At 41.2% G+C, this 144,179-nt stretch overlaps 1 protein-coding gene and 1 non-coding gene across 18 annotated transcripts; one reads left to right on the forward strand and one right to left on the reverse strand.

The window, feature by feature from the left end:
* Positions 1-22,432: 22,432 nt before the first annotated feature.
* On the reverse strand, positions 22,433-116,834 carry IL1R1 (interleukin 1 receptor type 1). Of its 17 annotated transcripts, none has more exons than XM_057558018.1 (14): positions 116,536-116,834; positions 56,610-56,760; positions 53,830-53,894; positions 52,814-52,927; positions 50,745-50,811; positions 43,387-43,621; positions 43,099-43,288; positions 42,156-42,324; positions 40,162-40,227; positions 35,979-36,096; positions 35,093-35,244; positions 26,071-26,214; positions 25,177-25,344; positions 22,433-24,641 (listed from the first exon to the last, which is right to left on the reverse strand). In XM_057558018.1, exons 4-14 carry the CDS (start codon positions 52,841-52,843, stop codon positions 24,223-24,225), a joined length of 1,758 nt encoding a protein of 585 aa, XP_057414001.1. In that variant the 5' UTR covers positions 52,844-52,927; positions 53,830-53,894; positions 56,610-56,760; positions 116,536-116,834; the 3' UTR covers positions 22,433-24,222. The 17 variants fall into 17 exon arrangements, with proteins under 17 accessions (XP_057414001.1, XP_057414000.1, XP_057414003.1 ...); XM_057558017.1 differs by lacking the exon at positions 53,830-53,894 and adding an exon at positions 54,131-54,234; XM_057558020.1 differs by lacking the exon at positions 53,830-53,894 and having other exon boundaries at positions 56,610-56,756.
* On the forward strand, positions 112,711-112,793 carry LOC114235906 (small nucleolar RNA SNORD86). The gene has a single exon (XR_003621976.1). It is a non-coding gene; the product is annotated as a small nucleolar RNA SNORD86 (small nucleolar RNA).
* Positions 116,835-144,179: the final 27,345 nt, after the last annotated feature.

Consider the following 144,179-nt stretch of genomic DNA (forward strand, 5'->3'; position numbering starts at 1 on the left):
TAGTCTCTATGTAATCATTTATTTTTCTTTATTCTTTTTCTGTGGTTGATTTCTAGTTTCATACTGTTGTGGTCAGAAAAGATGCTTGAAATAATTTCCATTCTCTTAAATTTGCTGAGGCTTTTTTGTGCACTCATATGTGGTCAGTCCTAGAGAATGTTCCATGTGCACTTGAAAAGAATATGTATTCTGGGTTTTTTTAAATGTAATGTCCTAAAAATATCAATTAAGTCTTATTGTTGTATCATTTAGGCTCTCTGTTGCCTTACTTATTTTATGTCTAGAAGATCTGTCCATTGATGTGAGTGGGGTGTTAATATCTCCTACAATTTTTGTATTCCTGTCAATTTCTCCGTTTATTTCTGTTAGTATTTGTTTTATGTATTTAGATGCTCTTATATTGGGTGCATATATGTTGATGGGTATAATATCCTCTTCTTGTATTGATCCTTTTATCATCATACAGTGTCCTTCTTGTCTTTCTTTATAGCCTTTGTATGAAAGTCTGTTTTCTGATATGAGTATTGTGACCCCTGCTTTCTTGTCATTTCCGTTTGCATGAAATATCCTTTTCCATCCCTTCAGTTTCCATCTATGTGTGTCCTTTGCCCTAAAATGGGTCTCCTGCAGCATATGTTAGGTTCTTGTTTTTTTTTTAATCCAATCTGCCACTCTGTCTTTTGATTGGAGAATTTAGTCCATTAACATTTAAGGTAATTATTGATAGATATGTACTTGTTGCCATTTTAAACCTTGTTTTCCCATTGATTTTGAGTTTCTTCTACCTTTCTTTTTCCTTTTGCTTTTCCTTTTGTGGTTTGGTGATTTTCTTTTGTACTATGCTTGTGTTCTCTTTTTGGGTTTTGTAAATCTATTGTATGGTTTTGATTTGTGGTTACCGTGTTTTTCAAGTTCGTTAACCCCTTCTTATGTCTACTTGTTTTGACTGATAGTCCTATAGGCTCAAACACATTCTGGAAAAAAAATAATCTACATTTTCTTACTCTCTTCCCCCACATTCTTTTATTTTGATGTCCTCTTTTACATCTTCACGTTTATCCTTTTGCTGTTATTGCGGTTATCATCACTTTCACAGAACTTAAAAAAATTTTTTTAATCTGTTTACTGGCTTATTTAAGTGATTTACTTTCCAATTGTGATTTTTCTCTTTCCTATAGATTCTCGCGTCTTTTCTATTTAAAGAAGACCTTTCAATATTTCTCTTAGGGTATGTTTAGTATTGCTGTATTCTTTTAGTTTTTGCTTGTCTGAGAAATTCTTTATCTCTGCTATTCTAAATGATCTTGCTGGTACAGTATCCTAGGGTGCAGATTTTTCCCTTTCAGGACTTTGAATATATCTTGCCACTCCTGTTGTACAACGTTTCTGTAGAGAAATCAGCAGATAGCCTTATGTGGGTTCCCTTGTAATGAACTCTGTTTTTCTCTTGCTGCCTTTAGAATCCTCTCTTTATTCTTAACTTTTGCAATTTTAATTATAATGTCTTGGTGTAGGTCTGTTTGGGTTCATCTTGTTTGGGTCCATCTGTTCTTCCTATACCTGAATATCTGTTTCCTTCTTTATGTTTGGGAAGTTTTCAGCCATAATTTCTTCAAATACATTTTGATCCCCTTTTTTCTTTCTTCTTCTGGGATCCCTATTATGCATAGATTGGCATGCTTTATATTATCCCATAGGCCTCTTATATTGCTTTCATTTTTTTTTTCATTTGGCTTTCTCTCTGATGTTCTGATTTGGTGATTTCCATTATTCTATCTTCTAGATCACTTATTTGTTCTTCTGCATTATTCGATCTGCTATTTATTGCCTTTAGCAGCACACCTTTTGTCTCAGCAAAAGAGTTTTCTAATTTCTCTTGGTTACTCTTTATAGTTTCTGTGTCCTTTTTTTTTTTTTTTACAGTAATTTGTATTTCTGTCAATAGCTCTTCCTAATTCCTTCAGTATTTTCATTATCTCCTTTTTGAACTCAATATCTGTTATACTGAAGAAGTCTGTTTTGTTGTTATTTCAGGAGAATTCTCCTGATATTTTTATTGGGAGTGGTTCCTCTGCTTCATTTTACTTATTTCTCTTACTCTGAGTTTAGAACAAACAATTATCTACTCTGGTCTTGGAGGGCTATTTTTATGTGAGAGCATCCCTGTTATAGCCTGTGTGGGTTTAATATTTTGTCACAAGGGTTGTTTTTAGTATGGACACCTGCTGCATCTTCCCTGTGTGCTAGCCATTACCTCCATTACATCAGGTGGTGTGACTGGTGTTGTAGTGACCAGAGCTCTCACTGGATATTGAGTGGGACCTCCTCTTGGCTCTGCAGTTATCACTGCCCTGTCAGTTTCAGGGTGTGCTCCCTAGATATTGGAGTAGGAGCCCCCAGATCTGTTTCTAAGCTGCAGTGTGAGGTAGGCAGGATTGGAGCACTCCTACTGGGTGAGGAGCCACTGAATATTCCTCCACAGGAGCTGTCCACAGGGGAGTGTGCTCTGTGGTGTCACCTGTAGCCTGTATGTGGGCTCACAAAGTACCTTGATGTTGGCACTGCCCTCAGCCCTGCCTCCACTGTGGGAATGCAGGAAATCAGCCCTGGTGTCCCTCAGGTGCTGTGTTCAGAAGCCACCAGCATAGATCTGTAGGCACCAATCAACTGAAGTCAGGTATCAGGACCGTAGTAGTCGCACATCTGGACCCACCTAGGGAGCTATGGAAGCAGCCCAGACTACAGCCTTGCCACCATGAACATGCACCCAAAAAACCCACAAATGCTAAGGCTGGACCCATCCCAGCCCCAGGAGCACACTTTGTCCACTCAGATGTCCCACAGGAGCTGAGTTTACAAAGCCTGTGGCAGTGGCATAAATCCTCAGATCATACAGCTGAGAAATAGGACTCAGATTTCAGCCCTGCTCCCTAAGTCATGCAGCCCCTGGGGCTCAACTCTGATTTCAGGCCCACCTCTGTGCTTGGGCAAACCACTGGCACTTGTGCACTCCCAGAGCTCATAGAGGTGGCACCAAGAAACAGGCTGCTAAAGCAAACCCCACTGCTCCCTTCATGCTCCCCTTAACAATGGGGCTTCACTTCTATGGCAGGCCCAGGCTTCTTCCACACACACACCCAGTCAGGGTACATACCTCACTCCAGCCCCTTCAGGCTATCTCTGAGCAGCCAACCCTAGTCGTCTCCCCACGTCTGTTCTCTGAAACCCAGGTTTTAGCACCTAGCCCTAGCACATACCAAAAGGTACGCATCTAGGCCTGGAGACTGCAGTGAGCTAGCAAGTGTCCTCTGAGCCAGTCTGTCTCTGTTCTGCCTGCTGCACACTGACTGCTGCACTCTCTTCCTAGTTCTGAAACCATTTCCTGTCCCGGCTGATCTCCTTGCCAGTGAAAGGGCTTCCCAAGATACGGAAACCTTTCCTCTTTTGCAGCTCCCTCCCAGGGACTCAGATCCTATCCCACTTCCTCCTTTTTTTGTTGTTGCTGTTTCTTTCATCCTTCCCAGTTATGGGGAGATCTTTCCTACACTTCTGGGTGCCTGAGATCTTCTTTCAGTGTTCAGTAGGTATTCTGTAAGAAGTGTTCCACATGTAGATGTATTTTTGCCGTATTTGTGGGAGGGGGTGAGCTCCATGTCCTTCTGTTCTCCATCTTGATTGGAGCCTCTAGTTTGCTTCTTTGTATGCTAGCATTTGTGTGTGCTGTTTGTGTTTTGTTTCTCTTGAATTTCTGTCTTTAAAGATAGGTGAAACATTCCCCATCTCTAAAGGAAGTACTCTGATGTGCATTTTGGATAAGTGATCTGACTATAACCATGAACCCATGAGTGAGAAGATGATATTTTATTGTTATAATGTGTGGTCACAGTTAGGATCTCCACAAGAGGTTTAGGCAGGGTTATCTTGGGACCCTGTGCACCATTTACTGCTACCCTTGCTGTGTTCATTACATTGTTATGGTCTCCTGTGTCTTTGGTATATGGAAAACCCCAATACCAAACTTGAAGGTTTATTTAGTATTTTCTGTTTGTCTTTTTGGTTTTTCATTTTGTTTTGTTTGGTACTGTTTCTCCATTTACAGCCAAATCAATTTTGTGATGTTTAAAACTTTTACTGATGTCAAATGGAGGAAAGGAATAGAAAAGGAAAAAATACCTGGCTGTGGGACATTCCCAGGGAGAAGAGAAAGGTTCCACTTGGTTCCTAAAATCTCCAAAAGCCCCAACCCAGAATTCAACCCAGTTGGTTGATGCCTAGGCAAAAAGGCATCCTTTTAGTGGTTAGAAATTATCAATTGCTATTTATGGTTTTATGGTTGCTATTCTGTAATGAAGTGGGAAAGAATGATGAAATTCCTTATGTACAAGCATTTCTGCTATCATATTACATCAGGGAAAATAAGAAAGGGAAGGTAATGAGAGTGAGGAGATATTGCTTCAAACCTTAACTCCTCCAGATGAGCTAGCTGTCCCTGCCACTCCAGATGTTATTCCAATATATCCACCCCTTCCACTACCTTCCATGTCTGTCCAGCCCCAATTCCTGACCCTGACAATCAGGACTATCCCTCCTTATAGGGATCAGTTAGAAAATCCTGTGTTAGTTCCTGGGGCACAGGGATTTGGTCTGGTATTACCATCTAAGATCCGACAGGGCACCCAGTTTTGGCCAGGAGACACTCCTGGGGCAGAATAACGTCCCTTATGCCATCATCTCATAGGGGCCTAAATGCAAATGACCAGCTGGCTGGGTTTCTCAGACTCGTTTAGTTGGAAAGATCGCAACCCGCCTTATAGGGAGGATCCTCTACACCTGAAGCCAACTTGACAGCTGAACCAAATTGAGACGCCAATGAAGGAAGAATGCCTTTGTTGGAGTACTACTTATTAGTGCAGGGCTTTGAAAAAGGGGAACCAAAGCAAAAGCAGTTGAAAAATTTCAAGAAACTCAGCCAAAAAAAGAAGACCCCTCTGAATTTTTGGAAAAGCTTTATCAAGACTACAGACATTATACTAACTCAGATCCCGAAGCCCCTGGAAATATTAGAATGGTAAATTTGACCTTCTTTGGAGTGGGAGGGGGTAAAGTGCCTCAGATATCAGGAGAAAAGTTGCAAAAATTAGATGGTGCATTTGGAGTGAACCCTTCTCAATTGGTAGATGTTGCTTTTCAAATGTTCAATAGGGAATAACAACAGGAGAAAGAAGATGCAAAATAAAATGCCACTTTTTTGGCAGCAGCACTGGATTCCTAGAGGGTGAGTAACCCGAAGAGAGGTAAGCCACTGTTGGGGAAGGAACAATGCTCTTCCTGTTTCTTACTGCAAGAACGCTGGAAATCAGATTACCCTAGGCTAAATCATAAGATGAAAAACAATAAAAGATTAGAGCCTCTCATATGGTAGGAAGAGAGGAACACTCTGATGAATTCAGAGGTCCAGGGACTCCCTTGGACTTGAGGCACCTAATTCCCCATAGGAGTCCAGGGTAAAAGGGACCGTAGGGAATGAGGTGATTCACTTTCTGATAGACCTCACCCTGAAGTTTTTCACCAGAGCAGCTTGACATCAAAGTCCCACCCGAACACGCTTTAAGCCTACAGATGGTGCTCATGAAAACCCCAGGAAAAGAGAGAGAACACTTTCCTCCGAGGTCTGTGAAAAGGTAAGAACAGATGTGTGTGCTAACAACACCCAAGGGAAGGCCAAAAACACATGGCCACTACGAAACCCATTAAATAGGGACACTGGGACACCTAATCAAAAACAATATGCTCTGAGGCAAGGGGATCACTTCTCCCACAGATTGACTTGTCGAAATACCAGCCGGTGTAGTCAGAAAAGGACAAAGAGAGGGCCAAAGAGTGGGGTGTCCCTTGGATCCCAGCTCACCTGGCTGAAAATGTAGTGTACAGTTGTTTTGATTCCTGAGGCACTCTTGGACACTGTGCTGTCCCCATTTTGGGAGAGATGCCACCTTAATAGGTTCAAAAATAGATAATGGGGCCTAACCTACAAAAGACCATCCAGCCAGTCACTCAGAATTGTATGATTGGTGCTAAAAAGAACCCAAAGACTGCTCTTAAGCTTCCCCAGAGGAACCTGCGCCACTCGAATGCCTTGAGCTGCAGGAAATTTCAGATACCTGCTAGTGTTTGTGACCATTTTTTCAGGATAGGTGGAAGTATATCCCACCTGGACAGAAAAAGTCTGAAGAGTGCTGTTACCGAATCAGACCTGACTGCTTGCCATTTGAAAATCAATACGTGAGAGAGAGAGAGAGATTGATAGAAAGGAAAGTTGCATTTCATCAGAATGCCAGCAATCTGGGGAGATGGTGAACTCAGTGTCCCCCAAATACCACCTCTGAAAATTCTGCTCAGCCATGAAAGTTTTTAAAAGGAAAAAGGGAAGCCATCTCAGTTAATCATTGAGATGGGGGGTCAGAGTTGTCGCCACCTCCCACGGTGTGCAGGCTTGTCGACTTCTTGTGATTTTTCTTACATACTATCTTGTTCACACAATTACTAAAAGCGAAGCTAGGGAAGAGATCTGGTCATCTGTTACTTACTTATTCTTCATTTCTACTTTGATCTCTACAGAAAGAACCAACAGATTAGGTAAGATATTGTGTGATCAAAAGATTTGACAGGTGTGCTAGGGCTGGAGATGAGTAGAGCACGGGGGCGCCTGGTTTAAGGATAGTGACAAGGGAAACGGGTGCCTCCTGCAGAGAGCTCTTTCCTGCAAAGAACTCTTTCCTGCCAAAAGCTGCTCACAAATCCCCCTCGTCAGAACATAATTCCATTTCTATGGGATTATGGGCGAAAGTCCATCTTCTGTAACTTCTTCCTGCCGACCTAGGGCGCGGTATTCTTAGCATGGAAGATGTCGATGTGGGTCTGTAGCATCTCTTTGCTCACAGTTGTAGTTGCCCATTTACATATACTGGAAGAACAAGCTACAATTATTTTTTTAAATTAATTAATTAATTAATTTTTGGCTGTGTTAGGTCTTCGTTTCTGTGCGAGGGCTTTCTCTAGTTGCGGCAAGCGGGGGCCACTCTTCATCGCGGTGCGCGGGCCTCTCACTATCGTGGCCTCTCTTGTTGTGGAGCACAGGCTCCAGACGTGCAGGCTCAGTAGTTGTGGCTCACGGGCCCAGTTGCTCCGCGGCATGTGGGATCTTCCCAGAACAGGGCTCGAACCCGTGTCCCCTGCATTGGCAGGCAGATTCTCAACCACTGCGCCACCAGGGAAGCCCAAACTGCGATTATTTTGATGCCCACAAAGGTATAGATTATTATGAGCAATAGTGTTAATCCCACTTTCTTAAGGCCATTCCTGGAATTGTGCTAGCCCTAGACTCAGTACTGCTCAAGATGGAGCAGCTTGTGTCATGGCTGCAGTCTGGTCATCATGCAGTTGGCTTTTCCCTCTGTTGGCAGTTATAGTATCTGTAAAACAACTCAAGAATGTGCATCAGACACTGAGTCTGTGACTCAATTTTCCTAATCATTAGCTGCTTCAGCCTGCTGTTTTGTGACTCAGTGACGCCTGGGAGACTTCGGCTTTTCTATAAGCAAGAGGCAGGAGACAAGGTGGGGTCTCCATACTGGATGGGGGGCCCGCAGGGTTCTGCTCAGTTCTAATCCCCCATTTTCTCTGATACTCCTCAATGCTGAGGAGGGACAGGTGCAGACCGAAAAAAAGGAGTAATGTTTTGGATAGAGAGGTTAATCGTAAACTTGACTGAGGAACCCACAGGGTCCTGTTCAGTTTCACCAGCAGACACTCTTTTCAGAATGGCTGGTGGTGTCTGAGGGTGACACAACTCAGGGAATTCAAGTTCTTGGCAATACAGAATTGTATATGAAATGACATCCACAATGGCCACCCAGTTTTACCTTGGATGTCTGAACCACAGCTACTCCATTTTGACTTTCAAATACATTTCTCTCCTTAATGGACAAAGTAGGTGTCACCATCAATGATTTTAGTGCTTTTCTAGATATGAGGAGATGCAAGAATTTGGGCTCCTGAAAGCTTCTCCTGAAAATATCTCACTATCTGAAGGCCTGTTCTGCCAGTTTTTCTCAGAACACGGAGTGCCTCATTGCTGATCTTCACCCTGAACTCCTTTCAGTGTGTGTTGAAGGTCAGCAACTGCAGTGGCTTGTGACTTAATCCTTGCAGAGGAGGATGGCAAGTGCCAAGTTTTGGTCGGCATTGCCCCCTCATGGTGATAAATTCGACCATGGTTTGGAAGGCATTTCATGACCATTTCATCCCATGGTGCTAGGAATGTTCATTCCTAGGTCAGGCGAGGATTTTGTTAATAGGCCACTCAATGTGCTATTACTGGACTAGGCCTTATTAACAGTAGCCAAAAGTCTCTGGACCACCTGTCTTACTAGTCTGTTATGGCCCAGGAAGAAGTTCCCTCTTGTTGCTTCTTCTCATATCTAGAGCTACACTATTGCAATCACTGATCTTACATAGAACTATATATGTGATCAGCTGTTTCAAGTCACATAGTCATCATTATTTTTATCAGAGTCTGTCATACATTTGGTAATACAAGAGGCAACAATTTTGTAAAACAGGAAATATAGAAAACAATATAGCTAGCAGTATTAGTAAGGTCATAAGTAAGAATCTAAGTTAAGAACTTCCATTAGGTGCAGCCCAACATATCCCCAGGTCATCTCACTTAGTCTATTCTGTACCAAACCTTATCTTTAAGGGAAATTATATATTGGCCTTGTCCATAGGGCACCCAGCCCAATTTCCTAATGTTTCTAGGCTGGTTATCCTTAGTGTGGTTTAATTGTTCCCAACATAAGGGAGCCTTTAAACTTCAATGATCATAGCCTGATGTTAACCACATAAATCCATCCCATAAATGTGGGAGGTTATATTCTTTGGCTGAAATTTTACTTGTTGCTATGATTGAGCTTGAGTAACTTTAGAAGAAATTTTACATTTATGACCAGGATCAGAGCAGGTATTATTTATTGGCCAGGGGAGGGGATCCAACCTCCCCTGTCCAATAATATCAGTAGTGGCCTGAACAGAACTATAATTTCTTTCTCCTAGAATAAATTTCCTAAGGGCCAACCAATAAGGGCCATGGAGTGGAAAAATCCACCAAGGTAACCAAGAAGTACTGGGTATAGTTAATTGACTATAAACCTAACAATTGGGTCAAATTTAGCTCTGCATAAGATTGTGAAATACAGTTGGTTCATAAGCAGATGTGGGAGAAATGATCAAAGTAATTGATACATAGGCCTGGTCCAGTATCTTGGGTCAGGTCTCCACTTCAGATGTCATCTGCTTCTTATCCTGGTCTGATAGTTTCTCCTCTGAGCATTGTTTTAAGGTGATTTTGAGGTCAACAATCCTCTATAGGCCAGTCCAGTGCAGAGGCCCTTTCTAAGTGGAAATATTAATCAAAGACTCAATTCCTTTCAGTTTTGCTGTACATGAGCTAGTTAAGAGTATTTGATAAAAGTCCTTCCATCTAGGTTGGAGATAGTCCTTTAAATTATGCATAATCATCTGGTTGCAGGTCATGGGGCGTCTGATCTCCATCCAAAGACAGATTACTGAGATAAGCTTCAGAAACAAACTTAGAGTGTCCTTTTACTAATTCCATTAAACTTTGCAACAATAAACCTAACAGCAAGGAACTATCTGGGATGTGAGTCTTAGTAAATGCAGACCGCAATTAACAAAACTAGACTTTAATATCCATTGAAACATAATCTTCTCTCTAAAATTATCCTCATTTCTACCAAATATAGCCAAATTAAAATATTTGTTTGCAAAATGAGTCTGATTAATTGATCATATAGGCTCTTTTTAAACTGATTGTGCTGAAAATTTCCATAAGGAGTCTTCAGATTGAAGCTTCGAAAAGGCCTTTAGGAAAACCACACCAAGGGCTAGTCACAGGTTTTATCTTACAAATTTGGGTGAATTCCTTCCTTTTTGAGGTCCCCCAAATACCTTGAGATTTCTGAACATGTTAGGAGGTGGCCTTCCTAATTTATCTGATAAAGCTGCTGGAACTAAGAATTTCCAATTTCTGGAGGGATCAGGTAGAGAGAAAAATGCTTCAGTTTTGCTTACAAAGGCATAATTTACCAAATTCCCATAAGTCATAATTACCTTAAGGGGAAAGTTTTCTTTTTACCTGGAAAAACACAGATTAAAAGCCAGTAATATTTTACACAAAACCAAAAATATAACCACATTCATCACTTTACTCCTATGTAATCTTTTTTTTTTTTGGTTTGTTTGTTTTTTGGATTTTTTTTTGTTTTTTTCTGATAATAAAATTTTAATCATTACCCTTTCCTCAGACTGTTTTATCTCTTTTTTTTTCCACACACACTGTATTTTATTTTACAAGAGATAAATAAACTGACACCAAGCATTGTAAATGGATGACCACAACAAAAGCAACAATGATTGCAATTACCAAACATGAAACACACTCATACTATGTCATAATATTGACATTCAGTCCAGTAATCCTCCACTGTAACAGCTCCTTTACTTTGCAGTGAAAATTGATTTGTATATTTTTTGCCTCTGGGTCCTTGTGGGATTTTTTTTTTTTATTCAAACAGAAAGTCACAAAAATTATAATCATCCTCATCAGTTCACTCAGTCCCATGTAATTAATTTTTTTTCATCTTGATCTTTTGTTAGTACTTTTATGAATTCATCAGTTTTCCATTAGAGTTCTGAAAATGCTTATTCATTCAGTTCAGCAGTATAGTCAGTTACCAGAAACCTGTACTTGTCAGAGTCTTTTCCATGAATTCCTTGAAGATAAAACCATTTTATAGGAACATTTTTGCAAAAGCATCAGAATACACCCAGAACTGTCTGTAAATGACAAAAGACTTTAAAATGACCACGGTTAAAGATTTGATGAAAGTTCATAATAATGCAATTGACAAGGAAATTTAGTTATTTCTGAGATACACATTTTAAAGAAATAACTAGAATTATTACTTACAACATTATACCAGAACATATAAGATTTTTAGAAATTTCATGCAATGTCTGAAACATTTATATTAATACGTTTCCATACAAATAACCCAAAGAAAGTTTAGTATTAGTTGTTTTTTTGTTTGTTATTTTATACTGCAGGTTCTTATTAGTCATCAATTTTATGCACATCAGTGTATACATGTCAATCCCAATTGCCCACTTTAGCACACTACCATCCCCACCCCACCACTGATTCCTCCCCTTGGTGTCCATACCTTTGTTCTCTACATCTGTGTCTCAACTTCTGCCCTGCAAACTGGTTCATCTGTACCATTATTCTAAGTTCCACATACATGCGTTAATATACGATATTTGTTTTTCTCTTTCTGACTTACTTCACTCTGTATGGCAGTCTCTAGATCCATCCAAGTCTCAACAAATGACTCAATTTCGTTCCTTTTTTATGGCTGAGTAATTTTCCATTGTATATATGTACCACAACTTCTTTATCCATTCGTCTGTCAGTGGGCATTTAGGTTGCTTCCATGACCTGTCTATTGCATATAGTGCTGCAATGAACATTGGGGTGCACGTGTCTTTTTGAATTACGGTTTTCTCTGGGTATATGCCCAGTAGTGGGATTGCTGGGTCATATGGTAGTTCTATTTTTAGTTTCTTAAGGAACCTCCATACTGTTCTCCATAGTGGCTGTATCAATTTACATTCCCACCAACAGTGCAAGAGGGTTGCCTTTTCTCCACACCCTCTCCAGTATTTGTTGTTTGTAGATTATCTGATGATGCCCATTCTAACTGATGTGAGGTGATACCTCATAGTAGTTTTGATTTGCATTTCTCTAATAATTAGTGATGTTGAGCAGCTTTTCATGTGCTTCTTGGCCATGTGTATGTCTTCTTTGGAGAACTGTCTATTTAGGTCTTCTACCCAATTATGGATTGGGTTGCTTGTTTCTTTAATATTGAGCTGCATGAGCTGTTTATATATTTTGGAGATTAATCCTTTGTCCATTGATTCGTTTGCAAATATTTTCTCCCATTCTGAGGGTTGTCTTTTCGTCTTGTTTATGGTTTCCTTTGCTGTGCAAAAGCTTTGAAGTTTCATTAGGTCCCATTTGTTTATTTCTGTTTTTATTTCCATTACTTTAGGAGGTGGATCAAAAAGGATCTTGCTGTGATTTATGTCAAAGAGTGTTCTTCCTATGTTTTCCTCTAAGAGTTTCATAGTGTCCAGTCTTACATTTAGGTCTCGAATCCATTTTGAGTTTACTTTTGCGTATGGTGTTAGGGAGTGTTCTAATTTCATTCTTTGGCATGTAGCTGTCCAGTTTTCCCAGCACCACTTATTGAAGAGACTGTCTTTTCTCCATTGTATATCTTTGCCCCCTTTGTCATAGATTACTTGACCATAGGTGCGTGGGTTAATCTCTGGGCTTTCTATGTTGTTCCATTGATCTATGTTTCTGTTTTTGTGCCAGTACCATATTGTCTTGATTACTGTAGCTTTGTAGTATAGTGTGAAGTCACGGAGTCTGATTCCTCCAGCTCTGTTTTTTTCCCTCAAGATTGCTTTGGCTATTTGGGGTCTTTGGTGTCTCCATACAAATTTTAAGATGATTTGTTCTAGTTCTGTAAAAAAAAAAAAAAATGCCATTGGTAACTTGATAGGGATTGCATTGAATCTGTAGATTGCTTTGGATAGTATAGTCGTTTTCACAATATTGATTCTTCCAATCCCAGAACATGGTATATCTCTCCATCTGTTGCTATCATCTTTAATTTCTTTCATCAGTGTCTTATAGTTTTCTGCATACAGGTTTTTGTCTCCCTAGGTAGGTTTATTCCTAGGTATTTTATTCTTTTTGTTGCATTGGTAAATGGGAGTGTTTCCATAATTTCAATTTCAGATTTTTCATCATTAGTGTATAGGAATGCAAGAGATTTCTGTGCATTAATTTTGTATCCTGCAACTTTACCAAATTCATTGATTAGCTCTAGTAGTTTTCTGGTGGCATTTTTAGGACTCTCTATGTATAGTATCATGTCATCTGCAAACAGTGACAGTTTTACTTCTTCTTTTCCAATTTGTATTCCTTTTATTTCTTTATCTTCTCTGATTGCCGTGGCTAGGACTTCCAAAACTATGTTGAATAATAGTGGTGAGAGTGGACATCCTTGTCTTGTTCCTGATCTTAGAGGAAATGCTTTCAGTGTTTCACCATTGAGAATGAGGTTTGCTGTGGGTTTGTCATTATATGGCCTTTACTATGTTGAGGTAGGTTCCCTCTATGCCCACTTTCTGGAGAGTTTTTTTTTTTTTTTTTATCATAAATGGGTGTTGAATTTTGTCAAAAGCTTTTTCTGCATCTTTTGAGATGATCATATGGTTTTTATTCTTCAATTTGTTAATATGGTGTATCACATTGATTGATTTGCGTAAATATTGAAGAATCCTTGCATCCCTGGGATAAATCCCACTTGTTCATGGTGCATGATCCTTTTAATGTGTTGTTGGATTCTGTTTGCTAGTATTTTGTTGAGGATTTCTGCATCTATATTCATCAGTGATATTGGTCTGTAATTTTCTTTTTTTTGTAGTTTCTTTGTCTGGTTTTGGGATCAGGGTAGTGGTGGCCTCATAGAATGAGTTTGGAAGTGTTCCTTCCTCTGCAATTCTTTGGAATAGTTTCAGAAGGATAGGCATAACCTTTTCTCTAAATATTTGGTAGAATTCACCTGTGAAGCCATCTGGTCCTGAACTTTTGTCTGTTGGGAGTTTTTAAATCACAGATTCAATTTCAGTACTTGTAATTGGTCTGTTCATATTATCTATTTCATCCTGTTTCAGTCTTGGGAGACTGTACATTTCTAAGAATGTGTCCATTTCTTCTAGGTTGTCCATTTTATTGGCATATAGTTAGTTGCTTGTTGTAGTCTCTTATGATCCTTTGTATTTTTGTGTTGTCAGTTGTAATTTCTCCTTTTTCATTTCTAATTTTGTTCGTTTGAATCCTCTCCCTTTTCTTGTTGATGAGTCTGGCTAATGATTTATCCATTTTGTTTCTCTTTCAAAGAACCAGCTTTTAGTTTCATTGATTTTTGCTTTTTTCTTTGTTTCTATTTCATTTATTTCTGCTCTGATCTTTATGATTTCCTCCTACTAACTTTGGGTTTTGTTTGTTCTTCTTTCTATAGTCACTTTATGTGTAAGGTTAGGTTGTTTGAGACTTTTCTTGTTTCCTGAGGTAAGATTGTATTGCTATAAACTTCCCTCTTAGAACTGCTTTTGTTGCCTCCCAAAGATTTTGGATCAACACGTTTTTGTTTTTATTTGTTTCTAGCTTTTTCTGAATTTTCTCTTTGATTTCTTCAGTGATCCACTGGTTCTTCAGTAGAGTATTATTTAGCCTCCACATGTTTGTGTTTTTTGCAGCTTTTTTCTTGTAGTTGATTTCTAACCTCATAGTGTTGTGGTCAGAAAAGATGCTTGATATGATTCCAGTTTTCTTAAATTTACCAAGGCTTGCTTTGTGGCCCAACATGTGATCTATCTTGGAGAAGTTCCATGTGCACTTGAAAAGAATGTTTATTCTGCTGCTTTCAGATGGAATGCTCAATAATTATCAGTTAAGTCCATCTGGTCTACTGTGTCATTTAAGGCCTGAGTTTCCTTATTGATATTCAGTCTGGATGTTCCGTCCATTGATGTAAGTGGGGTGTTAAAGTCCCCCACTATTATTGCCTTACTGTCAATTTCTCCTTTTATGTCTGGTAACATTTGCCTTATATATTAAGGTGCTCCTATGTTGGGTGCATATATATTTACAATCGTTAGATCTTCTTCTTGGATTGATCCCTTGATCATTATGTAGTGTCCTTCTTTGTCTCTTGTAACAGTTTTTATTTTAAAGTCTATTTTGTCTGATATAAGTATTGCTACTCCAGCTTTCTTTTGATTCCCATTTGCTTGGAATATCATTTTCTATCCCCTCGCCTTCAGTCTGTATACGTCTCTAGATCTTAAGTGGGTCTCTTGTAGGTAGTATAAGTACAGGTCTTGTTTTTCTATCCAGTCAGCCAGTCTGCCTTTGGGTTGGAGCATTTAATCTGTTTACATTTAAGGTGATTATCAATATGTTTTTTTTTTTTTAGGGATCATTGAAAGGAATGTTAATTTATCAAATTAGATTTTTCTTTTAATCAGTCATCAACTTTATACCCATCAGTGTATACATATCAATCCCAATTGCCCAATTCAGCACACCACCATCCCCATCCCACCGCAGTTTTCCCCCCTTGGTGTCCATACGTTTGTTCTCTACATCTGTGTCTGAACTTCTGCCCTGCAAACTGGTTCATCTGTACCATTTTTCTAGGTTCCACATACATGCGTTAATATACGATATTTGTTTTTCTCTTTCTGACTTACTTCACTCTGTATGGCAGTCTCTAGATCCATCCAAGTCTCAACAAATGACTCAATTTCGTTCCTTTTTATGGCTGAGTAATATTCCATTGTATATATGTGCCACAACTTCTTTATCCATTCGTCTGTCGATGGGCATTTAGGTTGCTTCCATGACCTGTCTATTGTAAATAGTGCTGCAATGAACATTGGGGTGCACGTGTCTTTTTGAATTACAGTTTTCTCTGCGTATATGCCTAGTAGTGGGATTGTTGGATCATAAGGTAATTCTATTTTTAGTCTTTTAAGGAACCTCTATAGTGTTCTCCATAGTGGCTGTATCAATTTACATTCCCACCAACAGTGCAAGGGTGTTCCCTTTCCTCCACACCCTCTCCAGCATTTGTTGTTTGTAGATTTTCTGATGATGCCTATTCTAACTGGTGTGAGGTGATACCTCATTGTAGTTTTGATTTGCATTTCTCTAATTAGTGATGTTGAGCAGCTTTTCATGTGCTTCTTGGCCATGTGTATGTCTTCTTTGGAGAACTGTCTATTTAGGTCTTCTTCCCATTTTTGGACTGGGTTGTTTGTTTCTTTAGTATTGAGCTGCATGAGCTGTTTATATATTTTGGAGATTAATCCTTTGTCCATTGATTCGTTTGCAAATATTTTCTCCCATTCTGAGGGTTGTCTTTTCGTCTTGTTTATGGTTTCCTTTGCTGTGCAAAAGCTTTGAAGTTTCATTAGGTCCCATTTGTTTATTTCTGTTTTTATTTCTATTACTCTAGGAGGTGGATCAAAAAAGATCTTGCTGTGATTTATGTCAAAGAGTGTTCTTCCTATGTTTTCCTCTAAGAGTTTGATAGTGTCCAGTCTTACATTTAGGTCTCGAATCCATTTTGAGTTTATTTTTGCGTATGGTGTTAGGGAGTGTTCTAATTTCATTCTTTGGCATGTAGCTGTTCAGTTTTCCCAGCACCACTTATTGAAGAGACTGTCTTTTCTCCATTGTATATCTTTGCCCCCTTTGTCATAGATTACTTGACCATAGGTGTGTGGGTTAATCTCTGGGCTTTCTATGTTGTTCCATTGATCTATGTTTCTGTTTTTGTGCCAGTACCATATTGTCTTGATTACTGTAGCTTTGTAGTATAGTGTGAAGTCAGGGAGTCTGATTCCTCCAGCTCTGTTTTTTTCCCTCAAGACTGCTTTGGCTATTCGGGGTTTTGTGTCTCCATACAAATTTTAAGATGATTTGTTCTAGTTCTGTAAAAAAAAAAAAAAAAAATGCCATTGGTAACTTGATAGGGATTGCATTGAATCTGTAGATTGCTTTGGATAGTATACTCATTTTCACAATATTGATTCTTCCAATCCCAGAACATGGTATATCTCTCCATCTGTTGGTATCATCTTTAATTTCTTTCATCAGTGTCTTATAGTTTTCTGCATACAGGTTTTTTGTCTCCCTAGGTAGGTTTATTCCTAGGTATTTTATTCTTTTTGTTGCATTGGTAAATGGGAGTGTTTCCATAATTTCAATTTCAGATTTTTCATCATTAGTGTATAGGAATGCAAGAGATTTCTGTGCATTAATTTTGTATCCTGCAACTTTACCAAATTCATTGATTAGCTCCAGTAGTTTTCTGGTGGCATTTTTAGGACTCTCTATGTAGAGTATCATGTCATCTGCAAACAGTGACAGTTTTAGTTCTTCTTTTCCAATTTGTATTCCTTTTATTTCTTTTTCTTCTCTGATTGCCGTGGCTAGGACTTCCAAAACTATGTTGAATAATAGTGGTGAGAGTGGACATCCTTGTCTTGTTCCTGATCTTAGAGGAAATGCTTTCAGTGTTTCACCATTGAGAATGAGGTTTGCTGTGGGTTTGTCATATATGGCCTTTATTACATTGAGGTAGATTCCCTCTATTCCCACTTTCTGGAGAGTTTTTGTCATAAATGGGTGTTGAATTTTGTCAAAAGCTTTTTCTGCATCTATTGAGATGATCATATGGTTTTTCTTCAATTTGTTAATATGGTGTATCACATTGATTGATTTGCGTAAATATTGAAGAATCCTTGCATCCCTGGGATAAATGCCACTTGATTGTGGTGTATGATCCTTTTAATGTGTTGTTGGATTCTGTTTGCTAGTATTTTGTTGAGGATTTCTGCATCTATATTCATCAGTGATATTGGTCTGTAATTTTCTTTTTTTGTAGTTTCTTTGTCTGGTTTTGGGATCAGGGTAGTGGTGGCCTCATAGAATGAGCTTGGAAATGTTCCTTCCTCTGCAATTTTTTGGAAGAGTTTGAGAAGGATGGGTGTTAACTTTTCTCTAAATGTTTGGTACAATTCACCTGTGAAGCCATCTGCTCCTGGACCTTTTGTTTGTTGGAAGATTTTTAATCACAGTTTCAATTTCATTACTTGTGATTGGTCTGTTCATATTTTGTTTCTTCCTGGTTCACTCTTGGAAGGTTATATCTTTCTAAGAATTTGTCCATTTCTTCCAGGTTGTCCATTTTATTGGCATAAAGTTGCTTGTAGTAGTCTCTTAGGATGCTTTGTATTTCTGCGGTGTCTGTTGTAACTTCTCCTTTTTCATTTCTAATTTTATTGATTTGAGTCCTCTCCCTCTTTTTCTTGATGAGTCTGGCTAATGGCTTATCAATTTTGTTTATCTTCTCAAAGAACCAGCTTTTAGTTTTATTGACCTTTGCTATTGTTTCCTTTGTTTCTATTTCATTTATTTTCGCTCTGATCTTTATGATTTCTTTCCTTCTGCTAACTTTCGGTTTTGTTTGCTCTTCTTTCTCTAGTTCCTTTAGGTGTAAGGTTAGATTGTTTACTTGAGATTTTTCTTGTTTCTTGAGGTAAGCTTGTATAGCTATAAACTTCCGTCTTAGAACTGCTTTTGCTGCATCCCATAGGTTTTGGGTCGTCGTGTTTTCATTGTCATTTGTCTCTAGGTATTTTTTGATTTCCTCTTTGATTTCTTCAGTGATCTCTTGGTTATTTAGTAACGTGTTGTTTAGCCTCCTTGTGTTTGTGTTTTTTACGTTTTTTTCCCTGTAATTCATTTCTAATTTCATAGCGTTGTGGTCAGAAAAGATGCTTGATATGATTTCAATTTTCTTAAATTTACTGAGGCTTGATTTGTGACCCAAGATGTGATCTATCCTGGAGAATGTTCCGTGTGCGCTTGAGAAGAATGTGTAATCTGCTGTTTTTGGATGGAATGTCCTATAAATATCAATTAAATCTATCTGGTCTATTGTGTCATTTAAAGTTTCTGTTTCCTTATTTACTTTCATTTTGGATGATCTGTCCATTGGTGTAAATGAGGTGTTAAAGTCCCCCACTATTATTGTGTTACTGTCCATTTCCTCTTTTATAGCTGTTAGCAATTGCCTTATGTATTGAGGTGCTCCTATGTTGGGTGCATATATATTTATAATTGTTATATCTTCTTCTTGGATTGATCCCTTGATCATTATGTAGTGTCCCTCCTTGTCTCCTGTAACATTCTTTATTTTAAAGTCTATTTTTTCTGATATGAGTATAGCTACTCCAGCTTTCTTTTGATTTCCATTTGCATGGAATATCTTTTTCCATCCCCTCACTTTCAGTCTGTATGTGTCCCTAGGTCTGAAGTGGGTCTCTTGTAGACAGCATATATATGGGTCTTGTTTTTGTATCCATTCAGCAAGCCTGTGTCTTTTGGTTGGAGCATTTAATCCATTCACGTTTTAGGTAATTATTGATATGTATGTTCCTATGACCATTTTCTTAATTGTTTTGGGTTTGTTTTTGTAGGACCTTTTCTACTCTTGTGTTTCCCACTTAGAGATGTTCCTTTAGCATTTGTTGTAGAGCTGGTTTGGTGGTGCTGAATTGTCTTAGCTTTTGCTTGTCTGTAAAGCTTTTGATTTCTCCATCAAATCTAAATGAGATCCTTGCCAGGTAGAGTAATCTTGGTTGTAGGTTCTTTCCTTTCATCACTTTAAGTATATCATGCCACTCCCTTCTGGCTTGTAGAGTTTCTGCTGAGAAATCAGCTGTTAACTTTATGGCAGTTCCCTTGTATGTTATTTTTCGTTTTTCCCTTGCTGGTTTCAATAATTTTTCTTTGTCTTTAATTTTTTCAATTTGATTACTATGTGTCTCAGCGTGTTTCTCCTTGGGTTTATCCTGTGTAGGACTTGCTGCGCTTCCTGGACTTGGGTGGCTATTTCCTTTCCCATGTTAGGGAAGTTTTCGACTATAATCTCTTCAAATATTTTCTCTGGTCCTTTCTCTCTCTCTTCTCCTTCTGGGACCCCTATAATGCGAATGTTGTTGTGTTTAATGTTGTCCCAGAGGCCTCTTAGGCTGTCTTCATTTCTTTTCATTCTTTTTTCTTTATTCTGTTCTGCAGCAGTGTATTCCACCATTCTGTCTTCCAGGTCACTTATCCGTTCTTCTGCCTCAGTTATTTTGCTATTGATTCCTTCTAGTGTAGTTTTCATTTCAGTTATTGTATTGTTCATTGTATTGTTCATTTGTTTGTTCTTTAATTCTTCTAGGTCTTTGTTAAACATTTCTTGCATCTTCTCGATCTTTGCCTCCATTCTTTTTCCGAGGTCCTGGATCATCTTCACTATCATTATTCTGAATTCTTTTTCAGGAAGGTTGCCTATCTCCACTTCATTTAGTTTTTTTTCTCGGGTTTTATCTAGTTCCTTCATCTGGTATATAGCCCTCTGCCTTTTCATCTTGCCTATCTTTCTGTGAATGTGGTTTTCTTCCACAGGCTGCAGGATTGTAGTTTTTCTTGCTTCTGCTGTCTGCCCTCTGGTGGCTGAGACTATCTAAGCGGCTTGATGGGAGGCTCCTCAATTTGTATTTTTTATTGCCATTTTGTTAATTGTTTTGGATTTGTTTTTGTAATCTTATTTTTCCTTTCCTCTTTTGTCCTCTTCTCTTGTGATTTGTTGATAATCTTTAGTGTTGTGTTTGGATTCTTTTTTCTTTTTTGTGTGTATATCTATTATAGATTTTGGGTTTGTGGTTACCATGAGTTTTCGGTATAGCAGTCTCTATATATACATGATTGTTTTAAGTTGCTCACCTCTTAATTTTTAATGCATTTTATTTTCTTTAATTTTTATTGGAGTATAGTTGATTTACAGTGTTGTGTTAGTTTCTGCTGTACAGCAAAGTGAATCAGTTATACATATACATATATCCACTCTTTTTTAGATTCTTTTCCCATATAGGTCATTACAGAGTACTGAGTAGAATTCCTTGTGCTATACCGTAGGTCCTCATTAGTTATCTATTTTATACATAGTAGTGTGTATCAAATGTATTTTAAATATCCAGCATTTGTACTCTCTTGCTGTCACAATTACTGTTTTTCATATCATAATTGTGTATGGATGATTCCCTACCTTTACTGTATGTTTGCCTTTACCAGGCAACTTTCCCATTTCGTTAATTGTCTTGTTTCTAGTTGTGGCCTTTTCTGCTTACAAAAGTTCCTTAAGCAGTTTGTTGTAAAGCTGCTTTGGTGATGCTAAATTCTTTTAGCTTTTGCTTGTTTGTAAATCTTTTGATTTCTCTGTCAAATCTGAATGAGAACCTTGCTGGGTAGAGTATTTTTGTTGTAGGTTTTTCCCTTCCATCACTTTCAGTATATCATGCTGTTCCTTTCTGGCATAGAATTTCTGCTGAAATATTAGCTGAAACCCTATGGGGATTCCTTTATATGTTTGTTGCTTTTTCTTTGTTGCTGTTAATATTTTCCCTTTATCTTCAATTTTTGTTAAATTGATTACTATGTGTCTTGGAGTGTTCCTCCTTTGGTTAATCCTGTACGGGACTCTGTGCTTCCTGGGCTTGGATGACTGTTTCCTTTCCCAGGTTAGGAAGGTTTTTAGCTATTATCTCTTCAAATATTTTCTCAGGCCCTTTCTCTCTCTCTTCTTCTGGGACCCCTATAATGCAAATGTTGGTGCATTTGACCTCGTTCCAGAAGTCTCTTAGACTGTCCTCATTTCTTTTCATTCCTTTTTCTGTTCTGTGGCAGTGATTTCCACCCGTCTTCCAGCTCACTTACTGTTTTTCTGCCTCATTTATTCTGCTATAGATTTCTTCTAGTGCATTTCAGTTTTTGTATTCTTCAGCTCTGGTTGTCTCTATACATTCTAACTCTTTGTTAAAAACTTCTTGTAGCTTCTCACTCTGTGCGTCTGTTCTTTTCCCGTGTTCTTGGATCATCTTTATGATCAGTGCTCTGAACTATTTCTTGGGTACATTGCATATGTCCACTTCACTTAGTTGTTCTTCTGGGGTTTTATCTTATTCCTTCATCTGGAACATATTTCTCTGCCTTCTCATTTCATCTAAATTTGTTTGCATTTTTATGTATGTGGGAGGTTAGTTATGTTTCTCAAACTTGGAGAAGTGGACCTCTGTAGGGATTGTCCTGTGTGTCCCTTCAGTACACTCCCTTTCTTCACCCAAGGGCCAGGGACCAGCTGGTCCCAGGGTAGGTTCTGACCTGTGCTTGGGGACTCATATCCACAGGCTGCAGGACTGTAGTTTTCTTGCATCTGGTGTCTGCCCCCTGGTGGGTGAGGCTCGTCTAGAGGCTTGTTCATGCCTCTGGGTGGGAGGGGCCAGTGTCTGCCCACTGATGGGCAGAGCTGGGTCTTGGCCTTCTTGTGAAAATGTAAAAGTCTATACAGTGGTTGCCCTTATCAGTTTTTGGACTGGTAAAGGGTTCATAAGAAGACTCACATTTTAATCCATTTTAGGAGCAAGCAAACAGATGGAGTACAGCTGAGGCTACAAAGGGGAATCAGCCCTCATTGGTTAGCTAATGGTCTCTGACCTCCCCAGGCAGAAGGTGTCCTCACTCTCTATGGGACCTGGGAGTGTGCAGGTAAACTCAGGAGAGGGCCGGCAAAGAAACAGATTTGAAGGAGAATGGTCAATACCAGGATTTGACAATTTTATTGGAAAATAAGTACAGTCCATTGATCAATGATATGTGCTGTACATGAATCTGGCATCTTACTGTATAAAAATATTTGGTATCTGCTGCAGAATTATACAAACAAGTTTAAAAATAACCCTTCATCATTAACCAGTGCAAATGTAATTTATCAAAAATATCATTGAAAAAAATGGCTCAATACCCTTTCTTTTATTGCAAATAAAATAGAGGCAGAAGGGGGAAAATAAAAATTCTGCTAAGCCAGTTTTAATGACTGGAAATGAAACACTTCATTGCATTTGCAAACTTAAACAGTTAGGCTGACCAGAACAAACAAAAAAATTACCATCAGATAATACAGTAAAATCTAATTAATGGGGAAGGCCTGAAAGGAAGAGGTTAGAGAAAACCTTAAAAGAGATTTTCAAAAATTAAATAAGATAATCTGCAGACATTTTTAAACAATAAAGCACTACACAAATCTATGTTATATGTGCAAATTACTTCTGAAGGCACCTCCGACAAAGAGACACACCCACACCTCTCCTGCAGAGAGCAGGGCTCCTAGCTGGAGACAGAAAAAACTTCCCATAAAGTGACAGCCAACAATAAGTACAATCAGACTGAGAAAAAGAGAGCCAAGTGCCTTAGGGCAGTTTATTGGGGAAATCTCTTGGAGGAAGTGACTTGGAGTAAATTTTGAGTTTCAGTAAAATTCTGGTCAGCTGGAGAAAATGTGAGGAGAATTTCCAGTCAGAGGAGACAGGAAGGAGAGGCAGAGATGGAGGGGCACTGGGGGCAGGTATGAAGGTGCACAACTTGGGATTCGCAGAGCAGGACCAAGAGGGGTCCAGCTGTGTTGGGGTGGTGAGATGCTAGTGGGAGAATGTGGGCTTCAGCTCCTGAACCAGGAAGAGCCGGTGGAAGTATTCTAGTCAGGGCAGGATGAGACCAGAGCAGCATCGTGGGAAGGCTGGTTCATCTGGGGCCGTGTGTGTATGACAGAGTATAAGGAGGAGGTGACTTGGAAGTTGTCCTTCCAAAGAAGGGATGAGTCAAGTAAAATGCAGAAGAATAAGGTGGAACCGAATGGTCATTCCAGGGGGAAGGCATTAAGAGGTGGATCAATTCTTTGCAACTCTTTCTCTTGAAATTCTCTCTCTCCTGCAGAAAGCTAAGGTTATTGCAAACCCTTCTAATACTGGAGAATTCCTTTGTTCATTGAAATGACAGTTTTAAAGGTCTGTGAAGTGAAATTCCATCTTTGGAAAGTGACTGCCAGCTGTCAAGGGGTATGGGAAATGCAAGGCAAATGGAAAGTTCTCCAAGAATGCGTCTAATTTCCCTGGGAAGTACGGGTCTCACTGTGCCTGCAGCAATGTCCAAGAGAACCGCTCGAGGACCAGTGACCCTGCTGTCCCCAGACTGGGCCACAGCCCTGCCCTCAGACTGTGGGTGACTTCCTAAAGCTGTCTATAGAAGGTATTTCCTGCATGTTCATTCCTCTTGTTTGCTGCCTCAGTGCCTTTTCTCAGCAGTTCAAACATTCAGACAGGGCATCTGCTGCCTTGTTAAAGGACTTCCCAAGCCCTCTGCTCTGAGTTGCCCTGGCCACAGGGCAACTGTCACTACATCCTGCTCCCTTAACAATCCAATTCTAGGTGACCTCAGGGATAAGGGACTACACAGGTGTGTGGTATGACTGTACAAGTCAGTGAGGCCCAGCCCCGCCTGCAATGCCTGAAGACAGGAGTCACCAAGGAACTCTTGGCCAAGCTTCTCTGCTACCCGAGGGGCACGTGGACCTCCAGTGGCCGTTTCTCCTTAGAGTCCAGCTGAGTGGCCGGGGACAGCAGCTTGTGGTTGGCTGAAGGCGGCTGCCGCTGGACTGGCATGTGGTACCTGACCTTCTTCCAGAACCTCGAGTTCGTAGACTGTGACCCTTCTCTAATGTCCCCTGACCAGCGTATGGCCCCTTGTTTCTGCTTAATGAATTTAATGGATTCTGGCATTTTCTCATAGTCTGGGATTTTCTCTAGCTCCAGCAGGACAACTTTAATTCCTTCCTGAATGAGAGCGTTGTACATGGCTATCTGCTCTTCAGATGAATTCCCCAGCCAGCAGAATCCTGATATTTCTCGGGCCAAAATGATGATCAGTCTTCTGCTTTTCTTTATGGTTTCATTAGCAACCTCAACAATGCCTGAAAAACACGAAGCACAGCAAGTAAACTTTCAACTTACAATCATTCCCTCCAGAACCAAAACCCCTCAAGGTTCTTCCCACCCCATGGCCTATGTCTCCTAATGCTCTTTTTTCTTGCCTTACCTAAGATTGAAGGAGTTTCTCATTTTATAGAATAGATCAAAAACTGACCCACAAAAGGTGAGTATTTCATGCAGGGGTCAGAGTACTTTAAGTAGAAATTTATAAACTTTCTTGTTAAACCACTGGATCTGTATCACTCCTATTTTACCATCAGTTGTAAAGTAACTACTGGATCTAACTAGTTAAGTTTTCCAAAACGAAAAAAAACTTAGTTAATTGTTGCCCCAACAGAATATAAGAAAAGTAAACACTTTGCATTTAATATGAAAATCGTCATCATGCACCACTTAAGAGGCTCTTAAAATTGTCAAATATGTACACCCAGGTCACAGTCTTCCAGAAAGAGGGAACCCAAGTTTAGTAATTAAATTAGTTTTACAAGACTATTACTTTTTCCATTGCATACATACTTTCCCCAACGTAGTCGTCTCGGCCACTGATGAACAGCTTATATCCACACTGTTTTTCCAAGACCTCAGGTAAGACGTTAAACACAAAAATATCTGAGTTAGAGGTGGACCCTTCCGCAGGGGTCTTTGGGTATAGTATGTATGCATCATACGTCTTTCCATCTGAAGCTAAAGAGAAAATGCAATATATTTGGAACCAAAAGAAAAAAAACGAGATTTGGTAAAGTCAATATCGCAAACATGCATTTCATAGTGAATTATTAATTTTGTGTACAATGGTATGAAGCAACAACACCAAAAGTATAATGCCTTTTTAAAGTGTTCATCTCTTACAAGTTTACATTTATTCTGTTTTACTACAAAGTTCTTATATTATTCGATGGTCCCCTCATATGCAAACATTCTTTACCCCTCAGTATGGAACTATCCTTATCTCACTGTTCTCATCTTCCCCAAATGTCTAAGCCCTGAATTCTATCCATTCTTCCTTTTATATATTAGTGTAGTGTTAGTTTTTTGTCAGGTTTAAACAAAAGAGAGAGTGCTTCCCTGATGCATGAAAATTACATCATTTCTTCCATTTGATGGCAGATCATGGGGTGATCTGTGTTCTACCCAGCACAGAGCAAGTCCTCAGCCACAGCTTCTGAATAACTGGATTTATAAGCAGATGCTCTAAATGCCTGTGTATCCCACCATTATGAACACCAGAGCAGTAACTTAGAAAATAATACTATTCAGTCTATTTGGTTAAGAAACTATAATTGTGTATAATTATGTTATTTTGTATATGCCACATTTCATTTTAAAATTTAAATAAGACCCCTCCTAGTTAGCTTTTACATCTCTTAACTATCCCAACAAGAAAATACTGCATAGAATACAAAATTGTACCTTTTTTTGGGAGAAAATCATAGAAAGAATCTCTGTACCAAAGCACAATGTCAACCTTGAAGACTTTATAGATGAAAACAGAGCATGTAATTACCAATGTTAACATGACAAATACACCAATTGTGGGCGTCTGGAAATCAGGGGCTACAGCAGAAAAGAGGGGAAAAAATATTAGAACCCAAAGAATTTAAAAATTGAGCATAGCAAATTAAATATTATCATCCCAGAGAAACCATATTTGGGATTGGCCTGTAATCCCAAATCCCAGACAGTATTAACCCATTCATTATCATCTTTTATTAATGAATACTAATGTACAAAGTCATTGAGAATGGATACTGTATAAAACTAAGGTGCATTGTATTAAATTTTCACCTAAGTCGTATGTAATAACATAGAAAAAATACCAAAGACCATAGGATACAGCATTCCAAAGGACTATGAGTAAAGTCAGAGTCACTCAAAAGCCTACAAAAGTTCTACAAAAGTAGAAGAGTCAGGTGGAGAAAGCTGAAGACAGGGGGAAAGGAGAAAAGGGTTTAGGGATGCCAGACAGTGTTTCACACTTCCACATCCTCCCAGCTTCACATGCTAGTTATTCATGTGATGACTGCAGAGGAGTCATGTGGAGAGGTAAGGGGGAGGAGAGTAGAGAAAGAAGGAGACTTCTAAATGTCAGGGGCCAAGGAGGCATCCAGAAAGCTCTGTTATTTTGCTTTTCCAATTTCAGTCATTGATCCATCTGCAGTTGAACTGGCTATCAAGTGGAACTCAAGATATCCGATTGGCCCAATTGATAGTTCACATTTACAGTCTTAATTACTGTCGCTTTGAACAAGATCATGATATCTGAAGTGTAAATCGTCCCGATTTGTCGTTTTTATTCAAGACCACCTTGACTAGTCTTGGCCCTTTACATTTCCAATATGACCTTTAGGATAAACGTGCCCACAACAACATGCCCACACAAATGCACACCCACACCTGCACAACTATTGCTGAGATTTTGATTGGAATTGTTTTGAATCTATAGATTAATCTGAAGGGAGCTAACATATTTATAATACTGAGTATTTCAGTCTTTCAATCCATGGATATTGTATATCCCTCCATCTATTAGGTCTTTAATTTATCTCAATAATGTATTTTTAGTTTGTATCACAGATTTTGAACAGCTGCTGCTGGATTTATTCCTACATACTGAATATTTGATAGTTTTTGATGCTACTGTAAATGTTATTTTTTAAACTTAATTTCTATTTGTTGTTGGTATTTGCAGTAATACATAGAAATACTATATATAAACATATACACTAGTGATCGTGCTAAATTCATTTACTAATTCTAATAGTTTGTCCATAGGTTCTTTTAGATTTTCTTCCATGTACACATTCATAAATACTGTATTTTAATTCAACTACAAATTATCTTAAAATATTTCACAAACACTTTAAGATTTTTTTATTGAAGTATAGCTGATTTATAATGTCATGTTAGTTTCAGGTGTTCAGCAAAGTGATTTAGTTATATATACAAATATGTATATAATTCAGTTAGATATGTTTATATATTGTGCATATATATTTTTTTTCAGATTTTTTCCCCTTATAGGTTATTACAAAATATTGAGTATAGTTCCCTGTGCTATACAGTATGTTCTTGTTGGTTATCTATTTTATATATATATTAGTATGTATATGTTAATCCCAAACTCCTAATTTATCCCCCCCCCCTCCCCTTCCCCTTTGGTAACCATAAGTTTGTTTGCTATGTTTGTGAGTCTATTTCTGTTTTGTAAACAAGTTTATTTGTGTCTTTTTTTTTTTTTTTAGATTCCACATATAAGCGATATCATATATTTGTCTTTCTCTGTTTGGTCTACTTCACTTAGTATGATAAGCTCTAGGTCTATCCATGTTGCTACAAATGGAATTATTCTATTTATGGCAGAGTAACATTTTATCGCAAATATATACCACATCTTCTTTATCCATTCATCTGTTGATAGACATTTAGGTTGCTTCCATTGTTAAATAGTGCTGTTAGGAACATTGGGGTGCATGTATCTTTTTGAATTATAGTTTTCTCTGGATATATGCCCAGAAGTGGGATTGCAGGATCATACGGTAACTCTATTTTTAGTTTTCTAAGGAATTGCCATACTGTTCTCTATAGTGGCTGTACCAATTTACATTCTCACCAACAGCATATGAGGGTTTCCTTTTCTCCATTCCCTCTCCAGCATTTATTATTTGTAGATGTTTTGATGATGGCCATTTTGACAAGAATGAGGTGACACCTCATTGTAGTTTTGATTTGCATTTCTCTAATAATTAGTGATGTTGAGCATTTTTTCATGTGCCTGTTGGCTATCTGTATGTCTTCTTTGGAAAAATGTCTATTTAGGCTTCTGCACATTATTTGCTTGGGTTTTTTATTATTATTATTATTGAGTTGTATGACTATTTGTGTATTTTGGAGATTAATCCCTTGTCGGATGCATCATTTGCAAATAATTCCTCCAATTCTATAGGTCGTCTTCTCACTTTGTTTATGGTTTCATTTGCTGTGCAAAAGCTTTTAAAGTTTACTTAGGTCCCATTTGGTTTTGTTTTTATTGGCATTACCTAGAAGATGGACTGGAAAAAATATTGCTGAGATTTATGTCAAAGAATGTTCTGCCTATACTTTCCTCTAGGAGTTTTATAGTATCTGGTCTTACGTTTAGGTTTTTAATCCATTTTGAGTTTATTTTTGTATAGGGTGCTAAAGAATGTTCTTTTTTTAAAAAATTATTTATTTATGGCTGTGTTGGGTCTTCGTTTTTGTGCGAGGGCTTTTTCTAGTTGTGGCAAGTGGGGGCCACTCTTCATCGCGGTGCACGGGCCTCTCATTATCGTGGCTTCTCTTGTTGCAGAGCACAGGCTCCAGATGCGCAGGCTCAGTAATTGTGGCTCACGGGCCTAGTTGCTCCACGGCATGTGGGATCTTCCCAGACCAGGGCTTGAACCCGTGTCCCCTGCATTGGCAGGCAGATTCTCAACCACTGCACCACCAGGGAAGCCCTAAAGAATGTTCTAATTTCATTCTTTTACATGTAGCTGTCCAGTTTTCCCAGCACCACTTATTGAAGAGATTGTCTTTTCTCCACTGTATATTATTGCTTCCTTTGTTTAATTGACCACAGGTGTGTGGGTTTATTTCTGGGCTTTCTATCCTGTTCCATTGATCTATATTTCTGTTTTTGTGACAGTACCATACTGTTTTGATGATTGTAGCTTTTCAGTGTAGTCTGAAGCCAGAGAGCCTGATTCCTCCAGCTGTTTTTCTTTCTCAAGATTGCTCTGGCTATTCAGGCTCTTTTGTGTTTCCATAGAGATTTAAAATTTTTTTGTTCTAGTTCTGTGAAAAATGCCATTGGTAGTTTGATAGGGATTGCACTGAATCTGTAGATTACCTGGGGTAGTATGGTCAGTTTGAAAATATTGATTCTTCCAATCTAAGAACATGGTATATCTTTCCATCTGTTTGTGTCATTTTCAAATTCTTTCATCAGTGTCTGATAGTTTTCGGGGTACAGGTCTTTTGCCTCCTTAAGTACGTTTATTCCTAGGTATTTTATTCTTTTTGATGTGATGATAAATGGCATTGTTTCCTTAATTTCTGTTTCTGCTCTATTGTTAGTGTATAGAAATGCAACAAATTTCTATGTATTAATTTTCTAACCTGCAACTTTACCAAATTCACTGATGAGCTCTAGTAGTTTTCTGGTAGCATTTTTAGCATTTTCTATGTATAGTATCATGTCATCTGCAAACAGTGACAGTTTTACTTCTTTTCCAATTTGGTTTCCTTTTATTTCTTTTTCTTCTCTGGTTGCTCTGGCTAGGAATCCTAAAATTATGTTGAATAAAAGTGGCAAGAGCTGGCATCCTTGTACTGTTCCTGAGGAAATCTTAGAGGAAATGCTTTCAGCTTTTCAGTGTTGATTATAATGTTAGCTGTGGGTTTGTCATATGACTTTTATTATGTTATGTTCCCTCTATGCCCACTTTCTGGAGAGTTTTTATCATAAATGGGTGTTGAATTTTGTCAATAGCTTCTTCTGCATCTATTGAGATGATCATATGGTTTTTATTCTTCAATTTGTTAATCTGGTGTATCACACTCATTGATTTGTAGATACTGAAAAACCCTTGCATCCCTGGGATAAATCCCATTTGATCATGGTGTATGATCCTTTTAATGTATTGTTGGATTTGGTTTGCTAGTATTTGTTGAGGATGTTTGCATTTATATTCATCACTGATATTGGCCTGTAATTTTCTTTTTTTGTGGCATCTTTGTCTGGTTTTGGTATCAGGGTGATGGGGGCCTAATAGAATGAAAGTGTTCCTTCCTCTGCAATTCTTTGGAATAGTTTCAGAAGGATAGGCATTAACTCTTCTCTAAATATTTGGTAGGATTTGCCTGTGAAGCCATCTGGTCCTGAACTTTTGTTTGTTGGGAGTTTTAAAATCACAGATTCAATTTCAGTACTTGTAATTGGTCTGTTCATATTTTCTATTTCATCCTGTTTCAGTCTTGGGAGACTGTACCTTTCTACGAATTTGTCCATTTCTTTTAGGTTGTCCATTTTATTGGCATATAGTTAGTTGTTGTATGATCCTCTTATGACACTATTTCTGCAGTGTCAGTTGTAACTTCTTTTTTGTTTCTAATTTTATTACTTTGGGCCATCTCCCTTTTTTCTTGATGAGTCTGGCTAAAGGTTTATCAATTTTCTTTATTTCTGCTCTGATCTTTATGATTTCTTTCCTTCTACTAACTTTGGGTTTTGTTTGTTCTTCTTCCTCTAGTTACTTTAGGTATTAGATTAGGTTATTTGAGATTTTTCTTGTTTCCTAAGATTGTATCACTATAAACTTCCCTCTTAGAACTGACTTTGCTGCATCCCAGAGGTTTTGGATGGACATGTTTTTTTCATTTGTCTCTAGGGTTTTTTTTTTCTTATTTCCTCTTCGATTTCTTCAGGTGATCCGTTGGTTCTTTAGTAGCATATTATATAGCCTCCACATGTTTGTGTTTTTTTGCAGTTTTTTTCTTGTAGTTGATTTCTAATCTCACAGTGTTGTGGTTGGAAACAATGCTTGATATGATTTCCATTTTCTTAAATTTACCAAGGCTTGCTTTGTGGCCCAACATGTGATCTATCCCAGAGAATGTTCCATGTGCACCTGAAAAGAATGTGTATTCCCTGCTTTCAGATGGAATGCCCTTATAATTATCAATTAAGTCCATCTGGTCTACTGTGCCATTTAAGGCCTGAGTTTCCTGATTGATGCTCAGTCTGGATGATCTGTCCATTGATCTAAGTGGGGTGTTAAAGTCCCCCACTATTATTGCCTTACTGTCAATTTCTCCTTTTATATCTGATAACATTCTCCTTATATATTGAGGTGTTCCTTATATGCTAGGTGCATATATATTTACAATTGTTAAATCTTCTTCTTGGATTGATCCCTTGATCATTATGTAGTGTCCTTCTTTGTCTCTTGTAACAGTCTTTATTTTAAAGTCTATTTTGTCTGATATGAGAATTGCTACACCAGCTTTCTTTTGATTTCCATTTGCAGGGAATATCTTTTTCCATCCCCTCAGTTTCAGTCTGTATATATCTCTAGATCTGAAGTGGGTCTCTGGTAGACGATATACATATATATGGGTCTTGTTTTTGTATCCATTCAGCCAGTCTGTATGTTCTTATTGCCATTTTGTTAATTGTTCTGGATTTGTTTTGGTAGGACTTGTTTTTCTTTTCCTCTTTTGTTCTCTTCTCTTGTGATTTGATGACTACCTATAGTGTTAGTTTCCTTTTTTGTGTGTATATTTATTGTAGATTTTTGGTTTGTTGTTAACATGAGGTCTTGGTATAGCAGGCTATATATATACATTATTGTATTAAGTTGCTGATCTCTTAATTTCAAATGCATTTGCAATATCCTGCATTTGTACTCTCCTCTCCTCATGATTACTGGTTTTCATATCTTTGTGTGTCTATGATTTCCTGCCTTTACTGTATGTTTTCCTTTACTGGTGAGCTTTCCTGTTACATAATTTTCTTGTTTCTAGTTGTGGCCTTTCCTTTTCTGCTTATAGAAGTTCCTTTAGCATGTTTTGTAAAGCTGGCTTGGTGGTACTGAATTCTTTTAGCTTTTGCTTATACGTAAAGCTTTTGATTTCTCCATCAAATCTGAAGAATAACCTTGCTCTGTACATTATTCTTGGTTGTAGGTTTTTCCATTACATCATTGTAAATATACAGTGCCACTCCCTTCTGGCCTACAGAGTTTCTGCTGAAAAACCAACTGATAAGCTTATGTGGTTTCCCTTGTATGTTATTTTCTGCTTTTCCCTTGTTGCTTTTAATATTTTCTCTTTATCATTAATTTTTGTCAGTTTGATTACTACGTGTCTCGGCATGTTCCTCCTTGGTTTAATCCTGTATGGGACTCTCTGTGCTTCCTGGAATTGGGTGACTGTTTCCTTTCCCATGTTAGGGAAAATTTCAGCTATTATCTCTTCAATTATTTTCTCAGGTCCTTTCTCTCTCTCTTCTCCTTCTGGGACCCCTATAATGCAAATATTGGTGCATTTGACATTGTCCCCAAGGTCTTGTAAACTGTCCTCATATTTTTCATTCTTTTTTCTGTTCTGTAGCAGTGGCTTCCACCACTGTGTCTTTCTAATCTAATTTTGCAGCCCCATGGTAGGTCGATGGGTCTGAACTTTTAAAAGCAACCTATATGATTCTGAAAATAAGTGGTCTCAAGACCAAACTATTAATGGAGCACATAAGGAATACTAATGGTGAAATTTTGAGGAAAATAATTTTAGTGCAATGAAAAAGAAAAGGAGACAGCAAAGGAAATAAGGGTACAATGAAGTAAGAGAAAGTACAAGAAGAAAAGAGTAGAATTTTAAGGAGAGTTGGCAAATGCTGCAGAGTATCAGTGAAATGAGGAGGGAGAGGAAGCTGAGTAACACTTGAAAGAGTCTGTAAGAGGCTTGAAATATCCAGTAGGCCATGAGGAATCACTGAAGCCTTTTAAGAATAAGAAACACAAGATGGCAGAGTAGAAGGACCTTGAGTTCACCTCCTCTCACGAGCACACCAAAATCACAACTAACTGCTGAACCACCATCGATAAAAGACTGGAACCTACCAAAAATGACATTCTACATCCAAGGAGTTAAAGAAGAAATCATGATGAGATGGTATGAGGGGCACACTCGCAATATAATCAAATCCCATACCACCCAGGTGGGCAACCCACAAACTGGAAAATAATTATACTGCAGAAGTTCTCCCACAGGCATGAGAGCTCTGAGCCCTACATCAGGCTCCCTCACCTAGGAGTCTGGCATCAGGAGGAAGAACCCTCAGATCATTTGGCTTTGAAGGCCCATGGGGCTTCACTGCAGGAGCTCCACAGGACTGGGGGAAAGAGATTCCACTCTTGGAGGGCACACAAGGTCTTGTGCACACCAAAACCCAAGGCAAAAGCAGTGACTACATAGGAGTCATTACCTGCTGGTTTGGAGGGTCTGCTGGGCAGGCAGCAACTGTGGCTCTCTCTGGGATCATAAAAGCCGGTGGCAGACATATCTGGGAGTGTTCATCTACGTGAACTCTTGATAGAGGCAGATATCCTGCTTGGGTCTTTGGCACCAAGACCTGGCCTCTTGCAACAGCCTGTAGGCTCCAGTGCTGAGATGCATCAGGCCAAAAGACCACCCAGGGCAGGAACACAGCCCCACCCATCATCAGACAGGCTGCCTAAAGACTTCCTGAGCCCACAGCCAGCTCTAGATGTTCCCCTTGACACGGCCCTGCTCCCCAGAGGGCCAAGCCCCAGTGGCACCCACCAGTGGTCAGGCACGGGCCCCTCCTGCCAGGAAGCCTGCATGAGCCCCTAAACCAGCCTCACCCACCAGAAGCAAGAAAACTATCATCCCACAGCCTGTGGAACTGAGTACACAAACAGGTCAGAAGCTACCCTGGGACCAGCTGGTCCCAGGCCATTGGGTAGCAAGAGGGGAGTGTACTGACATCGGACATCCCCTACAGAGGGCCACTTCTCCAAGACCAAGAAACGTAACTAATCTTCCATATACATAAAAATCCAAATAGAAAGTTAACAAAATGAGACAGCAAAGGAATACATTCCAGACGAAGGAACAAGATAAAACCCCAGAAAAACAACTAAATGAAGTGGAGATAGATAGGCAATCTACCCAAGAAAGAGTTCAACATAATGATCGTAAAGATGATCCAAGAACTTGGGAAAAGAATGGATGCACAGAGGAAAAAGCTATAAGAAGTTTTTAACACAAAGTTAGAAAATATAGAGGCAACCAGAGTTGAAGAATACCATAACTTAAATGAAAACTACACTAGAAGGGATCAATGGCAGAATAAATGAGGCAGAAAAATGAATCAGTGAGCAGGAAAACAAATACTGCCAATATTGTGTTTGATTACAGAATTCATGAAAACCAGTAACTTCTAACATCCTGTCTGGAAAGTGGATATTTAGGCTTCCCCTGTGCATTCATCATGTAGTTGTTTACCTAAAAATATTCATTAGGTACCGAGGATGACAAGACTTAAGTTGCTATTAGCTCTGGAAATAGAATGATTAGTAATTATCTGCAACATCACAGAATTCATATTCAAGTAAAGAAAACTAAGATAGATATGGACATGCATAGCAGAGGCCCTAACACCTCATCTGTTTGGGCGGAGAGATGGGTTAAGAGTAGGCAGCAGGACAGAAAAACCTCCTAGTAGAAGATAGATATAGTTCAGCTGAGAAGTAAAAAAGGAATGGCAGTCCCCAGGTTAAGAGGAATCTAAGAGCATTCTGGGCAGAGGAAATAGCATTGTAAACCTCAAGGTCATGAAATCTTACTACAGGAAAACAAAATTGCACTTCAAATAAACAGCTGTGTTGTTTACCTGGATGCATTAATTGGATATATGCTGTACTCCTTCCTTCTGTATTCTTGGCTAAACAGATAAATGGATGTAGAAAAAATTTACTTTCCACTGCTGTAATATTAAGCCGTGCGATGACTGTACTCCTTCTCTTGTTTAAAGGATTCTGCACGCTGTTCAAAAGAGTAATAAAATTGTATAAATGGCATCAATTATAAAGATACGATAAGCATCCCTGGTTTATCGTTACAGCAGAAATAATCACCAGCCCTAAGCACAGGTATAAGAATCAGGCTGTTAGCAAGACTGATCTGATGTTTCATAGCCCTAAGACCACTGTTAGTAAAAGACTCAGTAGCACAGAGAAATAAAATTAAAATTACCAGCTTCTGAGAAGGAAAATGGGGACATAGGCATTCTGGTCTCCATGGGGCACAAAGAATATATGAAACAAGAGTAGATTGGGACAGATGGGAAAGGGTTTGCAAGTCATGCTGAGAAGTAATAGGGCGCCATGAGAGACCTGAGCAGGGGAGTGCCTGATTTTCGGCCACAATTAATGAGTCTTTTCTAAACCACTTTAAAAATGGAATGACATGAAGGATAATTCAGGACAATTGCTTCATGGGAATGCTGCAACATTTTTAACTGAATTTAAGAGAGAGCCTTCCAAGTGGTCTGGAATTTGTACCATAATGACATGTATTGTCTCCTTCATTGGACAAGATCTTATGAATCCTGCTGAGCTTAGCAAAACTCAATATGGGCAGCAAAGGGTTAAGGACCAATCAATCAATGACCAACTTGATCACTGCCACTAGATTCAATCATAATGGTTATATAACGTATGACATGGAATTTAATACCAAAATGTCTCTATGGCATGTCTGGCTCTTAGCATACTTACTATGTAAACTCTTCCATCATCATAGGTTCATATTCCTTAATTGCTGACCCATTCCACCTCCAGTAGACAAAGTTACTCAACTGGCCGGTAACATTGCAGATCAACTGGAGCCAGGATCCTGCAAAAGAATGTATTTTTAATCATAACATTAATGGACTTTTACCTGATCTATCTAGATTAATAAATGACTGTTGAACAAAAATTTTAAATTATAGGAAAGCAAAAAGAAGAAGGAAATTGCCCTTATATCCACCACCGAGAGATAAGCACTATTAGTAACTTTACGTATCTCATTCCTTACCTTTCTGTGCACGTATGCAATTTTTAAAATGGGGTGTCATTTTCCACTATTTGTAATTATTGTACATTGAGAATTTCGGCTCACGTGATTAGCCTTCCAAAATAGGCTATTTCATGGCAGTTTACTATTCCATCATACAGACATACTATGATGAATTCCTTTCCTATTGCTAAACATAATTTGTTTCTAATTTTCCATTATTATGATTAACATTCCAGTGAATGTTCCTGTACATGAACATTGTACATATCCTGAAGTATTACTCTGAATAAAAATCTGGAAGAATTGAGTTAAAAGAGATACATATTTTTAAAAGCCAAATGCCCTGTCCCAAGGGAGACTATACCAGTCTGCACTCTGTCCAGCAGTGTATGCAAGAGTCATTTATCCCAAAAAGCCCCAGATACCAAGTGTTTTTGGTTAGTCATTGCCAACTGAGAGAAGAAAAAAATTCTATTTAAATTTTCATCTGCATTTCTTGAGCTCATGGTGAATTAACATGTTTTTCATAAGCTTAGTATTCATTTGCCTTTCTTTTAAGAATTGCTTGTTATGGGCTTCCCTGGTGGCACAGTAGTTAAGAATCCGCCTGCCAATGCAGGGGACGTGGGTTCGAGCCCCGGTCCGGGAAGATCCCACATGCTGCGGAGCAACTAAGCCTGTGCGCCACAACTACTGAAGCCTGCGTGCCTAGAGCCGGTGCTCCGCAACAAGAGAAGCCAACACAGTGAGAAGCCTGTGCACCATAAGGAAGAGTAGCCCCTGCTCTCTGCAACTAGAGAAAAGCCCACGTGAAGCAACAGAGACCCAACACAGCCAAAAATAAATAAATAGAACAAATAAAAAAGAATTGCTTGTTGTTCCTAATGGCCATTACTAAACTGCATTCTCATATTATTAACCTTATGATGCATGGAAGCTCTTTATTTATCAAGGATAGTAACTCTTTATCATACATGAAAACTACTGCAAATATCTTTCAGAGTTTGTTTTCATTTTGTTATTGTTTATGGAAATTCTTTAGTGTATATATTTTTATTATTTGGCCAAATTTACAATTGTTTTATACTATCTGTTTTCACTATTTTTTTTTTGTTGAAAAGCTCTCTCTACCATCAAATCAGGAAAATATTCCATGTAGTTTTTTCTTTCAGGTATATATGATGTTTGTATTGTTGTGTTTTTTTGACTGTTTTAGTTCTTTAATCGGTCTAGAATATAACTTGGGTATGGTATGAGAGAAAGCTTTAACTTAATGTTTTTATCCAGATAGTTGACTGATAATTCCAGAATCTCTTAGTGAATAATAAATCTCTTCCTCACTAATCTGTTATGTAATGTATGAATTATAAAATATTTTATTTGGGACTTTCTAGGTTGATCTGAATGTGTATACTGACGCCAGGGGTACCACACTCTTAATTATTGCAGTTTTAGGGTAAATATTCATATCATTTAGCTTTTCTTCCCAGTGTTATCATAATAATCTCAGCATTTTATTCTCCCAGGTGAATTTCAGTATCACTTGCCAACTTTTAAGCCCATTCATATTTTTATTGGAATTCCATTAAATCTGTAACTTACTGTTGAAAGTCCATATCTTTACAATTTCCAGTTTTTCATATAGGAAAAACACACATCCTTATTACAGTTTTTCTTAAATTTGTGTTTCTCGAGATTGTTTTTATCATTGCTCCCTTTGGAGCTTTTTTGCATCTTTTTTATCCCAGTTGCCTAACTCTCCAAGAACTTTTAATACCACAGATATACACTATATCTATTGATTTAGATTTTTTCACCTCCTAAGAACCAATTTTCTCCCCATTGCAGACAACATCCCCCCATCCCTTTAAGAATGTATGCTTTAAATCTCCCAGTTTTTTGAGATTTATAGGTCAGAGTTTGTGGGGTTTTTGTTTGGTTGGTTTTTTCTTCCTTATAAATCCAATATAATTTTTAAAGGTTTTGCTAAGCTATCTTATAGACATCGCTATGGCATTTACTGTTGCAAATAGGATCTCTTTTCCCATTGTTTTCTTGGTTTTTGCTAAATAAGTCTAATATTTTAGAATATTAATTTTATATCTGGCCAATACAATATTTGTAAGTACATAATTATATGATCTGAAAATAATACAGTTCTTTTCTCCCCTACAGTCAGCATGCCTTGGTTCTTTTATCTTTGCATTAGTGGGTACTTCTGGAACATGTTAAGTAAACGGGTTATATGGGCATCTTTGTCTTGTTCTTGACTTCAATGAGAAGGCCTAGACCTGTAGAAGGTTTAACACTATATAGTGTTTCACCATTAAAAATGTTGGTGACAACTGGTTTGAACTGATGTTATTAAGTGCAGAAAGTATCCCTCAATTCCTATTTTTCTAAGTCATTTTACTGGTAATTAATATGAAATCTTATCAAATAAATGCCTGATTATAGGATAAACATATGCCATGGTGATCAGGCCTCTGATCAATGTGATATATTAAAATTATTGTTTCCTAATGTAAACTTATTTTTAGATCTGTAGATCAAATCTAGGCTTTAGAGCTCTGAAGTATACATTCCTCGAGCATGCCTTCTCAACAGGGCAAAATGTGTTTCTTGGAGAGGACAGCAAGAAAAGCTTAGCTATTGCAATGGTTTGTGGCCTTTCAAAGTGCCATAGTGCATATCTGGGTATTAAATATCTGAGAAAGTAAAGAGGATTAGGGAACAAATGGCTTGTTAGGTGCTACAGGGGAGCAATAATGGGGGAAAAAAGGGTTGAAACACTGCTCTGGATTCTATGGGACAATATTTAAAGTTTTCACATCTTTGTTTACATCTATGAATGAATGTCTTTATATTACTTTCCACCATGAAGAACAACTTGGCCAAGTACAGAATTCAGAGGTCACAAATTTGACCTTCTAATCTCTGTACAATTGTTCTTTGTCTTCACGCAGTTACTATTACAGAATTCTATAGGCCAGCCTGATTTTTGATCCTCTGATACAAAAAAATCTGTTTTTATGTTGGGACCAGTGGTTTCCAACAGAACTTTCGGCGTTGGCAAAAAATGTTCTATGGTTGTGCTGTCTCATACGTAGTCACTAATCACATGTCGCTCTTCAGCCCTTGACTGAGGGACTAATTTTTAATTAAACTAAATAAATTTACTTAATTTAAATTTGCATGTACATAACCACACACGCCTAGTGGCTATCGTGTTGCATAGCTTAGATCTGAATGCTTATCGTGTTACATCTTTATTCTTGAAATGAACATTATCACTAACTTGGAAAAATAATTCTCTAGAATAACTGTCTTTTTGGCCTGTAGTTCTACTCTTTTCTACCTAAAAGCTTAACTCTGATCGTAAGAAATCCATCCTGCACCAAATAAATTACATTTCTTATTCCTAGGCCTATTGAACTTGGTCTCTGTTTTTCTTTTTTTTTTTTAAGATTTTTTTTGATGTGGACCACTTTTAAAGTCTATTGAAGTTGCTTCTGTTTTATGTTTTGGTTTTCTGGCTGCGAGGCATGTAGGATCTTAGTTCCCCAACCCGGGATCGAACCCGCACCCCCTGCATTAGAAGGTAAAGTCTTAACCACTGGACTGCCAGGGAAGTCCCTGAACTTGGTCTTTGGCTGATGTCTTCACGAGTAATAAGTGTCCATAGGAAAGTAAGGGTGGGCCAATCAGACATGGCTAGATGTTTGCCATAAGAGGCAAGAAATCCAAAGAAACATTTAAGACATAATCTGTGCCACTTCCCCTCTAACTTTAGATATATCCACTAAACAGCTTAGGTTGTGTGCAGTAAAGGTACAGTTTATCTTAATCTCGAGTTCAAAGAATCCTGATTTCAGCATATCCTGATTGTAGCCCACTTACCCAAGACCACTTCTATCGTCTCATTAGCTGGACTCACGATCTCAGGTCTCTTCTTCCTGGATTTCACTGAAAGAAAAACATCCATAAGGTCTCTTATAGACCAGAATCTCAAGTGATGACCACACTTAGCAAAATATACCAACAATATACTACAAGGCATCTGCCTGATATTCCCTCTACTGGCCAAAGCATATATAGCAGGAGACAGAAGGCCAGAGGTGAAGGTAGGAGGCTGACACAGAGACCACAGCAAAACCCAGAGTTGGCCCTTCTGAACCCAGAGTTCGGTGCTGCAAAAAAAAAAAACACCCATCACCAGGCCCTGGGTCTCCAGACAAGTGCCCCTCTTCATGCAAATCAGGAAAAACGAGTCGTTGTGGAAAGGGCCTTCCCTGGATGGAGCATTATTAACCAGAAGGCCACCTATTGCTAGACCTGCTTGTATTTAGTAATTTTCACAACGACCCAAGAGTGAAAGCCACAATTATTGAAGAACGCCAAACATTTTGGCATAATTTATTAAAATAAGCAGAAAAATACTAAGGAGCTCCAGAAATTAATCTGACTTTTATTTACAAGATGATTGGCTTCAAGAGTTGATCTGGGGCCAAGCCTGAGAAACTATGAATTTGAATGCCCAGTATTCATTCTGCCACAGTCAAAAGAAAAAAAAAAATGTTAGCTCCATCAGGGCAGGATACTGTGCCCTTTGTTCCCTAATGTATACCTAGAACAGTGCCTGAAACATAGTAGATGCCCAATAAATATTTATAAATCCACCTTTAGAAGAAAACAAAATACAACCTCACATCTGATTAAGTATATTATTTCTACGTAAGGGATCAGAAAGGATGGCAGAAAGTATTTAAAACCCATTTGACCTATTTTTGAAATTCTGTAGTGCCCTGTTTTCCCTAAAATTTGGTCTGCTGGTCTGGTTGCAGTATCCCAAGAAAAACAAATCAGAGCTACACAATGACCAGAGAGGGGCTGCTCAGGACCTCAGGATGCTTGTGATCCAAGGACTCCTGAAATGTACGAGTTACTGACGCTTGTAGGATGTAGGGGAGGAATTGATTCTGAGACAATAAAATTAACCTTTGAAAAAAAAATGAATTATTGTAGAATTGAGAAAACAGCTCTCTGAAAAGTGATCATAATCTGGGTTTACCTGGGATAGTCCCTGTTTATGCCTGTTGTTCCAGAGTAATTACTGATAGAGACTGCTGTGACTTTGAAAGTCCTGGTTAAACTAACTCTATTCTTATCTTACTGAAAGCTTAGAAAACCCTGGTATTTACAGAAAGGTTGAGCATTCTGCCCATCCCCGGGTAACTTGTAGGAGTGCCTTGGTTTTATTTTGTTGTAGTTTTTAATATGAAATATGGTTAATAGAAGCCTCAGGAAAACTAACAAGAATAATCATCATGCACCTACTCATTTCTCATCTGTTTGGCCCCAGGCACAGGACCACAAGCTGAGCACACTTGATCTCTCACTTTTGCAAGAAGCTTGGAAGCGTGAATTTTCTTACAGAGGAGGAAACAGCCTTAGAGAAGTTAAGTGACTGGACTAACAGAGATCTAACAAGAGTGTAACTTGTTCCAAAGTTCATTAGCATCCATCCATCACGCCAATGACTGCTAGACACTCAGACTGCCCAAGTGAGGGATCTCAGAACTGTCATTCCTCCAATGCTTCTCCAGAGAACCCTCTAGAGAAGCAGCTCTAGCCAGGCCAAAGAACGTGCCTCCTAGTTCAGCTGGAACACATAGCTCATCCTTGTCTGTTTGATCAGCACTGCCTCTGAAGTAGGAATGAGAAACACATACATAGCACGTAACAACAAAATCTAAACTAAAGCCAGGCAACCTCTGGCAAGTCATCAAGCTTCTCTTGGATTTAGTCCCTCCATAGACAATGAAGGTGATATTAGAGTTATGGTCTCTGGGCCTTCCTGGATTTAAAATCCTAGGATTGGAGCTCTGACTCACCTAGAGTAATGAGTTCTATCACCCGGCTGACACGATACTGCTTTCCCAAGTGTGTGTAGGATGCATGACACGTATAGTGCCCGTTATGCGCCGTAGTCACATTCGTGATGATGAGTTTATTTGCTATTCCAACAAAGTTTATATTGTCAAGAAGTAGAGGTTTGCAATCCTAGACAGAGGGAGAGGAAGAAGTATTGAAAACCAATTATTCATATTTATATTCGTACGTATAGGAATAGAAAGGTTCCTTGCATACAAGTTTTAATATTGCATTTTTTTGCAAAGTCATAATTACATTCCCAGGACTTACATTTTTATGCCTATGAGGCTTGCACTTTGAAGACAAGTGAAGACAAACTTACTTTGCAAGAGAAACACATTTGAGGAAAGAATGCTAACACTATAGTTGCTTAGTAATGCTATACTTCCATTCTTCACTGATATTATTTATTTTGTATTTTTTAACCTCTACAAGATGATTCTCCATGTAAGCTCCAACAAGCCGGGTAGATCAAAGATACCAGAATATGATGTATTCCATGGAGTGCTGGCCAATCGCCTTTCAGACAGTTAGAGAAACCACTAGGTTATCCAAGGACCACTTAATGTTTGTAATAAAACACAAAATAATATACTTTGTAACAAATAGTTATTTCTTAAAAACCCTAAATTTATATTCATCCTTATCTTTAAACATCTTTTATGCCTACTATACTTTTCTCAACTCTACCTTATTAAACAAAAATGACATATTTTTAGTTAAGCTGCAAATTAAATGTGTACAGTCTTAAAACCTTTTAAAAACATCCTATTAAATTTCACCACTCAAAAGCAAAATAATATGCCAAATGAAAAAGTGCTTTGCAGATTCATCCTATTGTCTGTGATAGAAAACTATTTTATTTGCTAGGTGAGTAGAATGCCATATGTAATATAAAATTACCTTATACCACTGTATTTGGGGTAACTCATTGTTTTCATCTTTGAAAAAATCCAAATAAGGACATACAAGTTGTCCATCTCCTGGAATCAGTAGTCTCTGTGTAAATACGGCTTGTGAATTGTAACACAAGTTAGGCTCATGCTGTACAAACTCTGCAGCTATTTTAGTTTTGAGGCAGTAAGTTGAATTGCTAAAATAAATCAAAATAGTTTATTAAAATATTTTTCTGTCCTTAACTATTGCAGGTACATACAACACATGTTTGTAACATATTAATTCCTTTCTTACCTCACTGCACAGTAGTAATATCCTGAATCCTCTACTTCAGCAGGAACAAACCAAAGTTTATCTTTGTGTTGATGAATCCTGGAGTCTCTTTCCGTAGATACAGGTGTCTTGCCGTCATTTTTATACCAAATTATAGGGCCTTTGTGTTCACTTAGGATAAGAGGACATGAACGAGCATCAATTTCATGTGCAGACGAAACTAAAATAACTTCCTCTTCACGTTCCTCACATTTATCTTTAAAAGGGAGAAAGGGAAAGTCATTTCTATAAGAAATTTGTCAATGTTTCTTAATGTAATATCTAAGTATAAACACACCAATTATTAAATACATTAATTTGTGTTATACGTGAGAGTGTTAGTAGCCTTATGATTAAGAGAATCATCTTGGAAGTCTAAAAGATTTCTAGTCAAATCCGGGATGTCACTTACTACTTGTGTCCTTGAGCAAGTTATTTAACCTCTCTCCTCCCCTCTTTACTCAGCTAAAAATTGGGGATAAGGTAGCAGGAAAAGATGGCTGCTTCAGTAAAAAGATGGAATAACCGTCATTTACCCTCCCACCTGAACAACTAAAAAATGCACAAAGTATATGAAATAACAATGTTCAAGACATCGAACATCAGGGAATGAAGGACACAAAGGAGGCGAGCCTTAGGGTTTTCCCAAATTACTGTGTAGAGAGTGATTCTAGGCCATGACATTGCTGGGAGGAAATGCAGGCAAAATCCAGTGTTCTCTCTTGAGTTGAGGAGATGGAGCAGGGAATCCAGGTAAACCAAGAGAGTGGAGGGCAGAGTACCAAAGAGATTACAGCTCTACACAGAGAGTAAGCAAGCTTTGGAGGTCTATAGAATCTCCCTCAAGTTTTCAGCTGAGTATCGATTAGCAGAAGCATGAAAGAAAGCTACCCAAGGCCAGAGTGAAAATTGCCAAAAGAATTAGAGTGGATAATACCCGGAGCACACACATGCTGGGAATAGTGGCTGTTCTCAACAGCCAGAATGGACAATCTTATCAGTCATGGGGCATCAGGTAGAGAACCCAGAAGGGTTTTGTCTCAGTAGATGGAGCAAGTTAGGCCTAGAATAAACCTTGTTCTGCTCCTGACTTACAAAGCTTAAAAGCAAGACCTAAAAGGATCAACTATTTCCAAGTAACACCCTTGTAAAAGAACAAAGCTCAAGAACATTTTTAGCAATAAAAAAATATCCAATGCCCAACATGGTAAAATCTACAATATCTAGCATCCAATCAAAGATTACTAGGCATGCAAAGAGGCAGCATAATAAAACCAATATAAAGAGAAAAAAAATCAGTCATATCAAAACTGACCCATAAATGACACAGATAATAGAATAGATGGAAAAAATTAAAATAGTTATTATCACTGTGTTCCACTTGTTCAAGGGGCCAGATCAAGCATGTTGAGTAGAGAAATGAAAGAGATTATTTTTAAAAACCTAAATCAAACCCCTAGAGATGAAAACTACAATGTTGACTTTTAAAAAAAAATGGATGTGATTAATGGCAGGTTTGACACTGCAGGAAGAAAAGCTTAGTGAACTCCAAGATATAGCATTAGAAACTCTTCAAAACTAAACACAGAGAGAAAAATAACAGAACGAAATAAACAGGATTCTAGTTAGCTGCAGGACAACTTCAATACATGTAATAAGAATCCCTGAAGAACAGGAGAGATGGGTTGAACAGGAAAAATATTTGAAGAAATACAAGTTGACATTTTTCACAGTTTTATGAAAATGATGTAGTCACAGACCCCAAAATCACAATAAACCCCAAGCATAAGAAGCATGAAGAAAAGCACACCAAACAAAGACAAAAATGATGCAGCCTTCTTGCCAGAAACAATACAAGCCAGAAGAGGGCAGAATAAAGATAAGTACTAAAAGAAAAAAAATCATCTACCTAGAATTCTATATCCAGGGAAAGTACCTTTCAGAAATAGAGGCAAAATAAAGACCTTTTCATATTTATAAAAGCTATAAAAATTATCACCAATACACCTGTACTGCCAAAAAATGTAAGGAAGTCCTAATAGAAAGAAAATAGTATCAGATGAAAAATGAATCTACAGAAAGGAATAAATAGCACCAGGAATGTTTACTACATGGGTAATCATAATTTTTCTTATTATTTAAATCTCTTTAAAAACAACTGAATGTTTAAAGCAAAAATAATGTATTTTGAGATTTATAACACATAAAGAAGTAAAATGTATGGAAACAATAAGGCAAAGTTCAGGAAGGGAGAAGCGGATATATACTGTTTTAAGTTTTTTATACTATTTGTGAATTGGTATAGTATCACCTGAAGGTAAACAGTGATAAGTCACAGATGGATACCATAAGCACTAGAGTAGTTATTTTTTAAGTTATTAATATAAGCCAACCCAGAAGACAAAATAAATCATGAAAGTTCTCAATTAATCCAAAAGGCAGCAAAAAAGAGAAAACACATAACAAAGAATTAATGGTACAAGGTAAAAATAAAACAAGATCCTAAAATAAAACCCAAACATATTAACAATCATATTATATTTTTTTCATGGTCTAAACAACCCAGTTGAAAGGCAGAGATAGTCAGACTGGATAAAGAAAGAAGGATTCAACTATATGCTAACATACACACGAACTCACACATAAACACACTTTAAGTGTAAAGACACAAATATGTTAAAAGTAAAAACGGGGAGAGGAGAGAAATATCATGTTAACACTAATCAAAAGAAAGTTTGAATGTTTATTATTATCAGTCAAAGTAGATTTTACAGTGAAAAATATTAACAGGGATTAAAAAGAGTCATGTAATTATGATAAAGGAGTAATTTGTCAAGAGGTACATAGTAATCCTAGACATTTACTCACCTACTGACAGGGCTTCAAAATACATGAAGCAAAAACTGATAGAATTGCAAAAAGAAATAGAGAAACCCACAATTACAGTCTGAGATTTCAACAGTCTCCTCATAATAATTGGTAGAACAAGTACAACAATTAGACAGAAAATAAGTAATGATATAGAAGATTTGAACAACACTATCAACCAATTTGGCATGATCAATATTTACAAAAAATCCCACCCAACAACAGCAGAATACACATTCTTTTTAACTGCACACAAAAGAACTTACCAAGATATACCATATTCTTGCTCATAACGCAATAGTCAACAAATTTAAAAGAATTCAAAGTATGTTCTCTGGTGACCATGAAATTAAATTAGAAATCAGTAACAGAAAAATATCTAGTAATTCACCCATGTATTTAAAAGCTGAAAAACAACCAACCAACCAACAAACAAAAAAATCACCCATGCATCAAAGAAGAAATAAAGGGGACTTCCCTGGTGGTGCAGCAGTTGAGAATCCGCCTGCCAATGCAGGGGACACGGGTTCGAGCCCTGGTCTGGGAAGATCCCACATGCCACGGAGCAACTAGGCCTGTGAGCCACAACTACTGAGCCTGCGCTCTAGAGCCTGTGAGCCACAACTACTGAGCCCACGTGCCACAACTACTGAAGCCCACATGCCTAAATCCTGTGCTCCGCAACAAGAGAAGCCACTGCAATGAGAAGCCCGTGCACCACAGTGAAGAATAGTCCCTGCTCGCCACAACTAGAGAAAGCCCAAGCACAGCAACGAAGACCCAACGCAGCCAAAAATAAATAAATTAATCAATTTAAAGAAAAATGAAGAAGAAATAAAGGAGGAGATTAGGAGATAAGTCTTTTGACCTGAATGATAAAGAAAACACAACATATCAAAACGTATGGCATGAAAAGGAAACAATACTTAGAGGAAAATTGATAGCACTAAATGTCTGTATAAGAAAAAAAGATCTCAAATTATGACTTCTGATTCCATTTAAGAAATTAGAAACACAATTACACCTTAAGTAAGCAGAGGATAGTGAGAGATCCAGGAGAAAAATCAATGAAATGGAAAACAAAAACAACAGAGAAAAAAATCAAAGATACCAAAAATCTAGTTCTTTCAGAAAAATCAATAAAATGGATAAGTCTCCTGCCAGACTGATCAGGAAAAAAAGAGAGGTGACATCTCTCATTAAAATGATTTTACAAGAGTAATGAGGAAATATTATGAACAGCCTAATGCCAATAAATTCAACAACTTAAATGAAATGGGCAAATTCCTTGAAAGTACAGACTATAAAATCTGCCTGAAGAAGAAATAGATAACCTGAATAGCCCTACAGATATTAAAGAAACGGAAAGTGTAGTTAAAAACCTCCCAACAACAAAAAAAATTTCAGGCCTAGATGGCTTCACTGGTGTATTCATAGAAGGACCAACACCAATTTTACACACACTCTTCCAGAAAATTGAAGAGTCAGTAACACTTCCCAATTCACTCTATGAGGTCAGTATTATTCTAATTCCAAAACCAAACAAAGACATTCCAAGAAAAGAAAACCACAAAACAGTCTTCATCATGAACACAGATGCAAAATTTCTTTAAAATATCTTAGCAAATTGAATGCTACAATATATCAAAAAAGGACAATGCATTATGATGTACACAACATCCAAAAAAAAAGAAACAACAACAAAACAAAACTAGGAATAGAAGGGAACTTCCTAAAGCTAATAAAGGACAGCTATAAAAACCTTACAGCTATCATATACAAGATTAGAAACAAGGTAAGAATGTCCACTCTAACCACGTCTATTCAACATTGTATTGGAAGATCTAATTCAGTGCATTAAGGCAAGAAAAAGAAATGGCATACGGATTGAAGAGAAAAGTAAAATGTCTTTATTTGCAGACAACATGATTATCTATACAGAATATGCTATGAAATCTACCGAAGACCTAGAGGGTTTGTAAGTTGTAGGATACAATATGAATATGCAAATTTGAATGTGTGTGTATATATTACCAAAGAACAATTAGAAACGATTTTTTTAAATGCCTTTTACAATAGCATCAAGATATGAATAATTTAGGATAAATGTGACAAAAGATGCATCAGACTGATCCAATGAAAATTACAAAATAAATTTATTTAAATAAATTTTAAGAGATCTAAAAAAATGAAGACGTCTATACTTTGTTCATTGATCAGAAGACTTGATATTGTTGACCTGCCCAGTTCTCTCCAAACCAATTAATACTCAATTCAATATTATCTTGATTGTGATGATGGTTTCAGGGGTGGATATGTATGTCAACACATCAAATTGTATACCTTAAACATGTGTGGTTTATTGTATGTCTATTATAACCTCAATAAAGCTATTTTAAAACAGAATGGAAATAAAAGTGTCTAGGCACTCAGCAAGGTACCTGCACTGATGGAGGACTGGTAAGTATTTAGCTCCTAGGAGTAACAGTAGTAACAATAACAGTGATAAAAGAGTAAACCTTAAGGTCTCAGCTCAACACACTCTCCTGTTTATCTGGGGTTTGCTCCACCACTCCATCAAAACTGTTCTGATCAAAGTCACCTGTGACTTTTAAGTTGCTAAATCAAATCGACAACTCTCGGACGTCATCTTACTTAGCACATCCGCATTGGACACGTGTTATTCTCATCCTTGAAACACGTTCTTCACTTGGCTTTCAGGACATTTGTCTGGTTCTCCTCCTACATTTCAGGCCAGTCTTTCACTGGTTCTTGGATGAATGGAAGCCTGACCACCCATCCCTGGAGGGCTGCAGGGTTCACTCCTTGAAGTTCTGTTCTTTTCTAACCACACTCGCTCCCCAGGTAGACCCATCTAGTCTCAGGGTTCTAATAGCAGCTGCTTGCCAAGGTCTCCAATTTTATACTTCCAACCCCTGGCTCCAGACTGCTTAGTCAACATCTCTATTTAGACATCTAATGGACAGCTAACTTTAACATGTCCAGTCTGAACATGTGACCTTCCCCCCTCCCATCAACAGCAACTCCACTTTGCATGTGCTTGGGCTGAAACCCTTAGTCATCCTTGATTCTTCTCTGTTTCTCACACCCACATCCAATCTGTCTGCAAATCCTGCTGGCTCTGTCCTCAAAGTATATCCAAACTCTGACGACTCACTTCTCCTTGTCACCCTTGAATAAGTTACCATCATAGCTTGCCTGGATTGCCGTAATGGCCTCCTAACTAACTGGCCTGTTTCTCCCTTTGCCTCCCTATGATCTGTTCACAGTATAAGAACCAGAATGAGCCTTTAAAATATGGAAACTCCCTGGCAGTCCAGTGGTTAGGACTGCGCACTTTCACTGCTGAGGGCCCGATCGGGTACGATCCCTGGTCGGGGAACTAAGATCCCACAAGCCACACGGCGTGACCGAAAAAAAAAGAAAGAAAAGTTAGATCACCTCTCCGGTTTTAAACAGGGAACCTACACAGTCTTCCCACCTCAGAGTGCAAGCCAAGATCCTTAGAAAGGTCTACAAGGTTCTCTACACAGTCAACCCTCCACCGCCCCCCATTACCTGAATGACCTCACCCCGTATCACATCCCTCAGCACTCCCTCTGCTCCAGCCACAGCAGATTTCAGACCCTGGAACAGGCCAGTACTCCTGACCTCAGGGCCTTGGCATATGCTGCCTAGAATATTCCCCCACCCCCAACCTGATCTCTATATAGCTCTCTCCTCCCACTCCTTCAGGTTCAACTCAAGAGTCAACTTCTCAGTGAGGCCTTTTCTGGCCACACTATCAAAAAAATTTCACCTTCTGCCCACCCCAATCCTCAAAGTGTATACCTCCCTTTTCTGCTTCTTTTCCTCTCCACACTTATCGCCATGTGACATAATGTATATTTACTTATGTAATAATATTGTCTCTCTCCGCTACTGGAATGTAAACCCCAGGCAGATATTTCCGTCTGGATTATTCACCACTGTAGCCCCAGCAGCTAGTGCCTGGCGCACGGCCGGAGCTAAATGCGTTTGCAGCGAGAGAGGGAGAGGGGAAGAGAAAGAATGAACAAATGGAGAAAACAAAGAACTGCCAGCTGTGGTTCATAAAGACTACATTTAACACCTCTTCTGAATGAAAGCCAGGATTTCCCATAGTACACTCTTCAAGCAGCAACAAAGTGGGAAGAGGCCTAGACTAGACATTGGGGATGTGGATTATAGCTTTTGCTCTGAAACTAGCTGCATGACCTTGGGCTCTTAACCTCACTGGGCTTCAGTTTCCCAATGTATAAATGAGAGAATGAAAAGTAAAGATCTTGAAAGGACATCCAGCAATACAGTTCTGTGACTTGGGCGTCCACAGACACATGTAAGAAAAATGACTCCGTTAAGCAAGGTACTTCATGTATTCTAAATAACAGATTTTCTTAGCAGACAGGAACACAAGGAAATGCTTAACTCACCAGCCTCCAGAGAAGAAGTCAGTAGAGCTATGAAACAAACAAGCCTGAATAATACTTTCATATTCTCCTGGAGAAACAGAGGAATGAAAGAAAAATTTTAAATGTTACTATTCCCAAAAACATGTCTAAAACTACATACACGGACTCTCCTCCCCCCGGTCCCACCCTTACCCGCAAGTCACACTGATGGGTTAGTCTCCCTACATCATTTATGTGATCATGCTTCTGGATGCAAACTGGGGAAAAGGGGAATGAAGATTTTTAACAGAACTGGGGACAAACTCACACAACTTAAGATTAACAAAACTTCCATCATCTGTTCCAACGTTCATTTCCATTTAAATTTCCCCCAAATCTAATCTATGCTACACCCAAAATAGACTACCCACTAGACCCTAAACCATCTTGCCTCTACTTACATGGATGTGTTCCCCACCTGGAATGTACCCACTGCCAGGACCCACTTGCAAAGTCTCCCCATACTTCCAGATCCCGCTAAAGCTCACACCTTCACTTTATAAGGTAAGACACTAAACCTTTTGTACGAAATGGTATATAGCTGCATAGAAATGCACCAGAAAGACTAAAAGAAATAATAACAATATATCAAAATTGGGTTGCTTCTTCTGGTTGGTTGGTTTGCCCCTTCTCTGGGGCTTGCTGGGGCTTTTTATCTAAAATTTCTATAATAAGCATATATTAATCTTATCACAAAGAAAAACAAAAATATAAACAAAACCTCCACAGCTCCCCTGAGTGGTTTAGAAGCAACACTAACATAGCAGCAGCTACAACAGGTATTGATCAGCCATAGGGCTACACGTTAAACTGAGGTCCTGGTAACCTAGCATTTCAATTTCCTAACACTCTGTCCATATACTTGGCAGGGGGCGTAATCAGATTAGGCACTTGATTGATGCTGGAAGGAAAGCACGCCCATGGCCTTATCCATAAAACATCCCTAAAATAATATCAATTGAAAAAGGAAAAGAACACTCCATTTTGCCTACCTTTCTAAACTTCTCAAGCCCAAATTAAGTTAATGTTCAGTACGGCCCCCTTTACCTTTTTGAACGTTCCTGTTCAGTGCTCCTGAAGGGGGACCTTACAACTACATGCAATAAATTCCAATCTCGTGCTTCCAGTGAACTTATGCACAAGTCTATTCAACAACCTATGAATTCCTAATATTCCACAGGCCTCAAACCAAACTCATTCTCCCCACCAGCCATGCTCCCCACCTTAGTGACAGGCATAGCACTGCCACCCTCCCACCCACCCAACGAGAGACCCGGGCTCAGTGACCCCGACACCCGCCATCCCCAGAGCTGTTCTCACCAGCCCTCAACAGTCCGGCTCCGGAGATCACCAAACCAGCCCGGTTCACTCATACCCACTGCTGATGCCTCTTTAGCTCAACAATCACCAGCTCCTTCCTGGATTAATTATGCCAACTAGCTCCTTATCAGTCTCTCTGCCTATGGACTTACTGCTTCTATTCAATCCAGGGATCTTACAAACTCATAGTTACCAAGTGATCGGTTCAAAGCGCCTTCACCGGCTCCCCAGTGCACCCCAAACAGTCCGCACCCCTCAGCAAAGCACACAGGTCCTCTGTGCTGAGGCTCTGACTCCCTCCAGACTCAACCCTCTGCCTTCCTCTCCCCCTGCCCAGTCCATACGTCAGCCTTCACCTTGCCCGGTTCTCCAACCTCACAGCCCTTGCCTTTGCTATTCCCTCCACCCTTCACCTGGTGGTGAAGGTACCTCCCCACCCATCAGGTCTCAGCCGGGGTCACCCTCCTCCCACCAGCTCCAGGGAGCCCCCAGAACCCTTGCCTGGCCAGACCGTCTGTCTCTGGGCCCCTGCAGCAACCTGTGTGAATGCCTTAGCACTTTTCACTGCAGTTACCCCAGGAAAAGGAGACTCATGGGGGCAGGAACCACGACCCGCTTATCACTGCACCCACAGCTTCCAGCGCTGTGCTGGGAACTCAGAAGCCCTTGATGAGTGCTCATAGAATGAGTGAAAAAATGAACTAAAGAAATAGCTATCCCCTCTACCCGACCTCAGGGGCAATGTCCAGGGCAGACCGCATAACTTCATGCTTCAAAAAAAGCTGTCCTTTTCATTTTACAGAGGATGAAATTTGCCCGTATTCTTTTCTGTAGCCGTAAGTTAACTGCAAACACAAAATATTTTAACTAAGACATCACGAACCCAGATTCTAATAACATGCAATCATTTGAATATTAGCTGGACAATGTTCTACTTAAGAAGTGGTATTAAAAGGTATAAAAAAAGGGACAATGTGCTTTTTAAATGCAGGCATACCTCGTTTTACTGCGCTTTGCTTAACTGCACTTTGCAAATACTGTGTTTTTTAACAAATGGAAGACTTGTGGCAGCCCTGCATCGAGCAGGTCTGTCGGCACCATTTTTCCAACAGCGCCCGCTCGCTTCATGTCTCTGTGTCACATTTTGGTAATTCTCACAGTATTTCAAACTTTTTCCTTACTATTACGTTTGCGTTCATCTGTGATGAGGGCTCTTTGATGTTACGGCTGTAATTTGTTTTGGGGGCACCACGAACCACAACCATATGAGACAGCAAACTTAATTGATAAATATTGTGTGTGTTCTGACTGCTCTACCATCTGGCTGTCCCCCCAACTCTCTCCTTGGGCCTCCCTAGTCCCTGAGACACAACAATATTGAAATCAGGCCAACTAATAACCCTACAATGGCCTCTAAGTGTCCAAGCAAAAGGAAGAGTCAATCAATGTGGCAAATTTCAGTGTCGTCTTATGTTGAGATTGCCGTGGCCACCTTGACCTTCAGCAACACCCCCCCTGAGCAGTCAGCAGCCACCAACCTCCAGGCCAGACCCTCCACCAGCACAAAGATGATGACTTCACTGAAGGCTCAGATGACGGTGAGCATTTTTTAGCAATAAAGTATTTTTTAGTGAAGGTATGTACCTTGCTTTCTTGGACATAACGTTATTGCTCATTTAATACACCACAGTATAGTGTAAACATAACTTTTATATGTACTGGGAAACAAAAATTTCGTGTGACTCACTTTATTGTGATATAAGCTTTATTGTGGTGATCTGGAACCAAAACCACAATATCTCCAAGGTGTGCCTGCAAATGCAGGGAGAAAGAAGGCAATCTAAGCGTGAGAGACACCCCCATTCGCATTCTCCTCAGTTTACCCCCAGCAGGAGGACAGTAATCCCCGTACCTGATTCAAGCCTTGAAACCTGCCTCAGAGCCATGAGACCACATTCCTTTAATATCCTGTAATTCTGACATTTTACTCACATAAATTAGCCTTCTCCCAAATTAGTCTAGATTAAGAGTATTATTATCATATTTACCTTGAACCTGTATTCAGATTATTAAATAAGATAGGAGGCTTTGACGTCTTGCAGTCTGGCTTATTAACTATTTCTGTAACCCTGAGGAAGTGTGTTCTAAATTTCTAGAAGGAAGTAAATAAAGGGTTAAAACATTTCCCAATTACCTGTTCCAGGCCAATCCATTACTCACATTAATTTATTAAAGACACCACAAAATCAACTGGACTCTGCCAGGTGTTAGTTCATTTAGTCACAAGCTCTGGCTTGTTCGATGAGTGGGCAGGGGAGAAGACAAGGAAGGTGCCAGGCTAAATGCATACAGAGTGTGTCTGGAGATATAATTCCAGATTAACTGTGGGCAAACAACGTTTAATAATTGCAAGTCCAAGGACAGTGTGATCTTGGACACAACTCTTCCTGAGCCTCAGTTTCCTCGTCTGCACAGTTGGCAATGAGCTGGATGACTTCAGACCCCTTCCTATCTAATAGTCCATAAAATGCAGGAGCCTGGCCCCAGGGGTCCAGGTTTTACTTCGCCTGCCCTGGAACTGCTCTGGGAAAAAGCAGGCGGGTGAGAGAAGCCCCTTCCCCTCAGTAGGGGACCTTCTGAATCCCTGTCAGTCTCCAGGATCCTAGGGCAAGGGGGTCGGCTCCAGGCCACGGGATGGGGGTTAAGAGTGCCATGACTGCGGACAGTGTAGAGGAAGCAGGTAAAGACGTACCATCCAAGGCCAAACTAAACAAAAAAATGAACAAAAACCCCCGTATGTCCCCAAACAATACAAAATTCCAAGGGTGAAGCCAAACCTGACTAGCCTTCACCCTGCTAGTCCTTGAAAGGCTGGCCAAATCAGAAAATCCCTCAACAACATTTGCGTTCTGCTATATACCAGCATATACAGCCTGTATACCAGGCTGTATATGCTAGTGCCAGGGACAAAAATAATTTTAAAAATTCAAAATAAATAAAGTGAAAATGTAAAACAAGAACCTGCTCTTCAAGATGGTCACAATTTAGCCGTCAGCCACGTGCGATCACGCACCACATCCCACATACCCACCACTGGCACACTGGATAAAAGTTCAGCCTCTGTGTCGCAGTTCCCCCTTTGGACAAAATGGGGATGACGATAACAGTATTTGTCCTTGAAGGCTGTTGCGGGGACTAAGTGAGTTGTCACACATGAAGGGTTTAGAACATTGTCTGGCAAATGGTCACACTCTGAATTAGCTACTATAAGTCACCCCATGCTCTGATGACAGATGTAAGTTTTGGTAAAATGTCCTCAGATATCCATTCATTTCTTTATTCATTTGCTACCAAATCAACAACTGTATATGGAAGATCTACTACATGCCTGTGTGTACACTTGGTCCTGGGAACAAAACTAGGAATAATGACCTAGGGGCTCGAGGAGCTCACCAGCCAGCAGGGAGGGTGGACATGTCTGTGGAGTTACACCACAATGCGGGACTGACTGTCCACGGGGAGAGAGATGCCCCAGGTAGGAGGGGAGACAGGGCCTAACGCGCCCTGAAGGAGGGCTTCTGGACCAGGTGAGCCTCACGGTGGGGAGAGCATGGGGGAGATTCATCATGTTCCGGAGCATAAGTCAAAGGTGAGGCGCCGGGACTTCCCTGGCGGCCCAGTGGTTAAGACTCCGCGCTTCCACTGCAGGGAGCGCAGGTTCAATCCCTGGTCGGGGAACCAAGATCCCACGTGCCGTGCCGGGTGCAGCCAAAAAAAAAAACAAAGGTGAGGTGCCAAGAGGCAAAGCTGGAGAGACGGAAGGTGCCCAGGACACGAAGAGCCTTGCTGAGCAACTGGGACTGCCATTTGTAGGTGGCAAAACAATCACTTAATGGTTTTAAGCCACAGAGTGGTATACGATCAGATTTTCATTTTTTAAGGAAATTTTGGCAGCCATGTGGAATATAAACGGGAGAGCAGGTGTCTGGGGAAGGGCTGTAGATGAGCAGGGATGCAGGCATGAGCGGCCAGCAGTGACAGACAGACGGAAGGGGGCAAATCTGAGACCCACTCAGAGGCAAGCCAGAGAAAGGGTCTGGGACCCACCGGCCCTGATTCCCTCAGGTGGGACCAGCAAGGGCAGGGCAGGTGAGGAGGGCAGGTTCCGGCACCCACACAGCCGAGGAGATGCCTGGGGGTGTCCCTCACTGCACCACCGGCCTGGGTCTCCTGAGACCATGTAACAGAAATCAAGAATTCGATTGTGAGGTGGAAATTCAGTGAAATGGACATGGACCCCGGGATGATCTGGAATTGAGGCAGCTCAGACCTGCCCTGGGAGCCACCGTCACGTGGTCACAGCTGAAGCTGAAGGGGAGGCGACCCTGAGAAAGCAGGTGAGCAGTGCTTCTTAATGGGTTCACAGACCCCTTCAGAAATCAGGTAAAACCACGGAGATGTCCCAAAGAAAAATGTACCGCCAAAACCAAAATATTTTGTATACAATGGGAAATAGTCCAGAACTACCTGAAACAGGGTGGAGGACTTCAGCTGTTGACGAGAAAAGGCCGGCGGGCCCCTGAGGTGAATCAGCCCAGTAACTGTGGAGAAGGCCTTGTCTCGTAGGAAGTGACCTGCTCCTTAGGAAGGAGTCACCATCTTCCGGGGGTACATCTACCTGGGGAGGGAAAAGCACACACAAGCATGAGCTGGAACAAAGAACATCACGTCCCCGACCACCACACAGATCTCAAGGGGTCCAAAAAAACAAAACAAGCTTACAAAGATGAGTCACCTGTTTAAAGGGCACGTGTTCCACAGTCCTTTGAGAAAACAGTTTCAGAAAATCCAGTCAGGGGTGAAGAATACAGAGGCTGACAACCCCTAGTTTTTTATTAATTTTTATTGGCGTAAAGTTGCTTTACAATGTTGTGTTAGTTTCTGCTGTACAGCAAAGTGCATCAGCTCTACGTATACAGAGATCCCCTCTTTTGGATTTACTTTCCATGTAGGTCACCACAGAGCACTAAGTAGAGTTCCCTGTGCTATCCAGTAGGTTCTCATTAGTTATCTAATTTATACATAGTATCTACAGTGTATATATGACAACCTCTAGTTTGTTTTGATTAAATGCACACACCTGGCACCTTGCCGCACACAGGGATGAGTTAAACCACCTCGGGGAGCCCACCACTTAAAGCACCTGGCCACTTAACGCACCTGGAGAATAATGCTCAGGGAAACACACCAGATGCCAGGAAAACCTTCCAGGCCCTGTTTAATAACAGTCACACCCTCAGAATCTTCACTCTTCCTTTGCACCAAGCATATTAACACACTGGCATTCCAAATGACATAACTTTAGATAACTTCTAAAAAGCTGAGCTGGGAATGCCCTACTGTGACGTCCTCAAGACATTTCACCATTCATTCCCTGGTTTTGAAGTTCCCTTTTAGTGTTTTGGAGTGTAATATTTTTTTCTCAGGTCTGAATCATATCCTTCGGCCTCTGAGAAGCTTGTAAGGCCTCAGCATAAGGCCTTTTAATGCCCAGTGGATAAAACAGCCTAATTCAACGCCAAACGTTCTGCTTAGAGTAAATGTGCTAAATGCCACCCTTGTTATTCACTTTGGACTTAAGAGAAAGTACAGGGCATCCCATCAAGGTGTCAGAGCTCGTCATCATGAATCATAACAGGACACGAGATCAAAGACAAGCCTCCCAGATAGTCCCGTCTGCAGGCCCAGCAAAGAGCCCTCCCCACCTCCAGTCGTGTGGCCCAGAATGACCGCAGCTGATGGTGGTCCCATGTCCCGTGGATGACGTCTGGGAGAAATTAACGGACTGGGGGAGGGGTGGACGGGCAAGAGGACCGGATTTGTTTGGAAGGCCCAGGAAACCTTCTGCAGGGAAGGACACCCCACAGCCCTCTAACCACTTCGCTTTCCCTCTTCCTCTTTGCTCCAGAAACTTCTTAAGAGGATTTTCATATCCACTGCGGAATGGCCTGCCCTCTGCGCCCCCCAGTCTCACGGCCCCTGTGAAATGGACAGCCCAGGCCACCACACGCTCCTGGTCGCTCCATGCAAAGGGCCCCCCCGTCCCCATCTTACTGGAAGGCTCTGCAGCACGTGGCCGCACCCACCGCCCCTCCTTCCAGACTCCCAGGGATGAGGGTCCACCCCCCCCCCCATCACCTTCCTGGCAGTCTCCTCTCTGGTGCATCTGTAAGGCCTGTGCCCTCCTGCGTCCTCAGTGCCTGCACAATGCCTCCCAGGACTGCCATTCGATGCGACCCTTCCTAGTTGGCCGGCTTCTCCTGTGACTTCTGACCAGCTCTGAGCGGATTCTGATCAAGAGCCTCTCCCAGGGGCCCCCGCACGCCCCCCTTCCTCCACAGCCAAGAGCACCAAGTCACACGGGTTCTCCCTGGCACTCTGCACCGGGTGTCTCAGACGTGGGCCCGGGGACGCAGGGCTCTGGCCGCGCCGGATGGCTCCCCTGGCCGCTGGACTGTCCTACCCGGCCAGGAGAGAAGGGTACAGGGCGCACCCACTCCTCTCCCGAACTCCTGGGAGCAGGGCCCACTCCTACACATCCTGCACGAGGGAAGAGCTCAAGAAATACTTGTGGGAGAAAGGGCAGAAGGAAAGAGAAAGGGAGGGAGCGAAGGAAGGAACCCGCCCACCATCTTTGCACTAGACCAAAGAGAGACCAAAACCCGCCTGGAATCGAGGTGGGGGCGGATGGGATACGGGTACACGTGTGAGTCAGCGAAGAGAAATTCGAAGGGAACCGTCACTGGGGGCTGGAGCCGGCCGAGACTCATGCTGGAGACGGTGGACCACTTCGTAAGGCATGGGACAAAGGCTTACAGCTGGAAGGCAGGGCGGCTCTGCGGAAAAGGGCAGCAGAAGCAGGACTGCGGGAGGAGCACTTCAATGCCAGAAGGGATACTGGGTGAGCCTCACCCCCCGCCCGCATCCAGAAGCAACAACCTAGCAACGTCCACGGTGAGTTTTGAAATCGATTTGTAATAAAATTCAAACTGTCCCTTTAGAAAATGTCGACAACAAAGAGTCACCGAATTATTCCACTGTGTTATTTTTCAGGTGAACTGTCCACATAAAACGATTAATTCCCCCAATCAATGAACAAGCCCTGAGACACCGCCCGGCCTCCTTTCCTGCCTCGATGCAGAATGCCTATACTACATACGAAGTTTCCCAGACCTGCTAACATCCCCTCCACAGCAGCTTCCAGCTGACGTGCAGGGGTGCAGCAGTGCACTGAGGTACCCCACTGCCCGACCCAGGGCCGTCGTGGGGGGACCTGGGTCCACAGGCCTCGGCTACTCGCCCCACCTCCAGCAGCCCGGCCCGCTCACGACACTGCACCATGGAGTGGAAACACAAGGCGCGACTTTCTACGACGCTCGCTGCAAAAGCCAGCCCTGCTGAGCTCCCCAAGCACAGCTCCCATTGCTTTTTGGTGATACCGTTTGGAAACTAGTAATCACAGCATGCCTACGTGGCACATGGAACATACATAGAAGGCTAGTGGCTTATTAAAGACAAAGTGAAAGTACAAATGTGAGGCACAGAGCAATTTCCTCCTAGACCCAGAATGAGAAACTTCAACGTGAGCTAATTTATAAGAACAGAGATTAAGCATGAGAATTTACAGTGAGCGTACTGGCCCCAACCAAAGCCCCCCCCTTCCGGGAAGGACTGACTTTATCCGTAGTGCCTCGCTGTCACTGCAAGAAGTTCCACACCCAGTGCAGACAAAGGAAAAGAGACATGGGGGTGGGGTGCTGTCATGAGAACCCAAGGGGTTTCCTCAAGTCCCAGAGCCACAGTGAAGGGCGGGGCAGGGCATTTGCTCCTACTTTGTGGCCACAGAGCATCTATTAAGGCCTTCTTATTCTTGAGGAATTTCCTTCTTGCTTCTAAGGAATTTCCTTCTTGTTTCTGAGGAATTCCCCCGCTCTGTGACTCTTGCCTTCCAGGACAAAAGCCAGGCAGAGGACTGAGGTGGCGCACAGCAGATGCACCCCAGATGCATGAAGACACACTGTTGCGTGGGCCCAGGGTCCGGGCTGCACCCTCCCACACGGGGTCTACAGGGGGCAGTGCCCAGTGGGGCTTGAGCAGTTTCTATCTACAGTAAACTCCAAGCCTGACTCCCTGGCCTGCCCCCAGCTCCATCCCATGTTGTGAGGGTCCTGAGTGTGCGTGCGGGCACACATCCTCCCGACTGGCCCTGGCCACTCTGCAGACCAGGGAGGCCCTCAGGCGGTGGAGTCCCCAGTGGACAACCCAGGAAAGAGGGTTGCACACGGCCTGGAATCCAAGTCCAGGTTATCTGGGCAGGGAATTCCAGGGCTCTTGGGCCCCTGGACCATCCTCTTGGCCCTACAGACTCCTAGCCATGCCGAGGCCAGCAGCCGGCTCTGAGAAACAGAACAGAACCCTCCAAAGTACAGGGCCTGGGTGGGATCTCTCCTGCCAGGTCTAAGGGAAGTTTCTGGAGAAACCCAAGGAGAGACATGACAGCACTATGGGGCCCCATCCTCTTCCAGGGAACTTAAGTAGCAGAGCCCCGCCTCCTAAATATAAAAGGAAATCCGAACGGTACTTTCCACATTTCCACCTCATGCCTACTCACTCTCCACACTGAGCGCCGCGTAAAGACACGGACGGCATTATTCACTACAACTTCTCATCCCAAACGTTAATCAACGTGGCCTCCACGTGTATCGGACATCATGGGAAAATATTCAGAGAATGACGCTCCAACTAATTCACCTATAACTAAGCAGGTACAGTGGATGAGCCCCTGGGGAAAGCAAGGACTATAAGGCAGGTTCTTCAGCTCATGAAAAGTCACCACCCACGTGTTCTATTGAAAATCAGCAGAAACATGCATGGGGAATGGATGACGGTTTTAAAATGAAGCTCATAATTATGATGTTCACCTGTTACCAGCATTCAACCAGCTATTAAACAGTGGATATTGTTCAGACCAAAAATGTCAGTTTTGGGAACTTATAAAGCCAGGGAACTACACGATGGTGGGAAATACTTTAGAATTCTGTGTTTACACAAGTCCTTGTTTTCTTAAACTAGAGCCACAAATCCCCCCCAGAGAAGCTGCAGACGGCCAGGGAACTCAGAGCCCGTCTTCCAGGGGTCAGGATTCTCCCTGAAGCTTTTCTAGGGGAAGTTATCATTTTTATATTACAGGATACAGGGCTATGTCATGAAGAGGAAAGAAAAGTCTCCAAGAGATAAAACATGAGGCAAAGACTGTTGGTGGGAATGTAAATTGATACAGCCACTATGGAGAACAATATGCAGGTTCCTTAAAAAACTAAAAATAGAACTACCATATGATCCAGCAATCCCACTACTGGGCGTATACCCAGAGAAAAACATAATTAAAAAAGACACATGCACCCCAATGTTCATTGCAGCACTATTTACAATAGCCAAGTCACGGAAGCAACCTAAATGCCCATCGACAGACGAATGGATAAAGAAGATGTGGTACATATAGACAATGGAATATTACTCATCCATAAAAAGGAACGAAATTGAGTCATTTGTTGAGACGTGGATGGATCTAGAGACTGTCATACAGAGTGAAGTAAGTCAGAAAGAGAAAAACAAATATCGTATATTAACGCATGTATGTGGAACCTAGAAAAATGGTACAGATGAACCAGTTTGCAGGGAAGACGTTGAGACACAGATGTAGAGAACAGACATATGGACACCAAGGGGGGAAAACTGCGGTGGGGTGGGGATGGTGGTGTGCTGAATTGGGTGATTGGGATTGACATGTATACACTGATGTGTATAAAACTGATGACTAATAAGAACCTACAGTATAAAAAAACAAACAAAACAACTAATACTAAACTTTCATTGGGTTATTTGTATGGAAATATGTTAATATGTTTCAGACATTACATGAAATTTCTAAAAATCTTATATGTTCTGGTATAATGTTATAAGTCATAATTCTAGTTATTACTTTAAAATGTATATCTCAGAAATAACTAAATTTCCTTGTCAATTGCATTATTATGAACTTTCATCAAATCTTTAACCGTGGTCATTTTTAAGTCTTTTGTCATTTACAGACAGTTCTGGGTGTACTCTGAAGCTTTTGCAAATGTGTTCCTATAAAAGGGTTTCATCTTCAAGGAATTCATGGAAAAGACTCTGACAAGTACAGGTTTCTGGTAACTGACTGTACTGCTGAACTGAATGAATAAGCATTTTCAGAACTCTAATGAAAAACTGATGAACTCATAAAAGTGCTAACAAAAGATCAAGATGAAAAAAAAAATTAATTACATGGGACTGAGTGAACCGCTGAGGATGATTATAATTTTTGTGACTTTCTGTTTGAACAAAAAAAAAAAAAATCCCACAAGGACTGAGAGACAAAAAATATACGAATCAATTTTCAGTGCAAAGTAAAGGCGCTGTTACAGTGGAGGATTACTGGACTGAATGTCAATATTATGACATAGTATGAGTGTGTTTCATGTTTGGTAATTGCAATCATTGTTGCTTTTGTTGTGGTCATCCATGTACAATGCTTGGTGTCAGTCAAAAAAAAAAAAAAAAAACATGAGGCAAAGAACTATCCCTTAAGGTGATACCGTGGAGTGCTGGGTTGAGCATCTACTCTTCACTCCCCAAGAGGAGCATTTTGGAGGTAAGATCGGAGAGGCACTATCCTGCGTAAGCACTGAGGTCATCTCTATTCCGTCCCAACCATGAGAAACGGATGCACTGGGGTCCCACAGACTCACACCCACCAGGCCAGGCACACAGAGCAGCCCAGCCCCAAGGATGGAAGGGGCCCCAGGACAGCTCCGTACGGGGAAGGAGAACGTGAACGTGACCGCCTGGGGGTCGCCACGGTATGCCCCCGACGTGACATGATGACTGTTCCCATTCTGCAGAGATGAACAACACACAGACATCCTGAACCCCGACTATGTGGTCGGCATGGCTGTCACGGATCTCCCCCCAAGAAAGAGCTTTCCACACCTCTGAGCAAACAAAACCACTCCCACCACAGAGGTAAAAGGAACACTTATCCTCTCAGAAAATCCAAAAATCCCTGAAATGTTGGTGGTCTTCCTCTCAGGGGACAGATCCAAAAGGCTAGCTCACAGAACTATTTGACTTATCTACCCAAACAGGACAAGGAAAGTTGCTTTTTCTTCTTATATCATAAGGGTATCATGTACAGGACATGAAGATAAAATAAAAATAGCCACAGAGATTTCCGGTGTTGCTAGGAAATCTAAGTTATTCAGCTCTCACACGGCTCAAAGCCACCGGATTGGTGGTGTCATGTGGGTTTTAAGGGCAAAGGGGAAAATGAGGCACAGAGGGAGTAATTACCGTCACAAGAGGGCTACAGACAGGAGTGGGCTTGACCGCTAGGCTGGAGTTTGGCAAGGTCTCCACCTTGCCTTCCTTGGGCTCCTGGACAAGAGAAACCAGACCTGGTGATGGGGGTGACTCTGGTCTCCATCCCTGGGGACCTTCTAAGCGCACCGCCTTGCTCCTTCCAGAATCTCATCCTGAAGCATAGCCCCAACCCCAGACACTTGCCAAAGGCTCTGAACTGAGTCCGGCCACACAGGACTTGCAAAAAGTCAACTGTGAGAGACAGAATGCCCCGAGCACTGCCTTCTGGTCAGCTGAGAACAGAGTGGCAACTACAGGTGAGTCTCAGAGGACCAGACAGTCTCTACAAGAATCTTCCAGTGTCTTCACTCCTGTGGGTTTTTTTTTTAATTTATTTATTTATTTATGGCTGTGTTGTGTCTTCGTTTCTGTGCAACTGTGGGTTTTTTTAATTGAAGTAAAACATGCATATGATGAAACACACAACAAATCTTAAGTGTACAATTCCATAAACTGTGCCAACTGTATATACCAGGAACACCTCCATTGGGATATAGACTGTTTCCATCCCCCCTAAAGTTCCCAGGTACCTCTGAGCACTCAACCCCCCCCCCCCACAACCCTGCTGCATGCGGCCCTCACCGGTCTGATTTCTATCACCTCCTCTGCGACCCTCTGACAGTTCACGCGCACGCACCCCGCCGGCCAGCTCACACCTGCTACTATGAGTGCCCTGCTATTTCAGGGCACACACCCGCGTTGGCGCTTTCATCACTTATCACCTAGTGATGCAGTGAAAGCAGTGGTTCTCCACGGGGCCAGCATTTCCCCTGAGGGAGCACATTTTGGAAACTGTGGGGAAGGGGACCCTTTGGGTAGCCATTTAGTGGCGGAGACAATGGACGCTACACATCGGGAACGGCCCTACCCAGCGAAGACCTGTCCCTCATCCTCCTTGACTTCCAGGGTCCTGCAGACATTCATGGCGACAGAAGCATCGTTTACCACTTTGGGAGCCTAGCACCCCACTCCACGCTCCACTTAGATAAAATATATTTTGTTGGCACAGTTTCATCCCCCTGAATTTTCCGGGGGATGCAACCACTGTGATAACAGAGGGAGGACTGGCCCTGGACCACCACTTAGACCTTAGACCTTGATCAGGAGTCAGTCCTCATCACGGGCAGTGCCCCATGTCCTCACACTCGGTCTGCATAAAGCACCGCTGACCTCACAGGTCCTGGTGTGGCTCTGCCCAAGCATTCACACACCAGAATACACCACTTTAACCCAAATTACTTTACTTATTCTTTACATCTACTATTATATTGATTATTTGGAAATTATGTTGTAGGTAAGTTCTATTATATCATTTTGGAATTGTAAAAGGGTGTTTACCATATTCGCATTCAAAGGGGGTATTGGGTTTCGAATGAGGCGAGAAGCACTGGTCTGAAGTGACAGCATCTAACTCTTAATTTAACTCTTGGTCAGGAGCCATCGGCTGTACTTTCAGGGATCCATGAGTCCTCTGGTTTGGGAAGCCAGAGGTGCAGAGCCCGGCGTGCCAAGATGCTCCTCCACCCCCATCAACAGCACCCTGAGTCCCGCTGAAATGCACCAAACGGCACTTTTAGCGGGGGTCGCTTAAGAGATGCCCTGAAACTCGCTCTTTGTACCTCTTAAATGGGGACCTTCAGGAGAGAGTTCCCGCTTCTCTCTACCAGGAATGCTTTTGCATCTCCTGAGGACTTCCTTTTCATCTCGAAGACACGGGCAGCTGTGCTCTGCCAGGTGTCCCCTCTCCCACTGCCTGCAGGAAAGTGTGTTGTTGCTGTTGGCCTTGACTACTCATTAGAACCACCCTGGGGGCTTTAGAAACACCAGGGCCCGGGCACACCCTGAGATGCTCGTTAGGTTGCTCTGCCTTCCGGTCCAGCAGCGCTGGGAGGGCCCCGGGGCGGTGCAGAGGAGCCAGCACGGCCGGGCACTGTGCTTTCCTCCGCCCCTGCAGCCCGGCTTGGGTCACCTTACAAGATACACACTACTATGTATAAGATAGTTAAACAACAAGGACAGGGGACAATATTCAATATCTTGTAATAACCCATAATGGGAACTAATATGAAAAAGAATATCTATATAGATGAATAACGGAACCACTTTGCTATACACCTGAATTATTGTAAGTCAACTCTACGTCAATAAAAACAAGGACATAGTTCATCAAGCTTTACCTTTTATACATTTCTAGACTCCTCTTTGTCTCCATTCTTGTTTTACTTTCTTCCCATTGTTAATTCATAGCATCTTACAAATCCTTTCCAGAACAGGTAGGAATGAAAAAATTGTCTCTGTTACTCTGTCGCATGCGTAAAAGAGGGGACAGCGCCGAATCCAAAGGTGGGCCGACAGGAAGACGCAAGCAAGTGCCTGCTTGACAGCAGCAGATGGGGAGCATCGTGGGGCAGAGCCCCTGATGACTTCTGTCCTTCAAAGCGGCAAGTTCACATTGAGTCTATCATGTACCATCATAATAACAACCTCTGCACTCTCCTACCCGCTATGCTATGGTAGCTTCCCTGCGATTGTCCAGCTCTGCCACTTTGATCAATGACATGTTCTCTCCACAACCTCTCTACCTACTTCCAGGAGGACACACCTCCCACCGATGCATCCCCGTCACGGGCTCTCCATCTGTCCTGGTCCAAGGCCATGGCTGAGCCAGAGTATATCCAGTGATGTCCTGCCTGAGGGCAGTCCGTTTCCCCACACCTTGTCCAAGGGGGCAAATTTCCAAGAACCGCATTATGCAGAGAGACCGCCAATGTCCTGTGACTTCATCCAGAGGACTCCCATCCATTAGAGGACAGGAATTTGCACCTATCTTGTTCACTGCTCTATCCTCAGTACATGGAACAGTCCCCGGCACACAGTAGACACCCAATAAACATTTGTTAAGTGAATCTAAAATTAAATAGTGTTTCACCAACAGTGAAGGAATTACTCAAGATGCTACGTGTTTCAGAGCCATAAAAGAAAGCCCACAAAGGGCCCCGCAGAGCCTATTAGAAACGAGGAGGGTTTTTCCTGCCTCTGCCAAATTCATGTGAGAATTCAGGTCAAGTATCCTTTCTGGAACCGCAGGGAGGCCCCCTGAGGACATTCAGGTGCGGGAGATGCTCCACACACAGCAGAATGGTACCCAGCCAAACAAGACACAATAAATCAGGGCTCCCACACAACTGCCACACCCCTTCTCCATCAAATCCCATCCCAAAGGCCCCACGTTTTTGTCTAGCACAAAACTTAAGGTAGGATACGAATACAGAATATTAAATGAAATACTAAATAGGATATACTAGATAAGAAACTAAAAGGAGTCCAGAGAGAAAACGATGCCTGTAGCTGCATAGCAGATTGGGTGGGGAAATGGTAGCCACCTTCCCCAGCACCACCCGTAGTTCTCATTTTCTTAACGGTCCCAGAGTCCCATTTTGCACATTCACCTTCCAACAGCTCTGGAAGGCAGGACCACTGGGAACTATCATGTCATAAAGTAGAAGCCAGAGGGTGTGGAGTCCAGAGGTCTCTGTCTCCTTCTAGATGCCAGCCCTCCAACAAGTTAACCACCCTGTTTAAGCTTCTGCTTCCTCCGCTGGAGCAGAAGGGTGATAATTGCATGTCTCTCACAAGACTGCTGGGAGGATAAGAGAGCAGTAAGTGTAAAGGGCCTTCGAGGCTCGTGTCAAAAGCACAAACCCAGAGGCTCCTAGCAGAGGGCGGACCTGCAGGCCCCAGATGTGCTGGTTTCTGCTTCAGGCAGAGCAGCCAAGTCCCCTGGGGGCTGCAGCCGGGTGTCCCCCCAATTCTATCCTCTAGGTCAGGCGAGGCCACACTGGATTGCCAGCCACTGGCTAGATGTGAGCTCAGAAATGGGATCTCCCTATTCACCAGTTAGACCCCAGTTCTACCTATTTCCACATCTGTCTTTCAAGCAAATCTAAAAGAACTGTACAGTGTTTGACCACATTGAATGGATGTGACCCCCAGGCATGGCAGAAGAAAGTGGTGCGGTTTAGTAGATTCTGGATTCCCGCAGACCTCGACTGGAATCGTTATTCTGTAGCACCGTATTCTCTCCAAGCCCCGGGTTCTTCCTGTTTAAAAAGTGGAGCGTTGACACCTAGAATTCAGGTTTGTGTCAGGAGTTGTATATATGTATATATACATATAATATTTCCAGACACATGCAGATGTGCAAATGTACCTAAACACATACAAAGACATCTAACGTAGCTACTTTTCAATTAAATTCGAAATATTAAAACAAATAATCACTAACCTAATTTTAAACCTTCTAATTTGGGCACCTTATAAATAATATATATGAATAAAATGGACAAAGTGCTAATCTATGTAGTGTCAAATAACTATTCTATGCCAAGCTGCTTTCAGGATTGGTCCATATCTTTTTAAAGCTCCCTTCCTATGTAATAATGTACCTTTTCAAACTTGTCTTTACATTAGAAAATTACTTAGGGTGTTGGTAACACAAATCAAATACAAAATACTTTCAAATAAAAAGATTTGAAGTCAAAAAAAAATTGTAAAGGGCCTTATAAACTGTAAAGTGCTGAACATGCCTGTTGTGAATGAGTGTCTTCCTGGTGTCCGTAGCTTCACCACCCAGCATCATCCTTCATCTGAAGGGGCCACAAGCTACCCTTCCCCACTGTGTTTAGGGAATTCACACCTTATCTTCTCGAGAAGACAACACTTTTGACCCTAAACCCCAAAGACGGCCACTCCCAAATCAGTTGAATTTGGCCAGATTAAACCACCTGGAAGCAATTTACAGACACACCCTAGAACAACCCTCCAGAAAGATTGCCAAGTTCCCCAAAGACAGATTTGAACAACTTTTACTCCTGCTTCACACAGGAATAAAACCCCACCCCCGCCAAAAAAAAAATAAAGCCACAAATCAAACCACCATCACCTTCTTACACAACAAACTGACAACCAAGGGTAACAGAAAGGACGCTTTCTGCGCGCTGCACAGGGAAAGGGGACTCTGCGAAGGTGCCAAAGCCACAGTCGCCCCCCCGCCCCCCCTCCCCCCCCAAACCCTACCCGCCTGAACCCCGGCCCCGCGCCCCAGCGTCCTCCTACCTGGGCGCCCCAAGGGCGGCGAGCGGGGAGGCCGGCCGGGCGGGGGCGCCCTGGGAGCCGGGCGAGAATCACATCCCCGCGCTCGGGCCCGGGCTGTGCGCTCCCAGCCGGCTCCGCCCTCGCGCCCGGGAAGCGCTGGCGCGGCTCGGGCTCCGGCTCGGGCTCCGCGGGGCGGGGACGGCTCCCACCCCGCCCAACTCGGGAGACTGGGAGACGGCCAGCCCTTTCCGGTGCCGCCCTCCCCGGGCATCCCCGCGGGGGACCCCGGACGGCTGCCGCGCGCGCTCCCCCCGGACTGAGATGGAGCGACTCACCGAGACCTCGCCAGTCGGTTGCCCCCCTCCACGGCGGGGTCCCTGGGCACGATTTCTAACAGAGCTCCCGGCTCCCAGGCTCCAGCGACACTCACCCTTCTGTCCCCGAGCCTGACCGGCGGCCGGCCTCCGGAGCTTTGTGAACTTGGACGAGTCGGAACTTCTGCGAACCTCCCTTTCCTCTTCTGCGAAAAGGGATCGTAACAGCACCCACCTCGTGGAGCGGTTGGGGCGATTAAAGGATTTAATGTTGTAAACCTGGGCCAGGTGCGGAGTTGATACTACACGAATCACCTGCTACTTTTATTGTTACAGTTAAGCGCCTGAATGGAAAAGCAGCAGTGCAAGTGGTACAGTCTTGATACCAGACTTCTTGGCCAGACCTCGTGTGCTTTTAAGCTTAAAACCTACTTACCCAACCGGTTCGGGTTTTTTTGTTGTTTTTTTTTAAACATCTTTATTGGAGTATAATTGCTTTACAATGGTGTGTTAGTTTCTGCTCTATAACAAAGTGAATCAGTCATACATATACATATGTTCCCACATCTCCTCCCTCCTGCATCTCCCTCCCTCCCACCCTCCCCATCCCACCCCCGCCCAGGGGGTCACAAAGCACAGAGCTGATCTCCCTGCGCTATGCGGTTGCTTCCCACTAGCTATCTATTTGACGTTTGGTAGTTCGTTTTGAACTCAGAGGAATGCAATGAATGGGTCACACCTAGACCTCTGTGGGGGGGAGGGGAGGATGCTGGGGTCCTGGCAGCGCGCGCTTGGCTCCAAGACGCCCTTCCCCGTCCAATCCGTGCCTCCAGCAAGTGACTGGACCCCAGCTTGTTTTGAGAGCCACCCAGGCCATCCTTCCAGGAGACACTGAGTAAATGATGATTGTTTCCTTCCTAATAGAACACACCACCCCTTCCTGTATCCCTTCCAGGCTGGGCAGGCACTCCTTTCCCTAGCCCATCCCTTGATATCCACATCAGAAACTCAAGAATTGAAATAACCTGGGCCTCAGCTGCTCCAGATCATTCTGCGATGGAAAAAAGCATAAACGGTACAGCAGCAGCAGCACCTCTGCCCTAATGCTGCCTTGTGACCTCGAATGATGACATTTTCTCACTTTTTATTTTAGCTGGTTCTAGAACATGTATGGTTCCTCTTTCTCAGAGGAACTGGCTCACATCTGGGGCTGGTGACATAGTATTATGAGAACTCATCACGTGTCCCATCTCTTAGTTTATTCCTGCTTAGGTGGCCGTTCTCTAAACCTGGCCCACATATTAGAATCACCGAGGGCATCTGGACCACCCAACGCTCAGATCAGTCCTATCAGAAACTCTGCAGCTGAGGCCCAAACCTCAGGGTTTTTAAACCTCCCAGATGATTCCAACGTGCACGCAGGATTGTGAACAAGTGTGCATCCAAGCTCCTACACTGATGCCCTCCCTCTGTATCCTCCACCTGAAAATACTTCAGTGAGTGTGTCCAAGTGGCAGTGAATGAAACTATCACATTTCGACACCACAGAACTATCCCACGAGCGATAAACTATCTTACTACTTATACAATGAAGATTTTTGAACAGTGCACAAGTAGAAAGAAAAATTGATTTGTGCAATAATGTAGAAGTAAAAAATTATACTTTCCTTTTATTTTTCTTTTATGTTCTCGATGCTTCCCATCCACCCCTACCCCAGCTGTTCCACTAGACACCGGGGCCCCTAAACCCAAGTGGGACCCTCAAACACCCCCATTATAGGGATGGGATCTGAAGACCTGACCTTCTCACCTATAGCCATTGCTCTACTGGGACCATGAATTCATCTCCTCCCTCACAAAGCCATGCTGACCACTTTCCCTGGATTCTCCTCCCTCTGTTTCCTCTCCTGGGTAACAGGTGTGTCCACCTGCCTCATTCCACCCTGGGTTGGAGGCTTCCCGAGGTGGAGACTGTCACCCTACCTCACCCTCTGCTCTGGTCTCAGCACCGCACAGATGCTCTGGATGCGGGCGTGTGCTTCAGTTCAGAGACCACTTCATGAAAATGATGACAGGTGTGCTTGAGAAAACCGTACGAGGAACAGAAATAACATCCAGAGCCTCGGGACCCCTCCTGGAGTGTGTGTCCCTCACTACCCTCCCACCTCTGAAACTTATCCTTTGGGAGACCTGACTGTCTGCCACCCCGGGCCACCTTCCTTAAGAGAGACCATATCCCTGAGGATTTTCAGCCCCTCCCCGACCTGTCAAGCTGCTCAGATCACATGACCCCCTTTGGAGGAATATCTAATAATGCACACGAAATAGCACCCCACTGACCAGTACAGCATGCTCTGGTGATCTGAAACACAAGACATTCCCCATGGCCTGTGAGGCATGACACTTTGAAGGATTGTCCATTATAAACATTCACACTAGCCTTGACGGCTTTAAAGAGGGAGCATTTGTGTGCTTGTTTCCTTGAATCCCCAAAGCCAAAGTGTTGGAGGACTCTGAGCCTTGACTTTATATCATAAACCATCGAGTTCAGAAGGATGTACGGTCATGTAAAGAATGAAAGGTATTTTTCCCACCCAAAGGAGCAGAGTTAACCAGCATGTGAGAAGGAAAGCAGAGGGGAGACGCCTGGTGTTTACTGACCCTGGACGGTCGCTGAGAGGGGGCCCAGCACCCCCATTCTCCGCCACCACCAAACAAGAGACATCCTGGCCTCCTCCCAAGAGAAGAGACTGAGGGGACCCTGGAAGAGAAAGGCACCCCTGGGCTCCCATTGGTGTAGCCCTGTGTCCAGGCAAAGGACACAGGACAAAGGACACATGCCACCCATGTCATGGCAAAGTCTGGGGTCCAGCATGGCCTGTTCCGAGGGGCAGCCCAACAGCAGAACTGCCTGGACCTGGGGCCAGGCTGCCTCACTAAAGTCCAGTGTATCCTCGAGTGTTCAGCGTCCCAGACCCTCCAAGGGGGCTTCAGAGGGACTGAGATGAGCCATTGCAGTTGGGGACCAGTAGGGGCAAGCAGGAGCTCAGCTGAGGGCTGTAAGTCCAGAGGGCTGACCAGCAGGCAGAAGCCCTACCCAGGTGCCAGGACAGGCCTCAAGCAGTCCATACCTCCACCCCCACCACCCCTGAAGAACCCCAGTTACCGTCCAGGGAAAAAAAGCCACTTGAAGAGGGAAAATTCTGAATAGATTGTGCTGTTTCCCCAAAGAGACAGAGCCTTGACCCAGCAGAGACTAAACAACTCTGCAACTTGGCAAGATTTTCTTCTGGCCTCGGATGGAAATGAGGATTCATGAGCTAAGTTGACTTCAGTTGTGGAAAGTTTTTTTTTTTAATTACACTTGCGCCTCTGTGACTCTAGCTACGCCTATTTTTTGTTATTTATGGAACTGCCAGTAACTGCTCACAGAACCACAGCGTTCCCTGAGATAGATTTAAAAACCACTGTCCTAGATGGACTTCCTTCTATGGCCTAGTTTTTTGCTCCTTTCACATATTTTCCATCCACTGAGCTCCAAATAATCACTTTTTAAACCTATGTCTCTTTCCATGTAATACTTCGCAGTTTTAATTGGCTGAGGGCTCCCGTTCTCTATGCAGTCGTGTGTGGGCTTCTGTGACCACCTTTCTGCTCAAGTTCCTCTGATTTTGTAAGACCTTTAACCAATCAGACAGCCACGTGTGAACTAGAGAGGAGAGCTGGGGAGAAAGTATAAAATATCGTAAGACTTCCACGGACAATAAACTATTTCTTAACCTCCTTTATGAAGAAGGAAAGATAGACATTGCCCTGCCAACTCTTAGTTCTAATTGTAGCTTTCATCTTGTTCAATGAAGGCAAATGACCACAGAGGCTCCTTGTACCTGGTTTTTCCCATGTTAACACAGAAAGTGCGCAGCAAGTTCCAGAGGCCGAGAGACTTAGTAACTTCCAAGAACTGTTAGTAACCTAACAGAACCAGGCTGGCAGCCCTTCTCTTTTATACCAGCTGTCTTTGATTTGATGATTGCTTCAACACATAATAAAAGCACCAATGACCAAATCATCCATCACCATCCAAAAGGCAGCCATTACCAGCTTTCCCACGTCATCCAAGCAGGGCCAATTGGAACCTTTGTGCTTAGTCATATGCAAGCTATGTTAACAAAAGTACTGCTTTCCTTAAACACAGTTTTAAATCTAACAGTCTTTCCTGGTAATTCTACGTGGTCCCACCACCATTGGTTCTCTGCAAGTTTCTGTAATTCATCCCTAAACTTTGTCACTTTCCCTTTTCCCCAAGCACCTTCCAAAAATCCAGATTTTCATGTTGCAGCCTCTCAACTCTTTGATACTTCCTGAATATAACTGCCAATTTAATTTCTCTAAATGGTTTCCTTTTAATATGATCACTCTAGTACATTAAAGATGGCTGCAAATTCTTCATTCCTCCTCTAATTAAGGGGTGAAGTCAGATTCCCTCCCCTTGAATCTGGCCCCCCCCGAAGCAGTGACTTAACCAACACCCACCAATAGGATAAGGTGGAATTGAAATTTCTGGAACTTCTGAGGCAAGATCATCAAAAACCTTTCAGCTTCTTTCTGGGTCTCTTGGAACACTCACTCCTGGTGCCCAAAGCTACCTGGTAGGAAGTACCACTCTCCTGAGACTGCCACACTATTAGAAGCACTAAGCCTCATAAAGGCCACATGGATGCACCCCAGTCCAGAGCCCCAGCTGACAGCCAGAACCTACCCCAGCCATGGGAGCGCCATCTTGGATGTGAAGCCAGTAACCCTAGTCAGCTGCTTTCTGACTACACCCACAGGAAAGGCCCCAAAGGAGAACCACCCAGCTGAGTCCCATCAACCCACAGCACCATGAGAGATAATAACACACTGTTGTTTAAGTCACTGAGTTTGTAGCGCAATAACAGACAGGCAAAGCAATGGCCACACTGAGGAATGTGTTCTGATTCTCCATGGCCCTTCCTGCATCATGTAGTCAGCCCAGCATGCAAAGTCTCTATGAATTAAAATGACGCCTATCTCCCTTCTCCAGCATCACCTCTGAACACTACCCAGTTACAGAGTTCCTTAAGATTATGACTGTCTCACCAGCAAATAAAGGAAAAATGAGAGTTATGAGATAGTCAAATAGGTTTAGCTTTACATATACTATTTTGAGTAAAAGAAGTAACCTTGTACTTTGCAAATGTTAACTGCAAGAATGATTTAGCTTCTAGTCTTGTTCTTTAATGGTTTTCCAAGAAATAGTGTGACCCGTGGGAAGTAAGCCTCTGCCAGCAAAGGTACTTGGAAGAGTAAGAGCAGGCCACGACTTCTGACAGTAGAAGCAGAAAGAAAATCTGGGCAGACTCAGGAGTGCCAGAGCTGTTGAATCGCTTCTCTAATGTCCAAAGATTATATTAACACTCACCTATTCGTTTCTCTTGTCTTTCCTCAGAACAAACAATTTGGCAATAACTCAGCGGCTGGTGAACTACTCCAATAATAATCACTGTTCTCCTGAGGCAGGAGGAGAGCTGTGTCCAAGGGGTGGGAGAAGAGGCCCTGGTACGGCTGATTCCTTCTTTGCCTCTTGCATCCTTACTAGTAAGTCAATGGATTGAGAGCCTTGATGGCGGATGCTGAGCTATCCCAACTCTGGGACGGTTAGACCCGCTGATGAGCTCAGCCTGTGGTCAAGAACGTAGCTGGTACTGAACTCAGCGGAGGCCAGCGCCACTGGGCCTTGAGTCCTCCTGAGAGTGACAGTAGTAGAAGCCTATGATCCCAATTTCCCAATAACGGCATAAAAGATTCAGGATCCAGAGTTGGTACCAGTTTTGGGCAGGAGACACAGAAGATCCCTTGAGTGTGACTTCTGCATGGGCTCTCAGGACTAAAGATTCCCTCTCGTATTCCTCTAGATCCGTGCTATCCGATACGTGTAGCCTCTAGAAACATGAAGCTGTTTTAATAGTTAAAAATTGAATAATATTAAAAATCCAGTTGTCCAGTTGCACTAGCCACATTTCAGGAGCTCAGTAGTCACACATCATTAGTGGCTGCCATATCAAACAGCACAGTCATAGAATGTTCCCATCTCTGCAAAATATTCCATTGGACATTGCTGCTCTAAAGCCTAGATGATTCAGGGCCTCTGGAATAGGGGGTCCTTCTCTGGCCAGCTGGTTTTCATCCAAAATAGACAATCTGCTCATTTTCAACCTATACCTGAGCAAGAAACCTCTTCATACCTCCCTCTTTCCTCTCAATCAACCAGGTCATCATTTAGGCTGCCTTTCACGGCTCAGCTCAACCATACCTCTCCACACCTTCCCTTTATATTTTATGTTCTCAGTTTGTATACTGTTATAACTACTTGACATTCATCAATATAATGCTTTGCCCATAATCATTTCACGTCTATATTTTTTTATTTCTCTAGTAAATATAAGTATTTTTTTATTTCTCTAGTAAATATAAGATTTTATATTTACTAGAGAAATAAAAAAATACAAAACCATGTATTTTGTGGGGGAGGAAGGGGAATCCCTCCATACTCTGTCCCAAAACACTCATATCAACCATAGCAATACCCTGAATGTCAGAAGTAGTCAACAGACCAGCTAAGGAGGAGGGTGTAGAGGAGTTTTTATAGCAAGTATCACCCCATACTTGGACTGCCCCGCAATGAATTCTAGAAGAGACAACCCTGTAGTCCCTAGTCACAGGATCATAAAATCAGAAGCAGAACATTTATTACCTTTCAATTTAAAAAAAAAAAAGACCAAAGATTTTAAATACAAGTATGCTAGTAAATGAAATTGAAAAATCTTACCACACTCTATGTTTTTGTCATTCCTTTCTGTTATTCTCTAAGAAATAATAATCACTTACAGTGCTTTCCTGTTGCTTTGACATATTAACCATGTGTTTATCAAGTAACTTGGTGTTGCCCAACTCAACCTGGCCATGGGAATAATGACACAGAGAAACGGTCTCAGAGAGAAGGTGCCCACCTAGAACCCAGGCTTTCCTAAGAGCAGGAAGAAGGGGTCCCAGTGCATACTGTTTTGAATGCAGAGGAAAGCCCTAAGTTTCCTGGGATGAGAGTTTTCTTTCCCTATGCTGTTTCATGAAAAGGAAAGCATCTCAGGAATGAATTGGTGATGGCTGAAAAAGGATTAAGTGCTTTTCTCTGCTTTCCCTTCTCCTTGTATAAAAGAAGTGAGCTAGGTATCTGAAAGACCCGGTAAAAGCCAGTAATTTGGGAAAGATCTTGAAAAAGTCTCTGCGGAGAGAGCGGCATAAGCCAGGGAGGGCAGGGAGCAGAGACAGCAGACAAGAGCAGTGCCTCGCCCACCATGGGCTCAAGGGAAGGACAGTCTCCCATAGCTACCACCTCACATGCTGATCTTGTAAGTCTTTTTTTTTTTTTTTTTTTTTTAATAAGTACTTGATGTTTTTTTTTTTAATATTTATTTATTTATTTATTTATTTATTTATGGCTGTGTTGGGTCTTCGTTTCTGTGCGAGGGCTTTCTCTAGTTGTGGCAAGCGGGGGCCACTCTTCATCGCGGTGCGCGGGCCTCTCACTATCGTGGCCTCTCTTGTTGCGGAGCACAGGCTCCAGATGCGCAGGCTCAGTAATTGTGGCTCACGGGCCTAGTTGCTCCGTGGCATGTGGGATCCTCCCAGACCAGGGCTCGAACCCGTGTCCCCTGCATTGGCAGGCGGATTCTCAACCACTGCGCCACCAGGGAAGCCCTGATCTTGTAAGTCTTTTGTCTAATTTATCCCTAAGTTTTCATACTGTTGATCCTACTGTAAAGGGTATTGCTTTTAAATTCCAATCCTGGATCTTCATCGCTAGTGTATGGAAATACAACTGATATTTGTACATTGATCTTGTGGCCCACAAAACTCACTAATTAGTTCTAGTAGCTTTTTAAAATAGATTCCCTAGACTTTTCTATATAGACCACCATCGTATCTGCAAATATAGTTTTACTTCTTCTTTTCCAATCTGGATGCCTTTTATTTCTTTTACTTGACTTTTTAGATCCTTTAGTACAATGCTGAATAGAAATGAGAAAAGTGGATATTCTTGCCTTGTTCCTGATCTTAGGGGAAAGCTTTCAGTATTCTACCATCAGGTATGATGTTAACTATAGATCTTTCATGGATGCTCTTTATCAGGTTGAGGAAGTATACTTGTATTCCTAATTTTCGGATAATTTTTTATCAGGAATAGACATTGGATTTTGTTAAATGCTTTTTATGCATCTGTTGAGATGATATATGGTTTTTCTTTTTTAGTTTTATTAATATGGTGAATTACATTTCTTGATTTTCCAATACTAAGCCAACCTTGCATTCCTGGGATAAAGCCTGTTTGGCCATGACGTATTAGCCTTTTTATACATTGTTGGATTCAATTTTATTTTGTTTAAAACTTTTATATCTGTGTTCATGAGGAATATTGACCTATAGCTCTCTTTTCTTGTGCTGGTTTTTTTTTTAAGATGTTTTTATTTTTATTTTTTAACATCTTTATTGGCATATAATTGCTTTACAATGTTGTGTTAGTTTCTGCTGTATAACAAAGTGAATCAGCTATACATATACATATATCCCCAGATCCCCTCCCTCTTCAGTCTCCCTCCCACCCTCCGTATCCCACCCCTCTAGGTGATCTCACCGAGCTGATCTCCCTGTGCGATGCAGCTGCTTCCCACTAGCTATCTATTTTACATTTGGTAGTGTATATATGTCAATGCTACTCTCTCACTTCGGTTTTGATTCCAAAGTAATACTAGCTTCTTAGAGTTGGGACGAACTTGTGAGTTGGGAAATATTTACTCTCCTTCAATTTTTTGGAAGAGTTTATGCAGAACTGATATTATTTCTTCCTAACGTGTTTGGTAGAATTTACCAGGGAAATTATTTAAACCTCAAGTTTTCTACGTGGAAAGATTTCTAACTGCAAATTCAATTTCTTTAATAGATAGAGGGCTATTCAAGTTATCTCTTGCTTCTTGAGTGAGGTTGGTAGTTTGTATCATTCAAAGAATTAGTCCAGTTCATCTAAGTGTCAATATTTTTTGCATAATTTTGTTCCTAATATTTTGTTATTATCATTTTAATATTTGTACTGTAGTGCAGTGATATCACCTAATTCCTGCTATTGATATTTGTCTTCTATCTTTTATTCTTAATCATTCTGGCTAGAGGTTTATCAGTTTTACTGATCTCAAAGAAGTAGCTTTTAGTGTCATTGATTTTCTCTATTGTATTTCTGTTTTCTACTTAATTGCTTTCTGCTTTGATCTTTATTATTTCTTATCTTCTGCTTGCTTTGGGTGTGATGTTTCTTCTTCTAGTTCCTGAAAGTGGAGGCTGAAGTTATTGATTTGACACTACTCTGCTTTTTTAAATAGACATTTTGTGATGAAAATTTCTCTTTACAATACTACATTTCCATTTCTCCCTGCCTGGCCTTTGTGCTATTTTTGTCACTCATTTTACTTTTACCTATGTTATAAACCTTGCACTGTACCATTATTATTTTGTTTAAACAGTCAGTTTTCTTTTAAAGAAGTTTAAGTAATAATTCCATTGCCATTTCTCATGGTCTTTATTCCTCTGAATAGATCCATGTCTCTATCTATCATCATTTTCCTTCTGCCTAAAGGATTTCCTTTAATGTTTCTGTAGTTCAGATCTTCTGGTGATGAATTCAGCCTTTTATGTTCAAAACAGTTTAACTTTGTTTTTGAAAGATATTTTCACTGTGTATAGAATTCTACGTTGACAGGGTTTTTGTTCTTTTTTCCTTTCAGTACTTTATAAATAAGGCTCCAAAGTCTGCTAGTCTGCATTGTTTCTGTAAGAAATCTGCCATTGTGTCGTCCTCATTCCTCGGCAGGTGTGTTTATTCTCTGGCTGCTTTAAGATTTTATTCTTTATCACTGGCTTTAAGCAATTTGGTTACGATGAAACTTGGTATTTGTGTTTGTTGGGGTTCTTGGATCTATGGGTTTATCATTTTCATCTAATTTGGGAACATTCTGGTCACTAATTTCAAATATTTCGGCTGTCACTCCCTTCCTTTGGGGGGACTTCAGTTACATGTGTATTTGGCTGCTTGAAATTGTCCCAAGTACACTGATGCTCTGTTCTTTTGTTTGTTTGTTTCCCCTCTGTTTCATTTTGATAATTTCTATTGCTGTGTCTTTAAATGTATTCATCTATTCTCTTCAGTGTCTAACCTGCAGTTAATCTCATCCAGTATATTTTCATCTCAGACATGGTAGCTTTCATCTCCAGAAGTTAGAGGCGGGTCTTTCTTTCTCATATCTTCCATTCCACTACTTACTTCTTCGAACATATGGAATACGGTTATAAAAAAACTGCTTTAAGGTCCTCGTCTGCTAATTCTAATACCTGTGTTAGTTCTTAGCTGGTTTTGACTGATTGACCTCTCTCCTCATTATTTTCCTACTTCTTTGTATAGGTGATTTTTTTTTTTTATTGGATGCCAAACATTCTGGATTTTGACTTGTTGGATGCTGGGTATTTTTGTGTTCTGGGATGCATTTGAGTTCTTGGAAATGTTTGATGATTTTGGGTGCTGCTTTGTGCCTTGTTAGGCAGGGGCACAGCAGCTTTGGGTCTAGGGTTCATTTTGCCCCACTGCTGAAGCATGATCCTTCTTAGTCCTCTACCAAATGCCTGCAAATTAGGTTTTCCAGCCTGGCTGGTAGGAATAGAAATTACTCCTGGCCTTCTGCACCATCTAATCCTTTCAGGATACTTTTTCTGGCCTCAGGTAATTTCCTCACATACATGTGCAGATTGGTACTCTGCTGATTCTTAAAGGGGGCCCTCTACAGATCTGAAGTTCTCTCTTGTTCCAGCTCCCTCTCCTCTGGCATCCTTTCTGTGAACTGTAGCCGCCTTGGTCTCCCTTGGCGCTCAGCTTCATCTTACCCATTCAGGAAGTTGGCTGAACTCTGCCTGGATCCCCCTTCCCCAGGGAATTGGCTGGACACCCTCCCATGGCCTGAAAATTCTCTCAGTTGGTGACCAAGGGCATTCGTAAGGTCCACCTCATTTGTTTTCCTCTCAGGGATCACTGTCCTTCACTGGCTGATGTCCAGTATTTTAAAACCTCTGGTTTCATGTATTTTATATAGTGCTTTTTGTTGTTGTCTCTGGTGAGAAAGTAAATCCAGGCCCAGTGACTCAGTCTTGGCTGGCAGCAGAATTCTGCTGCATAGTTTCTGAAGTTCGCAGATATTACCCTCAGCCATGAACATGCCACAAATTCTTTACACATCTCAAAAAAATTTTTGGTTGGAAACATTTTTGAAATATTTATAAAACATAAGCCAGAATTAATAAATGTCAGCCAAGACCAAAAATTTTGAGGAAGGAAGCAGATTGTGAATGATGTCAAGCAAAACACAGCCTGGCAACTGTCAGGTTCTAGAGGCACAGAGACCAGTCGGGAGGCACCAGAAAAACTCCCCAGGTTGTGAAGGAAGGAAGGAGGGTAGGAAGGGAAGAGAAGAGGAAAGGAGAGAGGGAAGGAGGGAGACCTCTGAATCCACTATCTCCAGGCATGCCAAACCCAAGAATGCTGAAGGAAAAATTATTATCAATCATGATCACTTGAATACAGGCATCAGGAGGGAGGCGTTGAGAAGAAATTGTAAGAACGTTGAAGAAAGATGTTTAAAGAGAAAAAGATATTCTACATTAGTGGTTCTCAAAGGTCCCTGAGACCCTTCCAGGGGTTCCGTAAGGTCAAAACTACTTTGATACTAATTCAAAGATGGTCTGTGCCTTTTCCACACACATTCTCTGGCAAAAACCTATGTGATGTATAATATCTCAAAGACTGAATGCAGATGCAGACATGAGAATTCATCTGTCTCCTGTTGAGCCAGATATTAAAGAGATTTCCAGAACAATGTAAACAATGTAAAATAATGCCAGAAAAAAGTCTATTTTTTCTATTTGTTTTAAAAATCTAATCATTTTATAAAAGAGATGTTACTTATGTTAACAGGTAATGAAGTTATTATTTTTGAATGATCAATAAAAATTCATTTTAAAATTTGTGTTCACTTCTAAAACTGTCAATATCAATAGCTAACCCATGTAAATAAATCTCTTTAGAGTTCGCAATAATTTTGAAGAGTGAAAGGGGTCCTTAAATCAAAAGTTGAGAACTTCTGTTCTACCTAAAGCTTGGGAAGCCCTATGGAGACCACTATGTAGTTGAGGGACGTATCTTCCCAGAAGCAAGGACCAAGGGCAGATCAAGAGGTCAGAAGGGAGAATTACCCCCGCACCAGCTGCTTCACCTGTTACCCAGACTTTGAAATGATATTTCACTGAACAGCAGCCCCTCTAAGCCTCACCCATGAGGAACCGTGCCCTTGCTCACCACCACAATCTGAGCTGCTCTCTTAGGTTACACAAGTCCCACCCTGAGTTTCTCAAAGGGTATGCAAAACAGCCAGTGCCATTTACAGTTTACTTCACTACCGTGTCCCTAACTGTTCCTCTGACCCAAGCCTAGTGATGGTCCTTTATGTAGGGAGGAAATGTACAAGCCACAAGCACCTATTACATGCCCGACAGTAAGTTAGATGCTTTAATAGGACATCCATTTAATGCTCACCACGCTGTAAGCGGTATCACTATCCCCTTATTTTATAGACAGAATCAGACATTCTAGGGAGCTTAAGGAACTCACCCAACTGCGAAATAACCAAAGGAACTGGAACTCAGGTCACTCTCCAAAATTGATGGTCTTTCCCATCCACACTGCTGCCCTTTACTGCTCCAACATTTGTCACCGTTGTGGTGATATTGTTTGTGAAGTTAAAAACTCCCAAGTATAGCTAGGAGCTGGGAGATCTGCTTTCCAGAACAAGAGTAGTATAGCCTGGTGGTTCACCATATCCGAGCTGTGTGGGGCTGAGCAAGTCATAGCTTCTCTGTGTCTGTTTCCTTGATGGTAAAATGATGTTATAAATAGTCTCCACTTTACTGAGCTGTTGTGAGGACTGAATAAGTTAATATGTAAAAAGCATTTAAACACTGTCTGACACATACATAGTCAACAGTAGAGAGGATCATTATTTGCCATACATTACCTGTACTTGGGTAACTCGCTCAGCTTCTTTGAATTTATGGAAAGGGTATAACATTCCTGCCCTGATAACCACAGAGTTACTGAGAGACTTACAGATAATGAATATGCCTGAGAGTGTTTTTAACTGAATAATATATTATACAAATAAGCAAATATTACTGAAACATTATTAGCCATAAACTCTTAATGTGATATCATTTTGGAATAGGGATATTTCTGGTAAAGAGTGGGTCAATATTTCTGGCAAAAAGACTACATACACTAGTATATACACCACAGCTGATAAGGTCCTCATTCCAAAAACACCAATCAAAACCACATCTAAGAAGCAGGGTTTTTCTGCACAAATACTCCAGGCTAAAGTAATCAGGTGTGAGATGTACAAATAGCTTGGTCTCCATGTGATAGGACAGTGAATTTAGTCAATATCACGAAGAATTCTAAGGAACCGAAATCTAAACAGTACTCAAAGACCGCGAAGGGCTTCAGGGAAACAAAATGTTGGTTTGCAACCAGAAGTTTCTCAACATTCCTTACGCAAACCCAGAAATGTAATTATTGCCATGCTAAAGTGGTTCTGCTTCTCTTCATTTCTCATTGTTAAAAAGCTTTACCCAAACCTGAATCATTTCCTGTCTTAACAACTGCAATCTCTCTTTCCCGTTCTTCCTACCCAACTAAACTCCCAATCACCGCTGTCAAAGAAATTCCCCTCCTCATTGCCAAATAGATATCCCAAGCCATAAGATGTCACGTGCACACATGTGCACGCACACACACACACACACACACACACACACACACATGCACACACATTCCTACCCTACTGAAGTCCCTACTGGTGCTTCACAGCATGTCACCATCTAACTTACTGTACATATTCCGTCATGATCTTGTTTATTAACCATCTATTTCTACTAGTACGTGGGCACCCGGAGGATAGGATTTTGGTCTGTTTTATTCACTGTCCTATTATCATTATCTAGAAGAAAGCCTGATATGTAGTAGATGCATTTTACATTATGTAAGATGAATAAAGGAACCAATCATTTAACTCTGCACTTTGAAAGCTCTTGTGCTTGATTTCAGTGTTTTTCATCCCTTCCATTTAACAATACTTTGTCTTCCTTGCCCAGCTCTTTTTCACAGCCCTGATAGGACTCTTCAGCCGTCTTTGTTTTGTCTCACCGGGCACTGTCCATGAATGTACAGGTCTTGAGTGTTAGGACAACTTTTCTGTATCGGATCCTTCTAAAGGCAGGCGGGGAGCTGACTCAGCCAATGGGACTTCAAAGGATGGAGACCTGGAGCAAAGTGTTTCTCACCCTTGACTCAGTGGGGGAATGAGCAGAGCAGAGAAAGCTGAAGTCTGAATCACCAGTCATCCAATCCTGCTCCCAATCCTGGCTTGCCTCCTGGGCTGACAAGCGGGCTAGGAAGAGAACTGACTCTGTTGATGCTATTCACTGAAGCATGGTACCTTCAAACCCACGCTGGACAGCCACTGGCCCCAGATATGGGAAGTGGACCCCGTGAGTAAGAGCGAGGGATACCTGGGTCAGGAGGCCCCATACCTGGCTGGGCACCAGAGTCTCCTGGACATTCTAGAGTCCTGCCTCCTGGGAATGGTGGTACCTGGGAATCTGTATGTCTTAAGAGCTACCAACTGCTCCTCAGACCAACCCTTGGTAACCAACAAGCCGAGAAGACCACTAAGGACCCTTCCGACCCATGACTACGAGACTCTGAGACCTCCAGAGAGGTAGGACATGGCCCAGGGGAGTTTTAAGTGGAGGTGGAGGTACTTTGGTTCACCTGTGTTGGGGAGGGTGCCTTGTTTAGTGGACAGAAGCTGGGGCTTCTAGAGGTTCCGCAACACCCAGGACAGCACTACACAACAAATTGCCCCCCATCCTACCAAATTTTCAAACACCCCACACACCTGAATGTAGGTAAAATCCGAGCCTGGAACCTAACTCTGTTTTTCATAGAAACAGGAAGTATTTTTGTGCAGATTTACTACATATTGAATTTTGCAGAAATGCAGTTACCATGAAAATTGAGGGGAAGTAGAATTTTTCTTCCTGAAATTTAAAAAAATATTTTTCACCATGGGAAAAGTCACTGATGGCTCCGCCACGCATGATATCTGAAGCTCCAGAGAGGAACAGACTATTTCCATCTGCCTTTGCAGTTGCCACGTGACAGACTTGTCTGTGCGTATCTGCACACCTGACGGCTTCTGTCTCCCTGTTCAGTGGTGCTCACAAATGTCCATGTTGAACTGAACATGGAATAGCTTTCATTTCTCCTTCACATTATGCTTAGTGTAATATAGTTACATGTTTAATGTCATGTATAGGTAGAATATGTTATCAGTGAATTTCATTATAAGTTAGTAAAGAGAATGTTATAAAATACGCATTAAGAAAAAGAGAATTAAGTCTGCTGAAGCCAAGAACCACTGATCCAAACCTCTTAACTCATCCCTCAAAACAAAGCCACCACTCAGCCATAAAAAAGGAATGAAATAATGCCACTTTCAGCAATATGGACGGACCTAGAGATTACCGTACTAAGTGAAGTAAGACAAAGACAAAAATCATGTGATATCATTTATATGTGGAATCTAAAAAAACTGATACAAATAAACTTATTTACAAAATAGAAATAGACTCAGACATAGAAAACAAACTCATGGTTTCCAAAGGGGATAGTGGGAAGGGGTTGGGGGATAAATTAGGAGGTTGGGATTAACATATACACACTTCTATATATAAAATAGATAAACAACAAGGTCCTACTGTATAGCCCAGGGAACTATATTCAGTACCTTCTAATAACACATAATGGAAAAGAATCTGGAAAGAAGAGATATATATGTATAAATGAATCACTTTGCTGTATACCTGAAACTAACACAACATTGTAAATTAATGATACTTCAATTTTAAAAAATGGTTATAAACATCTTAATTCACCCTTCAGAACAAAGCTACTAGTTGGAGGAGAAAACACTATTTTCCTTGGCTCGTCCTTGTCGTTGGCTTGTTTACCCTTGACTTGATCCCATTCGTCATCCAGGTTTGTGACCTATTCAGTAATAAGTCTTCCAGTAGAACCAGTTCAAATTCAAACCAGTCTTCCAGTACAAACCAGATGCTTGTAGCATCTCAAGCATCACAAAAGAGGTCTTTTTTCATGGATGGGCCCCCAGGAGACCCTCTCAGCTTTGCTCAGCTTTCCTTTTGAAGCACAGATAGTGTGAGCTTTCTTTTTAGAACTTGGTTTTATTAATGGGAACTCTACTTTGACAGTTTACAGTCAAGACCACAAGGAGGGCTTGACATAACCACACTGCCTGACCCTGCTGGGCAGTAAGTGCCACAGTGGGGCTAGAAGCTCTTAACTTTTAGTGCTTCTCCTTTTTAAGCATCTCCCTTCCTCCTACCCCTCACCTGTGTGCCACAGTGTACACTCTGGCTGCTAAATGTGACTGCTCTCAACGCACCTCAGAAACTCTTCCCTTCAATTCCTGGGGAGGCCCTCGGTCCAAGAAACAACAATAAGGTTACCAAGACCTGTGACCAAGGGGGAAAGGAGATATTGTTTGTACCAGACTAGATCCCAGCTGAGAATTATTCTTCATGCAGAGGTAATGAGGGAAGTTGCAAGAGAAAATCCTCTAGTGTGGTTTTCCTACCAAGTTATTCTGCAGAGAAAAGATGGTACCTGCTAAAGATGGTCAGTGGGTTCTAAATGGCTGGAGTGGGAGTAGCCGAGAACAAGCCTCCAGGAGATCGTCCCAGCCATCATCCTCCAAAGCTGTAAGGGTGGCCATTCCGCCATCTTCCTCTCCATCCTCAGCTAAACCTCTCCTGCCTCAGCTGTGGGCGTTGCATCTGAGTGCTTTACTTAGATGGACTTTCCTCTCCCCCTTCCTCTTTCCATCCTTTGCCCCCTTTTCCTCTCCTTCTTATTCTTCATCTCCCTCTACAGTCTCTTCCAAGTCTCATTCCTTGCTCTCCATCCACCAAGAAAGACCCATATGAGATACTACCTGTATTTTTATATTTTCTTGGAATTGTATCAACGTACCTTATTTTAAACTGTAACATTTTATCATTGTATATACGTAAAGTATTGATATAATTCATAACTATTCCCCCTGGCCTTTTCATTTACCATTAATATTTATGGTATCTTCTGCTCTGATTTACTCAAATTTGTTTTAAGCCTAGAATTCTGGGAATACTTCATTCCGAAAAAGCTAAATGCATTTATGAGAAAACTCAGCTTGCTTCTCAAAGTGGGGCTGATGATGCTTTTCCCAATAAGATATAAATACAATTTTACGTATAATAAGAATAGCATGGCACTGGAACGTCTGAGGTTAAATGTCTTTGATTGATGGAATTTGGCATTTTACTAGGTAATCCTCTGAATCAACACGGCTTGGCTTGGAATGCAATGTCACCTTAAGGAAAAAGACTGAATGTACTTGAATACTTAACTCAAGGCCGCATTCAGCCTTGCTCCATTTATATAATGTCTTTGGGTTGGTGTCTACTCAGTGTACAGTGTACCCCTATTTCTCATGAAAGGGAACCAACTTCCCTGTTCCCCCACTTCCCATCTATAGATGTGGGCCTAGGGGTGATACCCTGGGCCATGGCTGGCTGGGCCAAGAGCGTTTGCTAGGCCCAAAGCTAGAGCATTCACCTTCTCTCTCCCCAGAATTTTGCATCCAACCTGAAACACACATCCTATGACTCATGGTTGGAGTCAAAACAAAGGAGGTGCTATTCTGCTTAGAAACTCATCTGGGACATGTGGGGCGGCTATGTTTTCCTCTGTATGAACCAGAGATGCAAAGAAAGGCAGTTTTCATAGAAAGAGAGAAGCAAGAAGTGGAGATAAGAAGAGAGAAAGACCCCTCAGGCTCTGCCAGGCAACCTCCCAGGCTGTTGCGGAAGCTAGGTGGCACCCCTGAAGGTTGCCTACAATTTCTCTTCTTTTTTTTTTTTTTTTTTTTGCTTGAGCAAAGGCAGCTCATTTCAACAAGCTCATGGTTCTTGCCATTGCCAAATCCTATTGCTTGTAATCACCAACATCTACCTGAGTGCATCTCACTCTTCATAGTGAATTTTTTCTCAGATTTGGTTGTTATTACACAATATGGTCCCTCTCTACTTCATGTCCACTGATTCGTTATTGTGTGTGTGTGAGTTTGTGTGTGTGTGAGAGACAGAGACAGAGAGAGAACTGACATAGAAAGCTCTGACCTAAGTATAGAAGTTTTCAAAGAAAGGCACTGTTTGAGGTTAACCTGTTCCTAAAAAGGACGTCCAGCTAACCCCAAAGTGTCCTGAAAGATGGTCTTCACCTCTGGATCCACTGGGCCCTCGGGCCTGGCTCTCATTGTACAGACTCAGGAATTCAGGTTTTGTGGTGTTTCACATGCATACTGTTCTTGTGAGGCAGATGTGTCAGTCCAGAAAGGAACTCTGACTATTTAGCTAAAATAAAAGCTATAACTTCCAAAGGGACAAGCTACTATTATTTACCGACAGCACGTTTTCTTCTTCCAGGAAGGACACATTGGGAAACCACAATAGCATCAGAAGTGTTCTTAATGATCAAGGAATCAGACAGAAGGATGGGTCCAGTGTTTAATGGCATCCGTCTCGGGGACCTTCGTCCCCACTCTGCATCAGCACCTCTCAGCAGCTGTGACTGGTACATAGCCGGGGTGGGAACTGTCGCATTTGTCCAGGAGTCCATATGTCTTGCTTCCTGGCAGCCTCAGGCTCTTTTTTCTCTCTAGCTGTATTCCAGGATATAGCATGGAAGCCAGCCTATTGCATGAAGGTGGTCTAATGCCATTTACACTGATTAAAAGGGTGATCTTATGTACTGGGAATTATATTTCTTGAAAGTATTAAACAATGTATATTCTTTCTGGGTCACCCTTTAATTGTCTCTGGTTGCCTGGTAGCTTCCTACCTTTGAAGGAGAGGTATCCATTACCTTGGGGAGAAGACGACGGAGGCTAGAACAAAGAAGGTATCGCTTGTCTTAAAACTCCAGAGTAGAGTTTAAGGCCATGGCCAGACAATAGCCTAAGCCAAGTGTCCTTAATTGTAATAGGTGCAGTAGGAAAGGAAAAAAAAAAATGCTGACAAGTAACTATGACCTATCATCTATTGCAAGATGTATCTTAAAATGTGGTGGAAAATGTGCCAGGCTTTGCCAAGAGACAAGAGGGATTTATTTGGAACTCCTCAAACTGGGCTTTACTTCTCAAGAATCAGGGAGGAAGAGTGGACCCACACACCAGAGAGTGACCTGGGCTGCACTAGGTCAGGGAGGCCTTCCACCCAGCCCGGGAGGGCATGGCCTGCGGCTGATGGGAAGAGCCCACAGAAAGAGAAAAAGGAGGAAGCAAGAGCTCAGCTCTGACGGTCAAGTCTGGAAGCGGGGGTAGAAACCTATGGTCACTGGGCTCGTGGCTTCCTCCCCCGGGGGAGCCCGGGAGGTGGCAATTGCCCCAGAAAGGTGGGCACAGAGTGAGACCCAGCTTCCAGCCAGGCACAGAAGGATCCCAGAGCCCAGGGGCACCAGCAGAGTGGGAGAAGCCACCAAGAGCTCCTGGGACCAGGAAGCTGGAGTCCAGGAACCTCACATCTGGGGCAATGGCAAGGCCCATGGCTGTTGGCACCGAGCAGCTTCACGGCCCACACCCGGTGAGACCTGTCACACCACAGCTGACACACAGGGCACAGGAGGCCACAAGGACCCAAGGACAGGGGCTACCACCTGACCCGGCAGGATGAGGCATCTCCCCTTGAGGGGGGCAGGCTGGGACCTCGCCACACCCCTGCAGATGCCACACCAACCTACGGGAGAGGACCAGACGGAGCCGGAGGGGTATGCCCTGAAAGGCCATTGCCCAAGAGTTACTGAGATTTAAGATAAACACAATGGCGGACATAGTCATGCCTGCACTGGGCTAAAAACCTTGACCTGGACCAAGCATGCTGGAACTCATTAACCCTGACATGTATTCATTCAGTAAATTATTTATGGAGCACATACTACCTGCCGGGCAATGTTCTAGGTACTTGGGATGGATCCGAGATCGAATCAGACAAAAGCCCTACCGTGCAGCCTACGTTCTGCAGGGGGTGAACCGACAGTAAACTGTGACCATAACAAAGAATGGACTTACATGGGATGTGAGACGCGAACCTGGAAAATAAATGTCTGCCTCAAGGAGTCTGGTCCTGAGAGCAAAACCGTGTCCAGTTACACAATATCCATCCCCACCGGCGCTCCTACACTTGTGTATGCCAGCTTCGCCTCCCTCTGAAGGACCCTGAGGACACAAAGATGAACACAAGGTAGGCTGTGTCCTCGAGGACCTGACAGCCCAGCCTGTGAGTTTGCACTATGGGCTTCACGGGGCAGGAACTGTGTCCCTTCCTTCATTTAATAAATGTTTACCGAGCACCCAGTGAAATGCATGCCTGGCACTGGGCACTCACACAACACACAAGACATTCACAAAGCACACACGACCTACACAGCACACAGAAAATATACACATACAACAAACAACACACGCTCAAACAATACCCCCTCACACAACACACACAGAAAAGTCACACAACATACCACATACACAAAACACACAAAACCACACACTCACACAACATACACAAAACATACACACAGCAAACACAACACCTGCCACACACAACACACACGCTGACCCAACACACGCATCCAAGTCTCCGTGCTGAAATGTTTTCACATTAAAGCCCCCAGGACAGAGATGCAGGCTGATGGAGCCAACCTACCAGACAAAATATGACCACATGGAGGTGGTGAACGGAACGAAAGCCTTAAGACCTGGGTGGGGTAGGGGGGGTGTCCCAGTTGAGACACTTCAGGACAACACTTGGGGGGTCCCAAGTTCCCACAGGCGCCCCCTGCAGCCTCTGAGGAGGGATTTATGACCATGAGAGTTGTTTACAATCAAGAGCTCGGGGTCCGCTCTCATGATGTAATTTCTTTAAGATGCTCTAGACTCTGTTCCTGCAGGGCCGAGAGGGCCACCTGGTACCAGGTGTACCTGTGTCTCTCTCAACACCTGGTGCTTCAGTAAAGGTTATAATCACATTGTGTAACTGTGTCATCGGGGTTTCCTTTCCAGAAGTTAGCCTGATGCAGTGAAGTTTAAAACAATAACCTGCCGACAGCATGAAATTTATTTTCTAACTTTCAGCGGATCAAAGGAAGTGCAATTTGGCTTCCATAGTGAATATCCCAGCTTTGCATGACAGCACAAAGTGTTTTGAGAGGAAAAACCCTCTGTGGTCAAAGGCATATCTTTGAAGTGCAGTAAGGAGCTTATGTTTTAACTGATATTCTTGAATTATTGAAAGAAAGTTCCAATCTCACTATGGCACGAAGTTACAGCTTTTACCATTACCCTCTGATAAACGCTTCTTTGGTCCCAGCTGAGCCGTATACTTATTTTGAGCAATTTTAAAAGAACGTATGTGTGTGTGCGTGTGTGTGTGTGTGTATACACACATATATAGTATATATTGCATAGTTTTAAAAGAATATATATATATATATATATATGTTTCTTTTCTTGATACTTTCCAAACATATTCTTTACCATGACTGTAATGAAAAACTCCCAGGAGGTAGCAGTTTTAACACTTTTTCAAGGTCTGAATAAATGAGATTAACTCTTGAAACTCAAGTGCTCAGAGTAAATGTTTTCTGCCCAGTAGTGTCCCCCGCACACAAGCATTATTTCCTAGAAACCCATATCACACATCCCCAAGGGGCCATACAGACTTGGACAAACATTTAAACAAGCAACAAGCTGCCTCAAGTCCTTTTTAGAACAAGCTGAGATTCACCTAAAGAAAGAAAGAAGCAGGGAACATGCCAGGTGAAAGTTAGGATGGAGAATCGAAGGCGGCTCTGTGAGTGCAGAAGTGACTCAAGGGAAACATTGACAGCTGTTCAAAGATCTGAGAGTTGGAGGTAACTAACAGTAACATATGCAGGCACTTTACTTTGCGATGTCAACAGGAAAGCTAAGCCACAAATGTGTGTGCCGGGGAGAGGAACCAATATGGCGGAGTAGAAGGACGTGCTCTCACTCCCTCTTCCGAGAACACCAGAATCACAACTAGCTGCTGGACAATCATTGACAGGAAGACACTGGAACGCACCAAAGAAGATACCCCACATCCAAAGACAAAGGAGAAGCCACAATGAGACGGTAGGAGGGGCGCAATCAGAGTAAAATCAAATCCCATAACTGGTGGGTGGGTGACTCACAGACTGGTGAACAATTATACCACAGAAGTCCACCCACTGGAGTGAAGGTTCTGAGCCCCACCTCAGGCTTCCCAACCTGGGGGTTCGGCAATGGGAGGAGGAATTCCTAGAGAATCAGACTTTGAAGCCTAGTGGGAATTGACTGCAGGACTTCAACAGGACTGGAGGAAACAGAGACCCCACTCTTGGAGGGCGCACACAAAATATTGGTGCATCGGGGCCCAGGGGAAGGAGCAGTGACCCCGGGGGAGACTGAACCAGACCTACCTGCTAGTGTTGGAAGGTCTCCTGCAGAGGCAGGGGTGGCTCTGTTTCACCATGGGGACAAGGACACTGGCAGCAGAAGTTCTGGGAAGTACTCCTTGGCATGAGCCCTCCCAGAGTCTGCCATTAACCCCACCAAAGAGCCCAGGTAGGCTCCAGTGTTGGGTTGCCTCAGGCAAAACAACCAAAGGGAGGGAACCCAGCCCCACCCATCAACAGCCAAGTGGATTAAACTTTTACTGAGCTTTGACCACCACAGCAACAGTCAGCTCTACCCACCACCAGAGCCTCCCATCAAACCTCTTAGATAGCCTCAACCACCAGAGGGCAGACAGCAGAAGCAAGAAAAACTATAATCCTGCAGCCGGTGGAACAAAAACCACATCACAGAAAGACAGACAAGATGAAAAGGCAGAGGGCTATATACCAGATGAAGGAACTAGATAAAACCCCAGAAAAACAAGTAAATGAAGTGGAGATAGGCAACCTTCCAGAAAAAGAATTCAGAATAATGATGGTGAAGATGATACAGGACTTCGGAATAAGAATGGAGGCAAAGATCGAGAAGATGCAAGAAAAGTTTAACAAAGACCTAGAAGAATTAAAGAACAAACACACAGAGATGAACAATACAATAACAGAAATGAAAACTACACTAGAAGGAATCAATAGCAGAATAACTGAGGCAGAAGAATGGATAAGTGACCTGGAAGACAGAAAGGTGGAATTCACTGCTGCAGAACAGAATAAAGAAAAAAGAATGAAAAGAAATGAAGACAGCTAAGAGACCTCTGGGACAACATTAAACGCAACAACATTCGCATTATAGGGGTCCCAGAAGGAGAAGAGAGAGAGAAAGGACCAGAGAAAATATTTGAAGAGATTATACTCAAAAACTCCCCTAACATGGGAAAGGAAATAGCCACCCAAGTCCAGGAAGCACAGCGAGTCCCATACAGGAGAAACCCAAGGAGAAACACGCCGAGACACATAGTAATCAAAGTGGCAAAAATTAAAGACAAAGAAAAATTATTGAAAACAGCAAGGGAAAAACGAAAAATAACATACAAGGGAACTCCCATAATGTTAACAGCTGATTTCTCAGCTGAAACTCTACAAGCCAGAAGGGAGTGGCATGATATACTTAAAGTGATGAAAGGGAAGAACCTACTACCAAGATTACTCTACCTGGCAAGGATCTCATTCAGATTTGATGGAGAAATCAAAAGCTTTACAGACAAGCAAAAGCTAAGAGAATTCAGCACCACCAAACCAGCTCTACAACAAATGCTAAAGGAACTTCTCTAAGTGGGAAACACAAGAGAAGAAAAGGACCTACAAAAACAAACCCAAAACAATGAAGAAAATGGTCATAGGAACATACATATCGATAATTACCGTAAACGTGAATGGATTAAATGCTCCAACCAAAAGACACAGGCTTGCTGAATGGATACAAAAACAAGACCCATATATATGTTGTCTACAAGAGACCCACTCCAGACCTAGGGACACATACAGACTGAAAGTGAGGGGATGGAAAAAGATATTCCATGCAAATGGAAATCAAAAGAAAGCTGGAGTAGCTATATTCATATCTGATAAAATAGACTTTAAAATAAAGAATGTTACAAGAGACAAGGAAGGGCACTACATAATGATCAAGGGATCAATCCAAGAAGAAGATATAACAATTATAAATATATATGCACCCAACATAGGAGCACCTCAATATATAAGGCAACTGCTAACAGCTATAAAACAGGAAATCGACAGTAACACAATAATAGTGGGGGACTTTAACACCTCACTGACACCAATGGACAGATCATCCAAAATGAAAATAAATAAGGAAACAGAAACTTTAAATGACACACTAGACCAGATAGATTTAATTGATATTTATAGGACATTCCATCCCAAAACAGCAGATTACACTTTCTTCTCAAGTGCACACGGAACATTCTCCAGGATAGATCACATCTTGGGTCACAAATAAAGCCTCAGTAAATTTAAGAAAATTGAAATCATATCAAGCATCTTTTCTGACCACAACGCTATGAGATTAGAAATGAATTACAGGGAAAAAAACGTGAAAAACACAAACACATGGAGGCTAAACAACACGTTACTAAATAACCAAGAGATCACTGAAAAAATCAAAGAGGAAATCAAAAAATACCTACAGACAAATGACAATGAAAACACGACGATCCAAAAGCTATGGGATGCAGCAAAAGCAGTTCTAAGAGGGAAGTTTATAGCTATACAAGCCTACCTCAAGAAACAAGAAAAATCTCAAGTAAACAATCTAACCTTACACCTAAAGGAACTAGAGAAAGAAGAACAAAAAAACCCAAAGTTAGGAGAAGGAAAGAAATCATAAAGATCAGAGCGGATATAAATGAAATAGAAACAAAGAAAACAATAGCAAAGATCAATAAAACTAAAAGCTGGTTCTCTGAGAAGATAAACAAAATTGATAAACCATTAGCCAGACTCATCAAGAAAAAGAGGGAGAGGACTCAAATCAATAAAATTAAAAATGAAAAAGGAGAAGTTACAACAGACACCGCAGAAATACAAAGCATCCTAAGAGACTACTACAAGCAACTCTATGCCAATAAAATGGACAACCTGGAAGAAATGGATAAATTCTTAGAAAGGTATAACCTTCCAAGACTGAACCAGGAAGAAACAGAAAATATGAACAGACCAATCACAAGTAATGAAATTGAAACTGTGATTAAAAATCTTCCAACAAACAAAAGCCCAGGACCAGATGGCTTCACAGGTGAATTCTATCAAACATTTAGAGAAGAGCTAACACCCATCCTTCTCAAACTCTTCCAAAAATTTGCAGAGGAAGGAACACTCCCAAACTCATTCTATGAGGCCACCATAAACCTGATACCAAAACCAGACAAAGATACTACCAAAAAAGAAAATTCAGACCAATATCACTGATGAATATAGATGCAAAAATTCTCAACAAAATACTAGCAAACAGAATCCAACAACACATTAAAAGCGTCATACACCACGATTAAGTGGGATTTATCCCAGGGATGCAAGGATTCTTCCATATACGCAAATCAATCAATGTGATACACCATATTAACAAATTGAAGAATAAAAACCATATGATCATCTCAATAGATGCAGATAAAGCTTTTGACAAAATTCAACACCCATTTATGATAAAAACTCTCCAGAAAGTGGGCATAGAGGGAACCTACCTCAACATAATAAAGGCCATATACGACAAACCCACAGCAAACCTCATTCTCAATGGTGAAAAACTGAAAGCATTTCCTCTAAGATCAGGAACGAGACAAGGATGTCCACTCTCACCACTATTATTCAACATAGTTTTGGAAGTCCTAGCCATGGCAATCAGAGAAGAAAAAGAAATAAAAGGAATACAAATTGGGAAAGAAGAAGTAAAACTGTCACTGTTTGCAGATGACATGATATTATACATAGGGAATCCTAAAGATGCCACCAGAAAACTACTAGAGCTAATCAATGAATTTGGTAAAGTTGCAGGATACAAAATTAATGCACAGAAATCTCTTGCATTCCTATACACTAATGATGAAAAATCTGAAAGAGAAATTATGGAAACACTCTCATTTACCATTGCAACAAAAAGAATAAAATACCTAGGAATAAACCTACCTAGGGAGACAAAAGACCTGTATGCAGAAAACTATAAGACACTGATGAAAGAAATTAAAGATGATACCAACAGGTGGAGAGATATACCATGTTTTTGGATTGGAAGAATCGATATTGTGAAAATGACTCTACTACCCAAAGCAATCTACAGATTCAATGCAATCCCTATCAAATTACCAATGGCATTTTTTATGGAACTAGAACAAATCATCTTAAAATTTGTATGGAGACACAAAAGACCCCGAATCGCCAAAGCAGTCTTGAGGGAAAACAACGGAGCTGGAGGAATCAGACTCCCTGACTTCAGACTATACTACAAAGCTACAGTAATCAAGACAATATGGTACTGGCACAAAAACAGAAACATAGATCAATGGAACAACATAGAAAGCCCAGAGATAAACCCACGCACCTATGGTCAACTAATCTATGACAAAGGAGGCAAAGATATACAATGGAGAAAAGACAGTCTCTTCAATAAGTGATGCTGGGAAAATTGGACAGCTACATGTAAAAGAATGAAATTAGAACACTCCCTAACACCATACACAAAAATAAACTCAAAATGGATTCGAGACCTAAATGTAAGACTGGACACTATAAAGCTCTTAGAGGAAAACATAGGAAGAACACTCTTTGACATAAATCACAGCAAGATCTTTTTTGATCCACCTCCTAGAGTAATGGAAATAAAAACAAAAATAAACAAATGGGATCTAATGAAACTTCAAAGCTTTTGCACAGTAAAGGAAACCATAAACAAGACGACAAGACAACGCTCGGAATGGGAGAAAATATTTGCAAACGAATCAACGGACAAAGGATTAATCTCCAAAATATATAAACAGCTCATTCAGCTCAATATTAAAGAAATAAACAACCCAATCCAAAAATGGGCAGAAGACCTAAATACACATTTCTCCAAAGAAGACATACACATGGCCAAGAAGCACATGAAAAGATGCTCAACATCACTAATTATTAGAGAAATGCAAATCAAAACTACAATGAGGTATCACCTCACACCAGTTAGAATGGGCATCATCAGAAAATCTACAAACAACAAATGCTGGAGAGGGTGTGGAGAAAAGGGAACCCTCTTGCACTGTTGACAGGAATGTAAATTGATACAGCCACTATGGAGAACAGCATGGAGGTTCCTTAAAAAATTAAAAATAGATTTCCCATATGATCCAGCAATCCCACTACTGGGCGTATACCCAGAGAAAACCATAATTCAAAAAGACACATGCACCCCAATGTTCATTGCAGCACTATTTACAATAGCCAGGTCACGGAAGCAACCTAAATGCCCATTGACAGATGAATGGATAAAGAAGTTGTGGTACATATATACAATGGAATATTACTCAGCCATAAAAAGGAACAAAATTGAGTCATTTGTTGAGACTTGGATGGATCTAGAGGCTGCCATACAGAGTGAAGTAAGTCAGAAAGAGAAAAACAAATATCATATATTAATGCATGTATGTGGAAACTAGAAAAATGGTACAGATGAGCCGGTTTGCAGGGCAGAAGTTGAGACACAGATGTAGAGAACAGACATATGGACACCAAGGGGGGAAAACTACGGTGGGGTGGGGATGGTGGTGTGCTGAATTGGGCGATTGGGATTGACATGTATACACTGATGTGTATAAAATTGATGACTAATAAGAACCTGCAGTATAAAAAAACGAACAAACAAAACAACTAATACTAAACTTTCATTGGGTTATTTGTATGGAAATATGTTAATATAAATGTTTCAGACATTACGTGAAATTTCTAAAAATCTTATATGTTCTGGTATAACATTATAAGTCATAATTCTAGTTATTATTTTAAAATGTATATCTCAGAAATAACTAAATTTCCTTGTCAATGCACTATTATGAACTTTCATCAAATCTTTAACTGTGGTCATTTTTAAGTCTTTTGTCATTTACAGACAGTTCTGGGTGTACTCTGATGCTTTTGCAAAAATCTTCCTATAAAAGGGTTTTATCCTCAAGGAATTCATGGAAAAGACTCTGACAAGTACAGGTTTCTGGTAACTGACTATACTGCTGAACTGAATGAATAAGCATTTTCAGAACTCTAATGGAAAACTGATGAATTCATAAAAGTGCTAACAAAAGATCAAGATGAAAAAAAAATTAATTACATGGGACTGAGTGAACTGATGAGGATGAGTATAATTTTTGTGACTTTCTGTTTGAATTAAAAAAAAGAAAATCCCACAAGGACTCAGAGGCAAAGAATATACAAATCAATTTTCACTGCAAAGTAAAGGAGCTGTTACAGTGGAGGATTACTGGACTGAATGTCAATATTATGACATAGTAGGAGTGTGTTTCGTGTTTGGTAATTGCAATCATTGTTGTTTTGTTGTGGTCATCCATGTACAATGCTTGGTGTCAGTCTATTTATCTCTTGTGAAAATAAAATAGAGTGTGTGTGTGTGTGAAAAAAAAAAATGTGTGTGCCGGGGATGCCACGAGCAGCATTAACTCATAGACAGGAGAGGCTCAAGGTGCCTCCAGCTCTACCCATTCCAACTGTGCTTCGTCAGCCTCAGTTCCCCATCTGTCACATGGGGAAACCAGAGCCCACCTGGCCAGGATGGTGAACATACAGGTAAAGTGCTTATTGCTGTAGTTGGCACATAGTAGGTGCTTTGTGCTGCTATTTTTGGTCCCCCAAGATAGGTAGGGGACGCGTTACAGTTTCAAGCCTGGAGTAAGGATGCCTTCCCAGTCCAAAACTGGACCTGTGGTTTGATGAGAAAAGGTGCAGATATGAAACAACACTGCCCAGCATTGAAAACTAAGACCTTTCAATATTTTATCTCCCGACTATGTCACACATCTAAGATTCACACATAAATAAGCCTTACCTTTAAGAAGTGGCTTTTTCCTTCTTCCTTTACGACCAGACTCTTTCAAACTAGGTCAAACACTTATTGCATTGGGGTTATGAATTAATGTGAGAACAGTAAGAAGCAGAAGTGAGAAACTATAGACATGCAAAGTTTATCTAGAAAAATGTTAGCCTTGTCATACAGAAAACACTAGGACCCAGCATAGAAAGTCTGCTAACGTGATTTCACCCTTTTCTGCCAATGGGAGAAAAAGTGAACCCGAGAGTTTTCAGGACCATAAACATCCTCCTTCTGTGTGTGTGTGTGTGTGTGTGTGTGTGTGTTGGAGGGGAGGGGAGGAATCCTCTAATGTGTCCAACACAATGCAAATAAATACCTCTTAAACTGAAATATGATTGACATGTTAGTTTCATGTGTACAACATAATGATTGGACATTTGTATATACTTTGAAATGATCACAATAAGTCTAGTGAACAACCATCACCACCCACAGTTACAAATGTCTTTTCCTGTGATAAGAACTTACAAGATCTAACCTCTTGGCAACTTTCATATATACAAGGCAATATTCTTAACTATGGTTATCATGCTGTATATTACCTCCTAGGACTTATTTATTTTATAACTGGAACTTTGCACATTTTGACCCCTTCACCCATTTCACCCCTCCCCACCCCCTGCCTCTGGTAACCACCAATCTGTTCTATCTCTGAGATAATTCAAAATCAGACTTAGACAAAGTGATCTCAATTATAGGGAAATCGCTCTCTCTCCTCTCCCCTTTTAGACAGAACCACTAACAGCACTTTCTTATAAATAAAATTCTCAAAATGCATTGAAGAACATTTAGAAGCAATAAAATTAATCCAGAAACATCATTGGCAGAAGCATGTTGGCCATTTGTGCCAAAACCTGGCTGACCTTTCAATGTTATTATTGTATTGTGAAAAGAATTTTTAAACAAGCAGTTACCATATTTACTTAAGAGTCAATGTAGCCAAGAATGAAGTAAATACCGTGTGAACCATCAGGCCTCTTAATGACCAGAGACTCTTTCTATACTCAGAGTTTCACTGTCACTACTTGAGACAACAAGATTATATGTGTGGGAGGCTCTTCAATTTCCCCCTCAGAAGGAGGCCTGGGGAAGAATAAAGGAAGTTGTGCTCAAAGCTAGAGAAAAGGAGAGATGAATAAGGCAGCAATCAGGAAAAGTCTGAACCACCCTAATGCAACAACCCACCCACCCTGTGGACATAAAACTGACGTGTGGAACCTACGTGGGTGTTTTTCCCACTTTGTCAAATGAGATGGTTAGACCAACACAGGCTTTTCTTCTAAAGCATCCAGATTAGCTGGATAAATAGTGCTAGGCGAACCCCCACTTGCCCTTTGCTTGGGCTTTGGCAGTCAGAACCCACCCCCGCAGGGCTCCCACTCCCCTGGATGAAGCCCAGACCACTGGCTCTCATTCCAGACCTGCCTTGCCCCCCTGACCCCATCTTTCTGACAAGTTCCCCTCCTTGCCTTGATGCTTCTCGGCTGAGGTCAAATCACATACCAGCCTCCTTGCCGGTTTCTCCATTGTTCCCTCATTCCCTCTGCCCAGACCGTTATCCTTCTTCCTCCTCCTTCCAGGCCCATCCTCAATACTGCATGCTCCTTTCAGAGGGCATTCTAGGGTTTTCCCAGCCCTCCAACCAGGGGAGACGGGTGACTGTCTCCACCTCCTCTGAGCCCTTGGCTTCACCTCCCCGTCCCGGGTGGCACCCGCACCCGGGACTCCGTATGGCTGAGCTCTTCTCTCCTTGGTACTCATCAGAGGCTGCAAGGTAAGCTCTTTCCCTGACTGACCACAGCTTGAGCAGAGCCCATGTTTAAATCTTTGCCGAATAAATGAAAGCAGCTCCATTTACACTACTTACACCCACCGTCCCTTAGAAAATTCAGACCACACGGACGGCACAGAGAACCTGTGATCATGTTCAAGAACAAAGTTTTCTGGGAAATGGACCTCAATTCCCCCAGCAGAGGGATTTGGCAGTCACTCAGGACAGCCTTGTTCTAGCCGGCTTCTTGTTGACTTGGGGAAATTACGGAAACTACGGCTGTCTATTTCCTGGGTCAGTGATTCTCAAGCCACATTACCCCAACTGCACCCGGAGAGTTTTTTAAAAATCCCTCTGCCCAGGTCTGCTGCATCTCAGACCTATGCCACCAGAACGTCTGGGGGGTGGGGCCCAGGTACCGGTAGTGCGTAAGGCTCCCCAGGTGATTCCAACATGCAATCAAGATGGACAAAGGCTGGCCTAGATCACAGAGGGCGATCATAGTCAGTAGACGTTTGTTCTATTTGTACGTAGCTGAGTGGGTCCCCTAATGCAGCAACACCATTTTCTACACCGACTGGGCCGACAGGGGCCAGGCAGAGGAAGGGAGTCCAACTTCAGGGGTTTATTCACACACAGCAGGTTTCCCTGGAACCATAATTCATGACCCAGACATCAGTTCCAGACTAAAGGAAGTGTCTGTCTCCACCACCCCTCCTCCGCCACCCTCCCAGCATTTTTCACTTTCCTATGAACCTAGTTTTTATATACTATGCCACATTACCTAAATCTCTTAAACATTTCAACTGGGAAAGAAAATCTAGAACTCTGATCTTGCAGTTAAATAAATCTCAGAATTCGAGGTTGATGAGGAATATTCAAGTGTGCTGAGTGATGTGGGGTGTAATTTCCCACATTATTACAATAGCAAAAATGTAACCTCTCCTTCTCCCTATGAGTCAGCTCAGTAACCCACTGCGATAATCTAGAGAAATGCTTAAACCTTGAGGGAAATTTGTTCAAAAGAGGTTGTCATGGCAAGTATCACATGAGATTTTTTAAATCAACAAGTCAAAGTACCCATTCTAACACCTCTGACTAGAATCATATATTTTCTCCCCAGGAAAGAAATGCTGTGATTTTTTGCATATTGTTTAACAGGTTATTATTTTGTTTGTTTGTTTCCCAGCTTAAATGAAATATAATTGACATATAACATTGTGCAAGTTTAAGGTGTACAATGTGTTGATTTGATACATTTTTATACTGTCAGATATGACCACCATAGTGTTAGCTAACACCTCCATCCCATCACATAATTACCACTTCTTTTTTTGTGGTGAGAACGTTTAAGATCTACTCTCTTAGTGACTTTCAAGTATGTAATACAATATATTAGCTACAATCACCATGCTGAACATTAGATCCCCAAACTTGTTATTCTTATAACTGGAAGTTTGTACCTTTTGACCAACATCTCCCCATTTCCCTCACTCCCCAGCCCCTGCAAATGCCACTCTACTCTCTGTTTCTCTGAGTTCAGCTTTTTTTGATTCCACATATAAGTGATATCGTACAGTATTTGTCTTCCTCTGTCTGTCTTATCTCACTTAGCTTAATACCCTGAAGCTTCTTCCATGTTCTTGCAAAAGGCAGGGTTTCCTTTCTCATGGCTGAATAGTATTCTATTGTATGTCCAGTATGTACCACATCTTCTTTATCCACTCATCTGTTGACAAACACTTAGATTATTTCCATATCTTGGCTATTATGAATAATGCTGCAATGAACATGGAAGTGTAGGTATCTCTTTAAGATACTGATTTCATTTCCTTTGGATATATATCTAGTAGTGGAATTGCTGGATCATATGGTAGTTCTATTTTTAATTTTTTGAGGAACCTCCATACTGTTTTCCAAAGTGGCTACACCAATTTACTTTCCCACCAACAGTGCACAAATGTTCCCTTTTCTCCACATACTCATTAACATTTGTCATCTGTTCTTTTATTGATGTACAGATTATTCATTAACAGATAGATGATACAATCTGTGAAACTAGGTTTCTCCCACCTATTTCAGGCAGGGTATGTTTAATCCTTCCAGAGAAATATCTGTTGAGTTCCTATTATAGTTGAATTTTTACTTTATAATATGTATTGTATTGGTTGTAGCTTAAATATTATCTACAGACCATTTCAGAGGCTAGAAAATAACCCTTGTACATAATGCCTTCTTTAAAAACTAGCTTACAGGTAACATGTGCCAGCTTGGACGATAAATTCCCATAAGAAATGGTAGAAGGGAGCCTTAATCATGTTCCTCACGTGAACGAACTCTGAAAGCTTCAGCACTCATACAAATATGAGTTCAAATACATCTCAAGAAGAATTATTCATCGACTAGCATTTCCCTTCTTTGGGTCCCGTTATCATATCAGCACAATGAAACGTGAAGAGGTTTGGGAGCCCAACTGACCCAGGTTCAAATCCTGACTCTGTCATTCATCTGCCACCATCTGGAGATGGTACCTGCCTAAATCTGCTAGCTCTGCCCCCCATCCTCCTTTGGGACAAATTGAAAACAGTAAAACCTGTGTACAGAGCACAGGTAATGTCTGTAAAGCACCCAGACGTCGCCAGGGGGAGCCAGATGACAGCTGAGCCTGGTTCATTCAGGACGGCGGCAGATCTGCCCAGAGCGAAGAGGTCGAAGAGCCAGCAGTTGAAATCCAGGTAATAAGTGGTCTGAGAAAAGTTGTCCCATGATTTCCAGTCAAGTTCTGCCCTCTCACTAAGTCCAGGAATTGAATGAGGGAGACCACATCAACCTCTGGGGTCATACTCATGGCTGTGGAATGTGTTGGGTTTTCAGCCATGTTGGAATATATTGTTGGCATAAGTGGCTGAGTGGATACAGTCAAAAAAACCAACACTGCTTACCTCAGCCAAGAAGTTCAGCATCTTCAGAAAAAAGAGGGTCACGTATAAGTGTGTCCACTTCCAGTAATTTCCCCTCAAATGATAAGAAAGGCAAACTTCCACAAAAGACAAAATCACGCCATCACCTAGTTCTATAGCAACATCACCGTTCATTTGTTCATTGATTCGGAGAATGTCTGAAGCCTTCAGACATCCAACTTGCTAATATTCTCACTGAAATGTTAGTCATTGTCATGAACAGATTGAACACAGATATTGGAAAACCAAGAGCCTGAAAATCTATGAATCCTAAAATATTTATTTTAATTGCAATTAGCATAGATGCCGTTCAAGTTTTATAAATATGTTTCTGGACTTCTCCTTTGTAAGTATTCCTTTGGCTGCCTTGTAAGTATTCCTTTGGCTGCCTCTTTTACCTCCTTATCATTATCACTGGACAAGTCCCAACCCCACCCCATGTTGTGTTGGATTGGGCCACTCTGTCTGAGTTGAGCATCTGGAACTCATCTGTGGAGTCCCTTCTCCTCTGGAGCAAACCCTGCCCTCTTCTCCCTGGACCAGGAAGCAAAGCTAGCTGAGGTGTTAACTGATCTCACAGCTGTCCCACTTCCTGCCCAGGTGGTCCTATCTCCATGGAAACCTGCATCCCTGAACACGTCTTCTGGGCCGGCAGGTCCTGAAGCCTTCATCCAGACACACCACCTGCACACACACACGCGCACGCGCTAATCCCCACTCTGCTCTGGCCACAAATGACCAGTTGTGCCCTAGATAGGGGCCTGAGAGCCCAACCAACAATACTTGACCTCGGTCCCCTATGTTTCTTCACAAGATAGAAGCACCTCTGGGCTTAGAGCCTTAACCATCAGGCACGTGAAGGTGTGGTCCAGCCCTTCTGCAGGGCCCTGCCAATGCTACAGGCTTGGAAGCCAAGCAGCCCCATAATAATGGAACCAGAGGGGCCAAAGTGAAAGAGGATGTGGGGCAGAGAGAGAGCCTCTCCTCCAGGCCTTCCCCAACGATGAGGCTGAGGAATTTTGCTCTTTTGGGGATGCTTGGAGAGCACCCTCAGAGAGCTCAGAATCAGGCGCTAGTCCCAGCTCCATCCTTGGCCCACCCCGTGGCGTTGAGGAAAGCTCTTGATTCTTCACCTCTAAAGATAGAAGGAACCCCCTACCTGCACCTCCAGAGAAGGATATAAGAGAAGCTCCAGCCCCAGGGACTCCCCAGCACCAAACAGGTCCCCGCAGTGGTCTGCAAGGCCCGAGTTCTCATCTGGAACCAGAAGCGGCTGGGCCTCTTTGCTGCCCCCTCCACCTACCTTTTGATCACTGACATTAATTCTGTCTCGAAATTGTAAGTAAGAAAGTAAGAAGCCGCTGCTCACTTTCTTCCTCTGTGTTTTCCCGTCCTCCTCCACCTCCTCCTCCTCTCAATACTGGAAGCACCGAGCACAGAGCTCAGCCCGGACTGGACACTCATGAATCATTTCTCAAAACCCTCAGTTAATTTAGCAAAGCTTGAGGGGATGAGCGAGAATGCCCTTTGTACACCTAGTTTCATGCCTGGGAGAGGCAGAGTGTGTGCCTGTGGAATGTCTCCACAACCACGTTCAGGCAAAGCACCTGTCGCTTGTCACACACCCAGGAATTCAGGGCTGGGCGAGACAGCACAGTGTCCTGCGTGCCAGCCCTGTGGAAATGTCCGCCCTGCCACCATCTCTCATGGTAAATACAACGACGTCCCACAGTGCTTGGGCACAGGGATTGGGCTTCCCTAATATCACATAGGTGAGCACGCGTGGTCTGGGAGGTAAGACTGTACACACTCTGGCACCATTGCCCCAGCCTGTGACTGGGAAGTTCAGAATAAAACCCAAGCTCCTTACCATGGCCCCATCTCTGTCTACACCACCGTGATCTGGCCCCATCTCTGTCTACACCACCGTGATCTGGCCCCATCTCTGTCTATACCACTGTGATCTGGCCCCATCTCTGTCTACACCACCGTGATCTGGCCCCATCTCTGTCTATACCACTGTGATCTGGCCCCATCTCTGTCTACACCACTGTGATCTGGCCCCATCTCTGTCTACACCACCGTGATCTGGCCCCATCTCCATCTCCAAGCTCCCTCTCACTCACTCGGCCCCCCACATACAGACCTTCTCCTGACCCCCTGCAGGGCTCAAATGCCGCTATTCCCTGTGCCTCAGACCTCACGCCTCCTCACAAGGACCCCCCATCACCAGGTAACATAGACCCAGCCCCTTAGCCACTGTCTCAGCAGCTGTCTGTGTCTTTCACGACGCTCATCACACACTCGACTCGGGCTACTGCCCGGCCCCTCTGTGTGCCCTGCCCTACTGCAGCGTCCCATGGCTGGACACCCACGAGGCTTAAAAAACAATCGTTATGATCACAGCCGGTTTTAAAACAATCTCAATGCCACTACACACCTATTAGAACGGCCAAAATCCACAGCACTGATGGCAGATGCTGTCAAGGACGTGGAGCACCCGGGACCCTCATTCACTGCTGGACGGGGTGCAAAACAGTGCAGCCACTTTGGAAGACAGTCTGACAGTTTCTCACCAAACTAAACATACTCTTACAGTACGATCCTGCAATCACTTTCCTTGGTATTTGCCCAAAGGAGTCGAAAACTTATATCCACACAAAAACCTGCACATGGATGTTTATAGAAGCTTTATTAATAACTGTCAAAACTTGGAAGCAACCAAGATATCATTCAGTAGGGGAATGGATAAATCACCAGTGGTCCATCCAGACAATGGAATATTATTCAGTGCTAAAGAGAAATGAGCTATCAAGCCACGATAAGACATGATGAAACCTTCAATGCATAATACTAAGCAAAAGAAGCCAATCTGAAAAGGCTGCATAATGTGTGATTCTAATTATATGACATTCTGAAGAGGTGAAATTATAGAGACAATAAAAAGATCGGTAGTTGCCAGGGGGCGGGTGGGAGGAGGGACGAACAGGCAGAGCACAGAGGACTTTTAGGGCAGTGAAAATACTCTGTATGATACTATAATGATGCATACACGTCATTCTATATTTGTCTAAACACATAGAATGTACCACACCAAGAGTGAACCCTAAGGTAAACTATGGACTTCGGGTGATAATGATGTGTCAGTGTAGGTTCATCAGTTGTACCGAATGTATCCCTCTGGGGAGGGGGGCATACTGATAATGGAGCAGGTTATACACGTGTGGGGCAGGGGGTATATGGGAAATCTCCGTACCTGCCTCTCAATTTTGCAGTAAACTTAAAACTGCTCTTAAAAAATAAAGTCTAAATAGAACTACCATATGATCCAGCAATCCCACTCCTGGGCATATACCAGGAGAAAACCATAATTCAAAAAGATACATGCACCCCAGTGTTCATTGAAGCACTATTTACAATAGCCAGGACATGGAAGCAACCTAAATGTCCATCAATGGAATGGATAAAGAAGATGTGGTACACGTATACAACGGAATATTACTCAGCCATAAAAAAGAATGGAATATTGCCATTTGCAGTGACATGGATGGACCTGGAGATTGTCATACTGAGTGAAGTAAGTCAGACACAGAAAGACAAACATATGATATCGTTTATATGTGGAATCTTAAAAAAAGGGTACAAATGAACTTATTTACAGAACAGAAGTAGTGTCACGGATGTAGAAAACAAACTTATGGTTACCAGGAGATAAGAGGGAGTGGATAAATTAGGAGATTGGGCTTGACATATACATATTACTATATATAAAATAGATAACTAATAAGGACCTACTTTATAGCACAGGGAACTCATCTCAATACTCTGCAATGACCTATATGGGCAAAGAATCTAAAAAAGAGTGGATATATGTATATGTATAACTGATTCACTTTGCTGTACACCTGAAACTAACACAACATCATAAATCAACTACATTCCAATAAAAATTTTAAAAAATAAAAAAATAGTCTAAAAAAACCCCTCAGCTATGATGTGAGATATGAAAAATTCGAAAACACACTGAGTTAACCTCTTCCCCCTATAAGATCACCAAAGCTAAAAAAAACAAAAAAACAAAAAACACAGTTTGCTAGCATACTGTGTCGGCAGACGTGTGGAGAAACATTTTCTCAAACATTCCTGGCAGAGGTGTTAACTGTTATAACCTGATGGGAGGTGGGTGGGCAAATCACAAATGCACACAAGCCTCTGACCCAGCAGTGCCACTTCTAGGAATTTAGCCAACAAATACGCTTGCTAGCACTTCTGCAAAATGACACAGGCATGGCTGTTTGTTATTCATTGCAACATTGGTTGTAATAGCAAAAGACTGCAAACAACTTATTAGTCAGCAAAAGGTTAAAAAGCAGCTCGTTAGATACAGATTTGGAACCAGGTACAGATGAGTGTACATCATTGGCATGTGTGATGATTAATTTTATGTGTCAACTGGACTGGACCATGGGATGCCCAGATAGCTGGTATGTCTGTGAGGGTGTTTCTGGAAGAGATTAGCACCTGAATTGGTGAACTGAGTAAAGCAAATGGCCCTCCCCAGTGTGGATCAGCTCCATCCAATCCTTTGGGGGCCTAAATAGAGCAAAAAGGCAGAGGAAGGTTGAATTAACTCTGCCTGACAACTTGAGTGAGGATGTCGATCTTCTCCTGCCCTTGGCACTCCTGGTTCTTAGGCCTTCAGACTAGACAGGTGTCTACACCATTGTTCTCTAACTCTCTACCTTCTAACTACACCATCTGCTTTCCTTGGTCTACAGCTTGTAGACGGCAGATCCTGGGACTTCTCAAGTCTCCATGATGGCATAAGCCAATCCACACCTTATAATAAGTCTATTCCTAGACAGATACATATAGACAGATAGACACATATACAACCAAGAGGAGACTGATATAGCTATATCGATACCTACATATCTACATATATATCAATCTCCTATTGGTTCTCCAGAGAGAGAACCCTGACTAATACAGGGTCAAAGAGGTGGAAGAAACTATTAACTATCAACCTACTGGTGAGAAAGAGGGAAAGACTTTGCTGAATAACCTTTTTAAAGCCTTTTAAACTGTGCTATCTATTCAAAAGCACACAAACTATGTGTTTTTATTCATTTATTCTCCCTAGAATGAGACCGTGTCATGAATCCCAGTTGTGCACTAAGTACTGATGTAACTTTAGGCAAATCACGTCCCTGCACTTACATTTCTTAGTCTGCAAAGTAAGATAATAATAAATACTGCCTCGTACACAGGGCACTTAGAACCAGGTCTCACACGTAGAAAGCGCTCTATTGGTTATTTGCCATCATCGTTACTTATTCAATACCAGGTTCAAACCATTGCTAAATGTTCATTTGATCCCAATTTTAACAACCGACCACTGAGCTGAGGGTCAGAGTGAAACCCTGTACCTCCTGCAAAGCTTTCCATACATGCCAAGTCCATGGGATTCACTTACAAAAGCTGCGATCTCCGTTTTCCTGATTCTACCCTGGGTTTGTATTCATTTGCTTAACATCCATTAAGAGCGTTAAAGTCTTACTCAGTAGAAACAGAAACCAACCCACACTAAACTAAACCAAGGAAACAATCAATATGCCCCAGATAAAGCTCCATTTTTAAATCCTCTGTAATTCCTTTTGGTGATATTCATTTCCCTGCAGAGTTGGGTAAAAAGGTTCCTAGCTCCCTTCCGCTGACTCATGCGAGAAACGTTCATCAAGCCCTCACAGGGTGTCAGACCCCAAACCAGGCCCAGGAGAGAGAGAAACACATAAAATCAGTCCCTACCTTTCAGAAGCTCTCACTGGGGATCAGAGTAAAGCAAGTGGATGGTGAAAACGCAATATGAGAAGAATGGCATATTATCCCATGTGCAGATGAGATAGATAGGCAACAAAATAAAACCTGTTTTTAATCTAAAGTATGTCCATGTGCTACTGAACCTGGGAACCAAGAAACATGTTGTAACACGCACAACTTTCCAAGTTTAGAATTAGAAGACATTGTCAAAATGCCAGCACCCAGCTCTCCCAAAACTAGATACTCTATAAGGTGAGGCTATAAATAAACTTCATATTAACACTAGTAATAGTACCATTTGGTATTTTTACTTTCTTTCTATTTAAAGAACATTCCTCTAGCTTTTCTCTTTATCTTCCCAGTCGGATCATGGGGTGGAGCGGAAAGTCAGTCCTTACCTCTAAATTGTAGAGATAAAAGGAGATAAAATCATAAAGACTGAGGTTTGCCCTCAGTTGCTCAAATGGTAAATTAAAAAGTCAGAGCAAAAGCATTCGACTCCCACACACTCTGGGCGGACTTGCTGAGACACATCAAATGAGGTCAAAGGCCTCAGAAATTAGGTTGGCAAAAGTTGCTGTGAGAGAGGATTGTTTTGATAATGTAACCAAAAAAAGACAAGAAGCGGAACCCAAAGGGGCAGAATGGGAAGCCAGCAGGTTTCACAAAAAGTGTCCTTGAAGCAAATTAAGACAACAAAACACTCTTGGCCAGTTATCAGATTAGTACACTTTAGAAAAAAAAAAAAAAAAGGTGAAAAACCCAGTGCTGGTGAAAGTGTGAGAAAAGGGTGTCCATACACTGCTGGCGGGAGTATACATGACTAGTACTTTCCTAGAAAAATTTAGTAACAGAAGTAAGAGCTTCAAATATGCTCGTGCCCTTTGACCTCTGGGAATTCATTCCAAGGAAGTAATCAGGAAGAGATGCATAGGCTTCCCTATAGGAACGTTAGTTTGGGGAATGTTAATAATAGAAAAGAAAAAAATCAAATATACCAACATGATTTAACAAATCATCTGTGTAATGTGATTAAAAAGCTTTTGTAGGAAGAAATTCATTAGCATGGCCAAACGCTCACAGCACATTGCTGAAAGGGAAAAGCAGGTGATAAAACATCATGCACAGTACAAGCATGTTTTTTCAAAAATGTAAATGTGTTCAGAGAAAACCATACCCACCAAAATGCTAACAGTATTTATCTCACAATGTTAGGTTTTTACGTTTCACCTTTTTCATTTATCTCTATGTATTCTTTTTTAATTTTATTTTTGACCATGAGCATGTGCTGTCTGTGTACGTTTTTTTGTTTTGTTTTGTTTTAATTAATTTATTTATTTATGACTGTGTTGAGTCTTCGTTTCTGTGCGAGGGCTCTCTCTAGTTGTGGCAAGTGGGGACCACTCTTCATCGCGGTGCGCGGGCCTCTCACCGTCGCGGCCTCTCTCGTTGCGGAGCACAGGCTCCAGACGCGCAGGCTCAGTAACCGTGGCTCACGGGCCTAGTTGCTCCGCGGCATGTGGGATCCTCCCAGACCAGGGCTCGAACCCGTGTCCCCTGCATTAGCAGGCAGACTCTCAACCACTGCGCCACCAGGGAAGCCCCTGTGTACGTTTTTAAAGGCTATATTTTAGAAGTGGATCATAGCCACTCCATGACCTCGCCTGTGGAATTTCTCTCCTCAGCATGTTAACAGTGCCCAAAAGGGTTTGTAGGTTAAAGATTAAAAACTGAATGTTGGGACTTCCCTGGTGGCGCAGTGGTTGGGAGTCCGCCTGCCAATGCAGGGGACACAGGTTCGAGCCCTGGTCCGGGAACATCCCACATGCCGCGGAGCAACCAAGCCTGTGCGCCACAGCTACTGAGCCTGCGCTCTAGAGCCCTCAAGCCACAACTACTGAAGCCCACGCGCCACAACTACTGAAGCCCACACGCCTAGAGCCCATGCTCCACAACAAGAGAAGCCACCGCAATGAGAAGCCTGCTCAGCGCACCAAAGAGTAGCCCCAGCTCGCCACAACTAGAGAAAGCCAGAGTGCAGCAACGAAGACCCAACGCAGCCAAAAATAATAAATAAATAAAATAAATTTTTTTAAAAAACAACTGAATGTTGAGTAGAGACAGGCCATAAGCATCTTTTAGAATTCATCACTACTCATCGACAGATGAATGGATAAAGAAGTTGTGGTATATTTATACAATGGAATATTACTTAGCCATAAGAAAAGAATGAAATAATGCCATTTGCAGCAACATGGATGGACCTAGAGATGATCATACTATGTGAAGTCAGACAGAGAAAGACAAATATCATATTATATCACTTATATGTGGAATCTTAAAAAAAATGATACAAATGAACTTATTTACAAAACAGTAATAGACTTACATAGAAAAAAAACTTATGGTTACCAAAGGGGAAAGGGGGGGGAAGAAATAAACTGGGAATTTGGGATTAACAGATACATACTACTATATATAAAATAGATAATCAACAATGTCCTACTGTATAGCACAGAGAACTATACTGGATATCTTGTAATAACCAATAGTGGAAAAGAATCTTAAAAAGAATAGATATATGTGTATAACTGAACCACTTTGCTGTACACCTGAAACATTCTAAATCAACAATACTTCAATAAAAAATACCTTTTTATCATATGATATCACTTATATGTGTAATCTAAAAAAAGGTTACAAATGAACTTATTTACAAAGCAGAAATAGAGCCACAGATGTAGAAAACAAACTTATAGTTACTGGGGAGAAGGAGGGGAGAGGGATAAGTTGGGAGATTGGGATTGACATATACACACAACTATATATAAAATAGATAATAAGAACCTACCGTATAGCACAGGGAACTCTACTCAACACTCTGTAATGACCTATATGGGAAAAGAATCTAAAAAAGAGTGGATATATGTATAACTGATTCACTCTGCTATACACCTGAAACTAACACAACATTAAATCAACTATACTCCAGTAAAAATTTTTTAAAAAATAAAATGCACTAATTTATAAGTTAACTTTTAAATTTAAATAACTGAAAAACTATTAGAAGTATAATAATATAAAGCAAATCGAAATAAATGTTGAAGAAACCCTAAAAAATACATTTTTAAATAAATAAATTAAAATAAAATAAAATTCATCACCACTATTAGGAAGATCAAATTCATCTCGAGAAGCGTCCCTACTCCTTCCAGATGGTATGTGTCCTCCCTTTCCCCAACTATCCACACGTTTCCCGTGAGCACAGATTTCCCCCCAGCCTCCAGCACACACATGGTGGCCTCCAGTCGCCTGTGGGTGGACATGGTGATTCACCAAACCAGTTAGTCACTCGCTGCACCTTTTGAAATGTCCTTCCCACCATCCAGCCCTTCACACCCTCACACCCACAGTGCAAAGTCACATTTGGCATAAGAGCAAGAGGAATTTTTAAGTTGAATTGAATTGAATGCTTAACCTCATTTTTGTTTTCTTCCTTCCTTGCTTTAATATCTCAGATTCTGTCCCATTTTCTTATTCTTTCACACAACAACATTATTATAGGACATAATGAGGTCAAGGGTGTCCAATAAGAGGACAAGGTCAGGGTGGTCAAGGGTGTCCAATAAGAAATACAAGGCAATGTTGACCAAACCCTGAGAGCCAACAGTCTTCCTTGCAACTCCAGATGTAACATTTTCAAAGCCTCTGAAAAAGCATGCTCAAAACAGTGCTGGCTGACCAGGGCTCCCTGAGCTATACAGGCCTCTGCTCTGGGGGTGATGGCCAGTCCTAGTGTCTGAGTGATTCCCTAGGCCCAGCAAAGGGACCAAGTTTTCAGAGCCCAATAAAAATAAAAACAAACAGCAACAACAACCATGCTCAAGCTTTTAAGATTCCATTGTATCTATTGAGATGATCATATGGTTTTTCTCCTTCAATTTGTTAATATGGTTTATCACATTGATTGATTTGCATATATTGAAGAATCCTTGCATTCCTGGGGTAAACGCCACTTGATCATGGTGTATGATCCTTTTAAAGTTGTTGGATTCTGTTTGCTAATATTTTGTTGAGGATTTTTGCATCTATGTTCATCAGTGATATTGGCCTGTAGTTTTCTTTCTTTGTGACATCTCTGTCCGGTTTTGGCATCAGGGTGATGGTGGCCTCGTAGAATGAGTTTGGGAGTGTTCCTCCCTCTGCTATATTTTGGAAGAGTTTGAGAAGGATAGGTGTTAGTTCTTGTCTAAATGTTTGATAGAATTCACCTCTGAAGCTCTGGTCCTGGGCTTTTGTTTGTTGGAAGATTTTTAATCACAGTCTCAATTTCAGTGCTTGTCATTGGTCTCTTTATACTTTCTATTTCTTCCTGGTTCAGTCTTGGAAGGTTGTGCTTTTCTAAGAATTTGTTCATTTCTTCCAGGTTGTCCATTTTACTGGCATATAGTTGCTTGTAGTAATCTCTCATGATCCTTTGTATTTCTGCAGTGTCAGTTGTTACTTCTCCTTTTTCATTTCTAATTCTATTGATTTGAGTCTACTCCCTTTTTTTCTTGATGAGTCTGGTTAATGGTTTAAGCTTTTGACAAAATTCAACACCCATTTATGATAAAAACCCTCCAGAAAGTAGGCATACAGGGAACTTACCTCAACATAATAAAGGCCATATATGACAAACCCACAGCCAACGTCATTCTCAGTGGTGAAAAACTGAAACCATTTCCTCTAAGATCAGGAACAAGACAAGGTTGTCCACTCTCACCACTACTATTCAACATAATTTTGGAAGTTTTAGCCACAGCAATCAGAGAAGAAAAATAAATAAAAGGAATTCAAATCAGAAAAGAAGAATTAAAGCTGTCACTGTTTGCAGATGACATGATACTATACACAGAGAATGCTAAAGATGCTACCAGAAAACTACTAGAGCTAATCAATGAATTTGGTAAAGTTGCAGTATACAAAATTAATGCACAGAAATCTCCTGCATTCCTATACACTAATGATGAAAAATCTGAACGAGAAATTAAGGAAACACTCCCATTTATCATTGCAACAAAAAGAATAAAATACCTAGGAATAAACCTACCCAAGGAGACAAAAGACCTGTATGCAGAAAACTATAAGCCACTGATGAAAGAAATTAAAGACGTTACAAACAGATGGAGAGATATACCATGTTCTTGGATTGGAAGAATCAACATTGTGAAAATGACTCTACTACCCAAAGCAATCTACAGATTCAATGCAATACCCATCAAACTACCAATGGCATTTTTCACAGAACTAGAACAAAAAATTTACAATTTGTATGGAAATACAAAAGACCCCGAATAGCCAAAGCAATCTTCAGAAAGAAAAATGGAGCTGGAGGAATCAAGCTCCTGGACTTCAGACTATACTACAAAGCTACAATAATCAAGACAGTATGGTACTGGCACAAAAACAGAAATAGAGATCAATGGAACAGGTTTGAAAGCCCAGAGATAAACCCATGCACATATGGTCACCTTATTTTTGATAAAGGAGGCAAGAATATACAATGGAGAAAAGACAGCCTCTTCAGTAAGTGGTGCTGGGAAAACTGGACAGCTACATGTAAAAGAATGAAATTAGAACACTCCCTAACACCATACACAAAAATAAACTCAAAATAGATTAAAGACCTAAATGTAAGGCCAGGCACTATAAAACTCTTAGAGGAAAACATAGGCAGAACACTCTGTGACGTAAATCACAGCAAGATCCTTTTTGACCCACCTCCTAGAGAAATGGAAATAAAAACAAAAATAAATGGGACCTAATGAAACTTAAAAGCTTTTGTACAGCAAAGGAAAACATAAACAAGATGAAAAGAAAACCCTCAGAATGGGAGAAAATATTTGCAAATGAAGCAATGGGCAAAGGATTAATCTCCAAAATATACAAGCAGGTCATGCAGCTTCAATATCAAAAAAACAAACAACCCAATCCAAAAATGGGCAGAAGACCTAAATAGACATTTCTCCAAAGAAGATATACAGATTGCCAACAAAAACATGAAAGGATGCTCAACATCACTAATCATTAGAGAAATGCAAATCAAAACCACAATGAGATATAATCTCACACCAGTCAGAATGGCCATCATCAAAAAATCTACAGACAATAAATGCTGGGGAGGGTGTGGAGAAAAGGGAACCCTCTTGCACTGTTGGTGGGAATGTAAATTGATACAGCCACTACGGACAACAGCATGGAGGGTCCTTAAAAAACTAAAAATAGAACTACCATATGACCCAGCAATCCCACTACTGGGCATATACCCTGAAAAAACCATAATTCAGAAAGAGTCATGTACCACAATGTTCATTGCAGCTCTATTTACAATAGCCAGGACATGGAAGCAACCTAAGTGTCCATCATCGGATGAATGGATGAAGAAGATGTGGCACATATATACAATGGAATATTACTCAGTCATAGAAAGAAATGAAATGGAGGTATTTGTAGTGAGCTGGATGGAGTTAGAGTCTGTCATACAGAGTGAAGTAAGTCAGAAAGAGAAAAACAAATACAGTATGCTAACACATATATATGGAATCTAAAAAAAAAAAAAAAGTTTCTGAAGAACCTAGGGGCAGGACAGGAATAAAGATACAGACATAGAGAATGGACTTGAGGACACGGGGAGGGGGAAGGGTAAGCTGGGACGAAGTGAGAGAGTGGCATGGACATATATACACTACCAAATGTAAAATAGCTAGCTAGTGGGAAGCAGCCGCATAGCACAGGGAGATCAGCTCTGTGCTTTGTGACCCCTAGAGGGGTGAGATAGGGAGGATGGGAGGGAGACGCAAGAGGGAGGAGATATGGGGATATATGTTATATGTATAGCTGATTCACTTTGTTATAAAGCAGAAACTAACACACCACTGTAAAGCAATTATACTCCAATAAAGATGTTAAAAAGAAAAAAGATTCCATTGTAAGCTCTTATGGAAGGAAGCATGCACAAATCTTGCTCATACAATATATTATAATTTTAAGTGCAATCGGTGATGTCTGTTTATAGCAATGCAATGCCTTCACCCAAACACGGGCCCAGGTTATGCCCCTCTAGAACTGTAGAAGCATAAAGGAAAGTCATAAAATGTCTTAATTCTAACATCTACTACAACATTTTAAAAGGCCTTTATAATATCCTTCAGTTAAACCTCATGATTTACCAAAAGACACATAACTATTGATGACTTATAGGTAGTATATACTCATAAAATATATGTCCCACATATTTCATAGTAAATCTTCCATGGAATAAAACATATGTAATCATAGGTGATCTTTTAATAGGGCTCACAGACACACTTAGGGTTAAATATGCCTACAGAGCCACATAACTCCAAGAAATCCTTCAGATCTTGTCCCAACACACAGCATGACATTGTCAGTTTTATCAGATTCCATTTGCCCCTCTTAAATACTTCATCAGTGTATAAGTAAACAAAGGGAAAAGGAGGGGAAAAAAAATACAGAAACGAAAACCAAAGTGCAAATCAATCATCTTACCGTTCCCTTTCCTTATGGTTGGAGGCTTTGGGAACGGCTGGCCCCAAGGGAGGTGGTAAGTCAGGGTCAGCCCGCAGGGTTTCTTTCCCTGGTTGGAGCCCGCTGAGTTTGACGGTGGTTATTAAAAACAAAAGTGCATTTAGAAGTCAGCCCGGGATGGAGTTGCTAATTGCGTTTTTCTTTCCCAAAGAGCTTTGGGTCTGGTCTGTACGTAGGAGAGGGACATCTCACAGCTTTGTCAGGAGACCCAGCTGCGCAGAGGCTGAGAGAAAGGAGAAAGTGGGCTCCGGTGATGCCTCTTAGGGCTTTAATCCTCAGCTGTGACACATGTGGGGAACTAGAAACAGGAAACTCTGAGGCCGGCAGGCAGCCAGAAGCATTCAGAAAACGTGCCAAGCCCTTTCGAAATACCACACTCTCCACGGAGTATTCACTCCGAACAGTTCACAGGCTGTGTCTCTCTTCTCAAATCACTGAGCCATAAACCTGGGCAAGGCTGGCCCACGGACGTCCCGTCTGTCACAGTTCCTGTCATCAGAATCTGGACCAGTCCAGTCCAGGCCAGGCCTGGGTTCTCCTATGCCCTCCATCTTCTGCCAACCTCCCAAGCCTCTTGTAATGACATCCACAGATGGGAGTTCCTGGCGATGCTGCAGGACCTTTCATTCAGGTCTTTGCATGTTTCAGACGTAGGGCCTCTTCCTACTGTGCCCACCGCCCCTGCCATGTGCCCTGGGGACACTGCAGGGATCTCTTCTCAGCATCCTGGAGGCGAGGAGACCCAAGGGTCACCCCTGGCCTCAAAACCCATCAGGGCAGGGAGGATTCGGGGAAATGTAGCCTCTGGCTTCCATTCGCAGCAGCCTGGTCCATCCCCGAGAGGACTGTGCCGCCGAATCCCTCTTCTGTTTTCTCTCACGGCCCCTCCTGCGCCCGGCATCCAGATTCATGTTCTCAACACAGCACGGGCCGCGCCTATCAGAACCGTACTCAAAGTCTGCAGCGCAAGGACCAAAATGGCCAAAGCTCCTCTCCTGGCATCCAAGGCCCTCCCGCAGCTACCTCCGCATACCTGTCCGCCTTTCCCCACCGCCCTTTAAAAGAAGCCCCCGCGCCAACCTGGATGGGCCACCACTCTCTCCAGAAGACAACGTTCAAACCTGTGTTTGCACGTGCCCTGCAGCCACCAGCCCGCCCCGTCTCCCCTTCTCCTCTTGAACGTGATGTCACAACACGCACAACGCTCCCCCTCCTCTTCGTCCCCCTCCCCGCACTTCCGGTCTTCACCACGGTTCACTCACGCATGCCCCCTACTGCACCCTGGGGCGACGCTGCCTGCTCTGAATCCAATCTTCTCTCCATGATAATAACAGAGAGACAGCAAGGGTGGGCACTTCTTATGTATCAGGCGTTTTTCTAGGAACTGTAAATTCTTTAAGCCCATTTTACAGATAAGGCAACTGAGGCATGGAAAAGGTAAGTACTTTCCCCAAGATTCCCTCAGCCAGGCAGGGTGGAGCCCAACCTGGCCTTGCTCTTTGAGTCTTTCCAGGGACCTGTGCTATTTATCAATATTTGTGAACAGAGAGTATGTACTCAGGGAGAGTGCAATTTCCTCACCCTTCTCCGTATCCTTTCCAGAGGGCCTCCCAGAATGTTTTCCCATGCTAAATGATTACAAGTAGCTGTGACTAATTGGTAGACTAATGAGCTTTAATTGAGAGATCAAATGTTTCCACCTGAGCGGTAGACAGGACTTTCAACGTTAAGAATAAGCAGAATGGTCTTGAGGTTAAGGTAACATTCCTGTAGAGGTTTTGCTGACATTTTTAGCCTACCTATCACGTGACTATTCAGGCCTAGGCCATCTGGTGCGTCAACCGACTGCTAAAGACATAACCTCACTGAAAAAGCGGAGATACCCTCAGATGTCGGGGGCTGGGGGAACTTTCCACCCTTCCTCCAATGTGGAGTAGCAGACGCTTTCGGGTGCCTAATCCACCCCCAGCTCCAGGGGCAGCCTTGCTGGTCTGGGCCGTTAGATCCTTAGAAACACACTAGCCCCTCCCACATTGCTGGCCAGGTGCTACTACGCTGGAAGGTGAATGATATTTCACTGAAGATGCTTCTGGCTTCCACTGAAGGCAAGACCCTCTCAATGCTCTTTGGAAGAAGAAGAACAACAACAAAAGATCAGGAAGACCCAGCTTTTGTCCCCAAGAAACTTACTACCCAGTTGATAGGGAGGCCATGGACAAGACACTAGCAGGCTTAACCCACCCTAGGTATTTGCCCCAAAATAGGAGTTTGTTTTCCCTAATCAGTTTATCTTTACTGAACATTTAGTGGAGAGGAAAGATTTTGTTTCCAGGATTTTTCTGACCCTCTTTTCCACTCCAGACAATGTCTCCCTTCCTCTTTCCCGCTTCTCAACAAGGAGACACACACGCACACACATGCACACACACACACACTCCTGCCTGGGTTTTGTCAGTTGCTTAGTCCTCCCCGGCAGAGTTCAGGGAAAACAAATTGTCACAGTTGGCAATAAAAATTCAGTACCAGAAGTTCATGGAAAATCTCCAAACTCCAATGTCCTTTACAAAGTCCGGAGCACAGCACTCACTGAGCCAAGCCCGCAGCTTTTACCATGGAAACTCTCAGCAGACGTCATTATGATGCGATTTTATGAGCGACATGGTCTTTGCAGAACTCCATCTGTATTTATACTTAATAGGTCAGAGATCTGTATTTATACTTAATAGGTCAGAAATAACTCATATATTTTCCCGCAATATTTTTATGGAAAAGTTTACACATTCCGAATGGATCTGCATTTAAGAATATCTTTAATGTGACTGTAACCCATTGCTCCATGTGTTTCCTTAATCCATGTGTTTCCTACACATCATAATCGATGAGAAAGGAGAATGCAAAGCACATACAACGTGTGTGTGCGTGTGTGTGCATGCATGTGCATATGTGTGCATGTGTGTGCCTTCAGGCAAGCATGTCCATACCTGGAATCTGACCTTGCCTGTCCTGCCACGTACTACGGGTCCTTAAGAAAGGGTGGTAAACCCTGCTTTACTAGGTCCAGCAATCTGGTAATTAATTTTGTAGTTAGACCTGGGCCCCAGGAGACCTGGATGAAAGCGCCTGCTCTCACTTCATGGACGTGGCTTTGGGGAAACCACTTTGCCTCTCTGCACTTCAGTTTCTACATATGGAAAAAAGTACAGTATAATCTAAATCCTTGCTACACAAAGTGTGCCCACAGGCCTGAGACATCATCAAGGAACGCACTAGAAATGTAGACTCTCAGGCCCCACCCCAGAACGACTGACTCAGAATCGGCATTTCAATAAGATTCCCCACGTGACACGTGTGAGCAGTAAAGTCTGAGGAGCACTGATCTAAATGTTCTCTGAAGTGCCTTCCAGGGGCACATTTTGTTAGTTTAACCCTTGTCCCTTTCAGCTAAAGAGTTAACGACGTGCTATACACAATGGCTGCCTTGTGACCTTTTGGTTATGCCCCGGGAGGATCTGGCTCATTTCACTCCTGTTCCAGGCAATGACACATAAACAGATCATCTCCATGACTCTCCCAGACCACTAAGTCACACTCTGTCTTCCAGCTTCCTACCAAGCCTCTTAGGAGAATACTTAATACTTAACCCTTAATACTGCCTACCTCCAGACAGCTCCTACATCCATCACAGGGTCTGAGGGGTTGTGCAAGCACAGATTAGTGAACAGGAAAGATTCTAGATGAATTATTACAGCGATCGTCTTTAGCACACAATGAAGCCATGATCACTAAGAGAAAGCATAAGTGACTAAGAATGAACCAAGTCTGGTGAAGCTCATTTAATCTTGTATTCGATGGGGTTAGAGAGGTGGAGATTAGGCAGAATACTGTGAATTTAATGAATCAGGATTTCATGAAAGCATTTCAAACCTCTTTCTTGTGAGCAAGATGAAGAATACACTTAGTAGAGTTGGACACTCTCCTAAACTCCCATACTCCATGACAAATGGGGTAATGTGAAGAGTGGTCACCAGTGGACAACCTCGGGTGCCGTACTTTGTCCCTCCCAGGAAAGAGGCAGCTAGGATGGGTGTGGACAAGTTCACGGTCACCCTCCAGCTGCAGCAAGTCAAGAATAGAGGAGGTAAGGGTGGTTGGAAGGGATATATTCCCCCCCTGCCAAAAAAAGCAAATTCAGGATTAAAAAGCAAAACTGAAATCTGAAGCCAAAAAAAATTACCAAGTGAGCATGGGCAAAAAACCCCCAGAGAGTGTGGAAGTGGTAATATTTCCAGGGGTCATGAGTGCAGGACAACAGAGGGCCACAAACCCAAGCCAGAGATTGGGAAGGGAATTGGGATCTGCAGAGTGAGTTCTACAACATGAGGGCCCAGCTCACCACGTGATGGGAGACCAGCACTTAAAATGGACTTTGAATTCACGGAGTGAGCAAATCAGGATCCCAAAAGATCCCATGAGGATGGAGCCATGGCCAAATCTAACAATAGGAAATGTAACAAGAGACAAATCTAAAGTCCTATTCTTACTTCCCAAACCTCATTTTGTAAGTACAGGACAAGGCACACAAAAAGCAAAAGCATGGGTGGAGGACAAAACCAAACAAATGTCAGGGTCTCAATTGACTAAGATGTCCTCTGTGAACCCTAAGTGTGATGGTAGACTGCGAATTCAGCTGCCCTGGTAGAAGCATAACTTCTCATACAAGGAGGGCGGTCACTCTCGAGATTGTCCTCCAGAGCAATGTTTTCCAAATGTTCTCCCACCATGGCACTCAGAGAAAGTGAGAACAAGGGCTGCTCTTGGCCCAGAAGAGCCAAGACCAGCCAAGAGAAGACCAGCCAAACCTTCCACCCTGCCCACAGGTCGAGGGGATTGATATCTGTACACCTGGAAGCCATCAGGCCGAGGGACCCTACCGTAGACTCTACCCCACAGATGCTGAAACAGGAAACCAGGGCCAGTAGGGACAAATCCAAAACTAGAATTCAGATCTGCAAACTTCAACACCTTTCTTGGTTACCCTATTCACAGAGCCTCACTGTATATATCTGTGAACTTTGGGTGTGGTTTTCAGCTCTTTCAGTGAATGTGGAAGTCACTGTTTTTTAATAAGGGAAGATGATATATTTACTATGTGTCAAGTTCTAAATATGAGTAACAGCCCAATAAATGTGCCCGACTTACTGTGCCGTTAAATTCTACATGAAAACACTGTCTTTGGTTGTTCTTTGACACAAGTTAACTAGTGTCACTAAGTTTGTAGGAAGGTTCAAAACATTCCAATGAGTACAGATTTTTTAAATATTTTGTTACGGAAAATATAACCATGATACAGAAGATAAGAAGGAAAAAAGAAAAGACTTAAACATTCTTCATGATCTTGCAGCCGAATTCCCATCACCGTTGGCATTTTGGAATATTTCCATCTACTCTTTTTTTCTAGGCACATATGTCTTTGTAATCTCTTCTGATTTAACATCACATCACAAGTGGTTTTTTATGCTATTCCATGGCTTTTATAACTATCATTTTTAGTGCCAGGTACTGCATATCACCTCCTATTCTGACACATTACCCCTTTTTCACAGTCTTGACTCTATTGCTTTCATTTTACATTTAAAAAGAGAAAATACTGTATCCACACACTACATTTTCAAAGTCTGGATGAGAGGAAATGGGGGGAGGGATAAATTATGAGTTTGGGATTAACATATACACACTACTATATATAAAATAGATAACCAAAAAGGACCTACTGTGTAGCACAGGGAACTCTACTCAATATTTTATAATAAACTATAATGGAAAAGAATCTGAAAAATAATATATATGTGTATATATATATATATATATATATATATATATATATATACACACACACACACACACACACACACATATAACTGAATCACTTTGCTGTACCTTTGAAACTAACACAACATTGTAAATTAACTATAATTAAATAAAAAATAAAGAAAAAATTTAAAAATAAAACATAAAAGTCTGAATGGCCAACACGTCCATGGCACTCACAGTGGTTGTTTGGAAAGGAAGGAACTGTTGATAATACAGGGTTGATGTCTTTGTTATATTTTTCTGCATGCTATAGATATTTTACCAAAGGTATGCATTCTTTCTAATAGAAACTCTAAAAATCTATAGAATATGACATTACAGACTCAGTGACTACAAACAGAACGCACAGGTGTTCCTGCCCCTTCTGTAGCTGACGCTCAAATGGCCCACAAACACCACTGCATCCAGTGCAAGGAAATCAACAGAGCATGTTGATTCACTTAAATTTAACAGCCTTTATCATCAAATGCGTTGGGAGGTGTGCGCACGCGTGCGTGTGTGTGTGCGTAGCCAGAAAGCATCATTTCCCATGTTTATTAGACCTATATCCTCCTAGATGAAGATTTCATGAGCAAAAAACACATTAATTTTCCTGCTTACTGCAAATATTGTTTCAATTATAGAAATCATAAAAATAAAAAGGTCTAAACATAGTTATGGGTTAACAAAGGGCTCGTGAGGCTGTACTCAGTTTTTTACTCCATGTCAAACCCTGTTCTTTTGTAAGAAATATTTCTCCTTAAAAGTCAGTTCAGTCTCCTTACTTCATCCCCAAACCCCTCACTGTGGAGAAATCCTCACTAATCATGTTCCCCAAAGTTGATCTAAGTGATGCTTCCTTTCAAGTTATTCTTTCTGATGCCTCCATCTGCCTCCCTAAGAAATCTGAGTGCTTCTTGTCTAAAGGGATGGTTCTGTACAAGCTATTCTCATGATATTCTCCCCTTTCTATCGCCAGGAGAGGAAAGGCCCTTATCTGGAATGAAAAATCCAGGATCTAACTGCAGTCCGGACACCAGCGGTCATGAGCTATCCACAGGGCTCCTCTCCCCATGCCCACCACCCTGTTCTGTAAGGCAAGCATGGGGTGAAATGACCCGAAAGAGGTTCTGCGAAATTCAGAGACTGTGATTCATTTGCTTCTCAGGCCTATGTTTAGGACGTGAGGTCATTGTTCTGAGGCCTGTCTCTAGGCAGACAGCCCAGCTCTGTGTGGCCCTGACCAAGTTTCTCAACCTCTCTGTGCCTTGGTTTTTCATCTATAAAATAGCAACAATATTTATATGTTCTTCATTGTGTTATGGAGAATTTTAAGTGAGATAATACATATAAAGCACTTAGAATAGTGCCTGGAGTATACAATTATTTAGTTATCTATAACTTTCTTTGTTCTTTTATTTAAAAAAACAATGTGCCGCATAAATACAACTAAAACAAAATTTGCCTTTGGGAACATTTGACTCAGTGAACAATCTCCACCTACCCTGGTTTTATGTCTCCCTCTCCGAACATTTCTTCTGTGTTCTGAATCCTCATCTTCCTCCTAACTTCTAGCTACCACGACTCCCCAGGAATCACACCTGCCAAGTCAAGTGAGGCTCTTCTCCCACCTCTTTGCCTCAACCCTCCCCCTCCGGGAAGATGGGTGCTATTGCATCTCCAGCCCGGGCTCCTGTCCCAGCTCAGGACAGGTTTACCTGTCCCCTGGGCACTTCCCCCTGTGGTTGTTCAACATTCCTCTATTGCAAACTGGTGTCAAGTGCTGCACTGGCCTGAGAATACAGCTCTGAAAACCCTGCTTTCAGGAAGCCTGCAGTCAAAGACAGCAGGATGTGGGCCAGAATCCTGTCCTGAGGACGTGGGAGATGTATGTCCAATGTTAGCAGGGTACAGGGAATCAGCACAAAATCAACTCGGCTACCTGAGCACCCCTTCCAGCTCCCCCCACAGACTCACTCCACACTCACATGTCCCCCTAACTCTCATCGCCAGGCACAATTATTAACTCCCCCTCGCCCTGTCCGTACAGGCATCATAACTCTTTTATTCTCATTGTTTCTTCACATTTGATTCTTTAAATAGTTAATGAATATTGGCTTGATTTTGCCTTAAAAATCTTTCTTCTAGAGAGGTGGGAAGAAAAGAAGCTATTTGTTCAGTCATTAACATTTTATATGCTAGAAGGTTGAAATTATATATATAATCATATATAATATAAATTATATGCCTATATGCAAATATTGATGTATTTAGTGGCTTATATCAAAAGCCAGTGACCAGGGATTTCCACCAAATGGACTCAGGAACCTCTCTGCTAATAGACAGGAAAAAGATTTAAACCACATGGGATGAAGAGTAAGATTAAAAGCATCTCACACTTAAAGATAGAACACAGAAAGGATAAAAACTTTCTAGAAGTATGATCTCATAAAAGACAACCCCAGAGACAAAGAGCAGAGAAAACTGGTTGTCTCAGTCGTGTCTCTAGGTGAAGGCTGACAAAGAATTATCATCTCCCATGAAAATACATGCCTCCTGGCACACCTTTGTGAGGGGTTAGAGCCTGATTTTACACACTTTTATATGTTCTGAAAAGCCATAAGGCAATTTAAAGTAGTCCTAAGTCTCCTGGCTGAGGGAAATGTAAATACTCCCTGGAGAAAGACACTAGAAATAGACCTCAAAAAATTTCCACTGATGGATGTCAAACAAACATGACTTCACAATCAAAAATTTAAAAACATACAAGTACATAAGGTATTAAGCATTCACAGAAAAAAAACCCAAAAAAACAAGAGAACCAGGCTGACAAAAGAAAAAAACCTTCAAATATTGAATGATCAAATATAGACTATAAAGCAAATATATACATGTTTTAAACAATTGAAAGGAAATCAAAACATAGTAAGGAGTAAAAGAATATTAAAAATATTCAGGCTGACTAAAAAAAGACACATGTACTATTTATTAAAATTGACTCTGAAATTAGGCCATAAGTTTAGAACAAATTTCAAATTATTGGTATCAGACACAGACCCTATTCTCTTACTACAGTGCAATTAAATTAGAGAGAATAACAAAGACACGCACATATTCGGAAATGTAAACATACACTTCTACCTAACTCAAGGTAATAACAGAAATTAGAATATACTTAAAATTAAATTATACTTTTTAAAAACTACATATCAAAACTAACAGTATATAAAAAAACTAACAGTATATAAGGGAGCATTTTTAGCTTTAAGATCAGATATTAGAAAAAAGGTTAAAATTAATGAGCTCAGCACCCTACTTAAGAAATTAGAAAAAGAACACAGAAAAATTTAAAGAAAGGAAGAGAAGAAAATATTAAATATGAGAACAGATATTAATGACATGGAAAGCAAAATAAAGTACAGCAGATCAGCAAGGCTCTCACACAGGCAAAAAAAAAAAAAAGACTAATAAAATTGACAGGCCTGTAGCAATACTGATGAAAGAAAAGAAACTTCATAAACTATTAGGAATGAAGGAATGAACAGGGATACATATATATGGCAAGAACTAAAAATAAGAGAATACCAAGAACCATTTCAAGCCAATAAACCTGAAAATTTAGATGAAAGGAATAAATTCCAAGAAAAATATGATTTATCAAAACCAACTAAAGAAAAAAATAGAAAATCTGAATAGTTCCATGCAATATTAATCCACATAATAAACTATTTCTACAAAGAAAACACTTTGCCTAAATGATATTCTGGGTGAGTTCTCCAATTTTTCAAGCAATAAATAAGATTACTCTCTTGGTTATAAGACTGCTATCCAAAACTGAGTTGTATTTCTGTACATGTAAAATCTTTATTAGCAACAAAAATTATAAGGACCTAGGAATAAATCTGGCAAAAATACAAGCAATACCTTTGTAGAAAAATATCATACAACTTTAATGGAAAACCTCAAAGAAAACTGAAGTAAATTGATAGAGAAACAGTAATCGCAAAGACTTCAATCCTCTCCAAACTGATTAATACAGTTAATGATTTAATCCTACAGGAGTTTTTATGGAAATTTATAGGCTGGTTTTAAATAAATGGAAGAGATAGGACCAAAAATAGCTTTTTTTAAATATTGGGAAAGGAAATCAGATCAGGGCACTTGCATAAAGCAAATATCAAAACTTATTATAAAGCTATAGCAATTAAAGAATTGGTGTGAGGATATACAAACAGACCAGGAACAGAATAAAGAGCCCAGAAAGAGGCCCACACTGAGATGACAAGGCAGAGGCAATGCACGCTTATTAAATGTGTACGTGCCCCCCAAATTACCCCACCTCCCTTGTGGTATGCTTGGGGCCAACTAGTTCTGGACAAGTGGCTGTGAGCAGAATTGACCTGTTAAGGGTGCAGGTTTTTTTTAGCTTAACTCCTTTATATGTTACTTTCATTCCATTAAAAACTTCAAATATTTCGTAACTTAAAAATGAAAACATAATCATTGCTTCTCTCTTGTCTTCTTGTTTTTAAAGAAAAAAGAAAACTATGTTGTAGTGAAATGTCATCAGATAAAACAGAATTTATTGGGTTAGGGTTAGCAATATAAACAAGTGGAATTTTTCTCCCTAGTGGAGAAGTTGGCTTCCTTTCCTTCATTCTTTATCATCACTGCAAACTCTTTCTACCGCAACAGAAGTTGGGTTGGGCGTTTTTCCCCCATTATTACTATAAAAAATGGCATCATCACTACTACTGTGCAAGAACTGTACATATGTGACTTTCAGAGGAAATACCTGGTTCATGAGGTGGCAATAAGAAAGGACGCTGTGGTGGAGGGAGAGGATAAAGGTCAAAGGTTAAACTCTTGGGAAACAGCTGTGAAGTGGAAAATTCGATAAGTTTTGCCATATGTGTAAGCCTGTGAGATCATCACCACAATCAAAAGAATGAATATACCCATCACCTCTAAAATTTTCTCATACCATTTTGTAACTCATCCCTTCTCCCCCTCCCGGACCACCACTGATCTGCCTTCCTGTTAGTATTGATTAGTTTGCATTTTCTAGAATTTTATATGAATGGAATCATACAACGTATGCTCTTTTTGTCTGTCTTTTTTCACTCTGCATAATTATTTTAAGATTCATCTATATTGTAGCATGTATGGATACTTGGTTCCTTTTTAGTGCTGAGTGGTATTTCATTGTACGGATGTACCACTGTTTGTTCACACATTCACTTGTTGCTGGACATTTGGAGAGTTTCCATTTTAGGACTATTACAAGTAAAACTGCTCTGGACATTTGTATACAGTCTTTGTGGGCTTCCATTCCTCTTGGGTAAATACTTTGGAGTAAAATGTCTGTATCAGATAGTAGGTATATTTTGAACTCTGGGGGAAACTACCAAATTGTTTCCCAAAGTGTTGGTACCATTTCACATGCCCACCAGCGCTGTTTGAGAGTTCCTCATCCTCCACATTCTCACCAACACTTGGTGTGGTTAGTCTTTTTCATTTTGGCCATTATAACAGATTTTTCCCTGAGGACTAATGATGTTAAGCATCTTGTCATGTGCTTATTTTCCGTTCATACATCTTCTTGGATGAAGAATCTGTTTAAATCGTTTGCCCATTTTTAAATTGGATTGTTTGTTTTCTTACTGTATCCTAAGGGTTCTTTGTATGTTCTAGTCCTTTATCAGGTATAAGATTGGTAAATGTTTCCTGTGGCTTGTCTTTTCATTCTCTTGAGTGTCTTCAGAAGAGCAGGAGATTTTTAAAATTTTGATGAAGCCTAATTTATCAACTTTTTTTTTTACGGATTGTGCTTTAGTCACATATATCTTTGCCTAACCCAAGATCACCAACGTTTTCTCTTACATTTTCTTCTAACAGTTTTATCATTTTAGGTGTTACATTTAATTCTATTATCCATTTTGAGACACTTTTTGTGGATGTTGTGAAATATGGATCAAAAGTTTTTTGGGGGGGTGTGCTTTTATTTTGCATATGGATATGCAATTGTTTCAGCACGATTTGTTGAAAAAACTATCTTGTCTCCATTGCCTTTTTAAACTTTGTCAGATATCAATTGTCCATATGTGTGTACCTCTGTTTTTGCCTCTCTATTCTATTCCATTGATCTATTTGTATCTGTGTGTGAGTGTGTGTGTATCAGAGAACTGTCTGCTATCACTTCGCGAAATAAAATATTTACCCTAGGAAATATGCTTCTATATAGCTCCACTGCTGGGCTTGTAGATTGATTTCTTTGGAAATCAATCAAGTGTAAAAATTGTGTCACCTTAATCATCTTCAGTATAAATGTAGCATCTCCTCACACACAGACACAGTGATCCACATTTATGGGGCCAACTCATATATTCTTATCTCTGATGTAGTTATTCATACTGTCATTTCCTAAACTCAATATCCAGCAACACAAACCTTTCCTTTTTTTACTTTTTCAAAAATTATTTTTTTGAAATATTGAAAAATATTTTTTGAAATCAACTAAAGGATAGTTGATTTACAATGTTGTGTTGGTTTCAAGTGTACAGCAAAGTTACTCAGTTATATATGTATAATATAAATATATTATATTTCAGATTCTTTTCTATTATAGGTTATTACAAAATATTGAGAACAGTTTTCTGTGCCAAACGGTAGATCCTTGTTGGTCATCAGAACTTTCTAAAATTTTGGTAGTGATCACTTAATACCTTTTTCTAGGTAACCGGCTGGCAAAACTGGAGTTGATCAACTGCCCTACATAGAGCATGCATTACCTTGCGCAAGGCATTATGTGTGTTGTTTGTTCATTTTGTTTTGTTGCACAAGGGTTTTACAGGGTGTGCTCACTTCATCAATAAGATAAGTTAGACTGGTGCTGTTTTCTTTTCCGTCTCGTAAAATGATGGCTCTTTTTTCTTTTTCACTTGACCTTCCCCTCACTACCCACCACCACCACCTTTAACCACCACCCACGCTGGGCAGTTTGAACCACAGGACCCTACATCCAGACAAAGTTTCTACCTCAAGTTACTTGAATCGCAAATAAGTCCATCACACCAAATATTATTTCCGCATCAACCTCTTAGTAAACAAAATGTGGAAACCAATTAAAACTCAGTCTCTTATTTCAAAACTGCTCTCATTCCAAAATGCGCTCATTCTAGGCAATGTCTCTATGGAGCTTTGCTTTAAGTATAAAGCTATCTCCCTTTCTGGGCTCAGTTTCCTTTTCTAAGTGTATCTTAGCAAAATTTCACTTGATCGTAAATAAATACTAGCCTATGGACAAGATACTCTTTGCCGGCAAAAAATCATAGTCCTTGGACTGGGGATGATTGAGTGGAAAACCATCTTGCCTTGGACCCCAACTCTCTCCACCCTACTCTCGCAGGCCTTCACTTGGACTTTAGCTTCCCATTCTTCCCTCTCAACCACCCTGATATGCAGATAAGCCCCACATCTAATGAACAAGAGCTCCACTTCCAGAGGATCTAGAAACATGCAAACATGTTTCCTCATGCTCTGTTATCTGACTTCGTATGTGGTGTGCAAAGTAGAATTTTCAGTGTTATTTTTAGCACAGGCCAAATTGTTATTTATCTCATTAATGAAGAAATGAATAAGGAAGACCAAAAAAAAAAACACTTGGTTTAAGGAACCCTGAGAAACATGGGTTTATATAACCAGTTGGGAAATGAATATCAAGATTTTCAAGACCTTCTACTTCTGGGGAAGATATACTAGATAAAAGGTACACTAGATCTTGCTGTAATCACTGGATAAATATGAATAAATTTAAGAAGCTGTATTTTTCAAAGGATCAGAGAGCTGTGAAAGCAATAAGGAGTAGGGAAAAAAATCTTCGGAGAAGAGAGAACGCTTACAATATGAACTTATAATTGCCAGCCATTTTTTTCTCTGACATCTACCAATTCTGACCACAAGCTGAGAACTGAGCTTGGCTCAGACAGAGAATGCTGCTGGGGAAAGAGAAACCAGCAAAGTTTTTCATCGTTACCTGGGACAACTCTGCCAGATTAGAAATTCGAGGGCTCTCAAACACATGACAGTTTGCAAAATAAAACATCTGCTGAGGCCTGGGTAGGGTGGGTAGCTGGGAAAGAAGGCTGAAAGCTTTTCAAATGCAGACAGAAATATCCTGAAGTCTTGAAGTAATTACAAATCAAAACCTCCCAGACAGACAGGGCCTGTCTCATGCTCATAACCCATTTTCCCCTCAAGACATTTGTCAGATCTTTCATCTCTGGGGACTGAACACTGGCAAGCAGGGCTGCGAGTCTCTGGGGAACGTATGTGGATGTCTCACAATTTTTCAGGACTAGGGAAACAGAGACTCATAAGGCTCTCTACGAAAAGCCCAGAAGAGCCTCAACCGTGACACAGGGTTAGACCAGGGTCCAACCTGTCTCTAAAGCTGCGAATCTGACTGGATTGCGCTTACACATTTCATCTGCCTAACAGAAAAAAAGAGGGAACACTCTTGATAAATAATAACATTATCTGAGCCTCTTATGCACAATTTTCTGGCAAAAATAAAAAGTTACGAAAGAGGCAAGAGGACCAGGAGTCAAGAAAAGAAACCAGACAGTAGAATCAACTCACGGATGGTCAAGAAATTATGGTTAGCAGATGAGGACTATAAAATAACTATGATTAATATCAAAAGATGGAGAAAAATATGGGCTAAGTAGGTAAAAGGATAAAGCATATCAACAAAGAAGGGGAATCTATAAAAGGCAATCCAAAAGACAGTGTAAAACTAAAAACTATAATAGTTGAAATCAAAAATCTAATTGATGAGTTAACAACTGATTAAACACAGCAGAGCAAAGGGTTAGTGAAATGGCAGACAATTTTAACAGGAAATATCTAAACTAATGCAAGATTTTTTTAAAAGAGCATATGAAACCTGTGAGACATACTCAAAAATCTACATATTATCAATCAACAGATAAGTAGTAAATGAAATTTTTTAATGACATCATGCATAATCTCACTAAAAATAGGAATCACCTAAAAACAAATCTAATAAATATGTAAGTTCTCTACAGCGAAGAAAATCACAAAAATTGCCAAGAGAAATTAAAGAATGTATTCTTCATCTTCAAAACTTGATAGACTCAGGATAGGCATACCTCAGAGATATTGCTGGTTTGGTTCCAGACCATTGCAGTAAAACAAATATTACAATAAAGCAAGTCACACGAATTTTTTTGTTTCCCAGTGCATATTAAAGTTATGTTTACACTATACTTTAGTATATTAAGTGTGATTATGCAATAGCACTATGTCTAAAAATCAATATACATACCTTAACTTTATTGCTAAAAAATGCTAACCGTCATCTGAGCCTTCAACGAGCAGTAATCTTTTTGCTGGTGGAGGGTCTGGCCTGGAGGTTGGTAGCTGCTGACTGCTCAGGGGGTGTGTTGCTGAAGGTTGAGGTGGCCACGGCAATCTCTTAAAATAAGACGACACTGAAGCTTGAGTTCCTTTCACAAATGATTTCTCCGTAGCCTGCAATGCTGTGTGATAGCATTTTACCCACTGTAGAACTTCTTTTAAAATTAAAGTTAATCCTCTCAAACCCTGCTTACTTATTAACTAAGTTTATTCTCATCCTTTTTTGTCATGTCAACAATCTTCACCACATCTTCACCAGGAGTAAATTCCTTCTCAAGAAGCCACCTCCTTTGCTTACCCGTAAAAAGCAACTCCTCATCCAATTCAAGTTTTATCATGAGGTAGCAGCAATTCAGTCATATCTTCAGGCTCTACTACTAATTCTAGCTCTCTTGCTATTCCCACCACATCTGCAGTTACTTCCGACATGAAGTCTTGAACCCCTCAAAGTCATCCATGAGGGTTGGAATCAACTTCTTCCAAACTCCTGTGAATGTTGATATTTTGACCTCTTCCCATGAATCATGAATGTTTTGAGTGGCGTCTAGAATGGTGAATCCTTTCCAGAAAGTTTTCATTTGACTTTGCCCACATCCGTCAGGGAAATCACTATCTGTGGCAGCTATAGCCTTATGAAATGTGTTTCTTCAACAGTAAGATTTAAAGTCAAAATTACTCCTTGATCCATGGGCTAGAGAGTGGATTTTGCGTTAACAGGCAAGAAAATAACATTAATCTCTTTGTACATCTCCATCAGAGCTCTTACGTGACCAGGTACATTATCAATGAGCAGTAATATTTTGAAAGAAATCTTTTTTCCTGAGCCGTAGGCCTCAAATATTCAGTAAGCCTTGTTGTAAACAGATGCGCTGTCATCCAGGTTTAGTTGTTTCATATACAGAGCACAGGCAGAGTAAATTTAACATAATTCTTAAGGGTCCTAGGATTTTCAGAATGGCAAATGACCACTGGCTTCAATTTAAATTTACCAGCTATATTAGCCCCTAACAAGAGAGAGAGCCTGTCCTCTGAAGCTTTGAAGTCAGCTTTCTCTCTAGCTAAGAAAGTTCTAGATGGCATCTTCTTCCAAGATAAAGCTGTTTCATGTACACTGAAAATCTGTTGTTTAATGCAGCCACCTTCATTAATTATCTTAGCTAGATCTTCTCGATAACTTGCCGCAGCTTCTACATAAGCACTTGCTGCTTCACTTTGCACTTTGATGTTGTGACTACAGCTTCTTTCCTTAAATCTCATGAATTCATACCTGCTAGCTTCAGACTTTTCTTCTGCAGCTTTCTCATCTCTCTCAGCCTTCATAGAATCAGAGAGGTAGGACTTTGCTCTGGATTAGGCTTTGGCATAAGGCAACGTTGTGGCTGGCTTCTATCCAGACCACTAAAACTTTCTCCATATCAACAATAAGGTTGTGTCACTTTCTTATCATTTGTGTGTTCACTGAAGTAGCACTTTAAATTTCCTTCAAGAACTTTTCCTTTGCATTCACAGCTTGGCTGTTTGGTGCAAGAAGCCTAGATTTCAGACATGCCTTCCTTGTTAAGCTTAATCATTTTTAGCTTATGATTTAAAGTGAGAAATGTGCAAGTCGTCCTTTCTCTTGAACACTTAGAGGCCAACACAGGGTTATTAATTGGCCTAATTTCAATATTGCTGTGTCTCAGGGGACAGGGAGGCCTGAGTAGAGGGAGAGAGATGGGGGAATAGCCAGTCGGTGGAGCAATCAGAACACACACAACATTTATCAATTAAGCTCACTGGCTTAATTGGTCACAGTTACTGGCACCCGAAAACAATTACAATAGTAACATCAAAGATCGCTGATTGGGGCTTCCCTGGTGCCACAGTGGTTGAGAGTCTGCCTGCCAATGCGGGGGACACGGGTTCGAGCCCTGGTCTGGGAGGATCCCACATGCCGCGGAGCGGCTGGGCCCGTGAGCCACAATTGCTGAGCCTGCGCGTCTGGAGCCTGTGCTCCGCAACAAGAGAGGCCACGATGGTGAGAGGCCCGCTCACCGCGATGAAGAGTGGTCCCCACTTGCCGCAGCTGGAGAAGGCCCTCGCACAGAAACGAAGACTCAACACAGTCATAAATAAATAAATAAAAGAACGTGAATTTCTAAAAAAAAAAAAAAAAAGATCGCTGATCACAAATCACCAGGACAAATATAATAATAAGGAAAAATTTCGAAATGTGATAATTACCAAAATGTGACCCAGAGATGCAAAGTGAGCAAACGCTGTTAGAAAAATGGTGCCAATAGACTAGCTCATTGCAGAATTGCCACAAACCATCAATTTAAAAAAAAAAAAAAAACACAGAATCTGTGAAGCATGATAAAGCAAAGTACAATAAAATGAGGTATGCCAGTATTGTAAATATGTCAGTTCTTCCCAAATGTATTTATAAATTCAATGCAATCCCAGTCAAACTGTCTGTAGGGTTTTTGTAAGAATTGATAGGTTATTCTAAAATTCATATGAAAATATGAAGTACAAAGGGTCGTCATGACAATCTTAAAGAAGAATAAACCTGGAGGACTTACCCTACCAGGTATCATCTTATTTTAATGCTAGAGTAATTAGACAGTATCGTATCAGTGCAAGGATAGATAAGTTGACCAATGTAACAGAATGAATAGTCCAGAAAGAGACTCCTTCACACACAGTTACTAAATTATGCCAAACATGACACTGAATCAAGTGGGAAAAGGGCGTTCTTTTCTACAAATGAATCATTTCAACAAATCAAATGGAAAAATTAAAATCAGACCTCAAACCACCACCTAACACCGTAGCAAAAATCATTTATAGACAGACTGCTGATCTAAAAGTGAAAGGTAAAACAAGAAAGCCTTTTAGGAAAACATAGAAGAAAATCTTCATGACTTAGGAGTAGACAAAGATTCATTAAACAAGACAGAAAATACTTGAACCAAAAAAGAAACAATATTGATAAACGATATTCATAAATCAAGATCAGTTCATCTACTCCATTAGGAGAGTGAAAAGCCAATCCACAGAGCTGAAGAATGGATTTGCAATCGACATATCTGACAAAGCATTCTTATCTGGAACATATCAAAAACTCCTGCAAGTCAATAAGAAAAATACAAATGACAATAGAAATACAAACAAAAGATTGAACAGATACTCAACCAAAGAGAATATTTAAATGGCCATAAATATGTTTTTTAAATGTTCGACCTCCTTAGCCATCAGGGAAATGCAATTTAAGCCAGAATGAGATACAAGGACACACCTACCGGAATACTGAAAAAGAGAGAAAATACCAGAATAGTGGAAAAGAGAGAAAATACCAAATACTGTAAAGATCTCAAGCAATGGAGCTCTCCAACATTCCTGCTGGGAGTACAAAGGAGTAAAATCACTTTGAGAAACAGTGAGGCGGTATCTACTACTAGCTGCCACCCAGAAACATATGCATATCCTCCGACCCAGGAATTTCACTCCTGGGCTTATGACCAATGGAAGAGTGTAGAAATGTTCATTACAAGACAAGATATGCATAGCAGCTCTATGCATAGTAGCCCAAAACTAGAAGTTACCTGTGCCCATCAGCAGTACACTGGACAAATAAATCTCAGCATATTCCCAAAACCTGATTTTGTAAAAACTCATTGAGTTGTCTGTAATAAGTTCACTTTTCTGTAACTGTCACTTTTCTGTAACATCGATAGACTGTGTTTAATTTAATTGGGCTTCATTTAAATGGGCTTTTCAGCTCAGGTTTTTACATGGCCTTTCTCATTTGAGCCTCACGTTACAGCTACTAAATCTTAGTTTTGCCAACAAGGAAACTGAGATTTAGAGTCTCAAGGAGGCTTTGGCCAAGGCCACAGAGCTAAGTAGTAAGGTCAAAACAAAATATTTATATATACATACATATATATATAATTTATATAATTATATATAATTATATATAACATATATATTATATATATAATTATATGTAATTAACATTATATTAATTTAATATATTCATATTTGGCTAAAGTACATATTCATATTTCCATTTCTACAAAGCACTAGCCTATATTGCAGATTTTTTAGATAACTGGTAACTATAGTTTTAGGTGCTTGAGGAAAGGCCTTAAATGAATCACCAGCAGTGCTCAGATCTTTTGAACTGTTCTGATACTTGCCTCAGACACTGAACCAGAGCAGCCTGGGATGGAAGAGTCCATACCTACTGGTGTCAAGATTCACTCACGGGTTACCCTTGACCACTCAGACCTTCCAGCTATTTTATAAAAAAGGAACTAGTAGGATTATACATAAGGTGATGTCACTCCGTCCAGGTATGCATACACCCAGCACTTTGGGGAACAAAGCATCCATTTGAGGAGAAGGTGACTCCCCAAAAGAAAAGAAAAGATTCTATTCTAGGTACTGTCAGTCCAAGTCAGCAGGTGACGGGTAGGAAACTTACATCTATTTGCATTTTCTTTCCAAACACCCACTCAAAGAAAGTGTTCTCAAAAGTGTGGAAATGAGTCAGTGTATGAAGCTTACTCCCCTGATGCAGTAGCCACAAGTCGTGGAGTCCAGAGCAGGACGAGATGTCCTCAGACACAGTCAGCAATTGCCACCCTGAGCCGACATGTGCCGGCCCTTGCAGAAGTTGATAGTCCCAGGGGAGGGCCCCCCCCAGGGCTCCTGTGCTCTGACGTCATTCCTGTGCTCTCACAAAACTGGCACAGGTCCAAACCCCAACCTCAACTGCAGTTCCTGGGAGGAAGTGGCTCTTCACGAGCAAAGCCCCACTTTTATCACGTGGTGAGTTGTTAGAAAACACTGAGAAACTCTAACCATCTCTGAAGGTACCCAGTCAATCGTACAGCCCAGACTCTTAGCTCTCACTTGCACTGACCGGGCAGCTATATGCAACAGCTCCCAGCACTAAATCTTTCTCTGAAGTAGGCCCCATTGATGGCACGGTCACTTGAAGCACTTAAAGAGAAAGAAAGAGAAAAACCATGCCACAACTTTACAAGGAAGTCTAGGACTCTGTCCCCAGAGGCTCTATTTTTTTTTATTTTTAGAGAAACAGCAATATTTAATCTCTTTAAATGCTACTTGACTCCATTATCTGTATTATAACAAAGCACAAGTATTTATAGATTTCAACAATTAATATTGTCAGATAATTATTTTCCCCCTAAACATCTCTATAGTGTACACATGTAGAATACACATGTAGAATAGCTAAAGTGTTGATTTCATAAAAAGCTGAAGTTTTGAAAGTTAAGATAAAAATTTCTAAGTTGGGTGGGAAAAGTCAAATTACTTTTGAATGTTTTTTAAGTGGATCTTAACATACATGTACGTTTACTAATTTAGTGTATGAAAAGTTTGTTTAAAAAAAAGATGTATCGGGGGAGATGATTGAATTTATGAAAAGATTTTTCTCAGGATTCCCATAGTACAGGTATTATTAGCAAGCTCTATTTCATTCAGGCCAAAGGGTTACTGCGATAGGGCCCTTAGCCCTCATGTTTCCTATCGTAATATACATCTTTTTTTAAAAAAAACTTTTTGTTTTATATTGGAGTATAGCCGACTAACAACGTTGTGACCGTTTCAGGTGCAAGGCAAAGCGACTCAGCTGTACATACACATGTATCCATTCTCCCCCCAATCTCCCAGAGGTCCTTTTTGTCCTAGCAGTCTGAACAGGAAAAAGCAGGAAAACCAACACCCCTATTATCACTTAAGTTTAGCTGAGTGTGCGGAATAATCGTGGCATCATTTCCAAGAAACTGCTTTTACTTTACTCTGATTCCAAAGTTTTTATATCAGGTAAATAAACGATGTCCGGGAAAAGAGCATCCTTTGATCGCGAGCACCCCGAGATGCACTACGTATCCTTGGCTTCAGGACAAACAAGACGATCATTTTTGAGAAGATACGATTAACATTTTCCTCTCTTGTGTGCAAAATGGGCCACATAAAAAGACATCTTCCAGAAGTGACATTTAAATGAAAGGATTAGATTTAAAATGTCGTGAAGGCAACGTGCACGATGGGGAAACGGAGACAAAGACCAGTTATAAAGCCAAAAAGAAATGGAAGGAAATTTAAAGAAGAAAAAGAAGGAGGGGCTTCCCTGGTGGCGCAGTGGTTAAGAATCCGCCTACCAATGCAGGGGACACGGGTTCGAGCCCTGGTCTGGGATGATCCCACATGACGCGGAGCAGCTGGGCCCATGAGCCACAGTTGCTGAGCCTGCGCGTCTGGAGCCTGTGCTCCGCAACAAGAGAGGCCACGATGGTGAGAGGCCCGCGCACGGCGATGAAGAGTGGCCCCCGCTTGCCGCAACTAGAGAAAGCCCTCGCACAGAAACGAAGACCCAACACAGCCATAAATAAATAAATAAATAAAATTTTTAAAAAAAGAAAAGAAAAAAAAGAAAAAGAAGGAGGAAGGGAAAGAAAAAAGTGTGTGAGTGGCTGGCAAAGTGGTGGGGTGTGTGTCCCACATCCACTGATGCAGAAACCCCGGAGGCGGGCCCCAGCATTCTGTGCCCGCCGGTGACTCTGAGGCAGGTTCGCGTTTAGAATCACTGATTGGAGCAATCTGTGACCCACATCTCAGCTTCTTTAAAGACGGTGGTCCAGTGGTTAAGACTCCGCGCTCCCTATGCAGGGGGCTTAGGTTCTATCCCTGGTCGGGGAAATAAGCTCCCGCGTGCTGCGAAGCACGGCCAAAAAGAAAGAAAGAAAGAAAGAAAAAAAGATGGTACTACACTTTCTCTGTTTTGAAGACTCCCAGTGTCGCAGGCAAATGGGCCGTTAATAATGATGAGTGACTGGCAGGGCAGTCATGTTACAGCCACTGAGATAACCAAGAGAGGAGCCCCTGGGCCACCCCGGCCAGTGAGCCCAGTTCCACGAGCACCTGAGGCCATTGCAACATCGGGGTAGCAGTCCCCTGCATGCTCACCGTGATTTTCCCACAAGCACCAAGCTGCCACCCACGTCTAATTAGCCCTGAGCTTCTAATCAGGGGTGGCAGGATCTCTGGCTTCTTCCTTGGCAGGAAGCTGGGTTACACACTGGGAGCTGAGGTGCTTCCCAAACCCCTGACCCGAGAATGGGCAGGAGCTGTTATTTCCTGTCCTTGGGTACAATGAGTCTAACTCAGTCCTCAACCTTATCCTATTATGAACACTTGATCATCTCTAGGGAAATGGCTGAAACCATTGTGGAGCCAGATGGATAGATGCTCTGGTGTGTTGCAGGTTTGAAGACTTTTATCTTTGGTTCTTGGGAGATTGCCAGGTAGGCCACTGGGTGTGGTTCCTACTCTCCCAACCTCAGCCAGTTTCAACTAATTCAGCATATTTCTATAGGAGTTTTTTAAGCCTCTGCATTTAGAAACAGGTACTCTCATACAGTCTTATTTTTAAGAAAGCTTTAGTGAGATATAATTCATGCACCATAAAATTCATCCTTTTAAAAGTGTACAACTCAGTGGGTTTTAGTATATGCATAGAGGTGGGCGTCCATCACCGCTGTCTAGTTTCAGATCATTTTCATCACCCCAGAAAGAAACCTCATGTGCATTAACCGTCACGCTCCATCCCTCTTTTCCCCAGCCCCTGGCAACCACTAAACTACTTTCTGTTTCTGTGGATTTGTTTTTGTAGACATCCCATATAAATTCCATGCAATACACAGCCTTTTGTGGCCAACTTCTTGTACTTAGCATAATGATTTCAAAGTTCATCCATGCTGTAATATGTGTTGATAGTACATTTCTTTTAGTGGCCCAATAGTATTCCACTGTGTGGATATACCATATTTTGTTTGTCCATTCATCAGTTCATGGATATTTGGGTTGTTTCCACTTCTTAGCTATCATGAATAACATTGCTATGAATATTGGTGTACAGGTTTTTGTGTTGTTAATTTTGTTCAGTATGTACCTGGGAGTAGAGCTGCTGAGTCATATGGTAACCGTATGTGGAACATTTTGAAGAACTGCCAAACTATTTTGCAAACTGGCTGCACCATTTTATATTTCTGCCAGCAATGAATGAGTGTTCCAATTTCTCCACATCCTCATTAACATTTGTTATTATCTGTCTTTTTTATTTTATTTATCCCAGAGGATGTGAGGTGGTATCTTATTATATTTTGATTTACATTCCCTAATGACTAATAATGTTGAGCATCTTTTCCTGTGCTTACTGGCCATTTGTATATCTTCTTTGGAGAAAGAATCCTGTGCTCATTGTTTAACTGGGTTATAATGGTAACTTGTAAGAATTTAAAAATATATTATGAATACAAGTTTCTTATCAGATATATAATTTGCAAATATTTTATCCCATTCCATAGGTTATATTTTCACTTTATTAAGAGTGTGCATCGGGGAGTGGTGTGGTGGTGGTGTGATGAATTGGGAGATTGGGATTGACATATATACACTAATATGTATAAAATAGATAACTAATAAGTACCTACTATATAAAAAATAAATTAATTAAATTAAATTTTTAGAAAAAGTCCACAGGCACTGGAAAAAAAAAAAAAAAGTGTGCATCAAAACAACTGATGAAGTGCAATTTTACTCTCATTGCTTGTGCTTTAGGTGTCATATCTAAGAAACTATTGCACAATCCAAGACCACAAATATTTACACCTATGCTTTTTTCCAGGAGTTTGATAGTTCTAGCCCATACATTTAGGTCTATGATCTCTTTTGAGTTGATTTTTGGATATGGTGTGAGGTAGATGTGCAAATTTTTTCTTTGCTTGTGGATATCCAGATGTCTCAGCACCATTTGTTGAGAAGACCGTTCTTTTCCTGTTGGATTGTCTTGGCACTCTTGTAGAAATTGATTGACCATGAATTTAAGTGCTTATTTCTGGACTCAATTCTATTTCATTGATTTTTATGTTTAGACTTACGATACCACCACACTGTCTCAAATACTGTAGCTTTGTACTAACCTTTGAAATTGGGAAGTGTAAGTCATTAAACTTTGTATTTTTGTTCCAAGATTGTTTTGGATACTCTGGATATCTTGCATTTCCATATGGATTTTATGATCAACTTCTCAATTTCTGCACCAAAGGCAACTTGGATTTTCATAAGGACTGTGATAAATCTGTAGATTGCTTTGGCAACTATTGCCTTCTTAAAAATATTAACTCTTCTGATCCATGAATATGAAATGTCTTTCAATTTATTGAGGTTTTCATACATTTCTTTTAGCATTGTTTTATATTTTAGTGTACAATCTTGCGCTTCTTTTAAATGTTACTAAGTATTGTATTCTTTTCTGATACAATTGTAAATGGAATTGTTTCTTAATTTCATCTTCAGATTTCTCATGGCTAATGTATAAAAATACAATTAATTTTGTATAATGATCCTGTTTCTTGCAACCTTGCTGAACTTGCTTATTAGTTTTAATATTTTTATGGATTCTCTAAAAATTTTTATATGCAAAATCATGTTATCTGTTAATAGATAGCTTTACTTTTCCTTTCCAGTATGGATGGCTTTTATTTCTTTTTCTGATCTTATTGCTCTGGCTAGCACCTCCAGTACAATGTTGAATAGAAGTGGTAAGAACAGATATCCTTCTCTTGTTCCTTATCTTAGGGGAAACTATTCATCGTTTACCATCAAGTATAATATTAGCTGTGAGTTTTTTCATGGATACACATTTTCACATTAAAGATATTCCCTTCTATTCCTAGTCTGTTGATTTTCATTTTATCATGAAAGGGTATTGGATTTTGTCAAATGCTTTGTCTGCATCTATAGAGATGACCATGTGGTTTTGTCCTTTATTCCATTAATATGTTATATTATACTGACTGATTTTTGGATGCTGACACAATCTTGCATTCTTAGGATAAATCCCACTTGGTCATGGTATATAATCCTTTTATATGTTGCTCTATTGGTTTTCTGGTATTTTGCTGAGGATTTTTGTAATTATATGTATAAGGGATATTGATTTTTATTTTACTTTTCTTATCATGCCTTTGTCTAGTTTTAGTATCAGGGTAACATTGGCTTCATAGAATCAATAGAGTCTGTTGGTATCTTTTCTACAGTTATGACAACCACACGTACTGAGTCCTAAGAGGGATTCAGTCAAAAGCCCCAGGCCCTATTGGCTACGTTCATTTGGGAAAGACAGAGGAAAACTGCAGGTAAAGGGGGTTTATGCCCAAATGTCTGGATGACAGCTGAGCCCGCCTTGGTATAGAAACACAAAGGTTTGTAACAGGGAAAGAACTGCTTCACTAGAGAATGCAGTTGGGCACACTGCTTGGAAAAGAAGCTACAAACCCAAATAGCTAAATGACAGTTCCCTGGCTGTTCCCACAGGCTGTAGCCAAAGCAGAAGAGAGACCTAAGGCTTCCCACAACCTGAACCGAAGTCCAGCCAAAAAGGGAAGCTGACGATGAGACTGGAATCGAATGCCTGGAAGGAGCACACTGAGGGTACAAGGTTGGTGACAGTGACCGGCCCAAAGCACCGCCAGAGCCCCCCGTCACACTGGCCATCAGCAGCGCCCAGGCAGACGCCGGGGGACTGCAAAGTTCGGGGTGCCTGTGGGTCCAGAGGCACAGCGGGGCAGCAGGTGCTCGAATCACGCTGAGCTACCGACCTCACAGAAGCGAGCGGCAGCACAGCCTCAGGGCGAGGGGAAAGCCAGAGCAGATATGAAAGTGGGAGAGGTGACAAGAACCAAGTTTAAAAACCATGACAACAAACTGCCTTTTTCCTTCCTAGCGACCTCTTCAGGGAATACGCTGTCAGTGCGTTCCCTGAAAACGTTGCTAAGAAGGAAACGGATCCAAGTTAAACTGTTCAACAGTGAGTAATCCTTCACTGATGTACGTATCAAATCTTTCTTTTTACAGACAGCTCTGACCCTAGAGTTCTGTGATTTCCGCAAACCAGTGGCATGTAAATTTGTATGTTTGTGTTTGTGTTTTAGTTGTACCCTGAAATCAAGGGCTCAGAAATCATATATATATAAATATACACACACACATACACACACATAAATATATTAGATGACAAGCTCCCTACAGGTAGAAATCTAGTCTTCTTGACAGACTTGTGGTTGCCAAGGAGGAGGGGAGGTGGGAGAGGGATGGAGTGGGAATTTGGGATTAGCAGATGCAAACTATTATATATAGAATGGATAAACAACAAGGTCCTACTGTAGAGCACAGGGAACAATATTCAATATCCTGTGATAAACCATAATAGAAAAGAATATGAACAAGAATATATATATATGTATAACTGAATCACTTTGCTGTGCAGCAGAAATTAACACAACATTATAAATCAATTCTACATCAATAAAATACAATTTTTAAATTTTATTGGAGTTGAGTTGATTTACAGTGTTGTGTTTCAATAAAATAAATTCAAAAAAAAGAAATCTAGTCTCCTTGGAATGAGGTAAAATTTATCTTTTCTTTTCAAGTAGATGGTGCTCACCTCTGCTTTTTGGCAGCATTTAAACCTGCATCTCTCTTTATCAGTGTGCTTTTCAAAATCTGTTACAATTTTGTGTGTCACTGCCTCTCCCTTACCAACTCACAGGCTCCTAAGTGTAGGATCCCCGTACCAAGACCCTCTCAGCGCCGACCATGTCTAGGACAAAGCCGGTGTCATGACATGGTCATCATACATCTTTCTTGAATGAACACATATTTGCTTGTGTAACTGATTAACAGAGAAGATTTAGTAAAGAAGTTTCTGTCTGGATTGCATGAGGTCAAAGAGTTGAAGCTATGTCAGCTGGAAGGGTCATTAGAGGTCATCTAGTCCAACTCCCACCATCACTGCCGTGTTTTATTTGCAAGTCCTGGGGAGGCTGGGGGCTTGTGCAAGGTCACATGACATGGTTAAGGACCATGCAAGGTAATCCACGTTGACTACCGACTTTGCCATGGTCCAAATCAGAAAAGAAGTAAAAGAAATGTATGAAGGATATACACATCGTGTAATATATTCATAGATACATACATACAATGGCAAATGGCATTTTTTTCTGATTATAAAAATGACGCATTGAAAAAATTCATGAGATGCAGAAATGTTTAGAAAGAAGAAAATAAAAACCATCAAACATTCCACCATCTGGAGCAGGCCATGTTTTATCTGACAAATCCCTTCCTTTGTGGCTTTACTTGATCCAGAGCCATGGTGAAAACCAGTCCCACCTTTTCACTTGGCAGAATGGCTAGGAAAAAATGGTCCCTCCTTGTTAGACACTGCCGTG

The sequence above is a fragment of the Balaenoptera acutorostrata genome, chromosome 12 (genome assembly GCF_949987535.1).
Source record: "Balaenoptera acutorostrata chromosome 12, mBalAcu1.1, whole genome shotgun sequence".
Classification (NCBI taxonomy): Eukaryota; Metazoa; Chordata; class Mammalia; order Artiodactyla; family Balaenopteridae; genus Balaenoptera; species Balaenoptera acutorostrata.

Bases quoted from the DNA above. Each gene is read 5' to 3' on its own strand.
- IL1R1 (XM_057558012.1), bottom strand. From the start codon at position 112,310: ATGTCCACCCACAGGCGACTGGAGGCCACCATGTGTGTGCTGGAGGCT. The intron at 40,228-42,155 runs GTGAGTCAGAGC...TTTTTCTTTCAG, and splicing joins GATAGAACTCATTACTCTAG to TGAAATCCAGGAAGAAGAGA. The intron at 36,097-40,161 runs GTAAGTGGGCTA...ATTCTTTTGCAG, and splicing joins GACGATAGAAGTGGTCTTGG to GATCCTGGCTCCAGTTGATC.